General features: G+C 42.1%; 1 protein-coding gene across 1 annotated transcript; it reads right to left on the bottom strand.

The window, feature by feature from the left end:
• Positions 1–46,671: 46,671 nt before the first annotated feature.
• SLCO4C1 (solute carrier organic anion transporter family member 4C1) lies at positions 46,672–127,999 on the bottom strand. The gene is made up of 13 exons (XM_089679114.1): positions 127,506–127,999; positions 111,433–111,696; positions 106,859–107,053; positions 106,422–106,518; positions 99,361–99,482; positions 91,800–91,915; positions 85,571–85,715; positions 74,867–75,062; positions 71,913–72,069; positions 67,150–67,346; positions 60,412–60,476; positions 56,360–56,497; positions 46,672–50,981 (listed from the first exon to the last, which is right to left on the bottom strand). The coding sequence occupies exons 1-13, from the start codon at positions 127,918–127,920 to the stop codon at positions 50,863–50,865; spliced, it is 2,226 nt and encodes a 741-aa protein (XP_089535240.1). The 5' UTR covers positions 127,921–127,999; the 3' UTR covers positions 46,672–50,862.
• Positions 128,000–144,179: the final 16,180 nt, after the last annotated feature.

The raw sequence follows: 144,179 nt of genomic DNA, 5'->3' as shown, positions 1-144,179 counted from the left end.
AATAGGACTATATCAAAATAAGTATAATGTTAAATAACCTTATATATTTTGAAAGTAAAACTTTCTTTTACCAGTGGGAAGCCACCAGAGTGACCTTGGCCCTAAGATCAATAATATTTTATGTTGGCCATGACTGTAATGGATTTTTTCATCCATTTTACTTTGCAGACTTTGTGGTTTTAATATTTGATTCTTATAAAGACAGCAGTCACAGAGCTTCCACAATGCATACCAAAAGAAGACAGTAACATGTAGTTCAGGTCTTGTGCTACATGAACTTGTCAGCTTCATGCCATTCTCTAGTCTACAATAAACCAGGGCCGTTCTTTTTTTTTAATAGAATATAACCATGCTGCAAAGCTATGTGCTATGCAGCAGATTTGTATAATTAGAAATGTCAAATGGCTCTTTACTGCAAATTCCATGGGAATGCTAAATCTAATTTTCATCTCATTTTATTTCAAAAACCTCCCTTGTGTGGCATAATTCTCCTCTTCACAATGTCTTCGCATCACATATTCTATCATTATCACCCCTTAATTGCTCATGCCATTATTGGATGTCCAGTGTCCAAGGCTGATTAAACATACAAAAAGTTATCTTTCTCTATCCAAAATTGTTATTAAAAAAACTTTAAAAAAGGAGCAAAAGAAAAAAGTTTGCAGCAACTAAATGTGTTGTAGAATTGAAACTCTACATTAGGAAAACTGGAGCCTCATTGTATGCTGATAAAAACAGCTCCATCATCCACCTTTTTTCTCTTTTTCTGTAAATCTGACTGTTACAAGAAGCCTTGGCCCACATGCTGTCACGTACCTGATTGGAGACTGAAATGACGAGGTCGGCCTCACTTGTGTCACTAGCCCTGACCCCACTGGAAGTGGAACAGAGGGTGTCTAGGGACCAGGGGGACAAGAGCGCCAGCAGATGTTGTTTCCAGCTCTTGCAGTTGGAGACTTTGGAAGACTGATGAACCTCCGATTCAGGCACCGTAGTAATATGCAGAGCTGGTATGGTAGATCGCCAGGTGTGCACCAGAGCAAGGTAGGAAGCAGGGAAGGGAGACAGGAGCAGTATCAAAGGAATAGCCGGGGTCATCAACGGGTGGACAGCGAGGTACCAAATCATAAGCAAGCCAAAGTCAGGAGCAGAGCCGAAGTCAGGAATCAGTATCAAGCAGGAGAGTAATCAGAGTCAGGTCAGGAACAAGCCGGGTCAGCAACAAGGAAATCACACAGGAACGAGCAGGAAACGGGGATCAGCTGAAGACCAGTCAGCACTCAGCACAGGCAGAGGCACCTTTTAAATAGTCCATCTGGAGCCAATCTTCGCCGTGCGTGTGCATGTGCGTGATTGTGCATTTCTGTGTGCATGCACACGTCTATTCGCCAGCCGTCTCACGGGAATTCCCTTACACATGCAAGCGTTCCCCCAAAAGCACAAGAGATATAGTGATGGGTCTGAGAGCATTTATCAGTTTCATAAGTAAGCACACTAGTGTTGGTGGCAGGAAACATAGTACTGGATGACCAAGGGAACATGGTTAGAAGGTAACTGGATTCAATAGCAGGAGTAGGTCAGTAGCAGCAAACACCTATCAGGGTACCAAATCCATGGATGGGACAAAGTAAGTGGCCGAGTTCCAAATGGTGGAACCAACAAACTGAAACAGTGAGGTTAATTTACTAAAGGCAAGTAGACTGTGCACTTGGCATGTACATTTGGACTCTGCAAGTACAGTTTCACTTGTTTTCCTTAGTAAATGTAGTATGGTGAAGCTTCACTTTGTGAAGAATACCCAATCAGGTGCAAGGAAAATTAAAAGAAAAAAAAATTTTTTTTGCTTGTATTTGATTGGATGATGGAAATCAGCAGAGCTTTACAACATTTACTAAGCTCTGTGGAAAATTAGTGGAACTGCACTTGCAAAGTCCACAATCTATTTGCCTTTAGTAAATCCACCCAAATTAACAGGGAGCACAGAATCAGACACGTAGGATCAATAACAGCAGCCATAGACCGGGTACAGAGAAGAATGATCAGGAAACCTTAGTCTAATATTCCAACAGTACTATAAACAGATTTTTTGAGGCATTAAACACATAAGTTCCAAGACATGACATAGTGATTATGAGAAATGTTAGCAAGCAATGAAAATCTCATACATGTCAGCCTGTTTCAGAAATTCTCAGTATGCAGCCCATGCATTTAGTAAGAGGTAAGTTTAAAAAAGTAAAAGACTAGGAGTGAGGGTGGAAGATAGAAAGAGAAGGTGGATTAGAAAGACATGGGTTCAATGTGGCAGGCCCATACAGTGCAATATACAGAGTTCTAAAGTATCTGCTATTCTAAATAACCATTTATGCCCAGGATCTCAGCCAGTCCATAATGCCACTCCCTTGAACAGGGTGTGAGGTCCATATAAATAAACATTTAATGTATTATGGTTATATAGTTACATAGGTTGACAAAAAGACACAAGTCCATCTAGATTAACTAATAGAAAAGCAAATACATAAATAAGAACCCTCCATATATAGAATCATATACCTACAGTTGATCCAGAGAAAGGCAAAAAAAAATACTATAATGCTTGCTGCAATTTGCTCCAGCAGGGGAAAAAATAAATTCCTTCCAGATCCCTAGAAGGCAATTGAGTATTCCTAAGTCAACAATCTCTGGTGTTATTACCTACAATTATTAATATCCAGTTATGTTTTGTGTATTTAGGAATGCATTCAGCTTTCTTTAAAAACAATCTACTGAACTGTCAAGAACTAGTTCTTGAGGGAACCTATTCCACAGTTTCACAGCTCTTACTCAGTTTGATATAGCTGAGCTTCTCCGTGCCTCTTATCAGTTTGGTTGCACTTTCTCAATTTTCTCCAGTTCTCAGATAACCTGATGTCTTAAAACTGTACAGGGGCAAAAAAAGTCTCTTTCTCTCTCTCCCTGTCTCTCTCTGGAGTCTATAGCTCTTTTTACTCAAGGACGTATTTTTTTTGCTTTAGAAACTGCAGCTTGGCATTACATGCTATTTTAAAGTCTATGATCCTTCTCACTTGTATTCTTCCCAATCATTGACTCCCCCAGTTGTACTCCTACTAGAATGCACGATGCATGCATAATTGTAAGCTCCTAGCTATCCTCATTTGCAACATAGTTGACCAATTAAACAGAGCATTGAGGTCGACTTGTAAATTAGAGACCTCCTTTAAGGATGTTTTTTCACCACACAGCTTAGTGTCATCTGCAAACTAAAAAAAGGTCATTTTAATCTCAGGCTCTATATCATTCATAAATAGGTTAAAAAGTAAGGGTTCCAATGCTGAACCTTGGGGTACACCACTAAAAAGCTTAGCCCAGTCACAGTGTGAATTATTATCTACTACTTGCTGAGTATGGTCTTTTAATGCATTTTCTATCTAGTTACAATTGGAATTTTTAAGCCTGTAGACTTCAACTTACACATTAGCTGTGTGTGGGGAACTGTGCCAACTGCTTTTGTAAAGCCAAAGTATACCATATCCACAGTCTCACTCCTTTTGGCTAAGATTTTGATTTGATTCCTCATCAAAAGTAAACAGATTTGTTTGACAGCTTTGATCTTCCATGAATCCATGCCATCTCTTGCACTTCCAGTTCAGGTCAATTCTGGCATTCTACACTCCTACATGTAAAATACATATTTTTTTTTTTGCTAGAAAACAACTCAGAACCCCCAAACATTTTATATATATATATATATATATATATATATATATATATATATATATAATTTTTTAGCAGAGGCCCTAGAGAATAAAATAGTGGGAATTGCTTATTTTTATGTCACAGGATAGTTGCGCAGCAGTTTGTCAAACACAAATTCTTTGGAAAAAATACATTTCAATGGATTTTAATGCACAAAAACAAAATATAATATCCAATTGTTTGTAAGAATATAAAATATGATAGCGTTTAGAGATACAGAGGAGGTCTGGTGCTAAAATGATTGCTTTTGCTCTGACGTTTACATATGTATGCTAGTCCTATTATATTTTCGCATTTGCAAGTGAGCACAGGGGAATGGGGACGCTTTAATTTTTTTTAATGTTGTTATTTTTTTATTTAAACAAAAAATGTTTTGCACCGTAACTTTAACTTTTTTTTTTTTGTGATCAACTTTATTGCTATTACAAGGGATGAATAATATACCTTGTAATAGCATGGGCCGTGACTGGTCCTCTTTATAGAAAGATTATTAGACTATTAGATCCCCCTCCATCTCTTCTTTTGCCTCCAATGCAGTCAATGAGCCGAAGATCGGTTTGATCAGCTGCTTTCCTGGACGATAACGGCCATTTAAACACAGGAACGCAATAGGAAGTTATGATATCCTCATTGCTTCCTGCTTCTGAAACCACACAGTGGGAGGAACAACATTCATTTCTCTCACTGTGTGCCTAGAGCTGGATGCCACTGGACGTGTCCTTGCCAGGCTCTCCGATTGCATGGGAGGCGGTGGCAGGAGGGGGGTGGTACCCATTTCTGACACCTGTAAAAGTAATCCAACAGCGCGTTAGCAAATAACAAGAGGCTACAAGAGAATATTTTGATCATTGCTGCAGCTGCAGCTGCAGCGATGACCGAGATATCACCATTCCCATCGAAGGACATTTATAAATGTACGGTGGACAGGAAGTGGTTAAAGTATTGCTTTTTAGCAAAAACTCTTCTATGTGGTCTTTTATCAAACTCTCAAGTATCTTCCCAACTATAGAAGTTAAACTAACTGGTCTCTAGTTATCAGGTAAAGACTATGATCCCTTTTTAAATACTGTATAGGCACCCCATTGGCCTTGCTCCAATCATTATAGAGTCTCCAAAAAATAAAAATACAGACTTCAACTCTTTGAGGACACATGGGTGTAATCCATTTGGTTTAGTTGCTTTATTCACCTTTTTTTCTAAATATTTTGGACCATATCAATATTGTGCCATTGGGGTTCTTCTGGGACTACGTCAATAGTATATCTATTATGGACTTGAGCTCCCCCCTTTTCCTTTGTATACACAGTGTTTGAAGAAGGTGTTTAATAAATTTGTTTTCTTTGTTCTCAGTTTCCAGTCACCAACTGTAAATTATTTAGTAAAGTGCCCACATGCTCAGACCTGACCTTTTTTACGATTAATATATTTCAAGAATTTTGGGGGATTTGACCAACTCTCTTCTTTAAGAATTTTTGTGGCCTTGATTTCTTATTTTACATATTCTGTTTCTGTATTCTGTAGGTAATCTGTATTCTTTGTAACTTCCAAATGATGATACTGTTACTGTTCCTGAATTTTTAAACTTTTAAATGCCCCATAATTATTTTTTATGGCTTTTTTTTAACTTTGGATTTGAACCACATAGGTTTTATGTTTAGCCTCTTAAAAACTGCTGCTCACTGGAATATATTTTGCAATGCGTTTGCATCCAGTGGATTCAAAACATTCCTGTTTCTGTACTGTGTTCTTTGATGACAATATTCCCTCCTGGGCTAAATCTCAGAGAGCAGCCCACAGCCTTGGAAAATGTGTTCTTTTAAAATAATGAATCCAGTATATGCTTGTTGTGAACAGCTAACATTAAATTCATTCATGTTATGGTCATTGCTACCCAGATGTTCTTTTATATGAATACTAGTAATACGCTCCATATGGTTTGACATTACCAGGTCCAGCAGAGCATCATTTCTATTTAGGGGTTCTGACAGCTGACCAATCAGAGGCTGTCTAGGCTGAACTGTCATCACTGCAAGTAGAGGGAAGAAAGTGGCGAGGATTACAAATCCCCGCCGCTTTTTCTCATCTGCTACCACTGACACTAAGCATGGGATGCCTGCAGGGAGGGTTCTCACATCACTCCTGTGTGAACTTTGGCTATGACAAGCCTGGGTTCAAACAGGAGCAGTGGGGAAACCGTACTCAATTTGAACACTCACTCCGGGTCACTCACCCTCTCCTACCACATACACACTGCTCTCTGCTTTAACTTTCAGGTCTGCTCCACCAATTTAACCTATTCGGCCTCTATCCCCAGCCATTAGCCTAGTGTAGTGTGCTGTGACAAGCAGCTTTGCTCCAAAACTGGGCACTAGAGTATACAGATTACTCCAGGTAGCATTGCAGAATATGTCAGAACTGTGCCGCTGATTGCTGCACACAGTTTTGTGAAATCAAACAGTGCAGTGTTATTATTGTTGTGACTCAAGTCAAAGTCTCCAAGATTGAATGCAGGCAGCACTCTGGAAACAAGCAACCTGTGTAAAGTATAAAATAGTATGGTGCTGCTGCTACAGTATGTTTTTATGATGAAAGTTTTCTGCCATTTAAAGGAAATTTATGGATGTATGGAGGATGCCATTGCTGTCATTGGCTCCCCCCCAAAAAAAACTAGGTCCCTGGCTGTCATCCTGATCCAATGCAGATTATGAGCTCTGGCTTTACATTTGTTCCAGAAAGTATTGATGGAACTTTTTATTTACATATTTCATCCCAATCAGTGATTCTGGAAGTACGTACGTCTTTGAATCAGCATGGCAACTAGCATTTTTAGGTCAGCAATAGTAGCCTCCATATTCCTTTAACCAAATTGTCACACGTTCACAAACAGAGCTTGGGCCATGGTATCCAGAAGTGCAGAGAGGTGAACATTTTCTTTTAGAACATTTTCAACTTATAGGACATTGCCAGCAAAAGCCTTGAATAATAGTGATATCATAGTAGGGCATAAAAATAACTCCTTACCTGGTTTATATACACTCCTGTCTCCTTGGCTCATTTCCCAGAAGGATACTGTTATTTTACATTCTATGGTCTCTATAACATGATTTATTGAGCCGAGAGAATTAATATGCATTAAATAGACTCACAACTGAGGCTGAGTATATGTACACTTATAGGAAAACTGGAACACACAAAAAATAGAGCATAAATATACAGTCCAGTTATAATTAAAGAATGATCAAAACTTTGCAAGGTGTTGGATATGTGCAGAATAATGCAAAATCATAGAAGTAAGCTCTTCCTATCTATGGTTTATGTTTTAACATATACCACCTTTGATATAGAGTATTTGTGGGGCAATCCTAAAATGCCTGTCAGTCTACGTCATTGATTGAGCAAGTACAGAAAACAGTTGCATTTACAGGAAAGAGGTCAATAATACAGTGTATGTATATATATATATATATATATATATATATATATATATGTATATATATATATATATATATATACACATTTATAAAATATAGAAGAAATAGACATTTAAAGCAGGGTGGACCCACTGGGGCTATGTTAAAGAAAGAGCAGAAGCAGAAGTTGTATGCCATCAGACACATTAAAACTCCGGATAGCCCGTCTGTCTACAGAAAGCAGAGAGGAGGAGGAAGGGGAGAATGAGGTTCTGATTTTATTTGAATTGACCACGTAATTTTACAGTGGACAAAAACTGCCACAGAAACATTTTTGCTGCAGTGCTAGAACGTATGTGCACTAGAAGGGGGTGTCATTCTAAATGAATGGCACTGAATCACACCAATGAGACACCACATGTGACACACTGGTGGCACACTGATGTGTTCTTAAGGCTAGAGATGTGGTGTTTAACCCTTTTACTGCTGCCACCATAGGTATCATAGCTCAGCAGTATCAGGATTTAAATAAACCAGGGGCGGACTGACCATCTGGAAACTCGGGCACTGCCCGAGGGCCCCAGGTCAGTAGGGGGCCCCATGAGATGCCCCTGGTACCTTTTTCATAGGCTTTTTTGAGTTTGGGCAAGAACACAGGGGCCCCATGAGTTGTCAGTCCGCCCTTGAAATAAACCCAGTTAGTTTACACTTTGCTAAGCCAACTTTGGACATTCATACAGAGGTGATCAAACTATGTCCATTTCTTGAACTCTACTATTAAAAAAACTAAGCACTCAGCCCTAAACACTCACAGGTTCAGAGCTGTCAGATCCCAGCCGATGTGTGCTTGATCTAGGTGGGGAAATTGCAGATGAGGCATTAGGAGGTTCCCACACTGAGTGTGCAATCTGCTGTGGGTGTCAATATATTCCTAATTTATTTATTTATTTATTACAGATACTTATATAGCGCAGTCAATTTACGCAGCGCTTTACATATATGTTGTACATTCACATCAGTCCCTAACCCTTAAGAAGCATACAATCTAAGGTCCCTAACTTACATTCATACATACACATACTAGGGCCAATTTAAACAGGACACAATTAACCTACCAGCATGTCTTTGGAGTGTTGGAGGAAACCCACACAGGCACAGGGAGAACATGCAAACTCCAGGCAGGTGGTGCAATGTTTGGGATTTGAACCAACGCCCCTATCACTGCCAGGCGGAAGTGCTAACCATTTAGCCACTGTGCAAATGCAGATCGCAAATGCCGTGCGTTTTCTTGCTCTGGATCACATGGTGATCATGTGTATTCACATTGCAGGGTTGTGGAAATGTTTTAAAAAACTACTTGTCCAGGAACTAAATCAGTGCCCCAATCTACTTGTCCCTCATGACAATCTACTTGTCCTGTTAAAAAAATTAAATGATTTAACCAAAACCGTATTTAAATCGGAGGTGCTTCATGGAATGTCTGGGCTTTTAAAAACGAAAGGCAACTTAAACGTTTAATATTTTTTAACATTGCGCTGTTTATCTCCTCCTCCCCTCCCTGCCTGTGTCCAGCATTGCACCCGGGGACTAGCAGGGAGGGGAGAGACCTTGCAGTGTAATGAGCACCGATTGGCTGCTCGTCAGGATAGGGGAGTGCCTGGCTTATCCTTTATCACTTTCACTGCCAGAGCCTTTTTTGCGTTTTAAAAAAGAATTTAAGGCCTAAAGATTACACAAAACTCCAAAACATGATATAGTTTCTGAAATCAGAGATCCTACAGAATAAAATAGTGGTAGTTCCAATTTTTGTCACACGAAAAAATACACTTAAGTTAATTTTAGGGCACAAAAAGCAATAAATTATCCAATTTTTTTGTAAAATATAAAAGAGGAAGTTGCATCAAGTAAATATATATCCAACATGTCAAATCTTAAATTTGTGCACACTCGTGAAACGGCAACAAACTTTAGTACCCTATATTTTCTATAAGTGACGTTTTTAAAGGCTCTTATAGGTCATCAGTTATTGCTATGGAGGAGGTGTGGTGCTAGAATTATTGCTTTCATTCTGGCATGAGTGGCCATATGTAATATGTGAATCGCAATTGTCATTTTTATGTGTGGGCATCTCAGCACGTGCTTTTATGTTTGTGCGTGTGTACATACAGTCATGGCCGAAATTGTTGGCACCCTTGATATTTTTCCTGAAAATCAAGTATTTCACACAAAAAAGGTATTGCATTAACACATGTTTTGCTATACACATGTTTATTCCCTTTGTATGTATTGGAACAAATATAAAACAGAGGCAGAAAAGCAAATATGACATAATGTCACACAAAACCCCAAAAATGGGCTGGACAAAAGTATTGGCACCCTTAACTTAATATTTGGTTGCACACCCTTTGGAAAACATAACTGAAATCAGTCGCTTCCTATAACCATCAATAAGCTTCTGACACCTCTCACCCGGAATTTTGGACCACTCTTCCTTTGCAAACAGCTCCAGGTCTCTCTTATTGGAAGGACACCTTTTCCCAACAGCAATTTTAAGATCTCTCCACAGGTGTTCAATGGGATTTAGATCTGGGCTCATTGCTGGCCACTTCAGAACTCTCCAGCGCTTCTTTGCCATCCATTTCTGAGTGCTTTTTGACGTATGTTTGGGGTCATTGTCCTGCTGGAAGACCCAGGATCTTGGACGCAAACCCAGCTTTCTGACACTGGGCCCTACAGTGCGACCCAAAATCCTTTGGTAATCCTCAGATTTCATGATGCCTTGCACACAGTCAAGGCACCCAGTGCCAGAGGCAGCAAAACAACCCCAAAACATCATTGAACCTCCACCATATTTTACCGTAGGTACTGTGTTTTGTTCTTTGTAGGCCTCATTCCGTTTTCGGTAAACAGTAGAATGATGTGCTTTACCGAAAAGCTCTATCTTGGTCTCATCTGTCCACAAGACGTTTTCCCAGAAGGCTTTTGGCTTACTCAAGTACATTTTGGCAAACTGTAGTCTTGCTTTTTTATGTCTCTGTGTCAGCAGTGGGGTCCTCCTGGGTCTCCTGCCATAGCGTTTCATTTCATTTAAATGTCGACGGATAGTTCGCGCTGACACTGATGCTCCCTGAGCCTGCAGGACAGCTTGAATGTCTTTGGAACATGTTTGGGGCTGCTTATCCACCATCCGGACTATTCTGCGTTGCAATCTTTCATCAATTTTCCTCATCCGTCCACGACCAGGGAGATTAGCTACAGTGCCATGGGTTGCAAACTTCTTGATAATGTTGCGCACTGTGGACAAAGGCAAATCTAGTTCTCTGGAGATGGACTTGTAACCTTGAGATTGTTGATATTTTGCCACAATTTTGGTTCTCAGGTCCTCAGACAGTTCTCGTCTCCTCTTTCTGTTGTCCATGCTTAGTGTGGCACAGACAGACACACAATGCAAAGGTTAAGTGAACGTCTCTCCTTTTTATCTGCTTTCAGGTGTGATTTCTATATTGCCCACACCTGTTACTTGCCCCAGGTGAGTTTACAGGAGCATCACATGCTTGTAACATTCTTATTTATCCGCAGTTGTGAAAGGGTGCCAATACTTTTGTCCAGCCCATTTTTGGAGGTTTGTGTGACATTATGTCGAATTTGCTTTCTTTCCTCCCTTTTTTTGTTTTGTCCCAATACACACAAAGGGAATAAACATGTGTATAGCAAAACATGTGTTAATGCAATACGTTTCGTGAGAAATACATGATTTCCTGGAGAAATATCAAGGGTGCCAACAATTTCGGCCATGACTGTATGTGGGGGTGGGGGACCTTAAAAAATCTAGAGGGGGTTATATGCTTGGGTGCAACTTACATTTTTTTAAAAATAAAATAAAATATGTTTTACTCAACTTTTTTTTTATCACATGGGGAGATGGGGTCCCCTATGGGATGATTTTATGGTGACAGGTTCTCTTTTTTGAGACATCCAGGGTCTCCCCTGCATGTCTCCCCTGTGCTCCTCTTAATGTAATGCAGTGCACATCGCACTGCGTTACATTCTTTCCCAGCCTTAATGGTCGGGAATCTGCCAACGGGGACGCGGAAGTAATGTGACAGGACAAGAAGTGGAGGGAAGCTCTCCTCCCTCCTCTATACCCACATCCCGACATACCGCCAGCACCAACTGACTGGTCCCGGACCCGCAGATGGGCAAGCGGAGCCCAGGAAATATAGCTGGCAGTGGGGCGGCGGCTGGCACTGTGGGTTGTATGGAAGAGCGGCCGCCCAAATGCTTCCACCTGATAAGTGAGCCTGCTGCTTGCCCGCAGCAGGGCTAAAGGCAAAAAAAACCTACCTACACAGCACACAGAACTACATATCCCGGGCGTCGGGCAATATTATTTGCACATCCCTGCATTGTATTATGTGATTTGCTACAGTGTGTTCTGGAAAGTAGTGCATGAACTTCTTTTTGTTTAAAAGAATGGGCTTGAAATTGTACTGCACTGACTGCGATTTATATGTGAACTGGCCCTGAGAAATTATGTAATGGGGTTTTTTGTTTGGGGGGGGGGTGTTTGTAAAAAAAAAAAAAAGTTGAATTTTAGCATGTGTGTAGATTTTTTTTTGTTTTAAATGGCTTTGGCACTGAACAGTGTTTACTTACATTTATTGTGTTTACTATATATTACATGAATTTTTGTTCCATTTATTCTTGTATAAGTCAATGAGAACAAAACGGTAAATGTATCTCATACATGCTAAATGATCTTGCAACTTTTTTTCATGCTTTTGAGTCTGACATCCTTGTAAACCTGCCTTTAATATGCTGCCATGATACAATATTTTGCAACAATTATACATGGTTGTAAAATTCTAATTTCAGAGACAGATTAGTCCTAATTAAACATTTCTGTGTAATGTTAAAAGGTAATTTTGCCGTCATGCCCAATAATCATGCCCTAATCATATTTTAACCATTTTTTCCCAAAGTCATTGCTGGACCTGAGTAAGCCAACCATTGGGTATATTACAAAATTGTGTTTTGAATTAAGAGAATAGTAATGAAAAATAGGCTTATAATAAATTGTATCTATTAAATTTAGAATCTTTCAAGCTTGTAGCACAATTATAACAAATTGCTTTCCTGGACTTGAGTTTTTATTTACAATCCTTGCCACTAATGAGGGAATTCTTTACTTTTATTGTCTAACACCTTCATAAATGTAAGTAAGTGATTTCTGGGTCACGTATGGACCTATTTTTGTAAATCTTAACTGGTTTATCACCAGAGGAAGCAATGATAAAGTCCAGCTCTGTGCTCCCATAAGGAATACCCTCCTCCCACATTGGAGGATCCTTCCTGCTGTATGTCATGTTTTGTTTTGCAATATACTTACCTTTTTCTGTCTTTTTGTCTATTACGTGACACAGGATCTGTGAATTCTGGGTCCAGATTGAAAAGCCTAAGACTCCCCAATCAAACACATATTCAAATATAAAGTCCTTAGGATGTCTGCAAAGTCTGTAATGCTTATCAAGAATCGAACTGTCATGGAGTGATCATGGGGACTGTTATTTATACATGGAAAGTGAAACTTCAAAAGACCAAAAAAGTACACAGTAACCCATTTTTACCATTTTCACTAGAGAAACAGCATTGCGATGAATTCCAGGTTTCTTAAAAGACAACACTTCCATCTAGTGGCTATTTGTTTAAGCAAACTAAAAAGCTGTATCATATGTTATATAGGAATGCAGCTTTATGAGTGATAATTTTGTATATACTAGTGGGAACCGTGCTACACTGCTTTCAGAATAAGCTATTGCCATGGAGGACACTGCCAATGACTCATTAGGAACTGATTGACACATGTGCGGTGCGGATTGAAGCTCAGGTTTCACAGCTAATTGATACAGTAGTTGTTCAGGGGTTCAGGTCAGGTTACATTAGGTTCTGAACAGGATTAGCTCTCAGGATTATCCTGTTCACACATATGTGGTTTATAACCAGTTCCTATAGAAGTCAATAGCCTGTATTTCGTGCCTGAACTGGACCGCACTGCTCAGAAATCGTACAGGACTCTTTTTTATTCCGCACTGAATCCGCACTGCCAGTGTACCGGACATATGTGAACAGGCACCATAGGAAGCAATGTTCTTTCATATGTCATGCAGATTGGGTGCGGTTCAAACAGCATCCAATCTGCATATACTGTATGTGAACCAGTACTTATTATTGATATGCGATTATGTGCAGGCACTGTGCAATTTTGGCATGGTGTTCCTGTTACTGGATGAAACAAACGCATGCAGATATAGACAGAAGTCAGTAGCCTGTATTTCGTGCCTGAACTGGACCGCACTGCTCAGAAATCTTACAGGACTCTTTTTCATTCCACACTGAATCCGCACTGCCAGTGCACCAGAGATATGTGAAGAGGCACCATAGGAAGCAATGTTCTTTCATATGTCCTGCAGATTGGATGCGGTTCAAACCGCATCCAATCTGCATATATGTGAACCAGTACTTAATATTGACATACGATTCTGTGCAGGCGCTGTGCAATTTTGGATGGGGTTCCTGTTACTGGATGAAACAAACGCATGCAGATACAGACGTAAATATATAGGTCTATGTTAGGTGTGTCGACATAGGAAAGAGTGTGAGAGCATTAATTCTAGAGCAATCATTAAAAATTACCTCTAAAATGCTGACCTGTAAAGACTTTTAATCCATCACTAATTGACAGTTTTGAGTACCATAATTTGCTGCCATTTCAGAGGCATGCACAATTTTTTTGACACGTTACGTCTTTCATATTTTACCCCCAAAAAATGGTAATATACAGTATTTTGTCTGCATCCAATAAAATTAACTTTAGTGTATTTTTTACTAAAAATATGGGTTTAATAAACAGGTGTGCTTATTGACAGCTTTGAGTACCATAATTTGTTGCAATTTGACAGGCATGCAGTTTTAAGGCTTGACATGTTTCAGTCAACGGAACCTCATCTTTTAGATTTTACCCCTCAAAAAATGGTAATATACTATATGTTGTCTGCGGGCAATACAATTAATTTTAGTGTATTTTTTGCTAAACATATGGGTTTAATAAACAGGTGTGCTAATATTGAGAGGCTTAAAAATTGCAACTACCAACATTTTATTCTGCAGATTTTCTTATTTCAGAAAATATATATTTTAGGGGGTTTTAAATAATTTTACAGTGGAAAGATTCAAAACACCAATCCTTTAAATTACATAGATGAAAGAAACCTTTAAGATGTATTTGGTATTACAGAACAGTACAACTTTCATGGACAGCATCAGTGACATCATATTATCATGCAGCATATATTTTGAATGTGCGATTGATTTTTTTTACTTTTACATTTGGGTTAGCATAAATACAGTAGCAGCACCCCAAAGTGATTCATTTCAACTTGAAAAAGTAGCAGCCACAACAGATCTAAAAACTTTAAGAAAGCTTGCTCTTTGATTTAAAAAAAAAAAAAATCTAAAGTCCTCAGCTTTATATAAATTGGCCAGGGTCGCACCAGTTTATTAGTAGAGTTTTGAGCTTCTTTCTACACAATACCACACCGTATTGTCTTCAAAATTTAAAATGACCAAATTAGAGGGCATAAAAATGCTTCAAAATCACAGCTCCACATTACCCAGACCCTTCCCATTCACAAACCCCCAATTATTTCCATAATTCAAAAAGATTTCAGTAAATGTTTAGCACAAATTGGATAGTATCAGAACAATACATGAGCACCTGAATAGGCAACCAATAGATAAAGAGTAAGGCTGGTTTTACTCTTAAATAAATAACAGAGTGTAATATTTGAGAGACAATGGCCACAAATATTTTACAGTGACTGAACAATGTCAGTAGCCTTGTAAAGAAGCAATGTAATAAGGGAAGAAAGGGCAAGTTTTTGCTTGACATAGACATTACAGTGTATTTAAGAGACAAAAGCCACAGATATTGTTAAGTTGCTGGACAGTATAATATCAGATTGGTAAGTTTGCAATGTAAGAGGGAGAGACGAGGCAGGTGGTTTTGTCTGATTTTCAAGTGCAATCACAGTGCCATCGTGATTCTGATTTGGATGTGATTTGGATACAGCTGTGATTTCTGTGCTGGGGAAAAAAACCTGCTTGAATCCATGACAATAGGACAGATACGTGATTTGAACGTGTTTCCATTGAAGTCTGTGGACCACAGAATCCCATTGCATCACATCAAAGATGCATTGGACCCTTTACCAGAGTCGGAAGACAGCTGCACTGCATTGATGTAAACAGGCTCCATAGGAACCAATGTTATTTTCCTTGTCATGTGATTCAATGTGATCCGATTCACATCTGAAATCACAACACTGTGAACCACAGGTTACCGGACAGTGTATAAGTAACTTGGTAAGGCCCAATTTAAAAGGGAGAGAAAAGGCAGGTTTTTTCTTGAAATAACTATTAGATTGTTTCGAGAGATATCCGCCACAAATATTATTCAGAGGCTGAACAGTATGTGAGTAGCTTGGATAGGCTGCAATATAAGTGAGAAAGACATTAGGTGGTACGACAATGCCTGTGCCATTACATTGATTGAGATGAGCCAGGTTATTCTTTTTGCTCCGGACTAATGGGCCGGTACGTGCTGCCTGGCATGTCAGTGGCATTGTGTTAGATGTTGCCGTACAGTCGGTCACTTCTGTTTAGAATGTCTGGTCTTACATTAATATTGTACTATATTAACTTATATTTATGTCCGGCATGTCGTTGTTAGTACCTATACTGTACATGCAAATGAAATGCATGTAAATAAAAATGTTCTTTAAAAAAGGGAAAGACAAGGCAGATTTTATTTTGAGATACATATTAGAGTGTATTATCTGAGAGACAATAGCGACAGATATATTTGAGTGTTGGAGCACCAAAATAGGTTGCAAAAAATTGAGGTGTAACACAGGATTTACCCTGCAGAAAACACCTGAAATGTGAAAGCTAAGGTCCATTTGTGGAAACACTGTGTGACACCTTTACAGTGGGGTCGCAAACTTTAAGGTTTACCCTTCAGCAAACATTAGAAACTTGTGAACTGAGGTCCAGCTACAGGTAACATTTTGCAGCACCCCTAGAGTGCCAGAGCACTATAATAGGCCACTAACTATAAGATACAAACAGCATTTACCCTGCAGTGAATGTTAGAATTATAGCAGTTGGGGTCCAGTTGCAGAAACATTTCTGGGTTCCTTTACAGTACAAGAGTACTGGAACATGGCACAACCTATAGGCCTCAACACAAGGTTTTGACTGCAGCAAACAATGAAATTAGGCAGCTGAAGTGCAGCTGAGGTAATGTTGTGCGGCACCTTCACAGTGCTGGACCACTGGAACAGACCACAAGCTTTGAGACAAAATAAGAATTTTTTCCAACAGCAAACATTATGAATTTGAAAGCTGGATTCTGACTGCAGAACATTGCATAGCACCTTTGCAGTGCTATAGCACCGTAATAGGACATAAACTATGAGACACAAAACAGAATTTTTCCTGCAGCAAACATTAAGAAAATAGTATCTAAAGGTTCAGCTGCAGAAACTTTTAGTGGCATCTTTATAGTGCTGGGACACCAGAACCAGGTCAGGAGTGGTGATAGGAGCTGTTAATGGTGGTATATATGATTTTTCTTTTCCTTTTTTTTGGGGGTTGGCGGTTGATGCTTAAAAAATAGTCATTGGTATTCCTTTCAGTGATTGGTATTCCAGGACTGGTTCATTTTAATAAAAGTGAGATGGTCTGCAATGTCAGGGAACAGGCAGATTCAATTCCATGCGCTGAAGGCCCTCCCAGACAGCACACAGGCTACAGGGAAACCAGAAGCTCCAGCACATACTGTGCAAGCTCAGGCCACCTGAAAGTGCATGGGGTCCTCACTTCTGAGAGTGTCTTCATCAGACCTAAGCGCAATGTAGTCAACAATCATGTAATTGCCTGTGAGTGCTCCCTATAAGCCTGTCCACCGTGGTTTCAAAAAACTCCTAAAATCAGTGCTGAGACAGCTGCTGCCACCACTGCTCCTCCTTTCAATGGTCACAGAATGAGAGGCAAAAGTTTCTATGCAGTACCTCTTCAAAGTGCCACATTTTGGGCTCCCTTTGGGAGGTGACAGTAAATTGGAAATGTTGCCCTTCTGTAGCACTACCCCCATAGGAGCCACTAGATCATGCTCGTCCCTTGGTGCTGTCTTGACCCTGTAAACGCCTCAACCCTTTTGATACTCTAGGTTCAGACATACTGTAGTTAGACCAATAATGTTCACCAATAATTCTCAGCAACGAATAAATGGATGGATACAATCATTCAATAGCCACAGTTTTACTGAACACCTCAATAATGACTCAGGTAAACACTTAAGGTATTAAAAACTATTTACAGAGATGCACACAAATTGAAAGACTAAACAGTGCTAGCACAAACTGAATATCAATACTTAACGTCAGCAGACTGTGCATAACCACTGTGCATCAATGGTACCTGTTTTGAGTGCCACAATGGTTGTGGGGGAGAAGTGTAAGACAACTGTCAGCCCCCTTGTGACCACTGGCGCAACGCAATGGGACCACATGAATGCCTTTTTATAAAAGTTTGTAGAAGGACAGGGCATCCCTTTTAAATAAGCAATAAGCAGTGGAGGATATAGAATAGAGTCAAGTCAAAGGTTGGGGTTAGTATCTTCTGCTAGTATGTTGGGGCCCTTAAATGTGAAAGCTAATGAAGAATGAGTCAGATCTGCAGACAGAACTCATTGAAAGGCAAAGCAAGGATTCCTTGATAGATATGGATAAACCAATGTCTGCTAGCAGTGTTTCTGTCAGGAATGGACTTGCCAGTAATGGTGGGACTCACCTGCCTTGTGGGCTGCAGTACCAGGGCTGGCCAGCGGGTGCTCTCAGCAATCAGAGACTCAACCCTGCAGTCAGCCAAACACCTGAAGCTGATTACGGAGGTGTATTTAAGGGATGGACAGACCTGCAGTCTGGGCCTTGGTGTGTGTTTTTCCATGGGCCCCTGTATCTGGTTACCTGCATTCCTGTTCCTGGTCCTGTTCCTGTTCCTGCCTGACTGACTTGTTGCTGACCCAGCCTGATCCTGACCTCTGCTGACTTCTCCTGTTTGATCCCTGGCTTGTGACCCCGACCATTCTCTGCCTGACCCCCTGTACCTACCTGCCTGTTAGTTGCTGTACCCGGCTCGTGACCTGACTACTCTCTGCCTGCTCCTCCTGTTCCTACCTGCCCAATTGTTGTTGACCCGGCCTGTCTGACTACGCTTGCATTGTATGTATTGTTATCTGTGGGTGGTTTGGTTTGGTTCGTTTGCACTTTGTTTATGTTTTAGTATTGCACTGCGTTTTGTATTGTTAGTATTAATAAATTATATTGTTTATAACATATCTGAAGCCTGCGTTTCCCTGCGTCAGTTCACATACCTCTGGTCATACCCGGAGCCCTGACATTACACCAAGGCCAATCCTGACCAGAAGTGGCTGCACAGGGAAGCCATCTTGGCTTGTTGCTGGGAAGGATGGATGTTGATGAGGTTGTGTATTTGTCGCTGCTGGTTTTTGATGACAGAGAATATGCTTATCAGACTCTGAGGGAGTATACCCGGGATCAACTGCTAGAATGTATACGGATCGCTCATGTTCTAGTAGATCAGGGCACAGAGTTCTCTGAGGTGCAACCTTTGATTCAGGTTTGTGTAGAGTTGGCTTCATCTGGTACCCCTGAAAGCAGGAATGACTTTTTGCCACCATTTAGTGCAGACCAGGTAGAGTCCCTGGTATGGTTATTAGAGGATGATGTGGATTGCTTCTTGGAGCATTATGCTGCATGTTCACCACAGGTATTAAGGGATTGTATAAATGCAGTGCAGTCTTTGACCAGACAGGCTTTGTGTAAGCTCAGCTTTGTTCAACCCATACTGCAGACATGGTCAGACTTGTTGCACCCAGCCTCAGTCAGCTTGCAACGTCATTCCTCTGCTCAAGGCACTCTTCCTGCATCCCCGACAGCACCCCCAGTGACGGCCCAGTATACTCTGCTAACTACCACATACCAGTCCCCTGCTCCCACTCGCTGCACCTATCCTTTCTTTGGCCCTGTGGAGAGGTCCTCTGTGGCGGCTGCTCCCTCCTTTGTTCCATCTTCCAGCTCTTCTCTGTCCTCAGCTGCTCCATTCGTTTGCAGACCTGCATTTACTTGCAGTGCTCCAGTAGTTAAAACCAGAAAAAAGTGAAAATTCTTTCCAACCAGTACCATCCTGCCAGTATCCAAACCGGTGAGCCTGCCGTCTGAGAACCTGCCTTCCGTGGTTCAGCCTGGTGCCTCGGCACCCGCACTTCAGCCTGATGTCTCTACCCAGCCTAATGTCTGTACCCATGCATAAAAGTGGCCACCCGCCCAAGTCTATAACTGGCTTATGAAGCAAGGACACATAAACAGGCATCACATAGTGAAAAAAAGGGGGAGAGAACAATGTTCTTGGACAACTTGCCAGCCAGCTTGCTAACAACCGAATTAACCTGTCTAACAGTATGCGTTTATAACAGGGGTTTAGTTAGCACACATTTGCAAATACATACGTAAGCCACAGAGCCACGACACGGCACCCTGATCATCTGTGGTCCTAACTCTAAAATTTATGAGTCCCCATAGTAGAGGCACATGCATTTAATGGATAAATCAAGGGCAGGTGGACCTGAGGGAGCCACCCCTCTTAAAGGCAAAGGAGTGCACTGGACCCCAGCATGTAGCACAATGGCAACCAGGGCCCTAGTGCACCCACGTACCAAAAACTCAAACATGCATAAAAGTGGCCACCCGCCCAAGTCTATAACTGGCTTATGAAGCAAGGACACATAAACAGGCATCACATAGTGAAAAAAAGGGGGAGAGAACAATGTTCTTGGACAACTTGCCAGCCAGCTTGCTAACAACCGAATTAACCTGTCTAACAGTATGCGTTTATAACAGGGGTTTAGTTAGCACACACTTGCAAATACATACGTAAGCCACAGAGCCACGACACGGCACCCTGATCATCTGTGGTCCTAACTCTAAAATTTATGAGTCCCCATAGTAGAGGCACATGCATTTAATGGATAAATCAAGGGCAGGTGGACCTGAGGGAGCCACCCCTCTTAAAGGCAAAGGAGTGCACTGGACCCCAGCATGTAGCACAATGGCAACCAGGGCCCTAGTGCACCCACGTACCAAAAACTCAAACCGAATTAACCTGTCTAACAGTATGCGTTTATAAGCCAGTTATAGACTTGGGCGGGTGGCCACTTTTATGCATGTTTGAGTTTTTGGTACGTGGGTGCACTAGGGCCCTGGTTGCCATTGTGCTACATGCTGGGGTCCAGTGCACTCCTTTGCCTTTAAGAGGGGTGGCTCCCTCAGGTCCACCTGCCCTTGATCTATCCATTAAATGCATGTGCCTCTACTATGGGGACTCATAAATTTTAGAGTTAGGACCACAGATGATCAGGGTGCCGTGTCGTGGCTCTGTGGCTTACGTATGTATTTGCAAATGTGTGCTAACTAAACCCCTGTTATAAACGCATACTGTTAGACAGGTTAATTCGGTTGTTAGCAAGCTGGCTGGCAAGTTGTCCAAGAACATTGTTCTCTCCCCCTTTTTTTCACTATGTGATGCCTGTTTATGTGTCCTTGCTTCATAAGCCAGTTATAGACTTGGGCGGGTGGCCACTTTTATGCATGTTTGAGTTTTTGGTACGTGGGTGCACTAGGGCCCTGGTTGCCATTGTGCTACATGCTGGGGTCCAGTGCACTCCTTTGCCTTTAAGAGGGGTGGCTCCCTCAGGTCCACCTGCCCTTGATCTATCCATTAAATGCATGTGCCTCTACTATGGGGACTCATAAATTTTAGAGTTAGGACCACAGATGATCAGGGTGCCGTGTCGTGGCTCTGTGGCTTACGTATGTATTTGCAAATGTGTGCTAACTAAACCCCTGTTATAAACGCATACTGTTAGACAGGTTAATTCGGTTGTTAGCAAGCTGGCTGGCAAGTTGTCCAAGAACATTGTTCTCTCCCCCTTTTTTTCACTAATGTCTGTACCCAGCCTGATGAACTGATCCAGCCTGATGATCCTATCACGACTGATGACCCAGTACCCGCTGTCATACCTGGTGACCCGATGCCCGCTGTCGAGCCAGACGATGCAATGCCTGATGACCCAGTGCCCGCTGTCATGCCTGGTGACCCGATGCCCGCTGTCGAGCCAGACGATCCGGTACCTGATGACCCGGTGCCCGCTGTCACACCTGGTGACCCGATGCCCGCTGTCGAGCCAGACGATGCAATGCCTGATGACCCAGTGCCCGCCGTCATGCCTGGTGACCCGATGCCCGCTGTCGAGCCAGACGATCCAATGCCTGATGACCCGGTGCCCGCTGTCGATCCAGACGATCCGGTACCTGATGACCCAGTGCCCGCTGTCATGCCTGGTGACCCGATGCCCGCTCTCGAGCCAGACGATCCAATGCCAGATGACGCGGTGCCCACTGTCGAGCCAAATGACCTGATGCCTGGTGACCCGATGCCCGCTGTCGAGCCAGACGATCCAATGTCTGACCCAGTGCCCAGTTGACTCGGAGCCCACTGTCGTGCCTGGTGACTCGGTGCCCACTGCCTTGCCAGATGACGCGGTGCCCGCTGGCGAGCCAAATGACCTGATGCCTGGTGACCCAGTGCCCGCTGTCATACCTGGTGACCCGATGCCCGCTGTCGAGCCAGACAATCCAATGCCTGATGACCCAGTGCCCACTGTCATGCCTGGTGACCCGATGCCCGCTGTCGGGCCAGACGATCCAGCGCCATATGACCCGGTGCCTGCTGTCAAGCCAGACGATCCGGTACCTGATGACCCGGTGCCCGCTGTCGTGCCAATTGACTCAGAGCCCACTGTCGTGCCTGGTGACTCGGGGCCCACTGCCTTGCCTGATGACGTGGTGCCCGCTGTCGAGCCAAATTACCTGATGCCTGGTGACCCGATGCCCGCTGTCGAGCCAGACGATCCAATGTCTGACCCAGTGCCCGCGGTCATGCCAGTTGACTCGGAACCCACTGTCGTGCCTGGTGACTCGGTGCCCACTGCCTTGCCAGATGACGCGGTGCCCGCTGGCGAGCCAAATGACCTAATACCTGGTGACCCGATGCCCGCTGTTGTGCCTGATGACCCGGTGCCCGCCGCTCTGCCTGGGGGCCCGGAGCCTGCCGCCCCTCCTGGGGGTCCGGCGCCAGCCGCTCCGCCTGGGGTCCGGCGCCAGCCGCTCCGCCTGGGGGCCCGGTGTCTTCCGCCCCTCCTGAGGGCCCGGTTCCCGCCGCTCCGCCTGAGGGCCCGGCGCCCACTGCTCCGCCTGGGGGCCCGATGCCCGCCGCTCCGCCTGGGGGCCCGGTGCCCGTCGCTTCGCCTGGGGGCCTGGTGCCCATCTCTCCGCCTGGGGGCCCTGTTCCCGTCGCTCCACCTGGGGGCCCTGTTCCGTCGCTCCACCTGGGGGCCCGGTGCCTGCTGCTCCACCTGGGGGCCCGGTGCCTGCTGCTCCGCCTGGTGATCCGGTGCCTGCTGCTCCGCCTGGTGATCCGGTGTCCAGCCCAATGTACCTCTGCCCGGTGTCCAGCCCGATGTGCCTCTGCCCGGTGTCAAGCCCGATGTGCCTCTGCCCGGTGTCCAGCCCGATGTGCCTCTGCCCGGTGTCCAGCCCGATGTGCCGCTGCCCGGAGTCCAGCCCGATGTGCCGCTGCCCGGAGTCCAGCCCGATGTGCCAGTCTTTGATATCCCGCCAGTTACCAGACCCGGGCGGTGGAACATTTTGCCCAGCTAGGACTGTTTGGAGCGTCCTGAGGCCGCTCCTTGAGGGGGGGTACTGTCAGGAATGGACTTGCCAGTGATGGTGGGACTCACCTGCCTTGTGGGCTGCAGTACCAGGGCTGGCCAGCGGGTGCTCTCAGCAATCAGAGACTCAACCCTGCAGTCAGCCAAACACCTGAAGCTGATTACGGAGGTGTATTTAAGGGATGGCCAGACCTGCAGTCTGGGCCTTGGTGTGTGTTTTTCCATGGGCCCCTGTATCTGGTTACCTGCATTCCTGTTCCTGGTCCTGTTCCTGCCTGACTGACTTGTTGCCGACCCAGCCTGATCCGGACCTCTGCTGACTTCTCCTGTTTGATCCCTGGCTTGTGACCCCGACCATTCTCTGCCTGACCCCCTGTACCTACCTGCCCGTTAGTTGCTGTACCCAGCTCGTGACCTGACTACTCTCTGCCTGCTCCTCCTGTTCCTACCTGCCCGATTGTTGTTGACCCGGCCTGCCTGACTACGCTTGCATTGTATGTATTGTTATCTGTGGGTGGTTTGGTTCATTTGCACTTTGTTTATGTTTTAGTATTGCACTGCGTTTTGTATTGTTAGTATTAATAAATTATTTGTTTATAACATATCTGAAGCCTGCGTTTCCCTGCGTCAGTTCACATACCTCTGGTCATACCCGGAGCCCTGACAGTTTCTATACAACTAGGTAAACAGAATGGTGGCCAGCTGCCCTCTCACCAATCCTGGTACAGATGACATCACTGGCACTCCAGGAGGAGCTAAGCAGTCCTTTAGCGCTTCCCAGGGGAAGCAGCAGTGATACAGCAGGCCACTAAGCGCCGACAGCCGTAGAAGGGCTGTGAGGACCACTGGATAGTGGAGAGCGGCTGTGAACCCTCAATGTGATGGTCTGCAGTAGAATAAGAATAAGTTGGGTGTCACTACTATTGGCTGGGCTGAGTCCCGATGCAGCAGGATGCAGAATGACAGTGTCCAATCATCCTCTTAAACGTCCTCAGGCCGAGAGAACAAGCCCATCAGAAGCAGTCAAATATATAAGCTCTCCCGTCATCCTTTACTGGATCAGCTTTGTGGAATTTGTAGTTCCGAAGGGGCTATACAATACAGTGAGAGTTGACTGTACGACTGCAGGTCCCAAGATCCTCTGCCCTGTCCAGGCAGAACAGCTCTCTTGCTCTTTAGGCAGTAAGTGGTTTAACAGTCTGGGTCCCGAAAAGTAGGAGGGAAATAATTAGTCTATGGTTCTGTTTGCTTATGTCCTTTTGCAGTAGCAGGCACCTGGCTACACTTTGTATCAGGGATTCAATAGGGTGGCTACAGAATAGTGCCCCCTCTCTTTGGTGCACCTTATCAACATAAAAGAAGACTTTTTCTACAAATTGCTTATAAAAGAGGACCCCCAAGCCCTCTGTGTCCTTGAGATCACTGTCTTCAATAAATCTCACCCCACCCATTGGTTACATGATTAAAATGCTACATATTAAAACCCAGCATTGTAACTGAATGTGGTCTTGTTGTCCTAATTTTTGCGGTGGTATGTTAATTGGTAGCCCCAACATGCCCCCCCCCCCTCCTTTTTACAATGCTACTTTTTATTATGTAACATTTTAACATTTAATCATGTAACCAAATAAACAATTGTTACATTTTAATAGTATATGACATTGTATTTGTAAGCACCTTTAACCCCTTCACTTTCAGGTCCATACGGCGTATGGACCTACAGCAATGCTCCCAGCTGGCCATACACCGTACGGACCTGACATTTCTCACATTCCTGCTTCTGCTACAAGCTCATGGTCACCCCTGCACCCCCATCCCCTGTGGCATCCACAATCTCCTCCCCAGCGCTGTTAGTGGGCACTCCTTCCTCACCCTCCCGCCAGCCAGGATGGGGGAGGCTGGTCCATTCCTTATTGAATACAGACAATGATCAGTACGGATCGCCTTATTTACTATGTGTCAGCTCAGGCTGCAGAGCAAGGGACTGTCTTCACCCCCCCCCCCCCAAAAAAAATGTTTTTAAACATAATTTAAAAATGTATTTGGTAATAAAAGAAAGTTGTTAAAAAACAAAAATAAAAAAAAATATTAAGGCTCGGTACACTAGGTAATTGTTTACCTAGGCTAGGTAATCTTTTAGTACGTTCGATTTTCACCATTTTACAAAAATGGGCAATTTAAAATTTTCAAATATTTGTTATTTATTAACTTAATACAGAGTACACTTTTATATTTAGTAGGAATTTAGCAGGAATTTTGTACAATTTGCTGTGTTTGTATCTGCTAATAATTTTAGTGTATTTTTAGCAAAAATATTGTTTGATTAATATTTGCGGAAGTTTTGCGGGGTCTTAAAATTCAGTAGCAACTTCTTTTTATTTTACTATTCATGTACTTTCAGAAAATTGATGGTTTGGGGGTATTTTACAAACTGTGAAAGCTGTAAATGAAAAATGATAACCTCCAGATTTTTAGAGAAATTTTATTTAAATTGTTTGCGTACGCTTGATTTTCACCATTTTGCAAAAAGGTGCAATTTAAATTTACAAATATCTGTTATTTATTTATTTTTCTTCCATAACGTTTATTAGAATCAAGAAAACAATACAAGTCAAGAATACAGCATAAAGGAGATATCATAAGAACACAATGGTCAAGGCATGTAGAAAGGCACAAGCTTTTAGGCTATACAATTAGTCCGAAACAATCAATCAATATATAAGGTGGAGAGAGGATGTAGACTGCAAGAAATTACATCCAGACTAGAGGAAGAGCAAAACCAAACCAAGATTTGGGTATAGGGTTCTGCATAAGGGCATAGATGTCTATCTGATCTGAAAAGCCTATTAAAATATCCTGGAATAATATGAGGATCAATGGAGGATGAAGCTTGGCACGAAACCAGGTAAGTCTATATGGGAGGGGAATACAGATTGGAATTTCTAGTAACTGTATGTCAAGCAAAGAGGTAGATATTGTGTTTTCAGAAATTAAAAGTGTGCCTGGCATAATGAAACTGAAAAAACTTTAAAAAAGTGTATACGGGAAGAAGCTAACGATGGTGTGACTTAAAAATAAAAGGAGATTAGTGAGCGCTTAAGATAGCCGCTGATGTACACAAAGGTAACCAGATAAAACCTCCACAGATAAATAATAAAAGGTGCAGCGCTAAACTCATATTAAACCAAGTACTACTCCAAATAATAGTTCATAATATGTAGGTCATAAACGATTAAAATATAATATTCATAAAGTGACAGCTCGTGGTAAAGTGCTGAGCAAGGACTGATAATTACTCCAAACTTACGCATGTAAACAATATAGCCAGAGGTCCCCTTTAAGGATGAAATGGATGAGATAAGCCGAGTACGGATTCTCCTCCCTCTGGGTGGTATACAGCCCTGTGGATGTCTCCTGGGTGAGCACAAGTTGGATCCAGCCACAGGTACTTCTGGGTTCCCTGGAATGCCTATTTCTGTACAAACCGCCGCCGTTCCGGGCTGTCCCATCACCGCACGTCCACATTGACCAGGCCACCTGCACAACTCCTCCTCCGCCTATTGGTTTAATATAATTTTAGCGCTGCAACTTTTATTATTTATCTGATGGTGTGACTTGTAGGGCAGTATAAAGAGAAAAGAAAAGGGAAATAGCAAAGAGAGGGAGATGGGGAAAAGGATCACCAACAGGAGGCAAGTAAGGTAGGGGTAGGGGGAGAAAGAGGGAGCAAAAGTAGGGGAGGGGTGAGAGAGCAGGGGAGGGGGCTAAGGAGAGGGGAAGGGCGGGTGTACAGAGAGAAAAAAGGGGACAAACAAAAAGAGGTAAAAAAAAGGGAAAGGGGGAAAAGAAAAGAACCCTAGGGGGGGGGTGTACAGGGCCTGGGGTACAACTCAAGTGGGTCAGGACTGGGAACCAGTCATCAGAGGCCTGGTGAGAAGGCAAGTCACAATTCCTCTGAGAATGAAGAGAAGGGCATTCAAATCCAAGGGGGAAGGTCGGGTAGAACATGCACTCAAGAAAGTGACAACGGGCTGCAGAAGCAGTGCCAGTCAGGGAAGGGGACCCATGATGGAGCAATACTATCTGTTATTTATTATCTCAATACAGATTACTCTTTTATATTTAGTACGATTTTAACAGGAATTTTGTCAAATTTGCTGTATTTGTATCTCCTAATAATGATTTTAGCTTATTTTTATTGAAAATATTGTTTTAATAACCATTTGCACAAATATTGCGGGGTCTTAAAATTCAGTAGCAACTTCTTTTTATTCTACTACTCATGTGCCTTCAGAAAAGATATGGTTTGGGGGGTCTTTTACAAAAATTCCAAAAATGGTCTGGCTACCTGCGTTTAAAAGTGGAGCGCAGTCCCTGGCAGCAAAAGGGTTAAAGTCCCATATTTACTTTTCTGGAAAATCCTTTTAATTTGGGATGTGGTGCAGATATCAATTACCCAGACTACTACTGTATAAATAAAAGTGTTTGCTGCTCTTACTCTTGACATTTATGTAATTAGTTTAATGAGGAAAATGAACATTAGTATACATGTGACGATATTGAGGTCTGATGAACCAAAAACTTTTTGGAGAGAATGGGGTAATACCTTACACAGTAGGGCCATTTTTTTCAAAGTTAGTAACAACAATGATAAAAAAAAGGATCAGTTCTGTCAGTTCTGCTATAGGAACATACAGTATACTGTAAACAGTACATATTATTATTGGCTCTGCTAATCAGTTTGTCAAGTAAGTTGCACTGAAGTTTCCATCTGATTCTTTCAATAGTATGAATTGCCTAAGTTGTAAATGGCAATTTTACAAAATTGTCTCATGGTGGTGCTGCAGCTCCCTTTTAGTTTATGTAAAAAGTCTGTGTGTACAAGCTTGAGATTTATAGTGTCAGTCTAAAATTAGAACATGCATTTAACAAAGGTTAATTTACCATTTGAATTGGGGTTTTGGATTTTGTTAGGAATTTGTTGTAAACTTTATTGCCTGATACAGTATATAATCTTATCTTTAATATTTAGTCAAACTACTTATTTAGTATTTTCATATCTTTTTTTTATTATGAGCATGTGTAGCATGTAAGTGAAAAACATCCATTTAAAACAATACAAAAAGCATTGGAGTATTCAGGGATAACAGAGATAATTGTTTTATGATCATAAAGCTTTTCACAAAGTATTATGATTATTAAAAGCAGAGTCTATATGTTGGTTTCATTACATACTGTGTATGTTTGTGTGTGTGTGTATGTGTATATATATATATATATATATATATATATATGTGTGTGTGTGTGTGTGTGTGTGTGTATATGTACTGTATGCACTGTATGTGTGTGTGTATATATATATATATATATTTGTATATACACTATATTGCCAAAAGTATTGGGACACTCCTCCATATCATTGGATTCAGGTGTTCCAATCAACTCCATGGTCACAGGTGTATAAAATCAAGCACCTAGGCATGCAGACTGCTTCTACAAACATTTGTGAAAGAATGGGTCGCTCTCAGGAGCTCAGTGAATTCAAGCGTGGTACCGTGATAGGTTGCCACCTGTGCAATAAGTCCATCTGTGAAGTCTCCTTGCTATTAAATATTCCATCCATTAAATTTCCTTACTTACCTACTAAATATTCCACAGTCAACTGTTGGTGGTATTATAACAAAGTGGAAGCAACTGGGGACAACAGCAACTCAGCCATGAAGTGGTAGGCCACGTAAAATGACAGAGCGGGGTCAGTGCATGCTGAAGCGCACAATGCGCAGACGTCGCCGTCTGCAGAGTCAATAGCTAAAGACCTCCAAACTTCATGTGGCCTTCAGATTAGCACAACAGTGCATAAAGAGCTTCATGGAATGGGTTTCTATAGCCAAGCAGCTGCATCCAAGCCTTACATCACCAAGTGCAATGCAAAGCGTCAGATGCAGTGGTGTAAAGCATGCCGACACTGGTCTCTAAAGCAATGGAGACGTGTTCTCTGGAGTGACGAATCATGCTTCTCTGTCTTGCAATCCGATGGATGTGTCTGGTTTCAACAACCTGGTGTTCTGATCTGAAGAACATAGCCCAAAACAATTTGTTGAACACTGAACTTATTATTTTGTAATTTTTGTATATGTGTTTTCTTCATATTAAAATTTTAAGTGCAGCAAGCATCTCCCCTTTTTTCCTATATATGGCCTTTGGAAGGCCTTATTGCTTTGCACTGGCACCTATTACCGATGTGCACCTCACCCTTCTATGGTGTGTATATATATATATATATATATATATATATATATATATATATTTGCACTGCTGTGTGTGTATACAGTGTATATATATATAGATAGATAGATACATAATATACATTATATATATATATATATATATATACATAGTGTTGTATATATATTTTTAGAGATGTAGCACTGCTATAAGGGGTATGTACCACTGCAAAAAAATGACATTTAGAAATAAAGAAAACGGCAGTTCCTGGCAGGCTTTAATTTGAAAACGACAGTGTGGGCCCCCAAAAACCCATACTAGACCCTTAATAGGTCTAGTAGCTGGTCAAGTGGGAGGCTGTAAGCATGAGCCCCCAACCCCCCCCCCCCCCCCCCTACACATACCATACCAGGCCACATGCCCTCAACATTAAGCAAGTGGTTTGCCGGGGGGGGGGGTCTCTCTCAGTTCATAGAGTAGACCTAAGACAAATTTTGTGTTTCAGACTAGTATATACAAGACAATACAAGTGAGCATAACTTCAGGTCACAGTGGATATGCATTGAGGTTGATTTATGAAAACTGGAGAGTGCATTACCTGGTGCGAATAAATCAGCTTCCAGTTTCTTTTGTCAAAGCTAATTTGAACAAGCTGTAAGTAGAAGCTGGTTGGCTTCCATGCACAGCTGCATCAGATTTTGCACTCTCTAGTTTTAGTAACTCATCCCCATTGTCTTTTTTATATCTTGTGACTGTATGGAGTATTTGATATATATAAGCTGCTGTTTAGATCACCCTGGCAGTGAATTCTAGCTACCTAGGAAAGGCAACTTCTTTGTATATTAAACTATTTGCTTTGGGTGGACATCCTACACTCTACAGTACATATACTATTTGCAGCATTCACCTAAGGAACTATTAAGAGATGTTTTATAATTCGAATTTGGATATTTTTCATAGTATAATCATGCTGACAAATGTTACACATGCTATTCCTTGTCATCTGAAGTGTATACCTGCATGAGAAACAAACACTTTTTGCTATTTGAAACTCAGTCACAAGTATTTTGATACTTACTATTGGAGACAATCGACAATCCAGAAGTTTACAATATATCGTTTCTGAACATTAAGTAGCCAATCTCAGGAAAAGTATTTTTTAATTAATAACTTATACCTACAAAATGACATTTGAGGATATAAGCATTCATAAGAACACTGTGCTGTAAAGTTGTGCTTTATACTTGGACTTGCAGGTTCAGTTTAAATTCTTACCAGTATATTTTCTATTTTAAATAATCTTAACAATATATATATAGTATATTGATCCAGAGGTCTGAGGCCTTTAAAATGTTGCACTTAATATTTTATGACTGCAATATCTGATCTGGAGCTACAGACATATTCATATATTTTAATTTTAATGTTACTGTTTTATGAAATACTGTTACCTATATTTACCTTTACTCTAATATTTTGAAATGTATGTTGTTTGCAGAGCTTAATAGCTCAAACTGAAATTAACACACAACTAAGTGTATCAAAACTGTGATTCATTCCCCCTTCGCCTTCGTTTCCGCCTTCTCTGTTAGATTCTATAGGTCATTTTTATTAAGAAAGACTCTGAAAGTGAATGGCTCTGTTATGCTACCTGTTGAAAAAAAATCATAATGCTCTGTGAATACAGTGTCAAGAATGCATATATATTGTTAAAAGCAATTTAAATAATCAATGAATTATCCTTGAAAGTAAAATTATTTAAAATAAAATTGACTCAAAACTATTATAGATTTCCTGTAATACAAAGCAACACAGACAGTTATTCAATGGCATTTGTAACAACTGCAGTTAATGAATTTCAAAATGTCGTAGTGAAACATCACCATCAAGCAAAATAAACACTTGGCAATTGGGATTTACTGTCCTGCTTCTTTAGTTTTAATACTCGTGGTGTAATTAAAGTCCACTCTTCAAAGTACAGCAAAAAAAAAAACATTCCACCGTACTTTACAAAAAAGCACAACTGTTAAAGGGAGGAATGAGGCACGCTCTTCAAACTGTGGTGAAACATGGGTGTGGCAAGATAAAATTGGACATGGCCATATGGATTTGGTTCAAATTGATACCTGCAACAGCTTTGATAAGAATCCCACCTAAAACTACACTGATTAAAAAGTGTTCCTTTAATTTTTTTGAGCAGAGTATAGCATCAAGTCAATTAAACTCCTGGGATATTGATCTGGCCAGTTAAGTAGCAGAGGGGGTTGTCAATCAGTTTTAGCTGCTTTGGTGTTCATGAAATTAACAACAGGTGCACTAGATGGGCAACAATGAGACGACCCCCAAAACAGGAATGGTTTTACAGGTGGGGGTCACTGACATTTTTTCCCTACTCATCTTTTCTGTTTTTCACTAGTTTTGCATTTGGCTAGGGTCAGTGTCACTACTGATAGCATGAGGTGATACCTGGACCCTACAGAAGTTGCACAGGCAGTCCAACTCCTCCAGGATAGCACATCAATACATGCCATTGCTAGAAGGTTTGCTGTGTCTCCCAGCACAGTCTCAAGAGCATGGAGGAGATTCCAGGAGACAGGTAGTTACTGTAGGAGAGTTGTACAGGGCTATAGAAGGTCCTTAACCCATCAGCAGGACCGGTATCTACCCCTTTGTGCAAGGAGGAACAGGATGATCACGGCCAGAGCCCTACAAAATGAACTCCAGCAGGCCACTGGTGTGAATGTCTCTGACCAAACAATCAGCATGACCGGAGTCATGCTCCGCAGACCTCTACAGGCTAGACCGGGTGTCGGCAACCCGCGGCTCCAGAGCCGCATGCGGCTCTTTTTCACCTTTGCTGCGGCTCCGGAGCACAATGCCCACCAGGTGACAGGCAATAGGGTTGCCGTAGCTCAGTGGTCATTGGCTGTCAGGATGTAGGCGGGGCAGCGTGACAAACTCCTCTCCTCTCACAGTCCGCCCTGAAGACCGGAACGGCGCGGGAACACGGCGAGAGGAACGCGCGGAGCAAAGGTAAGTGAATTGACACAATATGGGGAATGAATTACTATAGGGGGGATGAATTACTATAGGGGGGATGAATTACTATATGGGGGATGAATTACTATATGGGGGATTAATTACTATGGGGGATGAATTACTATGGGGGATGAATTACTATATGGGGGATGAATTACTATGGGGGATGAATTACTATATGGGGGATGAATTACTATGGGGGATGAATTACTATGGGGGATGAATTACTATATGGGGGATGTATTTTCAGTTTTAAAAATGTGGCTCTCAAAATAAATTTCAATCGTGGTTTTGGCGAGATTTGGCTCAGTTGAAAAAAAAGGTTGCCCACCACTGACCTAAGGCTATGATTGTGATTATGACGATACACTGTGGCCCTGATTAACCCTTTGCTTACTGGGCCCTTAAACCCCCTTCATGACCAGAGCGCTTTTTGCAATATATGCAGTGTCGGATTTGTTTTAAATGTTGCAATGGTTTTGCGGCTCCCAGTCTTTTTTTCCCTCTCGGAAACGGGTCCAAGTGGCTCTTTATGTCTTAAAGGTTGCAGACCCCTGGGCTAGACAATGGCATCCTGACTGCCATTAGGTATCAGGATGAAATCCTTGGACCCATTGTCAGACCCTATGCTGGTGCAGTGGGTCCTGGGTATATATATATATATATATATATATATATATATATATATATACTGTATTACTTATAATGCAGATTACATTTTCCTGGGCTCTGTCCCTCTTTTTGTGATTACAGTTGGAATATACATATATGGTCTTTGTTTTATGTAATACTGTATGATGGAATGCGTTTGTTTATTTTACCTTCAGACTATCTTTACCTGTGCACTTCATTCTGTGTCACTGTGATTCCGAAGCTATGGGTATGCCTAATTTATTTCTGTTTCATGTCCTCTTTTTGGACTTAGACATAATTACCAATGCAGAATAATTGGAATCAGTAAGTACTTACTGTATATATAAGCCAGGTCATACTCAGCACATGCATGTTAGTCTGGTATTCAATAATAAGCTTCAAAATCACTATCAAATGCTGATCCTCACAAAGCTGAGTACACTAAATCAGGTACCCATTTTTGTAAAATCCTAAAATGTTCTGTCCTTGATAGATCAAACAGCAATGAGGAATTACCTCTTGTAAGCTTACTCTAAAATATGCACTTCAGAGGACTTTACACAAGAAATGTTTGTAAAATACCTTTTATGAAATCATACAAACATCTACCCACATAGAAGAAAAAAGTAAGACAGAGATAAAAAAAATGATACATCACAACATCCACTGTGAGAAATCTGACTGGTTTCACTAGTCATACAAGTTTGGGGTAGAAACTGGGGCGGAAGTTAATTAAGCAATGTGTGTAATATACAAACAAGATTAATACACTGCATTGTATGTAGGCTTGTTTATTAACAGTGTACAGAGATGTTATATGCAATTACTATCTGTTAGGTTTCAGATGTTTCATACATTGATAATTTTGTAAAATAATATATCATAAATATATATATATATATATATATATATACTGTATATGTAATTTAGCTTTATTATATAATGGCTGTAGTTTCAAGTGCAGTGACGGGCATCATAATGGTATGGTTCCCCCACCCACAGGATACTGGATTAGTACCATAGTGGGTATACAACATCGTGGACTAATGTGGAAGACTACTTATTTACAGCAGATCTTACATCATTACTGAGGACAACTTTTGGCTATAGACCCCTCAGTGATTCTTTGCCACTATTAATGTCAGCTACACTCCATATCTGGGACTCTTATGTGCATAAATGTCTCCTTTCTTCTAAGCCTAGCCCTATAAGTTGTTGTTTGGCAGTCTTGTGTTTCCTCCGGCATTACATAAATCTCATTTTTTGTCATGGACGTGAATTGATGGACGTCAGATCCAGCAAAATGGAAATCTTCCCTCTTTCTTGGTGCACAACAAAAAATATCATCCACTGTGAGACCTCCAACTGGCTGTTTGGGGTGGAACTGGGGCAAAAGTTAATTATTCAATTTGTGTAACATACAAACAAGATTAATACACAGCATTGTATTAGGCTTTTTTATTAACAGTGTACAGAGACATTATATGCAATTACTACCTATCAGTTTGCATATGTTTCATATATTGATAATTTTGAAAAATAATATATATTTTTGCTTTAATATGTAAAGGCTGTAGATTCAAGTGCAGTGACAAGCAGAAAAATGGCATAGGTACAATATAGGCACTGCATGGTGTTACTCAATGTTACATGCAAAGTGCAAGTGAAAGGGGTTAATATTTCTCCCAGATTGGGCCTCATGCACACTGGGCATTTAGCAGGTGGAAGGCATGGGTGCAATGTCCAGCCTGGCTGTCGGCAGCCTGTAATATCCTGAGAGGCCAAAAGCAGCTGTGGCTGGACGTGGTAGTATGTATCCATGGATGAATTCCCGGATTGCATGTAGTCTGCATTTCAGGCATTTGTTCCTGGGCACATGTGGCACTAAATGTTAATACTACTCAGTGTACCATCCAGCACCATTCGGCTTCTCATAGAGTTTTATATGCTGACAGCACTGGGGTGGTACATGGTGCCTGTGTTTTCTACCCACACCAAAATGCCAGGATCTCATGAACTAGGGCTAAACGCCCAGTGTGTGCAAGGCCTTGATCTCTTATGTGTGTGTCGATACTTCAGGGAAACCAATTCAGTTGTGAAAGGGTGTTACCAGGGCTGGTGCCAAACTCTGTTGCGCCCTAGGCAAGACAATCTATTTGCACCCCCCTCCCAAAAAAAATAAATAAATAAGTAAATAAATAAATAAAACTTCAAATCAAAACTCCACACAGAGCTAATCTTTGCCAATGTTAGCTCCGTATGGAGACTGAGTGGGGAACTGGAAGGAAGCACAGCTTGTGCAGCACCTCATTGGCTAGATACCGCTTCTTCACAGATTGGATGGCATTTGCAGGAGACAGCTTTATCTCCAGCTAATATTATCCAATCCTGTCTAGGGACGGTGACACCAGGACCCAGAAGTGATATTTTACACTTTACTTCTGGGTCATTAACAGTGTGATGGATTGCAATACCACTGACAGTTGAGCGTGGACTATTTAGTAGCAAGGAGATTTTACGGATGGTCTTATTGCACAGGTGACAACCTATCATGGTACCACGCTTGAATTCGCTGAGCTTCTGAGAGTGACCCATTCTTTCACAGATGTTTGTAGAAGCAGTCTGCATGCCTAGGTACTTGATTGTATACACATGTGGCCGTAGAGGTGATTGGAACACCTGAATCCAATGATTTGGAGGGGTGTCCCAATACTTTTTGCAACATAGTGTGTTTGTGTATATATATATATATATACCCTGTTTCCCCCAAAATAAGACCTACCCCAAAAATAAGACCTAGTACTATTTTTGGGAATTGCTGAAGTATAAGACCTACCCCGAAAGTAAGACCTAGTTGTGATCAGCTGTTCCACCACCTCTGGCACTGGCCCTTTGTACACCAATATCTACTGTCTCCTATAAGCACAGAGGCACGGCTTTTGTGTTTCCAAGTGACAATCCCTCTTTTAAGTAACAGCACCATCCGCTCCCACAGAACCCCCCTACCTCTGTACTCACTGTGGGACAGGGAAGGAACAGATATCTGAGGGTGCAGTGTGTTTAGGGGTGGGGCAGGGCATCTCATTCTGCAGCCTAATGCATGTGGTGAGTGCGCTTGGTGCACTGTGTGGGAAGATAGGACCCGAAGCTCACTTCTGCATCCCCTGTCTGCAACTCATCTCTGCATCCTGTCTGAAACTCACCTGTCAATTTACCTCTGCAACACCTGACTGCAGTTCACAACTGCCATCTGTCATCAGCTGACCTTCTCTATAGTAACCCTCATCCACAACTGCCTGCAGCTCACCTCTGCACCCCCTGTCCACACCTGTACATTAAAAAAAATAAGACCTACCCCGAAAATAAGACCTAGTGTGTTTTTTTGAGCCAAAAAAAATATAAGACAGTGTCTTGTTTTCGGGGAAACACAGTATATACTATGCTCAAAAAAATTAAAGGAACATTTTTTAATCATAGCATCAAGTCAATTAGACTAGACTTCTGGAATATTGATCTAGTCAGTTAAGTATCAGAGGGGGCTGTTAATCAGTTTCAGCTGCTTTGGTGTTAATGAATGTAACAACAGGTGCATTAGATTGGGCAACAATGAGACAACCCCCAAAACAGGAAAGGTTTTATAGGTGGAGGCCACTGACATTTTTTTCCCTACTCATCTTTTCTGACTGTTTTTCATTAGTTTTGCATTTGTCAGTGTCACTACTGGTAGCATGAGGCGATACCTGGACCCTACAGAGGTTGCACAGGCAGTCCAACTCCTCCAGGATGGCATATCAATACGTGCCATTGCCAGAAGGTTTGCTGTGTCTCCCAGCACAAGCTCAAGAGCATGGAAGAGATTCCAGGAGACAGGAAGTTACTCTAGGAGAGCTGGACAGGGCCATAGAGGGTCCTTAACCTATCAGCAGGACCGCTATCTGCTCCTTCGTGCAAGGAGGAACAGGATGAGCACTGCCAGAGCCCTACAAAATTACTTCCAGCAGGCACTGGTGTGAATGTGGTAAAGAAAAGGATCAGAGGCTCATTACTATAATATAATATATCGCTAGACGTGTATTTTCTGCCCAGTAACCAAAAACAGGCATACAAAAAAAGGGGGGGAGTGAAAAGAGATTCACAAAAAAGTGGTTACATCATGGACAGAATGCGATACAAAAAGTAGTTCCAAAAATGATGCTTTATTACACAATACACATGTGGACAATTAAGGTAAATACCCTGATTCACCTCAGTATGAGATAATACAAAAACAGACCTAAAATCACATAAAAACAGTATCAAGACCGGTCTTTGTAATAATGTGCTGCAGACGTAGTGACAAAGTACTGTCTAATACATTTGCAGCACCAGCACATTGGTTACACCACCATGTAGGGAGTGGATCAAAAAATTATAACATATAGGCATGACGTGCTTAGCAATAATGGCTGATATCAAGCACCAAGTAACAATGATGTTATTACCCATAAACCTAACCAGGCAATGTAGGTGAAAAGTAGTAAATACATACAAGTGAAACTCGAAAAATTAGAATATCGTGCAAAAGTTAATTTATTTCAGTAATGCAACTTAAAAAGTGAAACTAATATATGAGATAGACTCATTACATGCAAAGCAAGATAGTTAAATCTGTGATTTGTCATAATTTGTCATAATTGTGATGATTATGGCTTACAGCTCATGAAAACCCCAAATCCACAATCTCAGAAAATTAGAATATTGTGAGAAAGTGCAATATTCTAGGCTCAAAGTGTCCCACTCTAATCAGCTAATTAAGACATAACACCTGCAAAGGGTTCCCTGAGCCTTTAAATGGTCTACCAGTCTGGTTCAATAGGAATCACAATCATGGGAAAGACTGCTGACCTGACAATTGTGCAGAAAACCATCAGTGACACCCTCCATAAGGAGGGGAAGCCTCAAAAGGTAATTGCAAAAGAAGTTGGATGTTCCCAAAGTGCTGTATCAAAGCACATTAATAGAAAGTTATGTGGAAGGGAAAAGTGTGCACAAGCAGCAGGGATGACCGCAGCCTGGAGAGGATAGTTGTGAAAGTCCCCAACACTTTTGAATGGCCTTTTCCTAAGGAGTGGACTGAGGCTGGAGTCAGTGCATCAAGAGCCACCACACACAGACAGATCCTGGACATGGGCTTCAAATGTTGTATTCCTCTTGTCCCGAACAACAAACAACGTCAGAAGTGTCTTACCTGGGCTAAAGAAAAACAGACCTGGTCTGTTGCTCAGTGGTCTAAAGTCCTCTTTTCTGATGAGAGTAACTTTTGCATCCCATTTGGAAACCAAGGACCCAGAGTATGGAGGAAGAATGGAGAGGCACACACTGCAAGATGCTTGAAGTCCAGTGTGAAATTTCCACAGTCTGTGCTGATTTGGGGAGCCATGTCATCTGCTGGTGTTGGTCCACTGTGCTTCATTTAGAATAGGGTCAACGCAGCCGTCTACCAGGAGATTTTGGAGCACTTCATGCTTCCTTCCGCAGGCGAGCTTTATGGGAATGCTGACTTCATTTTCCAGCAGGACTTGGCACCTGCCCACACTGCCAAAAGCACCAAAACCTGGTTCAATGACCATGGGCTTACTGTGCTTGATTGGCCAGCAAACTCACCTGACCTGACCTTTGCATGTAACGAGTCTATCTCATATATTAGTTTCACCTTTTAAGTTGCATTACTGAAATAAATGAACTTTTGCACAATATTCTAATTTTTCGAGTTTCACCTGCATATAAGGATGCGGATGCGTCTATATTAACCAGATGAGGTATTGCAATAATTATGATTTAAGGCAAGAGTAGGTGGTGAAATATAAAATTGCAGTAGATATGTCCATTTTGTATGGATACAGAGTCAGTAATGAAAGAATCACCGTGGATTTCCTCAGTATAATGGAGGTGGCAGGGCCCTGCTTCTAGGGGTTTCTTCACCGCGGCATGTGGGCTGTTAACCACTTTAGTATTGATGTGATTGTATAAATTGCTGGGTCCTCCGTATCTTGTAATAAATGTAGGGTACCATACACCTATATAGTGAAACATAATGTCCCCATCCTGTAACAAATAGGTAACATATGGACAGTCAATCAATGTATATTCCTTGTAGTAAATGTATTAAATGGCGGACATGCGCCTTATTCCTTATTGCTGTGCAACAATTCACTCACCACCCAAGCCATAGGTGATACTCCTTCAGAGTTTCCTTCGTCTGGGTTACCAAGCGTAGTCCTGGAGGCAGCCACCACCATCAGGACTATTATCTGGTGGGTTCCGCTCCTCCCTTGGTGCTTGTGCAGCCTTGCACTGCTCGTGGCCAGTGTGTATGGCTGGCTTCCCTGCTGGTCAGCGTGTATGGCGCCAATGCGTGCGGCCGGAAATTATGTGTCTGACTTATGACGTCAATGCGTTTCGCCAATGGGCGTATCTCACTCGGCTTCGTCAGGACCAATGAGACACCTGCCTTTCACATTCTATTTATAATGGGCTTGTTCCTGCCCAAATATGCAAATCTATTATTGGCAATTGTACTCAATGGAAAAAAAGGCTACTTACTAATGACCTTAGACTTGAGGGAGACAGGCTGCTCACCAAAACGTTTAGAAAACGTTAACCTACAATTTTACCAAGGTTAGGGCACTGTGTAAGAATCTTCCACTGTTTTTCCAATATATGTTTTACTTCCCCCCGTTGTGCTCCAAACTGGGTTATCATCCTGACCGGTTGTATAACTTGTTTCCCTTTCTCTTCCTTTTTTTGGGACAGTAACATTTTTCGATCAGTTTGATATGCCCGTTTTCTAGCCCTTCTAATTTGGGAATGGGAATATCCCCGTTCCCTAAATCTTTTATAGAGGTCTTGTGCCTCTAATCTGAAGTCATTAATATTGGAACAGTTTCTTCGACATCTTAGAAACTGTCCAACTGGAATCCCAGTAATCAATGAACGTGGATGATAACTTCTGGCTTCAAGTAAAGTGTTAGCCGCAGTAGGTTTTCTAAACGTTTTGGTGAGCAGCCTGTCTCCCTCAAGTCTAAGGTCATTAGTAAGTAGCCTTTTTTTCCCATTGAGTACAATTGCCAATAATAGATTTGCATATTTGGGCAGGAACAAGCCCATTATAAATAGAATGTGAAAGGCAGGTGTCTCATTGGTCCTGACGAAGCCGAGTGAGATACGCCCATTGGCGAAACGCATTGACGTCATTATTATTATTATTATTATACAGTATTTATAAAGCGCCAATAGTTCGCTCAGCGCTGTACATTACAAAAGGGAGACAGAACATGTGACAGAACAATACCAATACAATGCAAAACATGAGGGGATCAAGGGCCCTGCTCTTTCGAGCTTACAATCTAGGAGGGAGGGGGTGGTGGCACAGGAGGAGATAGCTGTGGGGGATGGAGTGGTAGGAAGAGTGGAGGAGGTCGGCAAGTTAGCAGGGGGTGGGGTAGGCTTCCCTGAAGAGATGGGTTTTCAGGGTGCGCCTAAAGGAGAGGAGAGTAGGTGATAATCTGATGGGTTGGGGCAGGGAGTTCCAGAGGATGGGTGACACCCTGGAGAAGTCCTGGAGGCGGGCATGGGAGGAGGAGACCAGGGAACTAGAGAGAAGGAGGTCTTGTGAGGAGCGGAGTGTGCGTGCTGGGCGGTAGTTGGATATTAGGTCAGTGATGTAGTTCGGGGCAGTATGGTGGACAGCTTTGTACGTCAGCGTTAGGATTTTGAATTTGATCCGTTGCGCAATCGGAAGCCAGTGGAGGGATTGGCAGAGGGGGGTGGCGGAGACAGTGCGGTTGGAAAGGTGAATGAGTCTGGCAGCCGTGTTCAGGATGGACTGAAGAGGGGATAGCCAGCGGCGAGGCAGGCCAGTGAGGAGGGAGTTGCAGTAGTCGAGTCGTGATATGATGAGGGAGTGGATGAGCTGTTTAGTGGTTTCTGGGGTTAGGAACGTGCGGATTTTGGCGATGTTGCGGAGGTGGAGTATGCACGAGTTTGTTAAAGATTGGACTTGGGGCTGGAAGGATAGGTTGGAGTCCAGAATGACACCCAGTACTCTGGCCTGCAGGGCGGGTTTGATGGTAGCGTTGTTGGATGTGATGGAGAAATCAATGGGGGGTGGTGTCCGGGCTGGGGGGAAGACAAGAAACTCGGTTTTGGAGAGGTTCAATTTAAGGAAGTGGAGCGACATCCAGTCTGATATGTCGCTCAGTAGGTGTGTGATTCGGGCTGAGACCAAGGGGGTGAGGTGGGGGGTCGAGAGATAGATTTGTGTGTCGTCGGCATAGAGGTGGTAGTTGAAGCCGTGAGAGTGTATGAGTTGGCCAAGGGAGGAGGTATAGATGGAGAAGAGAAGGGGCCCGAGGGCAGAGCCTTGAGGGACCCCAACAGAGAGGGGGAGTGAGGGGGAGGTGGTAGCATTATAGGTAACGCTGAAGGAGCGTTGTGACAGGTAGGATGAGAGCCAGGAGAGAGCAGAATCTCTTATGTGTCATAAGTCAGACACATAATTTCCGGCCGCACGCATTGGCGCCATACACGCTGACCAGCAGGGAAGCCAGCCATACACACTGGCCACGAGCAGTGCAAGGCTGCACAAGCACCAAGGGAGGAGCGGAACCCACCAGATAATAGTCCTGATGGTGGTGGCTGCCTCCAGGACTACGCTTGGTAACCCAGACGAAGGAAACTCTGAAGGAGTATCACCTATGGCTTGGGTGGTGAGTGAATTGTTGCACAGCAATAAGGAATAAGGCGCATGTCCGCCATTTAATACATTTACTACAAGGAATATACATTGATTGACTGTCTATATGTTACCTATTTGTTACAGGATGGGGACATTATGTTTCACTATATAGGTGCATGGCACCCTACATTTATTACAAGATACAGAGGACCCAGCAATTTATACAATCACATCAATACTAAGGTGGTTAACAGCCCACATGCCGTGGTGAAGAAACCCCTTGGAGCAGGGCCCTGCCACCTCCATTATACTGAGGAAATCCACGGTGATTCTTTCATTACTGACTGTATCCATACAAAATGGACATATCTACTGCAATTTTATATTTCACCACCTACTCTTGCCTTAAATCATTATTGCAATATCTCATCTGGTTAATATAGATGTATCTGCATCCTTATATATGTTTACTACTTTTCACCCACATTGCCTGGTTAGGTTTATGGGTAATAATATCATTGTTACTGGGTGCTTGATATCAGCCATTATTGCTAAGCATTTTTGTGAATCTCTTTTCACTGGTGTGAATGTCTCTGACCAAACAATCATAAACAGACTTCATGAGGGTGGCCTGAGGGCCCATGTCCTCTAGTGGGCCCTGTGCTCACTGCCCGACACCATAGAGCTTGATTGGCATTTGCCAATGAACACCAGAATTGGCAGGTCCGCCACTGGTGCCCTGAGCTTTTCATAGATGAGAGCAGATTCACCCTGAACACATATGACAGACGTGAAAGGGTCTGGAGAGGCCATGGAGAACATTATGCTGCCTGTTACATCATTCAGCATGACCGTTTTGGTGGTGGGTCAGTGATGGTTTGGGGAGGCATATCCATGGAGGGGTGCACAGACCTCTACAGGCTAGACAATGGCACCCTGACTGTCATTAGGTATCGGGGTGAAATCCTTGGACCCATTGTCAGACCCTACACTGGTGTAGTGGGTCCTGGGTTCCTCCTGGTGCACGACAATGTCCGACCTCATGTGGCGAGAGTATGCAGGTAGTTCCTGGAGAATCAAGGAATTGATACCATTGAATGGCCCCCACACTCGCTTGACCTAAATCCACTTTGATTTTCGGGGTATCTTTAAATTCAGTCCTCTGTATGTTGCTAATGTTAATTTCCACCAAACGATGGGGCAACCTTACATTTCTAACACATTACCCAGTACATATCAGTATGGATATCCAGCATGATATTTTTCCCATTGAGATCTGATGTGTTTTCTAAGTGTTCCTGTAATTTTTTTGAGCAGTGTATACACACTCACCAGCCACTTTATTAGGTACACCTGTTCAATTGCTTGGTAACACAAATTGGAAACCAGCCAATCACATGGTAGCAACTCAATGCATTTAGGCATCTAGATGTGGGAAAGATGACTTGCTAAAGTTCAAATCAAACATCAGAATGGGGAAGAAAGAGGTTTTAAGTGACTTTGAACGTGGCGTGGTTGTTGGTGCCAGACAGCCTGGTCTGAGTATTTAAAAAACTGCTGATCTACTGGGATTTTCATGCACAACCATCTCTAGGATTTACAGAGAATGGTCCGAAAAATAGAAAGTATCCAGTGAATGGCACTTGTGTGCACATAAATGACTTGTTGATATCAGAGGAGAATGGGCAGACTGGTTCAGCTGCAACATACAGATGGTAGGATCAGAATTTGGTGTAAACATGAAAGCATGGAACCATCCTGCCTTGTATCAATGGTTTGGGTTGGTTCAGCTGAAGTTTAGATCATCCAAGGAGGCCAATTCTTTTCAGGGCTCTTTTGCCCACACAAGGGTTTTCAGCATACCTCAAAACACAAACTCAGCATCTTGGCTTGCTCTTGCAGTGTCACTACTCTTGGCCACAGGCCTTGCTTCAACCTCCAGACAATACTCTCTCCAGACAATACTCTCTCTCTTAGGTACATGTTTTGCTCACAAAACATGTACCTAAGATTAGAGACCTCATCCCTCTCAAGTCTCCATAAGCCTCCAAGCTCCAGGACCCAAACCAGGACTTAGCAAACCCTGAGAAAATCAACAAGCATGTTTTCTCTTTACACGGCACGTCCTGAAGCTCCTTACCCTGTATGGGCGAGAACCCTAGATGACGCATACATTTTATGATCCTGCAATCCAGTCTTATCTGCCAAACTACACTCCTGTCCTTTTCCAATATGGCATGTTGCTGTACTGTCACACAAGTCTGACAGCAAAGAAAAGTCTGCTATTGGTAGCTTTTTATATACATTTTTTATATGCATATTTTATATATGTACACTTGCTGTAGGCATATATTTGCAAATGCAAGAATCCCACCGTTTTTTCTAAACTGCATAGTTTGGTATATACTGGCCACCAGCTCAGTATAATACCACCCAGACTGATCTGAAGACATCAGTAATGTCACGGCCGTTCGGATCGCGCATGCACAGTGGAATGAGGCTAAGCATACTTTCTAACCGATAAAATGGCGGCCGGAACACTTGCGCATGCTCGGAATATCACCCATAGCATGGCGCCCGCGCATGCGCAATAGGCCGAACAGTCGGCAAAATGGCGCCCACGCATGCGCAATAGGCCGGAAAACGGCAAAACGGCGCCAGGGCATTTTTTGGCGCAATTTACATCTATAAATAGGAGCAAGGAGACGTCAGGCATGCATGGCATCACCCCTACAGGAGACGTGTTATTACATGAAGCGCGTATAGGAGGAGCCTCTGAACGCCTTGACGTCACGCCACCGGATCAGGAGGTCCGGTGGCCATCATATTTATCCACTGGTCAGTGTATTCAAGAGCTCATGATATTTGTATAGGTTACTATCACCCTGTACGCTTATTTTTACCATAATATTTATACCATAATAAATTTTATATTACTACACCATGAGCGTTTTCTTCTCTATAACCTGGCACTGAGCCTTCACATCTCAGCCAAGCATTCCAGGAGTCCACCCAGGCTGGAGAATTTGGGAAATAGGTCCAGACCGTCATCCCTGGCAGCTGTCACCTCAATAACCACCAGAGGATACCTTTATCATCAGGCTGTACCTTCACGGGACCTCCGGCTACATGGAATTTCTAAGTGCACATTAAAATTGCACTTCCGGTGAGTGAGCAATTTTTCTACACCTTCATGTCAGGATGCTGGAATATACCCATTTGGACTGAAGTCATATATACTCCATCACTGGAATATACCCATTTGGATTGAAATCATATATATTACCTCGGACTGTTTACCATTCAGTTTACAGGACTTTTTCTTCTTTTTTGCCATATCTATGATAGTGTGTTTATTTGTATAGCACTGCACACCCCATTTTTATGTTGTATTCCTAGAAAGGCTTTGTGGTTCCTTTTTGTGCATTAGCAGCTTTATATGGTGCGCTTGCTAACGCACACATTTATATTGGTAACATTTGCTAAAAGGTTGCTGCAGGAAAATGCTAAATCTCAGTACCCAAATTTTGACTAAGGAGTTGGCATTGAGGAAGTCCAATATATTCCATAGTGACAAGCAGGGCCTAAACAAGGTACTGACAGTGAATATGTCTTGCACTAAAAGGACTTTAGGCCTCAGGGGCCCCCAGGGGCAAACTGCAGCAACATATTAACGCAGGTTTGCACTACATTGTGCTGAAGTATAAATATGGCATTATTTTTACTTTGATGTAAATGAAAAGCTCACTTAGGCCTGGTTCACACTGAGATTTCAGATGCAACTGGTGTCCCACAGAATCGCATAACAAGGGAAATAACATTGATTTAAATGGTGCTTGTTCACATCAATGCAATGCAGCTGTGATGCAACTTTGGGGAAGGGTCCTGTGCTACTTTGGTGTGATGCAGTGCAATGCTTTGCCCCATAGATTTCAATGGAAGCTCATCAAAATGGCATGTACATGCATTTTCAATGTTTTTGATGTGTTCCTGTTGCATTTGTTCCTCCAAGTATTCTTCTTCTCCTCTCTACCCCCTGCACCATGTGCTCTTGTCACCCTGCAAACATGGAGGGATGAGGCAATAAGGCTGCCATTGACAATGAAGAGCTGGGTTCATGAGCATCCTTTTCTTTATGACACTTTGGACCCCCTGCATAAGGACCATAGCAAGAGAGCCTGGCTGGACATTGACCACATTCTGCATGAAGAGGCACCTTTCCAGCTTCTGTGCAGAAAAAGAATTGTAAGCTTTTTGTAATTATTTTTCTTTGATATGCCTATGTACTCTACATGTTGTAGCTGTATGTGCAGTATGTTAGCAGACCAGAAAGTTTCCTCTTACTCAGACATGTTAGCTCAGGTAGAAGAATGTGCCTGAAGTTTGCATTGCCATGGCAAACTATTCAGCAGCCATCATGTTGTCCCTTTTACAGCAAATTTCTTGCTAGCGTTAAGAACAGCCCACAGTTTATCATCTGTGTATGGTGTGATATTTCATCCCTGTATAGTTCTTGCTAACAAAAATATAAGATTTCATTTGTGTGGTGTGATATTCCAACCCACGAACAGTGTTTAATGGTCAAATTTGTAGCGTCATATTTCAACCTTGGAAAAGTGTTTTTGTACAACAATATGGAATTTGAAATATGTGTAGCCAAACAATAGCTCTATTCAATAACGCAAAACATTGTATAACAATAGATCAACTTAAGCAGACTGAAAAAACATTGGCAACAGACAATAGCATGTGCTTTATAGTTTTAAGAGGGTAATCCCCTGCCCGAGTAAGCCTATGTAAAACTTTACCCTCCCTCCAAGCAAAAGAGCCCAGGCTTCCCCTTGGTTTTTGCGATGCCAGAGCCAAAGAGGAGCTAGGAAAACCTTAACAATGCCCCAGTAAATATAAACCATATATAAAACTTTTTAAAATGGTTCTTATGGAAAAAAAAAATAGATTTACACAACTTTTTATTCACATCATCTTTATTAAAATATTACGGCCAAACATTAGAATGGTATCCATTAGCCAGTTATATTCCAGCATCCACAGTGGTATACACACAAAAAAACTATTTTCATATATTTAGATCATTGGTTTTAAAAGTTCTATGACTTGTAATAAAATTCTTTGATTTGGAAACCTCTTTAATCCACATCACAGATGTGATAGACAAACTTTGACTGTGTCTTACACCGTAAAAAAAAAAAAAGGAAAGCATGTAACGGTAAATTCTGCAAAATGTTTAACCATGCCTTTGTTTGTTTCTTAAGGCAATATCAAGTTTGGCACTTATAGAAAAATAAAACGGAAAAGGCAGTTAAAATATTCACACACATAGAAGAAAAAACAATTTTTTCTGAGTTAAAATGATGCCTCTTTAGAACCTCGAGATTTGTACTAATGGGTCCTGCCCCTGTTGTGAACACTACCACAAGCTGCCTTTCTGGAAAGCATAGTAAATACAACTGCATTACTGCTAACGATAAGTTTATGGTGTAACATGTAAAATGTTACTCAACAGCACCTGCCCGCAACTCTGGATAGCTCATTATGACCTCACCCGCTGTCACAATTCAAATCATTGCACCCATGCAGGCGAACGGCTTGTAGTTCTCAAGGGACTACGAGGGTGCTTGTGAACGCTCTTGTAGTTCATTGATTCTTTCTGCAGTTCAGTAACTGTCTGCCTCTAGGAGGTATGGGCAGACAGCTGATGAGTCTGCAGGGTCCTGGCATTGCACACACGATCTGCTGATTGTGGATGCAATGCTTTTAAGGCTGCAGTGGAAAAAATAATAAATGCACATTTCTTTACCTTCAAAAAGATGTGCATTTATTTATTTTAATTTTTTACAAAAGGTGAACTTGTCCTTTAAAGCAGACAATCTTTATTTCCAGTTTCAATGAAGAGAAACAAGGTTCAATGCTTCATAGGTTCTTCACATTCTATGTCTATGGTGGGATATAATTTTTTTCTTCAGCATGACCATAGAAGCAGTTGCTGATCCTTTAGCTGAATTTTCTCTTTCACCAGCCAAAGTGAAATCCTCAAATAATCAGAAAAAAAAATACACACACACACACTATATTGCCAAAAGTATTGGGGTGCATCCCTTTACACTCACATAAACGTTAATGGCATCCCAGTCTTAGTCCATAGGGTTCAATATTGAGTTGGCCCACCCTTTGCAGCTATAACAACTTCAAATCTTCTGGGAAGGCTGTCCACAGGGTTTAGGAGTTTGTCTATGGGCATGTTTGATCATTCTTTTCAGAAGCGCATTTGTGAGGTCAGGCACTGACATTGGATAAGAAGACCTGGCTCGCAGTCTTCACACTAATTTATCCCAAATGTGTTCTGTTAGGGCGAGGTCAGGACTCTGTGCAGGCCAGTCAAGTTCCTCCACCCCAAACTCGCTCATCCATGTCTTTATGGACCTTGCTTTGTACACTGGTGCAAAGTCATGTTGAAACAGGAAGGGCCATCCCCAAACTGTTCCCACAAAGTTGGGAGCATGAAATTGTCCAAAATGTCTTGGTTTGCTGACACCTTAAGAGTTCCCTTCACTGGAACTAAGGAGCCAAGCCCAACCCCTGAAAACAACCCCACACCATAATCCCCCCTCCACCAAACTTTACACTTGGCACAATGCAGTCAGGCAAGTACCGTTCTGGCAACCGCCAAACTCAAACACATCCATCCAATTGCCAGACAGAGAAGCATGATTCATCTCTCCAGAGAACATGTCTTCACTGTTCTACAGTCCAGTGACGGCATGCTCTACGCCACTGCATCAGATTCTTTGCATCACACTTGGTGATATGAGGCTTGGATGCAGCTGCTCAGCCATGGAAACGCATTCCATGAAGCTCTCTATACACTGTTGTTGTGAATCATGAAGTTTGGAGGTCTTTAGCTATTGACTCTGCAGACAGTTGGTGACTGCTGCGCACTGTGCGCTTCAGCATGCGCTAACCCCGCTCTGTCATTTTACTTGGCCTGTTACAAATTGCTGTTGTTCCCAGTTGCTTCCACTTTGTTATAATACCACTAACATTTTCAGTGGAATATCTAGTAGCAAGGAAATTTCACAGATGGACTTATTGCACAGGTGGCAACCTATCTCGGTACCACGCTTGAATTCACTGAGCGCCTGAGAGTGACCAATTCTTTCACAAATGTATGTAGAAGCAGTCTGCATGCCTAGGTACTTGATTTCATACAACTGTGGTCATGGAGGTGATCGGAAAACCTGAATACAATGATTTGGAGGAGTGTCCCAATACTTTTGGCAATTTAGTGTATGTTTATATGTATGTGTATGTATGTATGTATGTATATATATATGAAAATCGACCTCCAACCAGTAGAGGAATCAAACCCTATGTGACTTTATATAAAACAGTAAAATCTACAGTATGTAGGACCCATTCACATGCTATGCACTTTTATGTGGCATTTTGATGTATGTGTACAAGTTTGCCATTGTTTATATTTGCGCTAGTTCCTATCGGTGCAGCATGTTGATGGGCCTTGGCTAAAAAAATAGCCTATGTTTTAATTTGTCAATGTGCACTATTGGAGCCTTTTATGTGAATCACTGAATGCCAATACATGACAACATGCCTGCCCAGAGCAATAAAAACAAAAACACAGGAAAACAAATGTGCATAAGTGTGAAGCCAGACTTAGGATCTCTGTCTACAGGCTTTGAGCTTGTGTTGACGGCATCAGTTTAAGAAACATCTAAGCTCATTCAGTGTTCCTTGACAGGTGCATTTGACCTACTGCCTCATTCTCATTTGTAGTTGACCTACTTGAAGTGGGTTTTACATTTTTATAGACTTGTGAATACAAAACCCATCTGAGGTGAACAAAAGCCTACTGACACAGCCCACTGAAAAATGGAAATGGGACTAGTCATTGGATAGAGCCATTTTAGATATAAGTCAACAATTAATTAAGTACAAACCCATCACTATCTGCATCCAATAAATGTAGTTGCAGAAATGTGAAAGCTACCTCTTCCATTTCCAAATGTATGATTCATACAATGTACATCCTTTTTTTATTTTTAGATATGGGTCCAAGTTAAAATTTGCTGCTTCTTGGCTTAGAATAGTAATAACGATAGGTGTACATGTGTTATGGTGCAGCAGGGGCAGTAACAGACCATAATGAGAGTAAATGTTTGTCACACAAAAAATCTATGGTATGAAAGGGTCTTCTGATGTGCTATTCATCTCTAATATCTCATAAATAGATTGTAATATATGTAGTAAAACAGTACTTTCCAATCCTGAATAGCCTATTTATCATGTATGAATTATATGTATGCCAAGAGGTCTGTTCTTACCATGAGACAGTGTGACTATTGTCTGTCCTTGTTTTCACCTTGTTTCATGGCTATCTAGCTGACTCCTGCTGCCATACATATATTCAGGAAGCAGTATATGGAAACAGAACCGTCTTCAAATTGTTTATTCCTTGGTATCCATAATGGCAGGACAACTAGGATCATAGGAAGATTGGACATAGTGCTAGAGGTTAACGCTTAATCCCAGAAGCAGTGGAAGGGACAGGTATTCAGTGCTGCCTGAACTACCACAATAGGTACAAACAACTCCTGAGAAGTTGCACATTTTATATGATGTACCTGAGTTTAACGTTCAAACAAACAGGGCCAAACACATCTGCATTAATGCACACATATAAGGACAGGTTATGATCATAAGTTCACATCTACCATTTCTTCCATTCAATATACAGACACTGCACATCAATCAATTTTGAAAGTTGTTTTCCTTCCGTTTATGAAAAGATTTTCATAATTTAGGTTTACAACCACAGAATCTACATTGGTAAACTGTCCATAAAAGCCAATAGGCAAAGGTTAATATAACCTTTCAAAAAATCTTCTAAAGAAGATATAAAAGAAATTCTAAACATTTCTCCTTTCCATTCAGATACATCAATATTTCACAGGGAAAGTTATTTTCCCTAAAATGTGTCAATCTTAATTACTTACTTGGCTATGCTTTTGGTTGTGGAAGAACTGTGTTACATTTTTGTTTTTTATATTAGGAACATACTGAATGATCTACACCAGTATGAAATGTTCATATCTTCCTATAAGAGATTGTGTGGCATCCCCTCATAAGGAGTCTGAAGAGATGACCTTGTCATTGTTTGAGTCTTTTGTGCTTGATGGAGGTCTATATATATAATGAGCAAGGAAAAGGAATATAATTGTGATGATTTTGCTTGCTGCACCTGCATTGAAAGAAAAACATTATTTGATTATTATGCAGATATGGTGATGGTGTTCTAATCAATGATATTGTGATTTTTTTTTTTTGCTTTAAACTGTACATTGTAATTGTTTCTGGGTGAAGTGGTGCATTATTTGACAGAATTGCAGAGGTGCCAAAATTTTTAGCCATGAGTGTATTGCGTTTGGCGCCTTTCAAAGTAGAGGTGAAAGCCTATCCCTGTGTCCCAGGGCATGGGGCGCAGGCTTATCCTGATACCAATCCAGAGGTCTTGTAAATGTAAAGAGGAGAGGATCTTTGCTACTCCTGAGCAGCCCAAGTGAATAAGCAATAAGGAGTAGACTATATGTCTCCACCCAACCACACACACTGATTCATGTCACCCCACCCACTGGGGCTAAATCATAGGTTATATGACTAAGCTCCGGTGGATGGGGAGAAATGTATCAGGGTGTATGGTTCGGTGGAGACTTTGATGGAGACATGTAGGCTGAGGATGCTCCATATCGTTTATTCAAATGGGCTGGTTGGGAGTAGTGGAAATACTTTCCTCTTTACATTTGGAAAATTGGTCTCCCACCTGCATAGTTCCAACACCAATATCCTTTGACAAAGCCAGTGGTGTGGTATCAATTAAGCCTCTTCTCCTATTTCTCAGATAAGCAACCATTGACCAATGTAAAAAGGCATTCTTTTCTGTGGTTATAGCTGTAATGGGCCTTTCTCCCACTGAACACCAATGCATGACCACCGCTTTCTTACTGACCAGCAATGTAAGGGGAATCTTTTCCACTGACTACTAGTATAAGAAGCATTTCATCATTGACCATCAGTGTAAGGGGGCACTTATCCACTGACCATCAATTTATGGCCACTATTATTATTTTTCATTTCATGATTATTAATGAAAGAATTGTCATACAGAGTAAGTGATATTACAAAATGACCCACTTTAGGTGTCCGGTATTCTGAGTATACCGCTTTTATGTATCCTTGTGAGCTTCTATATGTGATGATCTAAATTGAGAGCTGCTGATACAAAACACAATCCCATAAATGTATGTTCACCTTCATAAACCATGATCACTGTGCCGTGATAATATAAACCAAAAGATTGACATTTAAGTATATAATTAGGTCCAATCCAACAGGTTTGGATTAACCGATGAAACAAAGAAAGAGAGAAGAGGAGTAATTGGAGAGAAATTGGAGTATCACATCTGATACCTAAGGGACACAGGCGCTTACTGATCATACTATAAAAGTAAGGTCAGATTATTCCAGGTGAGAGCACATCTGGTGGAGGGTGATCACACTGGCTTGAGGTATTAGAGCACTTATTGGTGTTGATAGCACAAGATACCAAGAGAAGACTCAAGCTTTAAAGACTGGATATTGGGACTTGAATCATTTGTATATTTGTTTATCCTTATATTTTGCAACAAAACACAGGTTTATGCTTTATAGGATTATATTATTTTGTATGGTGCAATTTGATGATTGATGGGCACACATATTTAAGTATATTATTAGGTAAAACAATCTTTCGTATTATACTGTATTAGAGCAGCGCAGTAATATTGGTTTATACCAAGTTTTTTATCTGCAACTTGCTGATAACTCACTCACGTACAATTAAGTTTTAAATATAATACAATTTATCATGGGATTCCTGAGACATGAAAATTATTTTACGGTTTCCTAGGGCACAGAAGGTTGAAAACAAATGCATTATACTGAAAATGAAAGTTTGCAGAAAAACATAACTTTTTTAGTTTTGTAGCTAATCCTGACCTTTTTTCAGGCAGATTGCAATGATCAGCACAAACATTTAAATTCACTAAGATGCATTAACTATTTTACATTATTATTATTTTCCTTTGAAAATATCCAAGTAATAAATATCACGCAGGTGTGGATTTTTTTTCCTATGTGATATAGATATTTAACTGTTGAAGGCTTCTCTTTCTCTTAAATCAGTATTTCATCTCATTAATTATTATTCCAACTGGCATAGGTGTTGCTAGACCCAGGCACCTGGGGCATGTAAGACCCTGGGGGCAATATTATTTCCTGCTGTGCCCTCACTGGAATAGCCTGTTCTAGCACAGTTCTATTTCACAACCTGAGCTGCAGACAGGAAGAGCAGGGAGTGATAATGTTGATCAGTTCATTAGCTGTAGTGTAAGATATATCTGAAATAGAATGATGTTGAGGTTTCTAACATCATAATAAACCACCTATAACTCTCTCTAGTTGTTGCAGAAAAACATTTAATATCAGTTACAGTTAAAGTGAAGCAAATGGAAGTTATGATGTGTTTTATAACAAAACAGCTGACTTGCCAAGTCTATGTACAAAGCAAATAATTGTTCTGTGGATCCCGGCTAATAATGAGCTGGCTGTTAAAGTGATTCTAAACCTTAAATAAATTAATAAACATGTCCTACTTATCTGTTGTGTGCAACAGTTTTAGGCAGATCAGCCCCAATCCTTATCTTCTGGGTCCCGTGCCGGCACTCCTGTCTCTTCTTCAACAAGTTCCACCCTAGGAAGCGGCTTCCTATGGGGACACTTGTGCAGGTTTGATCCCAAACTGCGCTGCCTGTGTTCATAGACACAAACAGTGTGACTCGGCCAGGCCCCCACTCCCTTGTTACATGATTTGATTGTCAGCAGACCCAATGGTTCCCACTGCTGCCTCTTTGTCCTACAAGGAGAGAAAGAGTAGAGAGAGCCGCAGCTCTCGGGCACAGTGCTGGATCGAGATAGGGCTCAGATAAGTATAAGAGGGAGCTGGGGGGCGGAGTCCTAATAACATATATTGTTTTTACCCTAATGCAGAGAATGCACTAAAGTACATGACCTTTAAAAAAAAAGCCTTTAGGGCTACTTAAAAAAAAACATGTTCACAATACTACTAGTGGGTATTTGAAAAATAATGCCTTAAAAAATTATATTTCCATAGATCACTCAGTCAAAAGTGACAGATCTTTTTTGTTCATTGATGTGTTGTCGATAATTGTTTGAAATTTCTCCTTACCAAATGTTTATACAGAGATTAGAAACGTGCTGCACTGACATTAGCCACATTATGACTTTGATGTGTGGCTTTCTAAATGTACTTTTTGTAGAAACATTTCTCTGTTAGCTTGTCTCTCTATTGTAAATGTATAGAAAATCGAAAAGGAGTTTGCTGTCAAAATATCACTAAGTACTTAAGAGGGATTTCTAGTCACCGCTATTCTTATCTTGGTAAAGAAAATCATTGTACTTTTCATGATCCACACTGAAAGCAAATGATTCTATACTTTTGTATCGTTATGCTTTAACTCCCTCTCCCAAAGTTTTTTACTTAGCTGTCCTTGGTTCAGCAAACTCCATGACCAGTCCCTTGCTTTTTCTGTGTACGTGTGCAGAAAATCCTATGGATTCCTAAGGGATGGCTGTCTATCATTGGAATGCAAAATTGACTGCTGTCCATAACAAATGGATGGAATTTTCTCCATGCATGCACAGATCAGAGTGAGACACTGGCCAGAGATTTTGCAGTGTGACTGTATGGCTCCCTGGGGATTGCACGGCATGGACCTTGCAGGTATGAGAACAGGTGAGTAAAAAACCTTGAGGGCAAGGAGGTGCTGGGGGTTAACTTAAAGGATAACTATACAAAAGTGCAGTTATCCTTCAAATGGACTTCCAAAAGCTAACTTTTCCTTGACCTCATCCATAAACCTCTGCTTTATTCAATTAGTTTGGTGGCGGATAAACACGGTGTGGTGGTGTTTGAGGATACATAAGAATCAAATATAGATATACATATTTATATATGAATTGAAGGACTTTTTTTTTTCTTTTATCATGTGACATTATGGACTATTAAGATATAGATATATTGGTTTGGTGCACATATAATTATTGTTGTATATATTTGTTGTCTTTTGCACATATAATCATTGTTTTATATATATTTCTTTTATTAATTAGCACATTTATGTTCATATTTCAAAATGGGATGTGCTCTATAATTGTTAGATATATTAGAATATGGTAATATTGGTTGGATATATAACACTTAATAGGGTTTTGTTTTTGCGCATAGCACCTTTTTTTGTTTTGCACTTTAGTAATTTTTGCATGGGAATACAGTGACAGTCTGTATATCTATGATATATGCATATTAATAGGGTGTTGGAGTGCTGCTTTAAAGAATTTTTTATCGCGTTCCTTTTGTTTCCAGAGAGTAGACAGCTGCTTCCCCCGTGTGTTTTTTTTTTTTTTGGGGTAGCACCCTATACATGTCCAGTGGTGCCGTCCATTAGTAGAAATTGATCATAAAGCTCTGCTGCCTTCTGCTGCATCTAACACACTTCCACTACACAACCAAAAGTGTTCCACATCTTTGAACCTCCTGAAATGCTGCCATCAATCTAATGCAAATCAGTCCCCAACACTCAGGCACATTCCCTCATGATAACCCCTGTTTTTGCTATAGGATGTTGGGGAAATACAACACAAATGCAGATTTTCTCTTTCTCTTAATATCTGCATCAGCAGAGGGCATCTGGAGGCCTAATAAACAAGGCAGGGTTATTGCTAGACTCTGGCACCCAGGGCATGTGTTTTATACTAAGTTCCTCAGGTCTCATTTGTAGAATTTGCTGCTGTTACCCTAGTATGGAATATCATGTAGTTTATCTGTGCTTAAACATATGTATTATTTTTTTTTAACTAGTGTTGCTGCATTTTATTTTATTTTAATGTCATAATTATGAAATCAACAATCTAACAAAGATCTTTTGATTAAATACAGTGAAAGGCGTTCCCAAAAATCAGCTTCTTTCTTTATGGCTTAGAGATATGCTATACAAAATGTGGTGGTGTTACAAGGCATTTTAGGGAAATTTGAAAGGGCTTTCTGAAAGCCCTGGTTCTCTGGCATGTGAGACCACTGTCAACAAAGGGCCAGAGCCCCAATAGTTCTAATGAACTGCTACAACATAGGGAAAATAGATGAAAGGTAACAAAATCAGTAAAGAGAAAACAAAGAGCAGAGATAATATAGAGAAAAATAAACAGCTTTAACCACTTTTCAAAACGGTATGCTACAAACCAGCGACATATCATTCAAGTGACCAGGGTGTACTCCAGGTCTTTTAGGAAGAAAGGTAAGATGTCTGTGCCATGCTGTACCTACGTAAGCCTTAATGGCAGACAGGGCCCTGATTGTAGCGTGCTAGGACTGCAGCATGGAGCTTCAGAAGCAAACATGAAACAGAAAATAACAGCTCATGCAATGTAATATCTACATGAGCTAATATTGTTACATTTGCATTTGAAATTAAATGTTGCTTATGTAAAAAAATAATAATTACTTACTGATGCCAACTAGTTTATATGATATATTTGAATTATTATAAACCCAGCAGGCTCCTTGTACTCCACAGTCATTCAAGTTCCAGAGAATGCAGCTACTGTCTATAACAACTCCAAATAATATAGGTCCAGGTATAGAACCTCAAAACAGAAACCAAACCATATTGTTAATATAAAACAAATTGAACATCCCATACACAGTTGTTAAGCATGCAAATAACATCAAAAAAGCTATTCTAAAATATAAATAAAATGTTAGAACTAAAAAAACTCCCAATGGAAGAATTTGGCATTAGGCAAAAAGAATAAACATAATACTTTTTTATTCAAAAGTCAATTTACCATGCAACAGCAAGTCCAGCCAAGGATAAAACATTAATTCTATACACAGTGGAGTCTAGACATTCATTTTTTCACACAAAATTCACACAACTTTAATCCGGGATTAACATATTTTTCTAATTGAATCACATCTTAAGTGAAAACATTTAGAAACAGACCCCCTTGTGTTTATGTCAGATCTGATGAAGTCACACTCTGAAGGCCTCTTTAAAGGCTTCTGGGCAAATAAATTTATCATGTGATTCAGTTTTGTGGTAGGTCAGTTCCTTAAACCCAAAATAGATTCAGGCCAAATAATACTCCTTGATGTGGTAGGATAAAGTGGTTCACTTTCACTTCAATTCAGTTCAGCTGGAGTGAGGGAAGGGGGTTTGATGGAAGATAACACTTCTCTATTAAGGGAAGTGTCCCATTGTTTGCCTCACATCAGCCTTGACCCTCTTGTCAGAGGCACATAATGCATGCCACAGTTAGTGAGTGTTTTTTATTCAGTTTTTGAAACCAACTTTTTTTGTGGGATTGAGTCTCTTTATACAGCCAAGTGTTGGGCTACAACAACAAGGTGGAAGAGTCATTGCTCTTTGTCTCCCTCTCTCTATTGTGATATTAATACTGGGCTGCACCTGTCTCCTCCAGCCAGCAGGAGGAGGGCTAAAGTCAAGTGAGTCCATAGACTTTATTTCAGACTGCCTGGAACCCTGGGAGCTGAAGTCTCCAGGACCTACAGGTCCAACAGAACCCGAGCAACAGGAGGAATCAGGAGAGGTTGTTTTATTGCCTGCCAACAATCTTGGCGCTGTGGGGGTCCATGCATACACAGCTGCCAGTGCATTTATGTGAAAGCAGGAGGTTAAGCCAGCTAGACGCAAGTCTAAGGTTGGGAGCGGAGTCATCGGAGGTTCAAGAGCACCATCAGCCATGCTGCCTTTGCTCAATTGCGGCAGGGAGACCACAGTGTTAATCTAACTGTCCACTTCAGCCAGCTGAATTGCAAAATCACCAAACTGAGCTTGAGGTTGGTCCCTTCCACCGCTAAATGGAAATCAGTGGGAGGGCCACTGGCCCAACCTTACACTGTTAGCTGAAACTGAGCCACTGAAAGCAGGAAAAGAGTTCCAAATCCACACCACTACTATACCGAACCTGTACTGCATTTCTACCAAACCTGTACCTCACTTCTACTAAATCTATAATGCACCATTAGCAATTCTGAGCAATAATTACACTGAACTGTCATAATCTCTGACCTACATTCACATTATTCTGTGCTAAACTGTATTGCACCTCTCTACATATCACTGCATGCAGGTTTAAAGGACAATCATTAACCTCTTCTCATCCGCCTATCGCACATGGACCGTGGACGGGAAGCTTTGCCGATGCAGGCTAACATACTTGTACGTCAGCCTTCATCAATGGCTCCTGTGCAGCTCACAGAACATGCACTAATCACAGCACTCACACAGTAAACAATGGAATGTGAAAGTAAAGATCACTCCTTTCTGCTTTCAGTGTGAGAGCAGAGAGAAGTGATCCTGCAGTCTATGAGTGTACAGCCTGTCAGGTTGCTTGTACATGTACAGATTGCTGTTCCAGCTACTCCAGTGTCCCTAATCAATGCCCCTGTGTCCCTGATCACTGCCCCAGTATATACATAATAAAACATGCAACCAACCCGTCACCTGTCCCAGTGTGCACAAAAATACCCCCATACACCATACCAATGTCCTGATCACCGCCATACCCCAAACCAACACCCTGATCACTGTCATTTGCCATACCAACACCCTGATCACTGCCATATGCCAAACCAGCGCCCTGATCATCTCCATACACCATACCAGCGCCCTGATCACTGCCATACACCATACCACCATCCTGATCACCACCATACCCCATACCAGCATCCTGATCACCGCCATGCCCCATTCCAACACCCTGATCACTGCCATATGCCAAACCAGCGCCCTGATCATCTCCATACACTTTACCAGCGCCTTGATAACCGCCATACACCATACCACCATCCTGATCACCACCATATCCTATACCAGCATCCTGATCACCGCCATGCCCCATATCAGCATCCTGATCTCCACCATGCCCTATACTAGAATACTGATCACCCCCAAATCCCCAAACCAGCATCCTGATTACTGCGCCCTGATCACCTCCATGCACCATAACAGCACCCTGATCACCTCCATACACCATACCAGCGCCCTGATCACCGCCATACACCATACCAGCGTTCTGATCACCGCCATATCCCATACCAGCATTCTGATCACCACCATGCCCTATACCAGCATCCTGATCACCGCCATACCCCATATCAGCCTCCTGATCACCCCCATACCAGCATCTTCACTACTGCCATACCAGCATCATGATCACTGCCATACCTCATGCTAACGTTCTGATCACCGCCATACCTCATACCAGTGTCTTGATCGCTTTCATATGCCATACCTGTGTCTGGCATTTTAGGGTCTCAACTGATCAATTTTCAAATATATATCCCATAGTTTGCAGACTCTCTATAGCTTTCACACAGACTAAATAATATACACTGTTGTAGGTTATTTTTATCCCAAACATGTAGCAGAATACATGCTGTCCTAAATTTGTGAAGAAAAATTATTTATTTGCAAAATTTTATAACAAAAAGTCAGCATAAAATAATTTTTTTCACAAAATTTTCAGTATTTTTTCATTTATACTGTATAGCAAAAATGAAAAAACCCAGTGATGATCAAATACCACCAAAAAAGGCTCTGGCTCAAAAAAAAGAATAAAAATTCATATGGGTACAGTGTTGCATGGCTGAGTGAGTGTCACTCAAAGTGTGACAGTGCTGAAAGCTGAAAAGTTGGAAGAGGGTTAAAGTGTCCATACTTGAAGTGGTTAAGTGCACCAAGTCTTGTTAAAGGGCCCCAATGATAGCAGGCAGAAGATCCACCTTAACGGCTGTCACTTTCATAATTCATTGTGCAATTACCCTTCATCCCATTTCTTGTCATTTACACACTGACAGTGCCTACCCTGTCGGTTTAGGCCTAGCATAGCCACCATTAGTATACACTGGCAGTATAGTTCCTGCATTTGGTAGGTCAAGTCTTACTCACTTTTGCATTTTGCATGACCTTGATAATGCTCATGCTGACCTGGATGCCAAATGTCACTTTATGCTAGCCCTTATTGTTAGTCATCTTGTATGCTGAACTGTGTTCCCACAATTGCCAATTTATGTGATTTCCAGTTTTTATGTGATTTCAAGTTTACTAATTGGTTTGGTGCCTGCTCTTTGATATAGCACTACTATTGGGTACTAGGAATTACTATCTTTTTCATTGTGTCTGCTTGCTGTTTCACACTCAGCCTAGTGTGTCAGAGGGGCCAAGGCCTCTGAGAAAGTCGAGGCAAAACACAGAGGACTCATCCTAACCAGCAGTTCCTGCGGGGATAGTGCTACACTCACAACACTCATTATTGAGGCACCTTGCTACTATGCACACTCAAAACCTAAGGTTATTGGGAATTATAGGTAGAGGATGGCAATGTCTCTATGACTGAGTTCTGGAGGGGTGTACCTGCCACTTTGATTACTAGAATTTAATGAATGGCAACTATTCCATTATGGGGTTTTCTTTAAAAATGAGAAAAATTAATTCAATGTTACTGTAAATGATTGTAAATAAGGTGACATATACCCAATAATCGAATTAATGACCATTGTACCCCAAGGGCGAATGATCTTTGCTTGTCTGGCACACACCTGAAAGAAAAAAGATGACAATTTATATTTAAGAAATATATTTCTTGCAGAAAGTCCAAGATGTTCCACTCCATAAACAGCAAAATATTTTTACAGTCATTCTAGTTATGTTGTAAAAACTTGATGAGTCTTTCTTTCTGAGGTCTTACCAGGAACCTTGTAGAACTTATGTCTTCAAGTTGATCCTTGGTTCCTGTGCAGCATCTTGGGTTGTAAGCCTAGGCTGTACAGAAGGCACTTCCTTATTTCCAATTTAAGATTTTTTACCTTTCAGAATATGGCATGTTGCAGCATCTATTATATATTTAGTAATTATGGTGATCATTTTAGCCAGGTTAGGTATGTCCAATCTATTATTTGCCAGTCAGTACTGTTATATGCCAGTCAGTACCGTTTAATCACTTATTTAAGTGAAAAATTCTTCTTTCTTGGTCTACCTGACTTTGACTTGGTATCAAGAGATCCCTGAATTTTCCACTTCTTAATTATAAGTATTAGAACAGTACTGACTGGTATATTGAAGGCTATGCATATATTTTTATATCCTTTTCCATCTTTTCAAAAAAGTAATTACCTTGCTATGCAGGTCTTTTGAGTTCTTTTCTGCTCCCCATGGCTCAGTATCTAGCCTGTATAGTGCACCCATGTAAGAGCTAACAAACTCATTGACTATACACAGACACTAATTGCAATTTAAAAATCCACGGATGTGGGAAATTAACCTTTAAGTGCCATTTTAACTTGTGAGTGTCACCTTGTGTGTCTGCATCAAGGCCAAACATTCCAGGGAATGTAAATGTTTGATCAGCGCCATTTGGGTGATTTCTGTTATTATGATTTAAAAAGAAGACAAACACCTATGGTAATAAATGGCTTCATATGATCACTATCCTTAAGACAGTTATTTTTGCATGATCAGTCATATTTTCAATATCAATGCCAAAATTTCATGATGAACTATATACACTGCTCAAAAAATTACAGGAACACTTTTTATTCAGAGTATTTTGTGCATTTGACTAGGGTCAGTGTCACTACTGGTAGCATGAGGCAATACCTGGACCCTACAGAGGTTGCACAGGCAGTCCAACTCCTCCAGGATGGCACATCAATATGTGCCATTACCAGAAGGTTTGCTGCGTCTCCCAGCTAGGTCTCAAGAGCATAGAGGAGATTCCAGGAGACAGGCAGTTACTCTAGGAGAGCTGGACAGGGCCTTTGAAGGTCTTTAACTCATCAACATAACTAGTATCTGCTCCCTTGTGCAAAGAGGAACAGGATGAGAGATTTGGTATAAAATTCTCAGACAAGTCTTGTTTTAACCCATGCCCATCCCCAAATCAACCTATACACAGAAAAAAGCCTCTGTCCCTAACAGAGAAGAGTGAATAATAGTCCCATTATTCTTTTTTAAGAAAGGGTGTTTAAGAAATACATTACTGAGTCATGGAGATGGATATATGCACCTTCTTTTTGGAAAGCTCAGCCGTGTTGTTTAGTGTTGCTTTTTTTTAATTTTTATTCATTATTTTTTAATGAATGAAATCATCTTCATGACTCAATAATGGTGCATTTCTAATCTAGCAACTACAATATATTCCCTATAAAATAAGTATTAGTGTTAAATGCTATAAATTCTCTTTTCTTAATGCTTTGGTTAATCCTCCAATACTGTTCTTTCACATCCTGTCAGGGCAGGCGTGGTGGAATGGGCAGGCAGGCCTTATGGTAAGGTCATGCACCGACTGACGACAGCCACCACCCACAGACCGGAGTCCCTCAGGGCGCGGAGTCTAAGCCCCAGGCTGCATTTCACCAGGGCCCCTGAGGGTGGGGATGGACTTGACGCAGCCTGAGACCAGGTCGCGGCCCCCCGAGTAACCCCAGCTGCGGTAACAGCTGCCGCCAATGTCGTATAGCTGGTGGGGCCAGATGGGAAGACGTATAGCGTGGTCGGACAGGCCAGATCGATAACAGCGGAACAGACAGTACAAGACGGTAGGCAAGAATACTCAGGTCACGGGCTGGGTTCAGCAACGGGAGGTCAGGTAATGGGATAAGGCAAAGAATAGTCTTGTCAAAGCCGAGTCGGTTTCCAGGAAAGTCACGAGAGCTGAACGAGAGCTTGCTGCAATGAAACATACAGGACACGAATGCAAAGAGCAACTGCAGACAGCAGGCTTAAATGCGATCAGCCACACCCTCCTGGAGGAGGAGCTGCAGAGTCCCGAAAGCATAAAGGCTCCCACCATGCTCTGCAGAAACCCAAGATGGATGCCAGCACATGGAGCAACACAAGCTCCGAGGAAAGGCAGGACCTTGACACATCCATTACCTTCCAACTTTCTTAAATGTGTTTCTTAAACACCCTTTCTGAAAATGCATTATATATATATAAATAAAAACATCCATTTAATTGTTAGATGTGTTTTACATGCAGCTGACAAAAACATTTTCTTTCTTGATATCAGTAATTCACTGCACTGGAGCACCTAGATTGGCTGAAGGCGGGCAGCAGTGAAGTCCAAACAAGGTATATTGCATTGCAAAATGTGTTGTCCATCTAACACTTTGTGAGAGAAGGCAAGAGCAATGTGATGTCATGACTGTGCTGTTGCTCCTTTCCTGTACAGACATGGAGTGGGGCAGATCCTAGACCAGGCTTTATTATTCAACTGTAGTCTAATATGCACAGAAGTCTAAGGAAATGTAGAACCTGACTGTGCTGCTGAGCAAAACTGGTCACACAGGTTTATGAATTTTTAGGCACATAGTACACCTTACATATATGCATTTCTATAGTGTATTTAGTGGTGTGCCTGCAATTCAGCTTTCAGCAAAAGGCAAACCCTTAAAAATATGGAAAATTGCTACCCTTAACATACACATTTCAGGATTTAACAGTCTACTGTAGTTAGACAAGCCAATATGTGATTAATTAGCATGGATTTCTGCATACTCCTAGTCTTAAAGCAAAAATCCAGATCAGCAGCTACAAAGTTAAATTTTTTTTAATTCACTGTTTTACCTGTCAAAGAATTTGTAATTCTGCTCAGACATCATGTAATCCAAAAACACCTACCACATCAGTGACTTCACTTCTCTTGCTACAGTAAAGCCAATCTGCCCCAAACCTGTGATTGGTCAATAAAGGAGCAATAACATATCAAATTAGATCACCTCTCTTCTCACTTAGCTCTCTTCTTTTGTAAGTAAGTTCACTGTCACATATGCAATGCTGACTGGCATATATATATATATATATATATATATATATATATATATATACACATATATAAAACACACACAGTATAAATACACATTGATCAGACATAACTTTATGACCACCCACCTAATATTGAGTAGGTTCCCCTTTAGCTGTCAAATGTACCCCTTTTACCTACCAAAACAGCCACGACCCATTGATGCATGGTCTCCACTAGACCACCAAAGGTATGCTGTGGTATCTGGCACCAAGCCATCAGTAGCAGATCCTTTAAAGTGGTACTAAAGGCTTTGCATTCTATGCATTAAGTTACATAATCCTCCATTAGCTCCTGCTACTGTCAATCACAGTCAGTGAGGAGAAAGTAGGGTCTGGGCCAAGCCGTGCTCTGTGTGTCAATGGACACACAGAATGTGGCACAGCCACATGTTCTGGGGCCACTCAGAGGTTGGAGAGAGCCAGGAGTGCCAGGGGGATCCGAGAAGAGGAGGATTGGGGCTGATTTGTGCAAAACCATTGCTCAGAGCAGGCAAGTATAACATGTCTGTTTTCTTTTTTTAATGATCCTTTACAATCCATTGAGTCATGTAATTTGCAAGGTGGGGCCTCCATGGATCAGACTTGTTTTTCCCACATATCGTACAGATGCTCAATTGGATTGAGAACTGGAGAATTTGGAGGCCAAGTCAACACCCCAAACTAATTTCTTTGTTCCTCAAATCATACTTGCAGTGTGGCAGAGTTCATATCCAGTGGAAAGAGGCCACTGCCATCATGGAATACCATTTCAATGAAGGGGTGTACTTGGTCACCAACAATGTCAAAATAGGTGGTACATGTCAAATAACATCCACATGGCAGGACCCAAGGATTCCCAGCACTGCTCACACTGCCTCTGCCGGCTTGCCTTGTTCCTCTAGTGCATCCTGGTGCCATATCTTCCCCAGGTAAGCAACACACACACACACCCGACCATCCACATGATATAAAATAAAACATGATACATCAGACCAGGCCATCTTCTTCCATTGCTTCATGGTCCAATTCTGATGCTCACGTGCCCCTTGTAGGCGCTTTTGGCTGTGGACACGGGTCAGAATAGGCACCCTGAGCGATGTGCAGCTACACAGCACCATGCACAACAAACTGCGATGTCAATTTTTAATGCTTTCAACACATCAGCTTTAGAGACAACATGTTTTCTTGCTGCCTAATATATCCCATGACTTTTAGATGCCATTGTAACAAGGTAATCGATGTTATTCACATAAAGCATTTTTTGCTGGCTGATACTAAAAAGAGTGTGAAATTTGAGTGGAAAGTGAAAAAGTTTTACTTTTGACTGCTGGTGATTGCTGGTGCTTGTAGTTGTTTTATTTTCTTCTTTTGGTCTTGCTAAAAGCTTTTACTTTTTTAAATCACTTTTTCTGTCACTTTTTAAATAGCAATTTTTTTTCTTCCTTTCCTTGTCTTCCTTCAGTCTGCTAATTAATGCATAATAAGCATGGTATTGACACAGCTACAGCTGATCCACATTGGCTCACAACTGATATGATCCAAACATATCTAGACAGAATAAAGGTGAATAAAGCACCTAGACCAGATGGCATACACCCACGGGTCCTTAAAGAATCGAGTTCTGTAATTTCAAAGCCATTGTTTCTAATTTTTTTTAGGGACTCTTTAATGACTGGCATAGTACCACTGGATTGGTGTAAGGCCAATGTGGTGCCAATATTTAAAAAGGGGTCAAAATCTTTACCAAGTAATTATAGACCTGTTAGTTTAACTTCTATAGTTGGGAAGATACTGGAGCATTTAATAAAAGACCACATAGATGAGTTCTTGCTGGAAAAACATATTTTAAGCAACAGACAGCATGGATTCATGAAAGACAGAAGTTGTAAAACAAATCTGGTATCTTTTTATGAGGGGTTGAGCAAAACCTTGGACAGAGGGATGGCGGTGGACCTGGTATACTTGGATTTTGCAAAAGCATTTGACACAGTTCCCCACACACAGCTAATGTGTGAGGTAAAGTCTACGGACTTGGAAAAATCTGTATGTAAATGGATAGAAAACTGGCTAAAAGATCATATTCAAAGAGTAGTGGTTAATGATTCATACTCTGAATGGTCTAGGGTTGTCAGTGGTGTACCCCAAGGTTCAGTGTTGGGACCCTTACTTTTTAATATATTTATAAACAATATAGGCTCTGGGATTAAAAATACCATTTCAGTCTTTGCAGATGACACCAAGCTGTGCAGTGGAATAACGTTCTTACCCACCATCATCCTTGGAGACTTCAACATCCCTGTCAACATCAATAACCTGGCTACATCCCAACTCCTCCATTTAACCTCCTCCTTTGCACTCGCACAGTGCATACAATCCACCACCCACTCCGACGGGAACATCCTGGACCTTGTCTTCTCCCATCTCTGCACTCCCCACAACCTCACAAATTCCCCCTTCCCTCTCTTTGACCACAACCTTATTACCTTCTCTGTCTCCTCATCCTCAAACACCTACCCCTCCAACTGTCAAACTATTACCTCTCTTGTATTAAAAGAGGTATAGACTCCAGAGAGAGAGATATCATTTTACCCCTGTACAAATCATTAGTAAGACATCATCTGGAATATGCAGTTCAGTTTTGGGCACCAATTCACAAAAAGAACATTGGGGAACTGGAGAAAGTACAGAGAAGGGCAACCAAACTGATAAGAGGCATGGAAGAGATCAGCTATGAGGAAAGATTAGAGGAACTGCATTTATTCTCTCTTGAGAAGAGGAGAGTAAGGGGGGATATGATCAACATGTATAAATACATCAGTGGTTCATATAGTGAACTCGTTGTAGAGCTATTCACCCTGAGGTCATCACAGAGGATAAGGGGACACTCTTTACGTCTGGAGAAAAAGAAATTTAATCTCCAAATACGGAAAGGTTTCTTTACAGTGAGTGCTGTGAAAATGTGCAATAGACTCCCTCAAGAGCTTCTGGCCAGCTCAGTGGATTGCTTTAAAAAAGGCCTGGATTCTTTCTTAGATACACAGAATATAACTGGATACTAACATTTATAGGTGAAGTTGATCCAGTTAATATGCGATTGCCTCTCAGGGAATCAGGAAGGAATTTCCCCCCTGCAGGAGCAAATTGGATCATGCTTTGCTGGTTTTTTTTTTACTTCCTCTGGATCAACTGTGGGTATAGGATTATAACTTTTTTTTTTTAATGGTTGAAATGGATGGACATTTGTCTTTTTTCAGCCAGACTAACTATGCAACTATGTAACCTCTCAGTGGTCATAAAGTTATAGCGGATCCATGTGTACTGCATTAGTAATTCCTGGAAGCATGTCTCATTATGAAAAGCTTCAGTAAAGTGCTGTACTATGCACATGTGCATTTGCGTGGTTGACAAGAATGCATATCCCATGCTTACCTAAGAATGGCCATTGTCACTGGTGTTGCAGTCATGAAAGTAGTAACAACCACAAAGAAAAAGAACACCATAAATATTATCAGGTTTTTACAGGTAGAGTCACATTTTCCAGGCATGGCCTCAAATACATTCAGATTTAATACTTGCTGAAATGTTTTCTCTAATTGACCTCCCACACAGGAACAATTGGTCATAATCTGCAAGAGGAAAAAAATGTACTCAAACAAAAATGCAAAGTAACAAAAATCCTGTATCCCCACACCAAAATGAAATAAAAGAAGACGCATTTGGGAGAATTCATAAAGTCACAGACAGATACATGAATTTTTTGTGTCTGTATTCACTAGTGCCCTCCCTAGATACTGCACCTGTTAAATTGACAGATGCATGACTGAGGAGTTTTGTACTGGGGTAGGTGGAGGTTAATGGGGAACTGAGAGACTAGTTCCCCTACAGACCCACTTTAATTTTGTTTGAAAGTACATGGTTGTAGACAGATCCAGAGCCTCTAATCAGACCAATTGGGGCTATCAAATCCACCCCCCAACTGTCATATGCTTTTAATCAGAATTAAAGGAGGAGGAGGAGTTTTGCACTCCTGTTTTCAGTCAAAGGTAAATATGCTAAAAAAAAAAACAAAACAAAGCAAAAAAAAGCAATACTTCTCTTTTAACCATTTGGCCTCCAGAGGATTTACCCCCCTTCCTGACCAGGCCATTTTTTTGCGATACAGCGCTGCGTTACTTTACACGGTCATGCAACAATGTACATAAATGACAATTATGCCCTTTTTTCCCACAAATAGAGTTTTCTTATGGTGGTATTTGACCACCTGTGCATTTTTATTTTTTGCGCTATAAACAAAAAAAACCCAACAATTTTGAAAAAAACATGTCCAGTAAAAAAAATTTAAAAATCTAATTTCTTTATACATTTAGGCCAAAATTTATTCTGCTACATGTCTTTGCTAAAAGAAAAATCCCAATATCTGTAAATTAATTGGTTTGCATGAAAGTGAAATAGCATCTACAAATGGCATAATATATACTGGATTATTATTTTTTTTTTATACCAGTAATGGTAGCGATCAGCGACTTATAGCAAGACTGCAGTCGGCATTCTGACACTGGGTAGGACCTGACTAACTGCCACTGACATCCCCAGTGACACTAATACAGTGATCAGTGCTAATTAAAAGCACTGACACTGTACTAATGACACTGGACAGGAAGGGGTTAACATCTGGAGCAATCAAAGGGTTAACAGTGTGCTGTGTTCTGTTTTACATGATGGGTGTGTGTTTTACCAGGGAGGCATGCTGCTGTGTATTTCTCTGCTGTGCAGAGAAATACACAGCAGCATGTCCTTGCTGGCAAGAGAGAGACCTGTGTTGTTTACACACAGGTGTCCTCCTGCCAGTTCCACACAGCGATCGCCAGAAACCCAGTAATTGCCATCCGTAGCCGCCAAGGGCGGCCTGCACGCCCCCTACCCAGAAATGCAAATCACGTGTGTGTATATATACTGTATATATATATATATATATATATATATATATACTGTGTATATATATATATATATATATATATATATATATATATATATATACATGATTTTGCGCAACCCCGCTTCCCTGTAGCAGTAGTTCTACTATAGTGCGGCGGTAGAGCGGTTGAGGCAGTCCTTATGGGGAACTAGTCTCTCGGTTCTTCATCAGTTTCTGCCCACTCAGTGACAAATTATTTCCCAAATATGGGCATTGCCATTATTGGGTAATGACATCACCTGTATTCCCTTTTACATTTTGCTTTTGGCTGGGAAATCTTTCAGCCAACAGCTAAATGTCACATACAGCTTCCCAGCACAGGCATGGCCCACTCTGAGAAGTGGTGCACCTCTGTATGCCAGTTTAGAGTTGGTTACTTAATTACTCCCAATCTGAAAACTGGCAGTAATGGCAGTAATACTTGGCAGTGGTAAGTTACAGTAGTACGAACAACCCAAATTTGGTGCATGTGTCAGTAACTGCATAAATTAGGTGCAGGTAGCTCTTAAGGGAACTACTGCTAGAAAGGTGCCCCTAGGGCTGTTTTGAATTCCCAGATTGAGTTTATAGCATATAACTAAATAGGAGACCACAGATGGCATGTTTTTATCCAGTCCATAGAATATGGCAGTGGGGTTAAGTTATTACTAAAGGCTTGTAACAATGACATGTTTGTTCGATGTACTGAAGTAAATTTGCTCCTTTAACTTTGGTTGTTAGGTATAGTACTGTTTTTTTCTGGAAAACTTTTAGTAAATGAACCATTTAATGTTAAATTGTAAGGGAAACAGCTCAAATTTTTGTCTATCTCTTGAAATTTCTGGGGTGGAATCCTGGTAGTGTTCGGCTCCACTCCCATTCCTGGAATGGAATCCTATTACAAGCAACCTTGTAGGGGCTAACAGAGTGCAGCACATCAGTGAGTTATAGGGATAATGTCACTGCAAGTAGTTGGTATTTCAATTTGCACACATCCTCATATTACTGAAATATCATATTTTGGCCTAACCATTTAACTCTTTCACTGGGGCTCTCCTGTCCCACTGGGAAAAACGAGCAATCAGCTGGTGTGTCCGCTGACTAGTTGGACTCCCGAACAAAGCTGGGATCAGCTTTGACCGGGTCTCCATAGTGGTAACCTGGAAGTGATAACCTGACATCACGTTCGGTTTATCCGGATGTAATTTTCAAATAATCAAAAGCATTTACACCACCGATCTTAGCATTGTGAATGCCTTTGTGGGCAGAGAAGGGATATGGGGACTTATAGAGCCATGTCATGTGCCTATTGCTGTCATAAGGGATGTTTATATTAAACATAAAAGTAATCATAAAAGGGATTAAAGAAAAAAAAAAAATGAAAGCAACAGTTTAAAAATAAAAACAATAAAATATGTCTATAATTAAAAAAAAAAAGTTAAAGTGCCCTGTCCCCCAGTGCTAGTGGCAAAGGCGAATGCACACTTTGGTCCCAGACACATGAAAACTTTAAGAAAATATTGGGTTTAGAGGGTCTTTTACATACTTTGAAAGCTGTAAGTGAAAAATTAAAACTATCAGATTTGAGAAATTTGGATATTTACATTTTTGCGTACGTTCGATTTTCACCATTTCTCAAAAAGGAACAATTTCAAATGTGCTTTCTATTCTAAAATGTAGTTTATAATCGATTTCATTAACTCAACACAGGTTAAGCTTTTGAATTTAGTAGGAATTTAGCTGGAATTTTGTAAAATTTGCTGTGTCTTTATCCAATAATGACTTTAGTGTATTTTCAGCAAAAATATTGCTTTGATAAACATTTGTACATATATTGTGGGGCTTTAAAAATCAGTAGGACCTTCTTTTAATTTTACTGGTCATGTGCTTTCAGAAAATATATGGTTTGGGGGGTCTTTTACAAACTCTGAAAGCTGTAAGGGAAAAATAAAAAAGCAATGGAAAAATTGCAAAAATGGTCTGGCCAGTTGAGTTTAAAAGTGGAGCACAGCGCCTGGCAGCAAAAGGGTTAAACAATTCATCTGCATGAGTAAAATTTCAGGACTGCCATCAAATGTCACCAGATATACACTGGATGTTGTAACAAAGCCCATATTCTGGGCTTTTTTTTTTTAATGTCCCTCAGTCGTTAGATGCCACAAAGACATGCTGTAAGTAAAAGTTCAATTGATGAGGTTGTTGATTAGTTTATAGCCCTGTTCATTTGTGAACCACAAAGTCACGTCACCCCTGCTTTAAAGATAATACGCTATGAACATAAATGTGATTACTCCTGTTCAAATAATAACAATTAAAATATAAGGCCACAGACACTCATGCTTTACAATTGTAGCATGCATTTAATCTCCATGTTCAAAGATTGTTGGAGCCATAAGTCCATTTACTTCTCGAAAATGTATTGTATCCATAACATTCACTTCATAATATTCTTAAGGATATCACTCATTCAGGACTGCACACATTGTTCCTCTGTCTATGTAGTCACGTCCTATAACTTCCATACTGGTGTCGGCTGGCTCAGACTGACCCAGTGAAACATAGTGGGAGTGTTATTCAAGCTTTAATTGCTTTGTTAGGTGTTAGCTGTACTGTCTGTCATCATGATATAAAGAAAGAGACAAGCCCAGATAAAATGTTCCCAGGTATCAAGCATCAAGATGCAAATTACTTTAGCTGCTTTCTGTTGAAGGATAAGTAAACGCTTGCTTTAAAACTGTATACTGTGGTAATATTTAGTTTATTTTGAGGTATTCATTAAAGAATATATTCATTATGATTTTTTTTTCTTTTTTTAATACCTCCTTGACAAATCAAGAACATTTGAAAATATAACAATTTGGCTTTTGCTTGTCTGCTTTTCTCTGAGAGCTGTAGAGGATCACCACCGATCCTGTGAATTGAAATGTTCTTGGGTACCCCAATAAAGTCATCTTCAGCTACAGAGCTCAAAGAAGGTACCTCTGGCATTGCTTCAGATATATTGTACATGCTGACTAGGCTTGCTCACTCTTTGCTAGCTGGGATAAGCAGTGAACATGAACATCTAAAGTAATACAGGGATTCTCTTTCTTATCTTTTCCCAACCCAGCTAAAAATATTGCAGCCTACCTCTTATGCTTGCTGGAGCAAATTTCACCTTATACTCTTCCAGACTCTTTATAAAGAAAAGTTTTTTCATTTAAAGGGTACACTGTTTTCAAGAACAAATATGAATTACCTTTGTTCCATCATTAGAGTCTCTTGTGGATAAACATCCAGCGTAACAAGATGAAAAATACTGGACTCCATCAGCACCACAAACTGGGTCATAAAAGGAACGGGCGCAGGAGCAATTATTGTTACATGGGGACAACAAATCATCAGTTTTGTCAGTCCTATGATTACAAATGGTAAAATGGAAAAAAATAGAAAAATATTAATATACAAAGAACAACATTCGCTTTTACATGCTGGCATTTAAATGCAACAAAATTAAAGTAAACTGCATTCACATCTGTGCAACGTGGTGTTTGTTTATTCTGTATATGTGTGTTTGAGTGCCATTAAGAATAAAAAGCAACTAACCTCAAGGGAGGACTGGGCTGGGGGGGCAAGCAGTTGTGCTGGTGGCCCTGAGTGGACATACTTCATCATTCAGATATCAGAGTGGGGCTCAGTTAGTGGGCATTATATAGCTGCCTGCTCCCTGTTTGAACTTGCAAACAATATCTCTGGTAGAGGGATGTAATCTAGTGCTGACCTCTTTTGCACTTCTGTGATGTCATGCAACCAGATGCCAAAAGATACTAAGGAAGGTGCATCACATTAACAATGCCCTTTAAGAACACCTATATTTCACCATGCACATCAATGAATGCTGCACAATGGTACACCTTGAGTGGTCCACTTTGGTTAGTGCACATAAATTTGTCCCTACTATGAAAGCTCTGATTGGTTGTATTGGCCTCCAGGTTGAAAGTTCTTAATCCTTCCCTGTAAAAAACATTGCAGTGCTAAACTGGCCACAGATGGGTTGAAAGTCTCACAAAACGCTTGATCTTTCTAGATCTTAGTGGGATTATTTTTATTCTCAAAATGCAAAGATTTATGAAACAATAAACAAACCAGCATGTTTAAATGTTGTATTGCCAATGAACCATTTTGAAGTGTGAGTAGTAGACTTTATTGGGAATAACACAAAAATTGATACTGCACATGAGCATGTGAAATCAGTGGATAAAAAAATTTAACTTTTATGTTGTAAATGAAAGACAATATATCATCAAGTAGGGAAAAAAAATTGTATCAAAGATGACGTAATTGCATGCCAATTCAACAGATGTTTATCAAATGAGAACTCATTTTCAAGCAATTCTCTACCCTTCTATAGCCAGCTTTAAGGTACACACAAACACATTCACATAGCTGTGAATCCAGCCTAAAGCTAGATTATTTCCTTTCAAACTAATTTTGTCTCTGCAGCACTACAGCAAAATCGGTTATTTCCTGGCAAAATCAATTTGCCAAAGTCTCTCAAGCTTCTGTGGATGAGTGGTATGATATAATGTCACATAAGACAGAGTGCCATTAAAAATTTATTAGGATGACAACTGAAATAGGAACACGCATGAGAAGAAAAATTGGTGATTTTGAGTACAGACATATGTGTAAGGCCTGTTGCACACAAAATGTTGAGTTTTTTACTGATCTGAAATGTGATGCATTGTTGTCAATGGCAATGTTTCTCAACCTTTTTCCAGTCAGGGTGCCCTTGAAAATTATTTTCATTATTGAGGCACCCTAGTTAGGGCTTGGTTCACACTACTGCATGTCGGGGAATGTGCGTAAAATTGCATGCATTACCAAAGCACACACAAATGCATTGATCTTTAGCAGACGCACAGAGGTGTGATGAATTCTTAATGGTACCCACACCCCCCTCTCTGCTCACCTTCACACCCCCCTCTCTACTCACGTCCACACCCCCCTCTCTGCTTACCTCCGCACACACCCTCTCTGATCACCTTCACACCCCCCTCTCTGCTCACCTCCATACCCCGCTCTCTGCTCACCTCCACACACCAAACCCCTGTCTGCTCACCTCCACACCCCCCTCTCTGTGCTCACCTCCACACACACCCTCTCTGCTCACCTTCACACCCCCTGTCTGTTCACCTCCACCCCCCCCCCCCTCTGTGCTCACCTCCACACGCCCCTCTGTGCTCACCTCAACACACCCTCTCTCTGCTCACCTTCACACCTCCCTCTCTGCTCACCTCCACACCCCCCTCTGTGCTCACCTCCACACACCTAACCCCTATCTGCTCAACTCCACACCCCCCTCTGTGCTCACCTCCCCACCCCAAACCCCTCTCAGCTTTACACTCCAAAAGCCCCTATTAGCACACCTATTTACTTCACTGTTAAGCACTGCAAGCTATCCTCCACCCTCCTTTTTGATCCCCTCTGTGCCCTGCTTTCCACTCACCAGTCTTGGGGCAGGACCGTTCTTCTATTACAATTTACACAGCTGTGGGCAGTGCTGGCTGGGTACTGTCCTGTAGATGGAGTTGGAGAGCTCAGGATTCGTAAAGCTGCCTTCCCCTGCCACTGCAGTGCATTGCACCAACCGAGTTCTTGCTGTTGTGATATTTGCCAGAGTGGGAGTTTGGTTAGATCTGACAGCATTTTCAAGCACTCCTGAGCACCTCAGGCAGCACCCTGGGGTGCCGCAGCACCCCGGTTGAGAAACATTGGTCTGTGGCACATTGCACACAGCTGAGTAGAGATCAGTAATACAGTGTTGAGTACAGAGCAGTATAAAAAATAGAACAATTTTCCTTTGAGCACAGTAATTTATGTGTTTACTCATTTAGGCCCCATGCAAACGAGCATCATAATTTACTGATGTTTACTCAGGAACTTGTGGCACGCATTTACAAGGGGCCACAATACTGGCAATGAAGACAAATTTTACTCATCTAAACTCATCTATACGCTTACACACTTCACTTGCATATTCTCAACATTACACAGTTTTTGGCCCCTTGCATTTGGGTGTCACAAGTTCCTAAGTAAACATCAGTAAATTATGATGTCTGTGTGCAAGGGGCCTAAAGCAGCTATACTGACATGAATTAATTAATGTACAGTAGATACAGAAAAGTAGCAAGGCATCCACCATGTACTTACCCATTATAACTCACTGTAACACCAGCAAATGGCTCATTGCCACACTTTGCAAAAATGAAGACTGTTGCCAAAGCCAAAGATGCAAAGGTCAGTATTATTGAGAATCGAATGATATTTTTACAATCAAACTTGAATTTTGAAACTATGATACCACCAATAATTTGTCCAATTGCTGCTGCTGGAATTAGTACACCACCTGGGAGTTGAAATAGGAAGAGCAGGGATGAACATTAATATGCTTTTTCAATGAAACAGTGAAAGCAAAATGTTAATGCTGAACACCACGCAGTTATAAAATACAAAAATTTACACAGCTGTACATTCATTAATACATTCTTAAATTCATTTTTAAATGCAACTGGCTTGAGCATCTGAATTTGAGTTGGTGTCTGACTCTTATAATTCCCTATACAGCGGCATTTGGAGGGAGACAGGGAAGGACAAAACTGGGAGCCAGTCAGTGAGGGAAAACTCACCTGCTCCTACAGCATAACTCCCTCACCACCCAAATATCTGTATGATCTTGCTCGTCAATGAGGGAGCAGTTATAGTGCAACACCTTACTGGTTTGGAGGTTGAGGGGCTGACACCATAGGAGTAGGTGAGTGATCTCCATTGATTTTGTTATTGATCAGTTAACCCCAAGGGACAAGATAACTGGTATAATATAATCCTGAGGCCAAATTCAGACCTTTGGGTTGTGGTAACACACAGTAATACATGCAGGTTACCACAACAAATGATAACACTTGTAGTGTGGTTGACTGCAATATTATTCATTTTGAATGGCACCTCAACGCATGGATACTCAACCAGCCACTGGATCCAATATTGTCCCTCTGACATCCTTCTGTCAACAGACACCGCTCAGGTCCTGTGCCACCATCTTGTGATGTAATCGCGAGGCTCTTCTGGGTTCAGCCGGCAGGGCCACAAGATGATATGCCGCTAAGCCTTCCCTCCTCCTACTTACTGAATGAAAGATTAAAGGCTTCCTGAGATATGTGACATGCATATCTCAGGAGGCTCAGGGAGCACTGTGCATGCCATTCTCCTAGCCTAGATGAATGATGTGCATGAAGGTAGGTAAATAAAAGAAAAAAAGGGAGAAACACTGCCCTATTCGTGAAGGGGGGAAGGGTTGAGAAGGGGGAACTTCACAAAGACAGTGACGATCTGCTTTAGCATGCAACATAAAGGTAACTCAGGGGACGGTCAAGAACATAGGGACATGACCTCAAACTAGCAGGAGGTAAGTTCAAAACTAATCTTAGAAAGTATTATTTTACTGAAAGAGTAGATGATGCTTGGAATAGACTTCCAGCCAAAGTAGCGAGTCAGTCGAATAGTAAGTGGATTTAAACATGATTGGGAAAGCAAAGAATTAAACTCGGACAATAAAGACAAAAAAAAATAAACATATTAAATAAAAATGGGACAGACTTCTTGGGCCACCTGGTCTTTTTGCTGCTGTCACTTTACATCTCTATATGACTATACAGTATTATGGATTTGTGTTGAAAGCACAAGCAATCAACAAGCCTTTCCAAAGGGACACTTGAGCTGGTGACAACTCACTTTAAAAAATGACTTTCCGCTCACTTCCTGTTAAAACTACAGAACAAGAAATAAAGAGAAATCAGCCAAAACAGAATATTATACAACTGACAGGACTTCATTACCTACTCCTACTAAAAAAAGAATTATTGTTTATATATAATTTTAACTGTGCTTGTTGTGTTTTTGTTGTGTTTTTAGTGAATCTCTGTCTCAGATTTTTGCATAACTGTGACAGTTGTCTGGACACAGGTGGTCACAAATACAAAATACAAATAATAAATGTAGCCACATCTTCTAAATGGGAGGCAGACTGATTTGCTAAAAACTGATATAAATCTTAAGGCATATATAATATTTTCCCTGCATCATACAGCTCAGTAGTGTATTAGATGGGCAGCTGAATTAGGTAATACTTTGGTTTCCTGTATTGGGTATTAGTCAACGTTTCATTATATTGCTGCAATGTTGCTTAAACTTTCATGTTCAATTCATTTCATTTACAATTTATAGTTCTTCCTCTTTTTGGTTCTGCTGAAAGCATCATGCAGGCACACCTTTTAGGCCTTATTCACATAGCATTGCAGTATCTTGCCAGCAGAAGCCTCCAGCAATATCCTGTGTATAAGTGTTCTGTACGCTGTATGCTCATAATCTTTGAGCAATGTTTACATGTGTACAGCCTTACAGCTAGATGTTAGGACACAGGCAGCTTCTGCCACCTGCATCCATGCAATGAAGTACACCAATCCTGTCATAGAACAGGCAATCAGTTCTCCATCAAGTCTGCTTTGACGGCCGGAGGGAAAAGGTGTTTCTGCCTGTTTAATTAGACTGGCTTGGTCAAGAAACTTGAAACTTGGCAGAAACTGCTCTTCCCGCTGGCCATCAGAGGGGACCTGATGGGGAACCACAACACTGTAAAACTCTTCTAGCTCTGCCAACTGACATACACCATCAAGTCCACACTGACGGATAGTGGAAGGAGCCATTTCTGCCTGTGTATATCCTCCCACCAGCAGACAGAGCGGGCCTGATGGGGAAACACAACAATGTAAAAATATTAAGACCCTGTCTCGGACATACCCTTCAAATTGGCTCTGATGGCCCATGGGAGAAGCCATTTCTACCTGTGTATAATTTCAAGTGGTTATAAACTCTTACATATACTCAGCGAAGGGACTGGTCTCAGGTGATACAGAGATTAAACGAATCCTCCTATATAACTTGGACCTGTTTATTTGCAGTCTTCTCTCCTCTACAGCCCTTCAAAGTGCTGAATTTTAAAGTTTGTCTGAGAGTTCCAAAAAAAGGGGTGGAGAGCTGAAGTTACAATCTGCAGAGCTCAGTGAGGACAGTTCTGAGAGCTGATTGGACGGAAGAGACACACCCCATCCACACAGTTCACGGGAACAGAGCTAAGGCTGTCAATCTGCTGGAGGTCCCTCCCCTGTCACCATTTTTCTCTTGGTGTCAGGAAAACTTGTCAGTGATTCATGCAGTACACACTACTTTATAGTGGGATATGTTTTGTTTATATTTCATGTCTGAGGTTTACAACCACTTTAATTAGCTGAGCAGTCAGGGCGGACCTGGTAGAAAACTGAGGCCCATATCTCACAGTTACAAGCAGCACTAGCTCCTGCCACACAATGTCAAATGAATGATTCATTAATTCAGCCAACATGTGAAAACAATGGTGTGTAATCAGAGCCACTGACAGTGTTAGATTTACTTTTTGGTCCTAGGCAACTGGAGTGGCTAACAGGGCCACTGTCTGCTGTATACCAGTATGCATGTAAACAACTGAATTTTAAGGCTGAATATATAGCCCTGGATACAACTACATTCTACTTTTTTCTACACTGCCAAATGCAGTGCAAAAGTATGCTGCAAAATGCATCTGTGTGTATGGGCCCATGGGCTTCCATAATGCTGCGATCACATGCATACAAAACTATACACTGTACTGAAGGAAGCATTTTTTATGCCCATGTGCATGAGCCCTTAACCCCTTGGCGCTGGCGCCTCCTGGTCCTTTAAGGGTTTCAGAAGCCGGGAGGCGGGGCGGGCTTTTAGGGTCATGTGACCGCTGTGATTTGCTGTCACGTGATCACATGTTCGGGAAAGGTCCCGATCGAAAGATCGGGACCTTTCTGTGAGTACCCGACATGTGTGCTGGGAGCGCACAGGGCACGCTCTGCGTCAAGGCCCAGATGCCAGGAGGCCGCACATTTGCTTGCGGCTGACGCAAAGAGGTTAAAGTGGCTGTAAACCCATTCAGTTTGAAACAGAATGAAAGGCAAAACGTGTGTACAGATATGAAAGATATTATAAATACCTTTTTATACATAGCTTCAGTTCAGTGCCCAGCAGTGCCATCTTGCAGTGCTGCCCAGCAGTGCCACCCAGCAGTTGCGCCCATCAGTCAGTGCTGTCAGTCAGTGTCTCCCATCAGTGCCCATCATTGCTGCATATCAGTGCAACAGCATCAGTGCCGCCTCATCAGTGCAGCCTATCAGTGCTGCCTATCGTGCCACCTCATCAGTACCCATCAGTGCTGCCTATCAGTGCCCATCAGTTCTGCCTATCAGTGCAGCCTCATCAATGCACATCAGTGAAGGAGAAAAATTACCTGTTTGCAAAATTTTATAATACTGTAGAAACAAAGAAAATCTCTTTTTTTTCAAATTTATTGTTCTTTTTTTGTTTATAGTACAAAAAATAAAACACCCAGTCACAATGAACTACCACCAAAAGAAAGCTCTATGTAAGTGAAAAAAATGATAAAAATGTCATATGGGTACAATGTTGCATGACCACGCAATTGTCATTCAAAGTGCGACAGCACTGAAAGCTGAAAATTGACCGGGCAGGAAGGGGGTAAAAGTGCCTGGTAGGCAAGTGGTTAAGGAAAAAAATATAGGTGTCACACACTGCATATGTCCCCAACCCTTTACTATTGATCCTTTGCTAGTTGCCATTTATGTAATCTACCCCACGGTATATCACTTGCCAGTATTATCCTGTAAAGCCATTCTAATACAAATGTAAGTACCCTTTATTCATTATTGTTTCAGACAGAATACTGCAGGTTTGGTGCATTAAAACAGTACACAATTCATTTAAATAGGTTTGTGATACATTATGCATATCGCTTGGGTTATTTTATACTACTGCACATTAACATTACATTCATAGAAAGTAAAAGGTCTATACTATGGATATGGGCACTGATCACTTTTTGACATTTACAATGGCTTATCAGAAGCTGGAGCACTTTAGACACACTAGGGCAGCGGTTCTCAACCTGGGGGTCGCGACCCCTTTGGGGGTCGAACGACCATTTCCCAGGGGTCGCCTAAGACCATCGGAAAACACATATTTCCGATGGTCTTAGGAACCGAGACACCGCTCCTGTCTCCGGCGATGTGTGGGCGGGATGATATGCTGCCCCTGTCACCGCCTCCTCGCCGCTGATTGGCCACCGGAACTGTAGCTCAGGAGAGGCACACAGACGGCCAATCACCGGCGAGGAGGTGGAGCTTGGAGAGGAGGAGCCGAGCGGCAGTGCGCGGAGATCGAAGAAGATCGAGGGAGCTGCAGGAGCGAGTGAAGAGAGAGGCCAGAGAAGGAAGACAGCTGACAGGTAAGTGCAAATTTTGCTGCTGCAGCCAGGTATGCAGGTTGTAGATGGGAGAGGGAGAGAGCGAGCCCAGGCTGGAGCAGGAGTCAGCAAGGTAAGTATCATTGGTGTCAGTGGGAGGGATAGTGCCCCATCATTTGTGTCACTAATACCAACGATGGGGCACTATTCCTCCCCCCACTGACACCAACGATGAGACACTATTCCTCCCCCCACTGACACCAATGATGGGGCACTATTCCTCCCCCACTGACACCAACGATGAGACACTATTCCTCCCCCCACTGACACCAATGATGGGGCACTATTCCTCCCCTCACTGACACCAATGATGGGGCACTATTCCTCCCCTCACTGACACCAACGATGGGGCACTATTCCTCCCCCCACTGACACCAATGATGGGGCACTATTCCTCCCCCCACTGATACCAACGATGGGGCACTATTCCTCCCCCCACTGACACCAATGATGGGGCACTATTCCTCCCACTGACACCAATGATGGAGCACTATTCCTCCCACTGATACCAATGATGGGACACTATTCCTCCCACTGACACCAATGATGGGACACTATTCCTCCCACTGACACCAATGATGGGACACTATTCCTCCCACTGACACCAATGATGGGGTACTATTCCTCCCACTGATACCAATGATGGGGCACTATTCCTCCCACTGACACCAATGATGGGGCATTATTCCTCCCACTGACACCAATGATGGGGCACTATTCCTCCCACTGATACCAATGATGGGGCACTATTCCTCCCACTGATACCAATGATGGGGCACTATTCCTTCCACTGATACCAATGATGGGGCACTATTCCTCCCACTGATACCAATGATGGGGCACTATTCCCCCCACTGATACCAATGATGGGGCACTATTCCCCCCACTGATACCAATGATGGGACACTATTCCTCCCACTGACACCAATGATGGGACACTATTCCTCCCACTGACACCAATGATGGGACACTATTCCTCCCACTGACACCAACGATGGGGCACTATTCCTCCCACTGATGCCAACAATGGGACACTATTCCTCCCACTGACGCCAATGATGGGGCACTATTCCTCCCACTGACGCCAATGATGGGGCACTATTCCTCCCACTGACACCAATGATTGTACACTATTCCTCCCACTGACACCAATGATGGAGCACTATTCCTCCCACTGACACCAATGATGGAGCACTATTCCTCCCACTGATGCCAATGATGGGGCACTATTCCTCCCACTGACGCCAATGATTGTACACTATTCCTCCCACTGACACCAATGATGGAGCAGTATTCCTCCCACTGACACCAATGATGGGGCACTATTCCTCCCACTGATACTAATGATGGGGCATTATTCCTCCCACTGACACCAATGATGGGGCACTATTCCTCCCACTGATACCAATGATGGGGCACTATTCCTCCCACTGACACCAATGATGGGGCACTATTCCTCCCACTGACACCAATGATGGGCACTATTCCTCCCACTGACACCAATGATGGGGCACTATTCCTCCCACTGACACCAATGATGGGGCACTATTCCTCCCACTGACATCAATGACGGGGCACTATTCCTCCCACTGATACCAATGATGGGGTACTATTCCTCCCACTGACACCAATGATGGGGCACTATTCCTCCCACTGATACCAATGATGGGGCACTATTCCTCCCACTCATACCAATGATGGGGCACTATTCCCCCCACTGATACCAATGATGGGGCACTATTCCTCCCACTGATACCAATGATGGGACACTATTCCTCCCACTGACACCAATGATGGGACACTATTCCTCCCACTGACACCAATGATGGGACACTATTCCTCCCACTGACACCAACGATGGGACACTATTCATCCCACTGACATCAGTGATGGGGCGCTAGTCTTCCCACTGCAAAATTACAGTTATGAAGTAGCAACAAAAATAATTTTATGGTTGGGGGTCACCACAACATGAGGAACTGTATTAAGGGGTCGCGGCATTAGAAAGGTTGAGAACCACTGCACTAGGGGTTATTTACTAAAACTGCATGGTGCAAAATCTGGTGCTGCTCTGCATGGGAACCAATCAGCTTCCAGGTTTTATTGTCAAAGCCTAATTGAACAAGCTGAAGTCAGAAGCTAATTGGCTACCATGCACAGTTGCACCAGATTCTGACTGCTCCAGTTTAAGTAAATCTACCCCACTCTCATTTTGCTAAGCAGTAAAGTTGATTGCTTACTTATTTTCTACCAGTGAATCTGAATTGAACCTGGGGCATTGAGAAAGCCACATAATCATCTCTAGAGCTAAGAAATAGCAGGCTAGAGTCTGGGGCTAAGCAATAAGATTAAGGTGTACCTGTGGGCTGAAATGATGTCCAGAGCTGGCATCTATCTTTAAGTGAAGACATACTTTGTCAGAAGTTCTATATCAAGCTAAAAATATCTACCCTAGGCAAAAAGGGTTTGCTTTATGGATAGAGGGTTAACGTTTAGGGAGAAGATTAATGCAGGCCATAGACGGGTCGTTTATTGGCCGATATTCACGCCGTTAGTGGGGAAATACCATCGGCCATTTTTCGTGGATCTTCTCATTTATTTTTATCGGTCATGCTGGAAAGTCCATGAAAAACGTATGTTTTTCGTGGACATTGGTGGCAGCATCGGCAACGGCAACAACCGATTTTTTGTTTATCGGCCGAATTAGGATTTAATGGAAAGGGTAAGTTTCAGATTGGGTGTTATAGGTGGGGTTAGTGATAAAGTTCAGGTTAAAATGGATCTTCACCCTCTGAATAAACTTCCGTCCTATCCAACCCTCCTCCACATGAATAGAGCTGTCTTTTTTTGTTTGATTGGTTTTTACCTTTTTTCATGACAATGTCTGGCTGGGCCCCCCCATCACTCGTCTAGTGCTCGATCGCTGTGCTTCCTGGTATATGCATTACACATATCCCAGGAAGCATAAGCCTTAATTCACAAAGGAGGAGCTGGCATGTTTAGTGCAGTGTCATCAGGAAGCCTAATGGCTGCGGGCCTCTTGATGACAACACAATCAACATGGTGGCATGGGACCGAGGGACAACGCAGTATCTGCTGGGTTGGTGAGTATCTGAACTTTGCAGAAAACATCTCCCAGAAAGCAAGAGTAAAAAAAAGTGTGTGGGGGGGGGGAGGTGTTGGATGTTAAATTTTAGGCTTTTAGGTTAGGCTTTTAGGTTAAAGCATTAAGTGTTGAAGTGGATAAGAGTAAAGGGTTCATTTTAAAACACTCATGAGGGGGTAAGGTTAAAGTATATGTCAAGCCAAAACCTTTTTTCCAGTTTTGGATAGAGTAGGAGAGGATAACGACTTGTGTTTTTTACTGCATTCTGGGGTCCTGCTATAGAGATTTACTAACTTCCTGTCCTGATGACTACAGATTTAGACCAGACAAGAAGTGAGAAAAATTCAACAGTCTATGGGTTCCATCTACCTCTTTCTCCAGCCATCTATAGGGCTCTACTCTGGCCAGGAGACAGAGGACTTGCGGCGAGAGATGTAGACAATCAACGAAGGCTGTGGCCATCAGATCAAGGTAAGAATGCATTTCCGGAGGATGGGAGGGGTGGCATTCAGTAAATGCAATTATCCTTTAACTACAGCAGAGAAAAATTAGGTCTACTACCCTGGCAGACAGAACTGTATTTTGTATAAATCTTAGGACTGGATGGGCATAAATTCAAATCATTTGGCAGGTATCTCTTCTCAGTATTTAGCTGCTTTCCTGTAGTGCATCTTTAAAGCACCCTAAAGTGTATTGAAAGCGGTAGTAAACTGTGTTAAAAGGGAAAACAAATGTCCTGGCAGGCTCCTGTCATAAAGTACATTATGACAGACGTACCTAAAAAGCGGATCTCTCCAGCGGTGCACTGCTGATAGGGAATCCATCTTCTCCCAGTCTTCCTTCTGGATTCGCGGGCTCTGGTGGAGCTGGGATTACGCCACTCCCGTGCATATGCGTGGGAGTCACGGCCATGGTGCAGCTCTCTCAGTGGGATGGCACACCATCCATCAAGAGCTCAATGCACATGCAGTGGTGATGCCACCGGCTGCCATGCATGTAAATACCTCCTTAACAGTGCACATTTAGGAAATATTTACTGTACCTTCAGGTAAGCTTTATTCTAGGTTTACTTGTAGGTACAGGTTAAACATGGGAGTTTACTGCAACCTTAATACATGCTAATGCATGTGATTACAATATTCCTTAACCTCTTGCCGTCCGCCTGCTGTTTATAAACGGCAGGGCGGTGGCAGTCCAGGGTCGGGTTGCCGTTCATAAACGGCACCCGCCTTTTCTAGCTGTGTGCGCTCCCTGGGAGCACGAACCACCGCGATCCGGTGCCCGCTGTGTCCTCCGGACACAGTGAAACACCGATCGTCAGACGGGACCTCTGTACGAGGTCCCGATCATGTGATCACTGATTGGCGAATCAGTGATCACATGCAAAGTAGTAAGCAAGATGTCACTTGTGACATCATTGCTTACTCTGTGTGAAATCTGTGAATGATCACAGAGGTCACATGGTACAAGGCTATTCACAACAGCCTTGTACCATGTGACAAGCTGTGACCACTCACAGCTCACTCAGTAATTCTCAATGACTGCAAGAATGCAGACAGAGAGAAAGAGAAATGATTGCTTTTACATCCTATATGGGTATAAAAGCAATCAGTGTAAAAAAAAAAAAAAAAATCTTCATCACCCCCCACAAGTAGTACAGTGTCACCATGGTGACACTGTACTGCTAGGGTGACAGTATGTAAAAAAAATAAATAAAAATAAAAAATAATAATATAAAAAAATAAAATAAAATGTAAAAAAAAATGTTTAAAAATTATAATTTTTGGTTATAAACTAATTTGGATTTTTATTTTTTACTAAAAAAATAACGGAATAAATTTTGGCCAAGATTTATGATGAAATATTATTTATTTGCAAAATTTTATTTAAAAAAACCCTTTTTTTCAAACTTTTTGGACTTTTTCATTTACATAGTAAAAAAAATAAAAATCCCAGCGGTGAATAAATACCACCAAAATAAAGCTTTATCTGTCTCAAAAAAATGGTAAAAAATTCATATGGGTACAGTGTTGCATGACCGCGCAATTGTCATTCAAAGTGTGATAGCGCTGAAAGCTAAAAATTGCCCTGGACAGGAAGGGGTAAAAGTGTCCGGACAGGAAGTGGTTAAATGCCACTGCAATTCAGTAAATCGGGACCTTTATCTCAACACCAATATACAGTACAGTATCAGAAGCAAGAATTACCGGGAAATATTTTTAATGACATAATAAATTTAAATCATTCTGTAGTACAATATAAAACAAAAAATTAATTTCTTACAATCCTCATCAAAGTGTACTCACAGAAATGTTTTGCACCCATTGTAATTACAATGGTAGAGAAATAAAAGGAATAAATAAAATGCACTCACCGCCTAGAATTGCTGCAAAGCTTGATGTCAATGAAAACTGGTTTTCAATAAATTTTGGTAGGAATGTTGCAAAGCCGGTGGTGATAAATGCATCAGCGCAGCTGGCAAACGTTAGAGTCATGAGAACTGGGTTCTTTACCATCAGCTGAAACAGGTACAGTAAAATTGTTACATAAGGTGGAGAACAACCCGTTACTAGAAGAGAAAACCTGAATTCTATTCAACACCAGTTCATGTTAAAGAGAACCAGTCACCAACTAGCATTTTTATTATTCAGAATCTCCAAACTAAAAGGCTTTGTTAATACTAAAGAAAACTAAAGTGGCCATTTAAAGTTTATGTCAAATATTTTTTTTTAATAGAGTGGGGAACGATTACAATCAATGTTTGGTTATTACTGATATCCAGGGCTCTCTTTATCCTAATTTTTTTCCAACTTAAAACAGTTTTGCCAGACAGGGAGTGAAAGAAAATTTTCAACCTGGATACAAACAGCAATACAAATGTACAAGGGTTTCCAGGCTTTCGGTACTTTACTATAACATTTTATTTCTGTCTGTGTTGTTGTTGGAAGGTTCCCCCTACTTTCTGTCTGCTTAAACTTTGTCAGCAGGGTGGTAAATGAGGGTTTATCTCTAGATAGCAGTACAATCCTTTCCAATCTATCCAAAACTAATAAAAATGTTTTGGTTTGACATACACTTAAAATCTTCAGCAGCCTAGAGACAGATTTTATGTCCTAAATTCAAGCAGTAGACAGGTCAGCCTCTATGCCTGCCTTACAGACTGACAATAGATTGACATTTCTGCTCTGACAGGGAGAGAATACATATATCAGCACACACAACTGTCCCTGAGAGGGTATACCGTACTTGTTATTTCAGTTTTTGATAGAATGTGGAAAGGTTAGAACCCCTACCACATATTACTGCTAGCCAGGGCTCCCTTACAGAATTTTTTTCTTGTTGCCTATTCTACTGTTAGGATACATTCATAGTTGAACTGAACTTCTTTCATCATTTTACAGGCTTTTTTTTAGATCATTTGTACATGTGTTTGAGTCTTTTAAACAGAAGTATGGACTTTAGAAAAAAAACATACTCACCATGGTGGATGCAGCATCTGTCCCTAATTGCCTCTGCACTGAGAACTGAGCGATCAAACACCCCTGATCCCCGAGCAGACAGCCATGACTGTCAGTCTCCAGCTTTCTACTCTGCCCCTCACTGGAGCACTGGGCTGTAGCTGGCTCAGGTTCTCAGCGGATCACTGAGAGGCTGAGCCAAGTGCCGGTGCAAGCTCCTGGGTGGATCCCAACCATATGGAATGATGTCAACTGACAGCCTGCTATCGGCTGAAAATGGATCACATGAGTGCAGAATGAATTGCATTCCTGTGATCCACACGATAAGTATAGCCAAAACAGCTTTGGCTATACTTCACCCTTAACTTGTTTCTTTATTTCTATCCAATGGAATGCTAGTTAATATGAGGAAAAAAACGTGAAATATGTGTTTCCCCCATTGAAGTCTATTGGAGCCAAAAAAACTTGAAGCTTGAAGCATATAGCTCAAAAGAAACAAAAAGCTTCAAGTTGCAAGCGACACTATGCTCAATTGTGAGCAGGCACAATCGAAAACTGGGATTTTTGGATGTTGAGTGTTTTGGAGCTTCGTACTTCAAGCTACAAAATTCTCGGGAGTGGATGAGGCTTTTCCTTTCCTTGGGCAACCTCCGATGGCAATGAAACCAGATAGGAGTTCTAATTCTTCCCCACTCCATCCAAACATAAAAAGATTTTGGTACAGATTTTAAGAGTGGAGATTCAGAGTATATTCACACCTAAGCATCATGTTTTTAAGCGTTTTTGGAGCAGAATTGCACACATTTGCAGATTTTGTTGGGGAGGGGAGCTGCTGTTTAAGCAGAAAACACGCTACAAAACGCTTGAAAAAAAGCTCATGTCACATATTTGTAGGTGTTTCCATTGAAGTTTGTGAGGACACATTCTGCTTAAAAAGTAGCTCATGTACTTTCTTTGAGCGACAGGTGTTTTCCTATAAGCCATAGTACGCTCAGATGTGAACAAGTGCTATTGAAAACAATAGGTTTTTGCTTGTTGAGCATTTTTGAGCTTTGAGCTACAAAATGCTCAAGTATGAACACGGCCTCAGATTCATAAGCTGGCTATACACCAGTAGAATTCTGTTCAATATTTTAATTTTCATTTGACTTTCTAATAATAAATGGGGTTAAATTGGTGATCATTTTTGACCTTAGTGATGAAAAAAAACAAAGCAGCAGGATGGAAATTTTTTGCTGGACTAAATTTTAGGAGTGAAATGAAATTTTGAAGTACTTTAGATGAACATTTATCAAGTCCCTGATGGTATTATGGAATGTTCTGACAAGATTTTTCACACAAACGTTCATACAAAATTCTACCAGTCTGGAAAATACCTGTGTCAGTGTGCACTGTGCTAAAATGATGTTTGTTAATATATAGAACAGTATAAATAGTCAAAGCTAACAGCTAAACACAAAAGACATACATGAGAGCCCTTTTTTGTACATTTGTGTCCATCCATCCATCCAATCCCGGGATTTACACTCCTCTGCCCCACAGTACAGCCCTGTATAAAAGTGGAAGGACCTAATAATTTTCTGCTGCAGTTTCACTTTAACTTACAGATCCCATCCCACTCCTGCCCTGTGACTGGACAGTAAATGAGGAGCAGCAGACTGATTAGCTCATCTCTCTGTCAGTCTGCTCTCCCCACCTATCATTATACTACTTGCACTGCAGCACACCTGATTGGCGTCTTGTTCTGGTCTCCCTCTACCAGTCCAAGCTTAGCTGTATAGGACTGCTTGGACTGCAGGAGGCCGATGCCACGTAAGATTCAGAAACTTGCACTGTTTTCATTTACAGAAAATATATATTTAATGATGTCTTAACCGCTTGCCCACTGCCCTATAGCAGAAACACTGCTACAGGGCGGCAGGGCTGGGCAAAATCACATATACAGTCAGGTCCATAAATATTGGGACATCGACACAATTCTAACATTTTTGGCTCTATACACCACCACAATGGATTTGAAATGAAACGAACAAGATGTGCTTTAACTGCAGACTGTAAGCTTTAATTTGAGGGTATTTACATCCAAATCAGGTGATTTTGTGTAGGAATTACAACAGTTTGCATATGTGCCTCCCACTTGTGAAGGGATCAAAAGTAATGGGCAATTGGCTTCTCAGCTGTTCCATGGCCAGGTGTGTGTTATTCCCTCATTATCCCAATTACAATGAGCAGATATAAGGTCCAAAGTTCATTTCAAGTGTGCTATTTGCATTTGGAATCTGTTGCTGTCAACTCTCAAGATGAGATCCAAAGAGCTGTCACTATTAGTGAAGCAAGCCATCATTAGGCTGAAAAAACAAAACAAACCCATCAGAGAGATAGCAAAAACATTAGGCGTGGCCAAAACAACTGTTTGGAACATTCTTAAAAAGAAGGAACGCACCGGTGAGCTCAGCAACACCAAAAGACCCGGAAGACCATGGAAAACAACTGTGGTGGATGACCGAAGAATTCTTTCCCTGGTGAAGAAAACACCCTTCACAACAGTTGGCCAGATCAAGAACACTCTCCAGGAGGTAGGTGTATGTGTGTCAAAGTCAACAATCAAGAGAAGACTTCACCAGAGTGAATACAGAGGGTTCACCACAAGATGTAAACCATTGGAGAGCCTCAAAACCAGGAAGGCCAGATTAGAGTTTGCCAAACAACATCTAAAAAGTCTTCACAGTTCTGGAACAACATCCTATGGACAGATGAGACCAAGATCAACTTGTACCAGATTGATGGGAAGAGAAAAGTATGGAGAAGGAAAGGAACTGCTCATGATCCTAAGCATACCACCTCATCAGTGAAGCATGGTGGTGGTAATGTCATGGCGTGGGCATGTATGGCTGCCAATGGAACTGGTTCTCTTGTATTTATTGATGATGTGACTGCTGACAAAAGCAGCAGGATGAATTCTGAAGTGTTTTGGGCAATATTATCTGCTCATATTCAGCCAAATGCTTCACAACTCATTGGACGCCGCTTCACAGTGCAGATGGACAATGACCCAAAGCATACTGCAAAAGCAACCAAAGAGTTTTTTTAAGGGAAAGAAGTGGAATGTTATGCAATGGACAAGTCAATCACCTGACCTGAATCCGATTTAGCATGCATTTCACTTGCTGAAGACAAAACTGAAGGGAAAATGCCCCAAGAACAAGCAGGAACTCAAGACAGTTGCAGTAGAGGCCTGGCAGAGCATCTCCAGGCATGAAACCCAGCGTCTGGTGATGTCTATGCGTTCCAGACTTCAGGCTGTAATTGACTGCAAAGGATTTGCAACCAAGTATTAAAAAGTGAAAGTTTGATTTATGATTATTATTCTGTCCCATTACTTTTGGTCCCTTAACAAGTGGGAGGCACATATGCAAACTGTTGTAATTCCTACACCGTTCACCTGATTTGGATGTAAATACCCTCAAATTAAAGCTTACAGTCTGCAGTTAAAGCACATCTTGTTCGTTTCATTTCAAATCCATTGTGGTGGTGTATAGAGCCAAAAATGTTAGAATTGTGCCGATGTCCCAATATTTATGGACCTGACTGTATATATATACACATGATTTGCATTTCCAGGTAGGGAGCGCATGCATGCCACCCTACCCACACCGCCCTGGTGGCTAAGCATGTTAATCGCCGAGTCGCGACCAGAGATTCCCCGCTGGCACCCGGTGATTGCTGTGCAAAGCTGACAGGGGGGAGACCTGTTTGTAAACAACACAGATCTCTCTCCTGACAGCAAGGACATGCTGTTTTGTAGAGAAATACAAAAGAGCTTGTCTCCGTGGTAAAACAGCACACAGCACACACAGCAAAACACACACAGCACACAGTTAACCCTTTGATCACCCCAGATAACCCCTTCCTGCATAGTGTCATTAGAACAGTGTCAGTGCGTTTTATTAGCACTGATCACTGTATTAGTGTCACTGGGAATGTCAGTAGCAGTTCCCACCCAGCGCCAGAATGTCCGCTGCAGTCCCGCTGTAAGTCGCTGATCGCTGCCATTACTAGTATAAAAAAAAAATATACCAGTATATATACCGCCATTTGTAGATGCTATATCTTTCACGTAAACCAATCAATTTACATAATTGTTTTTTTTTTTTTACAAAGGCATGTAGCAGAATACATTTTGGCCTACATTTATAACGAAATTAGATTATTTTTATTTTTTTTTTATTATTGGACATGTTTAATAGCCGAAAGTTAAATAAAAGTTTTTTTTTCAAAATTGTCAGTTTTTTGTTTATAGTGCAAAAAGAAAAAAATGCAGAGGTGATCAAATACCACAGAAAGAAAGTTCTATTCGTGGGAAAAAAAGGACATAAATTTTATTTCAGTGCAGTATTCTATGACTGTGCAATTGTCAAAGTAATGTAGCGCTATATCGCAAAAAATGGCCTGGTCAGGAAGGGGGGTAAATCCTCTGGAGGGCAGGTGGTTAAAGCTGACGTTTCGTTAAAAATGTGGATACAGCACCAGGGACATAACTTAACAGTAATGGAATGTGTTGCATGTCTGCTGGCAGCTGCTTAGTGTAGAAATCCCCCCACTGATGCCATATGCTCCCCACAGCAGTCATCTTCCAGTGCTGCAGGAGTTAAGATCAGCAGCTGCGACTATAAAGTATTAATGCCACTCAACGTCCCATTCTTTCTCTCTCACCCATTCAAAACACTCTGCAATTGGAGAGGGTGGATCCTGTCATTCATCCACCCCTCTTCTATTCATAGATAGCTTTAATGCACTGAATTGTGGAAACGAATGTTATGAGTTCTGTGAATGGGCCAGGAGTAGGAAAGGGAAGGATGAGTGGTGCCAATGTGCCAGTTGCAGCTGCTACTCTTAACTTTCGCAGTGCCAGAAGATGACCACTTTGAGCAATATCCAGTGTCAGTGAATGACAGATTTCTACAGGCAGCCAACAGCTTGAATTTGGATGATATATGGCAACCTTTCAGGAGCACAAGGAAAACACAAAGACAAGAGCTGCAAGATTAGCATCTGCACATCCAGCATGGTCCCAGCTGCACCTCTCTGCTGAGGCTGGTGGACTTCAGCTTAAACCATTAGGAGTACTGAGTCTTGTTTTCTCACCCAAAGAGACAAAGGGAAATCTTTGAAATTTTTGCCAAGGTTTTTAGAGTCAACGATGCCTTCACTTCCATTGTTATGTGCTTCTGATATTCTTTTGGACTGGATGGCTGCTGTACCTGTAAATCATAGCACATATTAGATATGTTAATGGTTGATGCAGATGCACGGAGAAAATAAATCTACACATAAAGGAGATGAGTTAAAGCTCCACATGTGACAACGTTGAGCTCTGGAACATATTGTAGTAAACATTAAGACACCACATCAGCTACAAAAGGAAACAATATTTGCACTAAAATTATTACTTAGATTGTTCTTTAAAAATATATTGACTTATATGTCTTGCAGATCTTGTTACTAGCCTCTTAGTATTTATGAACCTAAAGCTAAGCTCTAGCAAACAGATAAATGCACATATGAAATACATGCTGTATATGCTGCTTTACCTGACAAATTATTTGCATTTCTTTACATCCATTCCACCGATCCTCCTCTTCTCAGGTAACCCCCCCCCTTGTGGTCCCTCCCACATGCTATGGGGCACTCCTGCAGGAGCATTCCCAAACTGCCGCTCTGTGTGTTCATTCACACATGAAACCAGCTTGGCCCTGCCCCCCCCCTCTCCTCATTGGCTCACTGGTTGTGATTGACAACAGAGGGAGCCAATTACTAATGCTGCTGTCTCAGCCAATGAGGAGGGAGAGTCCCCAGAGAGCCGAGGCTCTCGTGCACATCACTGGATTGAGAGGAGGCTCAGGAAAGTATTGGGAGGGGGGCCTGCTGCACACAGAAGTTTTTTTTTTACCTGCTTGCATAGAATGCATGCAGGTAAAAAAAACCTTGAACCTTTGGAACCACTTTAAGTAACACTTATAGGTCTTGTCCCGTTCTAAGCCTGTGACTGGACAGTGAAGCAGAAGCAGCAAGCTGAGCAGCTTATCTCTCTGCTTTCACCCTCTAGCTGCATGTTCCTTGTTAGCACATAAGACTGCAGCATGGCCAATTGACTACTTTTGCTGCTTCTCCCAGTTTGAGCTTTGCTGTACATATGATTCTAAGAGGATGATACAAGTCATATTCAGGAACTTACTCTGCCTGTATTCAAAAAAATCTATTTAATGATGTATTAAAGTGGAATTCCAGTCTAATACTAACTATACTTACAAATGTTCCCTCCCTCCTCCTGCTACCTATGCTGCCTAACCTGTGTATAAAAGATCTCCTTACTTACCTATTTTAGCTGTGGTCTGGTCATGTGATCCTGCAGCTCCATCTTCACTATGACAGTGAGCTGCGACTGTAGGGGAGAGGAGGGAGCACCGACAATGGCTGGGATATGGAGCCTAAGAGTGACATCATGGCTCCCAGCATTCTCAGCTGTTGTCGTGTGCTCCATCCTCTCCCCTGCAGCTGCCACTCACTAACACAGGGGATCCCATCTCTGGACCAGAGCTGACTTAGGCTGGCCACATATTATACAATCTCCTTGGAAAAATTTGCCTTTAGGTATACCAAAACCATATAATATGAGGTCAGACCTAAACACTTTCAATCTGTATGCAATCACATAGACCCTTACACTACGTAGTTGAAACTAAATCTAAAGGAAATTGAATAAGAAAAATGTATAATGTATTGCCAGATTTAAAAAAGTAAGTATACAGATCTTTTTTACACACAGGATAGGTAGGAGAAGGGGAAGGGAAATTTTTTTAAGCATATTTTAGTCTGGAATTCTACTTTATTGAAAACAGAGCTGCATGTTTTCATATCTGTCACCTAAAGGAGAGGCACCACATTGCACAGTATTGAACAGTGTTTCACATCTCTCAGAAACTCTGATGGTGAGATTGTTTGAGTTCCCAGATCTGCAGTTACTATTACTTTCCCTGATATATTTTATTTTAACTTATAAGACATATATAGAGAATGAGAAATGTAAATTAGAAGCATCCATAAAGAGAAGATAACACCCAGAACCCCAAGGTGGAGAGAAAACAAGCCAGTACCTATTGTAGGGAAATCCTGCAACTGGAGTTCCCAAGAGATAGAATAAGACAGAGAGTGACCTAGTTCCACCACTACCTGAAATAATTCACAACTGAATGGTCTGTGTCTTAAATTAAAGGAACCCTTTCAGAAAAGACCTATTAGAGCTATAATTTCTGTTTTTGAAAGTGCTGGCTCCTGGCCTGCCATACTAGTTCTCGATTTATTACCTAGCGGGTTGCTGACCTGGAACAAGTATGTGGCTAGTGAAGTCCAAACACTTAGTCTGCATGATTATTTTATCTTTGTTACTCAGTAAGGAGTTCAGCAAGGATGAGGGTGACAACTGCAAATGTTGCCAAATGATGACAGATTCCCTAAGAGTCTCCCAATGAGTTTCCATTCTGATGACTCATTGTCCCGACAGTAAAGCTGGCTAAACAATAGTAGATTTTCCAACATTGTACAAAAATTACTTGTAGATTCAATGACTGGACAAATGTTGTTTGGAAGGACTTCAAACTTTTGTTTACTTTTAACATTCGATTTTAAAATGAATGTAAATTCCTGAATAACTACATACACTATAAGAAATTTGTTTGGGAAAATTATTCCATCCGACTCCTTTTTCTCATTACAAATATGAGTGCCGATTTGATCCTGCTAACAATTATAGAATTGAATGAACGTTACTAAATTGTGACATTTCGAACAGAATTTTACTAGTGTATATCCAGCTTTATGTGAAAGTCACTTTATTAGATAACCAAAGTTATTCCGATTATATGACACTTCTTGCTAATGTAGAACAATCTGATGGCCTCCTGCACTTTGTCATGCATTTTATTTATATAAAAAATAAAATTGTCATGTATTTTGTAGTCTTTTTTTCTATTTGTGCAAGCAAAAGTTCCAAATCAATTTTCAAAGGTAAGAATCAACTAGGGTTCTCAAACAATGACTGGCGTACAAACTCAAGATATTAAACACATGATAAAAAGGATTGGGTGTTACTCCATATAAAATGCCTAAAGGAGAAGTACAGCCAAAGCTCATTTGGCTGTACTTCTCCTGTGGATCACAGGAGTGTATGTCATTCTGCTGTCACAGACCCGCCCAGGCTTGGGAAAGATCCCGACCATATGGTCGGGATTCACCCCAGAACCTGGACTGGCACCTGGCTCTGCCTCTCAGTGATTCACTGAGAGCCTGAACCAGCCGCTTCTGCAACCTCCGCAGCCCAGCACTCCAGTGAGTGCTGCGGGAAGGGGGGCGGAGCAGACAGTGGTGACTGACAGTTCCGGCTCTCTGCTTTAGAGCAGCAGGGAAAACTTGACGATCAGCGGTGCTGCATCCATCTAGGTAAGTGTGATTTAAAAAAACGAACAAATAAAACAATACTTCTTTTAACGCTATTTTACCATATGTCTGCATGAGTTTTAATACTGCACACATTTATGCTATGCAGCACTTTGGGTTTTTTTATGTTTTGTTTTTTTTACATGGCACACTATATTCAAGTAAATAACAAAATAAGCAGTAGCTAATAGAAATGAGTAAATCTGGGAGCTTTATAGTTTTGCAAAATATGAGTGAAAGCTGAGAGATTTTGTCAAAATGTCACCATTTTAGTTTAACGCATAGGAGTCAATGGGAAAGACTAAATTAAGATGGTTTGGAGTGAAATTAGCTTTAAATAGCCCCTGTGAATTAAGGAAACTCATTTTAGCAAATCTGGAGCTATTTGGCTCATCATTAGCCTCATTATTTTACAGGGTTTTTTTCACAGAAAATATAAGTTTTGGTTCACATCGATTTCTGATGTGACTTGAGTTGCAGGGAAATCACATTATGTTCAATGGTGCCGGTTCATATCAAAGTGGTGTGATTTTTAAAAAGGCTCCTGTGCTACTATTTCTGTGCAATTTGGCTCCATATAATATGCTAGCCATATCTGAAGCTGCATCAAGGTCGCTCTAAATGATCATGGGAGAAGTGTGAACCAAGCCTAACAGGAAGAAATTTTTTTTAAAATGTAATGCAGCAGTACAAAATAACAATGAAATTTACAAAAAAGGAAAAAAAAAACCCCCACAAAAACCAAGAAATCTTAATGCAATTAATTAAACTACTAAAGTTCCAAAAAATATACCCACTAAACAAACTGCAAAGGTGCATTTGCGTAAATGTTTTTTTTTTGTTTATTGAGTGAAAGTGAGTTGACAAAAATCAGTAATTTTGCCAAAATCAGTTTTTCCAAAATCACTCTGCTCATCCTTGTTGGCCAGCAAGGAGAGATAACAAGAGTGATGGGTCACAGGGAAGAGGAACAGCTGAGAAGTGCTTAGCTGATGACAATTTAATATGGACTACGTTAACTCACACGAGGATCAATTCGCAAAAACACACTTGGAAAATGACAGTTATTTTTAAAATTAGTCCAATCAGATGTCAAAATTACAGTCATATGGCTAAAATAAAAATGTTTTTTCTTGCGTATACTTATTTTGTTGAAGCTTTGTGGATTGAGCCTATGGTCTCCATTACCTAACAAAGCCTCAATTTACAGCAGCCCTTTTTCTAGACAAACAAAAGGTACAAAGAAAAGCTTCTAGCATGAAATGTGAGCACTCTGGATCATATATACACAGAAATACTTTGCATACTTGGACCTTAACTTTCATTTTTTAGCACATAGTTGAAATCTCAGAATACTTTCAGTATTTCTTGTATAACAATACACAAGTTTTTTTCAAGAGTGTCACTTTACATTACGATAGAGATTACATCCATACAATTCTTCATAGTATTAGCACTAATGATAATAGTGTAATATGATTTAATGGTTCTGTTAAAAAAAAAAAGTCAGACCAGATTTTCTAGATTTGTTCTTTCTAGTCCCTTTCTTCCCATGTGTATTTGCATGAAATAAACCATACCTTCCAACTGTACCTCTTTTGTGACCAAATCCCTTTGTCCCTTGTGCAGTCTCAGGTGTCCCTCTTTTTGGTCTGATGAGTACATCTCTATGCAAAATGTACTATTTTACTACCAGAAGTGTTGTGCTGCACTAAACTTTGTATCCAACCTCTATATTACTGTGTTTGTTATTTTGAAAAGCCAATATAAAAGAAAAAAGTCAAAAAGCACTAGTGTGGTTTAGCCAATCATTTTCTGCATTAAATCTTTGCGGTCCATGTAATTGGGGGCCATAGAGGAGATGTGTTCTTTGCCTACATGTACCTCTTTATCATTTCAGAAAGGTGGGAGGTATATAAATGTATGAGGCATCACCTATTCAAATCTGTATTTATGTCACCAGTTTAAAACCTAAGGGCTCGTTCACACCAGTACATTGTAACAAAGAGGCTGCTGTGTGGTGGGATCTGTCTGAGATCAGTGTGGTGATGATACGCTGATTTGAGCACATTACAGAGTTTTTGTTTTTTTTTAACCACTTGCCCTCCATTTTTTGCGAAATGGCGCTGCGTTACTTTAACTGACAATTGCGCGGTCATGCAACGCTGTACATAATGAAGTCTATGTCCTTTTTTCCCCGCAAATAGAGCTTTCTTTTGGTGGTATTTGATCATCTGTGCGGGTTTTTTTTGCGCACTAAACAAAGAGGCCATCAATTTTGAAAAAAAAAAACAATATTTTTTACACTTTGCTATAAAACATATCCAGTAAAAAAATCTAATTTTGTCTTAAATTTTGGCCAACATGTATTCTGCTACACGTCTTTGCAATAAAAAAAAAATAAAATCCCAATACATGTAAATTAATTGGTTTACGTGAAAGTTATAGCGTCTACAAATGGCAATATATATACTGAATTTTTTTTTTATATACTAGTAATGGCGGCGATCAGAGACTTATAACAGGACTGTGCTGATACTGGGTGGGAAATGCCTAACTGCCACTGATATCCCAATGACACTAATACAGAGATCAGTGCTAATAAAAATCACTGACACTGTACTAATGACACTGGCAGGAAGGGGTTAACATCTGGGGCAATCAAAATGTTAATTGTGTGCTGTTTTACATAATGTTCTGTGTGTGTTTTACTAGGGAAACATGCTGCTGTGTATTTCTCTGCTGTGCAGAGAAATACACAGCAGCATGTTCTTCCTAGCAGGAGAGAGACCTGTGTTGTTTACATACAGGTCTCTCCCCTGTCAGTGTTACTCGGCGATCGCTAGATGCCGGTGGGGAATCTCCAGCTGGGACCCGGTGATTGACATCCAAAGCTGCCAATGGCAGCATGGGAAGGGCGGCGCACGTGCACGCCCCCTACCCGGAAATGCAAATCACGTATATATAGGTAATTCTGTGCAGCCCTGCCGCCCAGTAGCAGTAGTTCTACTACAGGGCGGCGGGCAAGAGCTTAATGAACTTTACTGAGATTTCAATAAAAATGGCGAGAGTCTGCACACAGACACCAACTCCCTGTTACAAGAATGTGAATAAACTGAAAATTCACATTCATGCAACAGGGAGTTGGTGTCTGTGTGCAGGCAACGTCTGTCAGGGTCCCGTCCACGGCAGGAGTTCTGGAAGATCTGGCATTTCTGCCAATACTCTACATGGCCGCAGAAGGACACATCAGCCTCAGTCTGGTGCCAGACAGCCTTTATAAGGAGGCTCATCACTTCCTCTGGTTGCTGGATGATCTCTAGCTCCCCGTGCCTTGTTCCTGTTTCCTGTAACTTCCTGATACCGACTCGGCTTGCACTTGGACCTGTCTACTCTACTGAACCCCTGATCTGACCTCGGCTTGGCTAAAGTATAATCTCTCTCTCTCGCTCCTCTGTGTATGATCCCATCTATCCCATCTGACTACGTCTGCTCTGATTACCACCTGGTACCTGACCTTGGCTTGAACCGGCTATCCAGTAAATCTCTAATCCCAGAAGGGCTTGCATACCACGCAAAGGCTCCACCTGTCTGCAGACCTATCTCCGTGCACCAGCTGTGCTTCTGAGTTTACCACCAACCAGCACTCCTACAGCTGACCTATGCCACTTTGGGCCTGACTCCCGTTGTCCCACTCTCAGGGGAGTCTGGAACTTAGCCGCAAGGGAAGCCCTCTCTCCATTGGCCTCCACCACCAGGTACGTGATAACGGAAATTTTGTTGATGTCTACTAGAGTCTGACAAACCAGTCCTGCCTGTCTTGCACCAGTCTATTCACATGCTGATTCAACTGATACAAGTTTGGGGGGGGGGGGTGGGTTGGTCATTTGAACGGTACTATTTTCATGGTTTTAACCTTTATTCAGATGTCACACAGACATCTCATGAACTTCAATTGCTGGCTGCACGGTGCAAGACCTCGCACTGCACTGCGCTGAACAGAAAGTACCACACTTAGTACTTTTTTTTTCAGTGCACACCACCCACACACCAATGCTACGCAGTGGTGTCAACCATGCAGAGAGGGAGACAACACATTTTGCCTTGCTATACCACAGCATCTGGTGTAAACCTTGCCTAAATCTGTATTTTATACCCATATTCTATTGTGATGTTAGTAACAAAGTTATGTGACTGGGCATATGATTCTCACCTGGTAAGTGTTTTGGAAAGCAGGAGAAAGGCACAATAAGTAGCCATGTTGCTAGGCCTACGATTACAAATGCAATCCACCACGCACCAAGCCAACGGGGGTCATTTGGAGAAAGTGGAGCACTATAGTAAACATCATAGAAATGAGAGGTCAATATTATGAGTTATGACTTTAAAAACAAAATAAAACTAATGTGGTACATTCGATTTTTTAACAAACTTAATCAAGGACAATAAATCTTAAAGTGGAACCCAGTGAAAAGTTTAGGATAGCATGTTGGTGCTAATTCTCTTCGCTTTGTATCCCAATGAGAGTAAATGAGTGGAAATCTCTCCAGTGCAGTGAACTTAAAATGCAACTCCATGCAAAAAATCCCTCTGCAACTATGTGAAAATGAGAGAGTCTTCTCACTGTAGCCTAGTTAGAGTACACAGCTGCCTTAGGGCCTTTCACATGGGCGATCAAGGCAGGTACGCCTGTCAGTTTTTCTGGCGGACCTGATCAGAAGGTCCATGCATTCCTATGGACCGGCGGGTATAAACTTGTGCCTGCTTACACCAGCCTGTCTCTGGGTCCAATCAGGCCCTCTACAAAAAAAATGGAGAACTGTGTTCTCTTCTGTTTGGGGCGGATCAGATCATAGATAGTTGGTGTAAACAGACAGCGGAGTCCAGTTACTCCTGGCTGCCTATAGAGCAGACTTGGTTCTGTTCGTGTCTACTCTGCAAAAACTGAGTGGACACGGAGCTGCCATCTGCCCTACACTGCTCCGATCAGGAGGGGATCAGCTTACAGATCCCCTGCCAACTGGAACTGAAGGCACCCATGTGAAAGGGCCCTTAATGGACTAATAAACCCAAAACCAACACTGTAATATATTGCAGCCTACCAGTCATTAGATGTGGGGGGCTGCATTAGGCTTTTTTCCAACGTTTTCTCTCCTGGTGACTTGGCCAGTAACACGCCTTCTGTATTAGAGTGCCTCCACTCTGGATGAAGGTGCAACAGAGATGCATTTTTACAGCAGAACTGTAAGTCTGGGGGAGGGGAGTGTTAGATATACTAGCAGACTTAGATACACAAACAGACTGAAGCCAAACTCCAGCTCACACTTTTTAAGCAGTTACAGCAACAGTTTTGTTCCTTTTGGTGAAAACACAAGGTGAATGCGTAAGCACTGCATGACTAACTCAATATAAAAGTGTAAAGTAACTTAATGAAAAGCTTGCAGCTGTGCATTGTTGTGTGTTCCCACACCTAAACAAAAATATGAGCAATAGTGGTGGGACCCCCTAATGTGTTAAAACACTGCCATGAGTTCTAAATGCAAAATCAACATAAATAAATAAAAATCAAATAAATAACATTGTCATTCTAAGATGAAAAAAACACCACTATTGCTATATTTTATTCAAAAAAAAGCAGCGCTGCATTTTAATGTTCATATTTGTTCCTTTTGGGATAAAGGTTTTACATAAATAAAAGCTTATCATTGTAAGCAGCCCTGTCAGTGTGAAATGGTTGGTCTCAACCCTATAACTGCTACATGTTTAAAAAAAAAAACAGACTTACTGGCAGGATCACCAGATGAAAATAAAGAAAAGAAGGCCAAGGCATATGTGTGCTGGGGATCATGGAGGCATTCATGTGCTGGGGGGCATTGGTGTGCTGAGGGGAAGGAGGGCTATGGAATCACTGGTATGCTGGGGGGGCATTGGAGGCAGTGGTGTGCAGGGAGCAGAGGGTTGGGCACTGGAGGCAGTTGTGTGCTGAGGGGAAGGGGGCATGAGAGACATTGCTGAGGGGGGGCATTGGAGGTATTGGTGTGCTGAGGGGAAGCACTGGTTTGCTGGGGGGGCATTGGAGGCATTGGTGAGATCGAGGGAATTGGAGGCAGAAGTGTTCCGGGAGGGGCATAGGAAGAAGAGGTGTGCTGAGACAATTACTTAAAGGCAGAGATGAGCCAAGGAGGAACTTGGGATGCGGCAGTATGCTGGGGGACTTTGGACACAGATGTGAGCTGAGAGCAGCATTAAAGGCAGAGATGTGCTGAGGGTCAGTGGTGGCTCAAGAGTACAATGGTCTGCTGTGCTGGGGGGTACAGAAGTTTTCTGGAGAGCACTGGAAGCAGAGGTATGTTGGGGTGGCATTGGAGGAATTGGTCTGCTATGGTATACACAGGTTTGCTGGGGGTACAGACATGTGCCCGAGGTGTGTATACCACTAGCCAAAGCTATACCTGCTGCATCATTTTTCACCATGTGGTACCCAGGGGAACCCCAGGTCTTGCACTATCCTAGCAAGTCCATGGTGAGTAACAAAAAACCCTGTTATCTCTTACTTTCATAGACGGACACAGCCTGTCTTAATTATCCATGACCAAACAGGGATGTCCCAAAGCAGTGCCAAGAGTGGTGGCCAAAACAAATAAAGGGGAAAAGCCACAGGTCAACATACCAGTGCTCCATACCTCTCCAAAGAAGCGCCAAAGAGACCTAAACAGTAACCCACGAGACCATGAAGCCGAAACTAGCATCGGAAGATGTAAGGACATCAACCACAGAAAACACTGCAAATGTGCACAGATGACCTGGTTGCCGCATTGCAAAACTTGAGAGACAGACGCCTAATGGTGGAATGCCCAGGAGGCACTAACTGCCCTAGTGGAATGTGCCGTCACAGGGAACGAAGGTTCCTGCCCCTTAATGGCATAGGCCTGAACAGCATCTGCTGATCCAACAGGGAAATGTGGCAAAAGAGGCTGGCATGCTTGTCCTCAGACAGTCAGAGAGTACAAAGAGGATTGACCTGCAATCAAGGAGTGCAAAGCCAACACCTTAGGGAGCGACAGCTGAGGACACAAGGAGGGAAATGGCCAAAAGGGGGAGAAAAGCAGAAAAGCATAGATGAGATTTTACTGATCCCACTGCACCACCACCGCATCCATCAAAGGTGCCACGAACCTCGGAACCTACCGGTTGAGACTGGATGCATGAAGATCCATGTCCAGCATCCCCCAGCAAAGACAAAGCTGATGGAACACCTCTGGGTGCAGGGACCACTCCCCCCGATCCAGCTGCTGACGGATGAGATAACTAGCCTGCCAGTTCCTGCCACCCTGAATTTGGACAGAGCAGAGAGCTGGAAGATACCTTTCTGCCCATTGTAGGATGTGAAGCACCACCAGCACCACTGCAGCACTTCTTGTGCCCCTCTGATGATTGACAGAAGCCACCACAGTGGCACTGTCCAAATGGATCTTGATCGGTAGACTCTTCAGGCGATCCATCCCATGCAACAATGTCAACCTAAATCACTCAGAGCTCCAAGACAATGATGGGCCATTGACTGTCCTCTGGAGTCCAGTGAACCTGAGCCGAGTCCAATCCCAGGACCCCATCCCAGCCCGACAGGCTGGTATCCGTCATGAGCCCAGTCCAGTGAAGAAGAAAACACTTTCTGGTCAGTAGAGACTGAGATCACAGCCACCAGAAAAGCGAAGCCCTCGCTGACCACTCCAGAAGAATTTGGTTGTCAAGGAAGCATGAGACCTGTTCCATTTAGATAAGATATCCTTCTGTAGTGCCCTCGATGGAACGAAAATTAAAGATCTGCTCCAAAGGTGGCCACCCTTAGACTGAAATCCTGCATGCAAAAGTGCAGGAAAGGCCGCTTTCAAGACTAGAGCTGTCAGACCGCCGACCATAGGTGCTGGAGTTTGTCCGAAGGGAGGAACACCTTGGCCTTCTCCAAATCAAGAATCCGCCCCAGATGCTCCAAGAGCTTGGACGGGGCAATTCAGGCTTCCTGAGGTTCAGGATCTAACCAAAGTCTTGTAGGGAATGTAAGGAGATACATTGGGAATGCATGGAGAAGTTGTCCAGGTAACTGATCACCGCAATCTTTCATCCCAGCAAGGCAAGGACCGGGGACAAGACCTTGGTAAACATAAGGGGAGTAGAGGCCAGAACGAAGGGCAGCGCTACAAATCGGTAAAGCACGTCCCCATACCAACGCACAGGAAATGCTACTGTCCTTCGCCAATAGGAAGTTGCAGGTAGGCATCCTTGTCTATGGAGGCCAGAAAATCCTCTTGGCAGAGGGAGGCTACCACTGGGTGAATGGCTTGCCATTCAAAATTGTGAACCCGTATGAAGGCAGTCAGGGCCTTGATGTCCAGGATTGGGAAAACCCCATCTTCCTGGGAATGAGGAAGGTCCATGGGCTTGGAAACTGGTGAAGGCAACCCCCAAACCTAAAAAAGGATGGGGACAACCATCATGCCAAGAAGGACTGCTCCACAGGCTTGGAGGTCTTCTGGGATCACGAGTGCGTGAGCACCGAGGAGATGGTCACCCTGGTAGGAAGATGTCACCTGGCATTGTCAGACTTCTGGTCAGTGGAAAAACAGAGGAGTGAACAGGAGCGGGACTGCCTCGTCACATACGAAAAGCGGGCCCTGGGGTAACAGGTCCACCAGATCCACATACACCGGGGGCACCTGGCCCGATGCCAAACCTGGTCTTAACATTGTGAGCCACTCAGAAAGCATCTGAGACACCTCAGTCAGGGCCAACAAATAGACTCCAACATGTCGATTTCTCATCTGTTGCTCAAGACATCGAAGTAGAGTGTGTATACTGCTCAGGTGAGTTGCTCAGCTTTAGTTGGTGTGGGTGCCCGCCCTAGCTTGGCACTGAAAAAACATCAAAGATGAAACCTCCACATGCAAGGTTTCTTTATTGTCTTCTCAGCAAGGAGAGCAAAAAGAGGACAGTTGACGCGTTTCACACTAAAATCACGTGCTTATTCGTAAAGTTAACTGTCCTGTTTTTTCTCTACTGACTGTGAGGACAATAAAGAAATCTTGCAACAGTTTTGTGGCGGTGTGCGGCCAAATCCTTTTCAAGCTCCCCATGGAAACAGAGTTCCCCCTTTTTATTGGGGCTGGTGTCTGCCCAAGCCGTGAGAACTGCATCTACTGGCAAAGTGGATCACCACCATCTGACAGATGGATGAGCCCTGCCGACCCAGGGAACGTAAATAACTATCTTGGTCTCTGGCTTTCTCCCCCAGCCTCCACAGGGTGCCATATGGTACCAAATCATGGTAGGGAATAATCCCCATTTACCACTCAGACAGGTATGGTCACGGTAGACAAGGCCACAAAGGAGATCTCAGGGTCCGGGGTAGCACAGGCATATCCGGAGGGAGCGCTAATTGTAGCATGCAGGGGGTAGGTGATTGTCGCCGGTCTTCACCACCAGGACCCAATGCTGCTGACACCCAACTAATAGCCGGCAGGCCCCAAGAAAATGGCTGCTGGCCGAGGCCACAGCAAGATGGCCACCAGCTAGCAATCATCCCCAAAGAGCTGCTTCTAGGGATTGGCCAGACACAGGGGAGAGATGCCCAACACAACAGAGTGGCACTACAGCCCTCCCAGTGTCCAGCCCCATTCTGTCTGGGGCGGGCCCAGGCTCCAGCAGCCAGTACTGTCTGGGAAGGGCAAATGACCTAAACTAAAATGGTGGTCGACACAGCCACCCAGTAGGCAGCAAAGCTGCAGCCTAAAGTGTCGCATAGCCAGACCACTTGTTGCGCCCACCTGCGGAGGGGGGCCAAGTGGAACACTCTACACATTCCCATGATCCAGGAGGAAAAGAGTAGCCCAAACCATTCCCAGCTTGTGGTCAGGACCCAGCAGGCACACTAGATTGGACCCTGCACCACATGCACCCCACCACCAGGTAACTACCCACCACCCCACATAGAAGATAAAAAGGGAGATCCCATGGAGACAGCCTCCGTCCAGTTTGAACGGGTGCAGGCAGGTGAGTCCCGTGTGTGTGTGTGTGGGGGGGGGGGGTTGCGGCACAAGGAATGGCTACCACCAAGGCCCGGAGGAGGGGATGGAGGGGACCCCACAGGGCCGACCACCCCAGGGAGTACAAGCACCCCTCGCTGCATTCTGAAGGGGGAGGGGGGCATGTTTACTTACCGATTTATTGAAGCATGCGGTTATGGCATCCATGACAGATCCTACTCTCCACCAAAGTGGGGGGCTGTCAGCCACTGACATGGACTATGGGTACTCAGTCATATTTGTCCCCATGAGATGTTTAACTTGCTGACCGCCTCAGTTCAGGATGTGGAAAAGTTGGGGCCGATCAAGCACAGAGCTAGTGGTTTGCAAGCACTTGTTGGTCAGACTGGGGTGACCACTGGATCTAGATTATCCAGCCCGTCATCCAGCCCAACTGTTGATAGAAGATCTCCACAGGAAAAAATCCCACGGAAAAATAAAAGGAAAAAAATAAAAAGGCTATAGGACCACAAGTCCCAGAAAAAAAAATCGCCATACTCCTAATACACTAGGCAGAATGACTGGAGGCCTATAGCACAGAGGGGGTTTTATATCCAGAGAGGACTGCCCATAAGAGGTGCCAAGTTTTTTTCTGCTGAGTGTCCTACTCCTGCAGGTAGGGCTATAAAACTCTGGTCATAGATAATGAAGAAAGGCTGTGTTCGTCAAAGGACGTAAGATAATTTTATTTTCTTCAAATGTTGACAAAAATGGTAGGGTAGGACTCAGATTTGGTCATATATTTGAGGTCTTGATTTTATAATTTTTGTCTGCAATTTAACTGCAATTTAAACTTAAGTTTTTAGGTTTAATTCAAGACAGCCTTAAATGACCAGTCACAACCCCTATACACGCATGGGTTTAGTAAATGCCTGAAGTAGCAGCGTTGTCAGCCTAGAAGAGGACTACAGAACACTCACTCTGCTTCACTATATCTCATCTTGTCTTTCTCTCATGTTCTGATAACAGTCAGCACAAGCACAAAGCACAGGAAGTTATCAGCTCACAAGATTTTGGCTGGGATTCATATATTTTTTTTTTTTGCACTTATTGAACATAAATTGCAAAATGCTTCAAATGTATATTTATAGACCAAAAGGGAGCAAATAAGTACTTAATCAGGGCTTACATATTTTTACATTATTTAAATAGAGCATGCTGAGAAATAGTTTACTAGGTAAAGTAATGCACTTGCCTATTCACTTTCTCAAAGTCAATATAAACATTTAATGTTTGTGAACCAATTAAATATCCAACTGCAGGGCCCACTACAGACATTCCATATGCAATTCCTGGAAAACAAGAGAAATGTTAAATGTAGGGTTGCTTGAAATTATTTTGTAAGTATGCCTATTCTTATCTTATTATATACAATGAAATATGGAAGGTATATTTCTGTAAGGAGAATTCCCCCCACGCCAACTTCCCCTGCAGCTGACATACACAAAGGAAAGGGGATACTCACATATCATTGACCTAATAGAGGCACCACATGGCCATATAAGGTCTTTATGTCACGAGGAGCCCAGCACCTTTGAAATTTCAGGTTTCCAACCGAATCCAAAGTCATCACTGATTAATGACAAACATTTTATTTTCAGTGTCAATAAATGATCGGAAAAGTTTAATTACCTATGTACAGTGAAGATTTGTGCGTTGGAAGGCTGTCATCAAAAAAAGCTGTTCCTAGAGTATATAACGGAGTTCCTCCAACTCCCATTAGCAGCTGACCCAGAACAAAGACATACAGGTAGTTTGAGAGGGAGGAACTTCTTTTTCCAGTACACTCTGGCCCAGTGCTATTATGTCCGGATGTTTCACAGAAATCTGGAAAATATACCGTATTAATTCCTTAATATATCACACCACATTTTTATATTACATGTCCAAATCACACTTGTATGATGCTTCTTATGATTGGTTTTGTACTGAAGCATTATGTGCATATTCAGGCTTAGAGAACCCCTGCTTGGCCCGATTCTCACCACAACAAAGGTGATGCCTGAATATACTACTTGGCTTGCAAAGACTGAGCTGTGTATAGTGACTGTAGGCAGAAGAATTTTTCCAAATTCTCTTTTTGCATTTTTGTGAATTTGCAGTGAGCTAGGCTTTGCTTGGAACACCGCTCAAAGGCAGGGATACTGTATCAATGATCCACAGGTGAAAGGGTGTAGGCTGTATGTGCCCATCCAAAGCAATAAACAGAAAAAGTCCCGCTCTCCCAGGATTGGTTTCAGCCTACATGTTTCTGCAGAGAAACCACACCCTCTGATGAATTTTGCCCCGCCCACTGGGAGCTCAGTCATATGGTCATGGCTTTTGCCCCGATGGGTGGGTCGAAATCCATAAGGGAGCGTGGTTTATCATTCTCTACTGTGAAATAGGTAGACAATCAGGTCTCATTACCAAGAATTCTACATGATCAAAAAAAGATGTATTTATCAGGGAGAAAGTCAGGAATTAGGGAAAAATTACACATCTTTACAGCAATGGTCTACAGATTCATCACAGGATGGCCCAACTTTCAGTTTAAATCAGATAATTGCATTCCAACTACATCAAAACAAGAGGTGTAAAAGAAAATGCAGTCTATTTTCTTTAGTAAGCGGCCATTGCTTGAGTGGAAAAGCCTGTCCTCTGTGCTACAGAGCTGTCTATGTGGACGCAGTGATATCTCTGCAGAGTTCCAACATACCCACAGATCAATCAGACCTATAGATGTGCAATCAGCAAAGTTCATGCTTCCTGCTGATTGGAGAACTCTAGGTTTGAATCAGCAGGGGGTGTTTTGGGCATCTCCAGGGACCACTGCTTTCACACAGAGAACAAGGTTCCTCCTTTACATTATTCTGAAAGGGGACAGGCTTTTCTACTCAGGCCATGGCTAGTTTATGAAAAAAATATATAAAAACTGTAATACATTGCATATTTTTTATGCACCTGGAATATATTTAGCTAAAACTTAAAGTATATTTTGACAGCATAAACTGAATATGAATGTTTTTTTTAAACATAAAACTGAAAACTTAAAGTTAACAACTCTACAGTTATTAGCCACACATGCATTCATGATCAAAGATGCAAATATATTTTGTCTAGCTATACTGTATGTTTAATTTCCAGTATTTATTATAAAGTATATTTGTGGCCTTGCATAATGTAAAATTAAAAAAAAACAAAACAAAAAACCCCCCAAAACTTCCTTGCATTTAATGCTTCTCTCCAGAACTTTGTGTGTCCCATGGTAGACTTTGTAGAGCAAGGTTCTCCAAACACAAAAAGTTGTTTCGTGTGATGCTAGATTGTCCATCATAAATAGGAGGATTCAAAGAATCATAATTTTTTACCAAATGTAATTGAACAAAATGGTATTAGAACTGAGAAGACAAAGCCTGTACAGTGCATAAATTATATATATTTTAATGTACAAAAGCATCCAGCATCCAGACCTTGCCTGTCATATTGAAGATAAATATTAACAGCTGTGTTTTCTTGAAAGACAGTAAATACCCAATGGATGTTTAAGCACTTCAGGCATTTAGAGCGTTAAGGTGATTCCAAATATTTCCCCTACAGTCTTATGTGAACCTATTTGTATCTATGCCAGTAGCTCCAGTAGTACCATAATATTGCTATAATGTAGAAATAAAACCTTTAAAAAAAAAATTTAGAAAAAATAGATGTCCATATTTCTCTGTGTATTCAGTCATTAGACAATGAATTCAGCAGTACTTTGGGCAATCCAAAAGATACATAGAATAGCTAAATCTTGATTAGGGCTTCTAGGGTCTTTTGTTGAGAAACATTTTTGTTTTTCTTCCACAACAGCAAGAGAAATTACATCATAAATGTCAAGTATTACAGGGTGGAAGTAAACAGTGCAGCATCCATAGGTCTTGGTAGTTGCAAGCTCATCAATGTGAAATACAGTTGGCACAACAAAATGAGAAATCGTAGACAAAGGTAACGGGAATAATGTTTAGAAAATCAAGATATGTATTTAACTGAGTAACACAGTCAGTGACTATCAGCGTGTTACAAAAGAGATCTACTGGATGGATTAAACTTGGAAAAGATACTTTGGCAAAACCAAGTTCAGTAATTAAGCAGTAAATTGGAGGAATATTAGTAGGAACACAAAAGTAAAAAAAAGAATAGAAAACATGAATAGAAGAAAAAGAAGGGTAATAGATAGAAGGGAAGGGGAACCAGTGTCTTCGGTTGCCGTCTGAGAGATCAAGCCTCATCCTATCCTTACCCAGGTACGGAGAAACGGGGGGGGGGGAGCGTTGCTAGTGTTATCCAGGAGGGTCTTCCACAATATGCCACAGTTTCCAAACCTTATTGTGTTTATCCACAGAGTCATGGATAATAGCTGTGGGGTATTCCATCTGTTTGATATCCCTGATCCTGGTATGAAGCTCATGAGACTGATGTCTTTTCCAATTGAGAGCAATCAGACAGTGAGATCATGTGGAAAAAATTGTTGAGATGCCTGGAAATAGCTGGTGGGGGAGGTAAATCTAAAAGGTGCATTTTAGGTGTAAATAGAATCCAGGCATCAGAAAGTTGATGGAGTAAGTTATGAACAGCCTGCCAATAAGGTAGGACAAGGGGATAATACTAATATACACTATATTGCCAAAAGTATTGGGACTCCTGTCTTTACACGCACATGAACGTTAATGGCATCCCAGTCTTAGTCTATAGGGTTCAATATTGAGTTGGCACACCCTTTGCAGCTATAACAGCTTCAATTCTTCTGGGAAGGCTGTCTACAAGGTTTAGGAGTGTGTCTATGGGAATGTTTGACCATTCTTCCAGAACCACATTTGTGAGCTCAGGAACTGATGTCGGACGAGAAGACCTGGCTCACAGTCTCCGCTCTAATTCATCCCAAAGATGTTCTATTGGGTTGAGGTCAAGACTTTGTGCAAGCCAATCAAGTTCCTTCACCCCAAACTCACTCACCCATGCATTTATGAACCTTGCTTTGTGCACTGGTGCGCAGTCATGTTGGAACAGAAAGGGGCCATCCTCAAACTGTTCCCACAAAGTTGGGAGCATGAAATTGTCCAAAATGTCTTGGTATGCTGTCGCCTTAAGAGTTCCCTTCAATGGAACTAAGGGGGCAAGCCCAACCCCTGAAAAACAACCCCACACCATAACCCTCCCTCTAAACTTTACAGTTGGCACAATGCAGCCAGGTAAGTACCATTCTCCTGGCAACCGCCAAACCTAGACACGTCCATCGGATTGCCAGAGAAGCTCGATTCGTCACACCAGAGAACACGTCTCCACTGCTCTAGAGTCCAGTGGAGGTGTGCTTTACACCACTGCATCTAACACTTTGCATTGCACTTGGTGATGTAAGGCTTGGATGCAGCTGCTCGGCCATGGAAACCCATTCCATGAAGCTTTCTGTGCACTGTTGTTGTGCCAACCTGAAGGACACATGAAGTTTGGAGGTCTGTAGCTATTGACTCTGCAGACAGTTGGAACTTCTGCGCACTGTGTGCTTCAGCATGCACTGACCCCGCTCTATCATTTTACATGGCCTACCACTTCCTGATTCAGTTGCTGTTGTTCCCACTTATTTCCATTGTATTATAATACCACTAACAGTTGACCGTGGAATATTTAGTAGCAAGGAAATTTCACGGATGGACATATTGCACAGGTGGCAACCTTTCACAGTACCATGCTTGAATTCACTGAGCTCCTGAGAGTGACCCATTCTTTCACAAATGTTTGTAGAAGCAGTCTGCATGCCCAGGTGCTTGATTTCATACACCTGTGACCATGGAAGTGACTGGAACACCTGAATCCAATGATTTGGAGGGGTGTCCCAATACTTTTGGCAATATAGTGTATATGTTAAATTGTGCCAAGAGATTTCTTGCAACTCCAATATATATTGTCAGCAGAAGGGTAAAGAGTGCATAGCCTATCTGGGGTGTAATACCAGTGGAAAAGTATTTTGTATTGATTCTCCTTGTACAGATTACATATCAAGCTTTTGGCATTTTGAGACAGGGTGAGATTTTATCAACTACTAAATATTATTTATTACAGCAGCGCAAGAAAAAGGTTTGTGAAACAATAGACTCATTTATTTTATAAAAATGAATATGAAACCAGATGGGAAATTACCCTATTCAGGCGTTATTGCACTCATCTTTTAAAACAGTTTATTAACTTACCATTATATCGGTTTCCATACAGGTATGTACTGTCAGTAAAATGAGGTAAGGAGAACACTATGGCCCCCAGTCCAATCATAAGTGCTGAAAAGGCAAGCCATCTAGGCTTGTGCCCTCTTTGTCCATAAAAAGACACAAAAAGTGACAAAACACAAAACGCAATGTCGTAGCTGGCAGAGATGAGCCCAGTGAGGGAACTGTTTAAGTCATAACGTTTCTCAATAGTAGAGATGACTACATTTACTAGGCCATTCACAGCAGTACCTGCAAAAGAAAAAGACAGGGGGCAGTGTAACCAGCAATTATTTATGCAGACATAAACTATGCATACTCTACAATACCAGAAAAATGTACAGTTACATGAAAAATTATTTGAAAGGTTGATGGCAAAAAAAACTTGCATCTTCAAGGAATGCATGGATGGTATAAGCTATATTTTTGACTGATCCTGCCTATTTCTTCAAGGGATAACTATTTAAGGTAATTTTTAGGTTACAGCAGACACCCCACACTCAATTATTCTTAGACGATAACAGTAGCAACAAGAGTGCCTCCTCATGCAACATGAACATAAAGGTCTTACGAGTAAAGATGAATATCATTCAATAGTAACCAATCATCAATCATTGCTAATTGGTAGCAGGAGCCCTATTTGACATAACATTAGCATTTGCAAAGGTTTCCAACAGCTTTCTTGCAGCCCTTTTAAAGACCATTTAGCTTCAGTATGGAATTGTTAAATGAAGATCCTAAAGAGACCCTGCCTGTATGTTTTACTTCTAAATGTTAAACATTTATTCAATGCCATAAAAATAGTAAATAGATATGCAAGTGTTGGATCTTACTAAACTCGCCACCTACCATGATGTCATTGTCTTTGACAGTTCAAGAGAGACTGTTTATAGAGCTGTCAGTGGCATGTCTTAACAAAATGTTCCATACAATTACCTGTCAGCCACTAGCCACATGCTGTATAGCTCAAAGTGGATCAAAGATGAGAGATCGAAGGTATGCTGGCTTTGTTGGGATTTGGCATGTCAGGCAAAGGCAGAGGGATGTTGACAGCAAGGGCTGCGAGAACAGAGAAGCAAGGCAGTACGGCAGGATCCCTGTAGGAGATCCACATGGCAGTGAACCTCTTCATCTAGCTCTTTAAGAGTACACTAAAGCGAGTCACACTGGGAAAAGCCAAGGCTAAAAAGCAAGGACAGCTTGATGGCCTTGGGGCCTCAGTCCTCTCACCCCACTGTGGATCTATTATTGGGTACAGTTCTAATTTCCATTGTATCAGGGCTTAACATTTAGAAAAGAAACCTGATGACAGGGTCTCTTTCAAGGAAGTTCTAGCTGTAGCTTCAACAGGATTTTAGCAGGATTTAGTAAATTTCAACACAGCTTGAATCTAGCGAAAAGATTGTCCAATGATACAACACTCTCATCAAAGTTGACCTTACATTAACTTTACAAGCCTGAATGAATAAATTCCCAACATGTCACAATGTACAACAGCAGTATTATATGTCAAAAAATGGTACTTTTATAATTAAAAAGCAATCCTTGAGCTTTGGTTAAAGAGGAACTTCACCCTCACCTTGCATATTTTCTTTTAAACCCCCTTAACTGTTATTATGGCTCGTCTTTTGTCAGGGTCCTGTCCACGGCAGAAGTTCTGGAAGATCTGGCATTTCTACCAGTACTCTGCATGGCCGCAGAAGTACACATCAGCCTCAGTTTGGTGCCAGACGGCATTTATAAGGAGGTTCATCACTTCCTCAAGTTGCTGGATGATCTCTAGCTCCCCGTGCCCTGTTCCTGTTTCCTGTGATTCTGACCTGTGATTTCCTGTTCCTCAGCTTGCTCCTGGACCTGTCTACTCTGCTTTACCCCTGATCTGACCTCGGCTTGGCTTACGGATATTCCCTCTCACGCTCCTCTGTATATGACCTCGGCTATCCCATCTGACTATGTCTGCTCTGATTCCCACCTGGTACCTGACCTTGGCTTGAACCGACTACCCAGTAAACATCTAAATCCCGAAAGGGCTTACATACCACGCACAGGCGCCTCCTGTCTGCAGACCTATCTCCGTGCACCAGCTGTGCTTCTGAGTGGACCACCAACCAGCACTCCTACAGGCGACCTGTGCAACTTTGGGCCAGACTCCCGCTGTCCCACTCTTAGGGGAGTCCGGAACTTAGCCGCAAGGGAAGCCCTCTCTCCATTGGCCTCCATCACCAGGTACGTGATATTTTTGCTTCACATACACATGTTCCCAAAGAATCCAGTGTTGTTCTTCTGAGATCCACTGTTGGGTATAGCAGCCCAGGTCGCACACTGCCATCCTGGTCTTCCTTAGTCAGTGTGAGTCAGTTTCCTTCACCATCACAATGACATGCCCCTACTACTGCAGCCTTCAGGGACATGTGATAGGAATATCCCAAGGTTATGCAGGTGAAGAGATAGGTAATTCTCACCTAGATGAGAATGGCAGCAGGGGAAGAGGGTGGGGCTAGTTAACCAGAAAATGAACAAATAAAAAAAAATGGCATGTTATGTTGTGGAGAGTGGGAGGAGTGCAGAGACAGAAAGCCACTCAGGGGGGGTAAATGTCCGCTTTAAAGTGGAACTAAACCTATTAATTGAATGGTTTAAAAAAATAATTCCAGTAATGCCGCTTTTGCTCTTAACCAAACTGTCAAACAATCACATGGCTGGTGTCATAACTGTTCACGTGCAGCATCATGGTAGTTGCAGATCAAACAGAGGCTAAGATGGCAGTTTCCTTGGCTGAAAAGGATAGAAGTGACTTTGTTTAGGCTGAGATGATGTCATCAGTCTGCTGCAGGCAGACTACAACATTGCAACTTTCAAGCATGTTGCAGGATGAGAGAATACAAGCAGGAAGCTGATCTATATCAACATTTGTGAAAAGAACCAAAAACAGTAGAGTGCTATTAAAGCTAATCTAAAGCTTCCTAGCCTTTACAGCCAAAGAAGCTGCCATCTTAGCTTCTGCTTGATGTGGCTTGGTCAAGCCATTTGATAGCTTGACAGTTCAGATGAGAACACAAGCGATGTGACAGTTATCATTCCCAACATGCCTTGAATGCAACTGTTTTCGGAAACACTAGCGAAACACTTAATGCGTTTAGTTCTGCTTTACCTCCTTCAAGCTAACTGTACATATATATATGGCCTCTTGGTGTGTGGGCCTTAATGCTGAGAGGCTGCATATATGCGTACCAAAATGTAAACAGAACTGTGCCGAGAGCTCGTGCCCTAGGTGCTTCCGGGACAGTTACTGGCAGCTAATGGGTAGCTCTCGATCTCTACTTGTGAATGGGAGCGTTTCAATCATATGAACGCTGTGACAGCCAATCACAGCGGTCACATGATCATAAACCCTGTCCTGCCTCCCGGCATCTGAGACCCCACCGGTAGGCTCAAGCTCCAAGAGGTTATGCAGCCTGTGTATTCGCTTCCTAGATATTCCAATGCTTCCTTCCATTGTAGAAAAATCAGAAAAAATATGTTTCTGCAAAATCTGTTCACTTCTAGGTTTTCCTAGGCTGTCAAAACACAGTTAAAGACCATTGTTTGCTGATAGCACTAATTTTTGGTTCATGCTCAGCTATACAAACCCGATTTTAGGACAGGGAAGATAAATACACATTATAACAATGTGAACAAGTGCTATGTACAAGGACTGGCTCCCCCGTGGTTATGACTTCATTCCCCTATGAGATGAACCATGGTGATTTTTTCCAGAGGAGACACCATGATATAATAATTCTGTATGCTCAGTTATTCTGTACACAGAGCATGTGAATATTAAAATAAACATTGGCCTATAGGTAGACCCAAAAAGCAAATGTATGCAAAACATTTTATTCTTTGAATGATTGCACTGGAAACATAGGGGTTGGTAAAAAAAAAATGGAAACACTACATGATTTGCAGGTGTGAAAATAACATGCTTTGCGTCAAAAGCAGAAGTGATGTAACTTTTTTTTGCTTCCGCTGTGTGATGAGACACCTAGCTAACAGGAGAGAAGCCTCACTTTCATCATTCACTTTGTGCGCTGCTAATAATACGGAGTCGTGTCAGAGCTTACTGAACGTCAAAGAGGGCAAATTGTTGGTGCCCGCTTAGCTGGTGCTTCTGTGACTGAAGTTGCCAATTTATTTGCTGTGTCATGAGATACAGTATCAAAGGTTAGGACAGCATATACAGTTTCTGGGTAAATGTCATCCGATAAGCATATGTGCCCTCTACATAGTCATTTGACCGATAGAGACAACTGGAGCATTGTGACCAGGAATAAGAAAACAACTGCTGCAAAAGTGGCTGCAGAGCTCAATCTCAATCCTGTGAAGTATTGAAATCTCAGTCTCAGTCCTGTGAAGTCTTGAAATCATCACCTAAACCTCTCCAATCAAGGTTACATTAGTGATTAAACAGGACTCTAATCACCAACAGACCTGAATACAACCGAACTTCACCAAATCGTGGATCAGTTCACTAAACTTAAAAAGTTCCCATTCCAACACAGCTGCTTACCAGCACATCCTTAAACTGTAGACAAAAGTTCTTTTTATAGTTAATAAAATAAATGAGTAAGGGTTTGAACATCTTTTATGTTTTTTTATGCTTTCTGGGATCTAAATGCAGAAATTTCATTGGTGGCAATGTTGTCAACAGTACAGAAAACAAGGACAATGCTACAACAGGGCCACAGATATCAATGCAAACCTAACAGGTTAACTAGCAGCCCTAATCTGCTTAAAAGAAAAAAAAAACTTTTTCTTTGTGAATTGCTGCTGCAGATTGTTCTTCACTTCCTATCCTGATGGCAATGTTGTTACCTAACAGGAAGTGAAAGGAAATCTTTCCAACAGAATCCCTCAAAACAGTTCAAACTGTCTGGGGTTCCAACACTTCCCTACACTATCCAATTTACTATCATAAAATCAGCATGACTGTCAGCCAGTTAACATTTTTAGGAGACGTTAGCAATGGCAATGGTAGTCTCCATGTTACATTCAGAACAGGTTTTCTTTAAATTGGAAGTGGTCTGTGCCATGGTGCTACACATATCACTATTCAAAGAAAAAGATCTATCAAACCAGCATTTCCGCCTTGTTCATCAGTTGTTTTCCTGCAGATATCTGAAGTTACCAAACAGACTTATTGAAGTTACAGGTACATTGTAAACTCTAACACCTGCAATAAGGAAATCACAGGTTACCTTGTCCATGCAAGGGCTGTGTTTACCCACATGGGGATGCACAGATGTTCCATGCATCCCTGCGCAGGCAGTCGCATTCATGTCACTTGGGATACAGCGGCTGCAAGGACACTGAAGCTGCATCCCACACAGGTAATTGCAGCACTTGCACAGGCGTATGCTGTAGTACACACATGTAAACGAGACCATACCTTTCCTTTTAAAAATTGTATTGCAGTGGCTGTCATGTTGATCTAGTCTATTTAGACTAGAAGTATGCATATAAAAGTGACAGTAAAAGTGACAGCCAGCCAACTAGAATTTTGAAAAGCAATGCAGCCTCCATACATTTCTCATTACTGGTTTCCATTACTGGTGGAACACACATCACAGCATACCTAAACCCAGGAGGAAACCCATGCTGTATGCTCTATTGCCCATGGCCAATGGAAGCCTTGAGGAGTCATTATAATATGGTGGTGGCCGCTTTGTTTTAATACAAACATGAACCATAAATACATTGCTATATACAAAATCAAAAATCAAAACAATAAAACAATTCCCATTATCTTCTATATATTCTAAACAACCCTACAGAAGATGTTCCTTGATCTGCCTCTGTCATAACTATAAAAGATATTAATAGCTACTATACTTATGAATCACCTAACCCACATTACTATAAGGAAAGGGCGTCATCCTAGGTAACCAAAGGAAAAACCTCTATAGGAAAAGAGCATTTTAACTGATACAAACTACAGAGTATGCAATTGAAGACCTATGTATCTCTTACATTTATGAAGGCATCCCCCAGATTATACAATACTAACATAAACTGGTTATGCAGAAAAAATATTAAAAAATACATTCCGTAGATTTCCAGTAGTTTGTATTCATGGCTGCATATTTATCTAGTTTTCACATCCATCAACCACAAGGTTCACTATGTGCCAGCTGTGCTGCCTGCAGTGTAAGGCAAAAGGAAAAGAGGGGTAGCCTAACTGAGTCATACAGATATGGGCCAACACGTTGGACTGGACTTTCTAGAAGATATAAATAAACACAACAAAGCATTGATCATGCATGAACATGTAAATTGCATGCTCATGGATTTTACAATGCACACACAGGCTCAACATATACATAGAATTTACTAATCAGAGTAGTTTGCAACAGAATAAACAATCCAGTATCCTAATGTACACTAGCTAAATTGCAGCATGCTGAAAAAATATGCTTTTTACTAATGTCTCTGGGTATATCTCTCTGCTTTTAATACTTCTAAATGTGCATAACATGTAGAAATAAAACTACATTCAATGCACACAGCTATTATTTAAGGAAACTATAAAAAAAGAAACCCTGTTTTGTAAAAATGATTAGTGGTCTATACACAGAGAGCTATTGCATTATCTTTGTGTGCAGGCACAGAGGTTCAAGCACCGGCTGGGGTACTAGACTCCATACAATGGTACATGAAAGTTCCAATGATTTATGTCTGTACACATGCTACCCAACATAGTGTATGGGTTGTTTTGACATGCCATTTGGTTTGGAACATTCAATTTCTTTGTCAGTTACATTATTTTGTTTTTTTAATTGAATTAGCAAGCATTTTAAAGTGCACCTTATAGAAACAGTATACACAACAGCAGCATTTTGTAGGTATTCACTACACGCAGCAAACAAGGACCAAGCTGAATGCATTGACCACCACTGTATGATCAGCTAGATGGAGCCTGAAATAGCTTGTGGACATCCATGCCCTCTTTTGGACTTGAGCACTAAGTACACTGTAATTTATCCCAGCTCTTGTCTATTTGCTATAGTACATCAGGGCTACTGTGACCAAGAAGAGTATGCTGTAGTATGAAGAAACATGCTCTTCCAGAGATCTCATGTCCTATGTAAAAGCTAGTCACAAAAAAAGTGCTTGCCAAGGCTTCTGCATACACCTTAGTGCCTTGTGGCTGGTAGTAACCCCTGAAGTAATTTGGTGTAGTATCAAGTTTGCTAGTTAAACCTGGCTTCCAAAAATATATTTCCAGAATTAAAATGAAGGAAGTCTCCTGCTTCAGTTTTAATGTAAAATATTTTCCGTTTCATTGTGGCAGTGCAAGTCAAAGCTAAAATGTTCTGTGTACATTCATGCATTGTACATCAGTAAATAATAACCCTATAATTGATATTTTGCTTATATAATAATATATCACACGAGACACGACATAAAAGAAGTACACCCATTTCTGTAATCCAGTTAAAGCTCGATAGGATCAGCGTAGGTGTTACAATTATAAAAGCACTTACTGAGATCATTTTAGCAATTTAAATGATCTGTTTTTCTTTATGAATTTTGTATGTAACAATATATAGGGCAACATCATGACAAAAGTACATTATTGTATGCTAGGATGTTACCTGCAAAGGTAAATGTACGCAAAAGATATTTAGGCTCCATTCACATTGAAAATGAATAGCACTTTAACAAGCATAGTGCGATGTGTCAGTTTTGCATAGTATTTTCGGATCACGGGCAGAATAGAGGCAATTTTGCCCTCGATACAAAATGCCTAAATGTGAACGCAGCCTAAGAGTTCAGTTCTCCTAAAAGTGATATTTCAGCTATACGTTACATTTTTCAGACATCCACTGGCTTCTTATAATGTGTGTGGACCGCAGCAGGGCATCTCATCACTAGATTTCCTAACTGTAATCCTGAACATCTTGGAGACTCAGTCATTACTGCATCAGGGGTACACCTATTTCCATGGTATAAACTAAAGACTCCATCAAATGTAGTTGACAGCTATTTGTAGTGGCAAATTCTCATATGCAGGCCTGGGAAATCAAAGAACATATTAATGTGCATTTATTATTTTTGTTGCAGGAGCCTATAAAGTAACATATACTGGTCAGAAATGTCTCTTATCCTCCCTAGTGAAACATGATGATTCCAGTCATAAGAGATGTTTTATAGGGTAACTTCACTTTCGTGGGTAAAAAATAAGCAAATTTAAAAAAATAATAATATGGCGTATACAGTTGCAACACACGAGTTATATTGTAATTGAATGTTATTAAAATTACCTTTCCTTTTCAATCTGCAGCACTGTAAAATGTAATACAATATAGCTACCTGGAGGCATTCTGTACACAGATAATGTACAGAGCAACCCCCAGAAATGTCATTTCCTGCTTGTGTGACTGGCTTACTGATTTCCCAGACATTTTAACTAAGATACAAGTAAGAATTTGGGCATCCCCTGCAGCAAAAACTGCATTTTTGGTGAGATACTCCCAAAGGGAAATCATGTCTAAAGGGTTGCAGACCCTACAATTTTCCTCATTATAGCCCTTCAGGTGCAGCAGCTGATTGATAATTATGAAACCATTCCCATACAGACTCACTCAGCACATGGAGTCCAACAAATGGCTATTTCTTCAGACAAAACAAAAAGTAGGAATCTGCAACAAAGGTTGTTTAAAATCTCTGCAATTTTCAGGTGGAATGTTTTTTTTTTGTCAACAAAAAGGGGAGTTACTCTTTAATATAACATATGGACAGAGAAGAAAACTATACTGCATTTTCAGATGCAAAAGTTGTAGAGGTGTTGCAGTACTGCATTAAAAAAATACCTTAGTAAGAGAAGATGCAGGCGATTTGGGGTGTGTGGTGATCTGCGCTAGGATCAGCAGTGTATTCATATACTGTAATTACATTAGGAATCTGACCAAGTCTTTTACTCCTGGTACCACTTGGAGTAAAGGACCACCTGGACCCCTTCTTAGAAGTAAGTGTTGTCCCATGCAAAAGTGAACATGCCACTTTTATCAAAGAGAGCACCCCAGCCTTAGATTTAGAGGTGGTCACCTCTGTTCTGACCTCTTTAGACTCTAATGTATCGAGAATTAGCTGGATGCAGCTACCAAGAAAATATATTTTGTAAAGAGTAGAGAGGTCACTTATATTCCAGTACTGCACGACTTTCCATATACAAATTCCCCCCAAAAAGCAGGAGTGGTAACAAGAAGAAGCATATAGCTCAACGCCCATTGCTTTCTCAGTGCCCATTAGTGAGAGTACTTTATCATTGTACAGTATGACCACCAGTATAAGGGGGCACTTCTCCAATGACCAACAAAGTAAAGGGGCAGTTCTCCACTAACCTTCAATGTAAGCAAACCCTGACTATAATGTAAGGTGGTACTTTTCACTGGCCTCCACTATAAGAGGACCCCACCCCACTCACCACAAATGTAAGAAGACCCTACTTTATTGACCATCAGTGGTAAGGAACTCTACAGTAACCACTAATGTAAAGGGGCCACTATACAAAGGAACACTACAATTTTCACTTTTTTTTTTTGTTGTTTTTTTTAATAATAATTCCTTTTATTCATCCATAATTTTTACTAAAAACATACTGTCATATAGATCAAGAGGTGTTAAAAATGATTCGCCTACTCATTTATTTTATTTCTACAACTTACTTATTACACTAATGTGCTCCAAGGTTGGGAAAGGCTGACTTACACCATTTTTAGGTCAGGAAGTATTACAAAATGTTGTTACGTGAGTGTATAGAGTATTACTGACTTTTAAATAACAGAAATACTGGTGTACTCATTGATCTATGCACTGTAATGTCTAAAAGAGACAAACTTATTCAAGGGAAATGTTCACTTATTTGGCTTTCTATAGACAGTCAATGCCTCTGCCTCAAACATATCCCACCTACGGCTAGAAATGTTATAAACAAAGTGAATGCTACATAAATCTGGATTGCACTTATACAGTAAATGTTAGCAAATTTGACCCGATGTGTACAACAATTACCTATCCAATGGGAAAATGTGTAAAAACCAATGCTTTGCTGATATTTAAATGACTCATTTTTATAATAATAAATAATTTCTGGCAGTGTTTCTGAACATTTTTTTTTATAATTATTATGCATATACACCTGCACAAGTATTAGGACCAGTTCACATCACATGCAGTCCGGTGTATTTTTTTTTCTGCATCAAAAACGCACTGATAATAGGTTACATGGTTTCCAATGGCATAGTTCACACCAGTGCAGTCAGTTCCAGTGTGTTCCAATTCCAGAAAAAAAAGTAGAACATGCTGCATTTTGTCTGCACTAAACTGTACTGTAACACAGTAAAATGCATCAGAAACATACCAAAAATGCACCGGAACGCAACTAAATACACTAAAAACACACCAGAACGCACATGTCCTCATTTAAGTTGACAAGTTCCGATGCATTTTTGATGCATTTTTGATGAAAAAGAGATGGGAAAAATGAACTTGAACGCATAAAAAATGCACCGGAACTTGTAAAAAATGTGCATAGAGAAACGTATCCGGACTGCATTTCTATTGTGTCAACTGGCCCTTAAAGTGTATTCCCTTAATTTCCTGCACCAGGGAGTGAGAGGAATTCTCTCTCTGTTCCTATGACAACAGTCTTTTAGACAATTGTTAGAGGAACATTTACCCCAACTAAGTGATTTCTCCCCATCTGTAGTCCTGGTGACAACTCTGAAATCTTGGATTGGTCATGATATTCTGTCTAAGTGACAATGGTCACCTGGGCAAATAGAGTGCTTGAGAGGGCTTCAAAGCCTTCCCACCTTATACAAAACTAGAAAAAAAGGCTATAGATACACTTTTATACACATGAAATATCATATTTTGTCCCATTTCTGAAATGTTTCGAATGTATGCAAAGACAAGCACTAAATGCTAAGTTCAGCACCATAACAACCAATCAGAATCCATCCTAAATGAAATGAATTCTGATAGGTCACTATAGGATACCTTACATTGCACTTAGTGTGCTGCATCTTGCACAGTTTATTAAAAAAGGCTAATGAACTGGCTTACAAAAATTACAGTGAAAGAGAAGGACAAGTCCTTGCTGTCAGAATACATTAGCACATAAGGGAGGATGCCTCCATCCATCTTGCTTATGTGGATGGGAGAATCCGTTGGGTTTTTTCCACTGAAAAACAAATCATCTATGGCCAGCCTCTGTGTTGCCAATTTTAGAATCTAAAGGGTTACTATGATTAAGGAACCTTTTATAGTGTAAATCGGCACCCAATTGTCAGGAATGGATTCACCACTGGTGGTGGGACTCACCTGCCGTGTGGGCTGCAGTACCAGGGCTGGCCAGCGGGTGCTCTCAGCAGCCAGAAGCTCACTCCTGCAATCAAGCCATCACCTGAGGCTGATTGCAGGAGGTGTATTTAAGGAATGGCCAGGCCTGCAGTCAGTTCCTTGGTGTATTGTTCCCATGAGCCCCTGTACCTGCATCCTGTCTGCTTCCTGCCTTATCCTGACTCTGCTTGATCCTGACTCTGCTTGAACTCTGCCTGCACCGACCTCAGCTACTCCTGACCAATCTTCTGCCTACTCCTTGTACCTTGTCTGCCCGTTAGCTACCGACCCGGCCCCCCTGACTACGTTGTGCTCCATATATATATACATATATACAGTGGGGCAAAAAAGTATTAAGTCAGCCAACAAATGTACAAGTTCTCCCACTTAAAAAGATGAGAGAGGCCTGTAATTGGCATCATAGGTAGACCTCAACTATGAGAGACAAAATTAGAAAAAAAAATCCAGACAATCACATTGGCTGATTTGGAAAGAATTAATTTGCAAATTATGGTGGAAAATAAGTATTTGGTCAATATCAAAAGTTCATCTCAATACTTTGTTATATATCCTTTGTTGGCAATGACAGAGGTCAAACGTTTCCTGTAAGTCTTCACAAGGTTGGCACACACTGTTGCTGGTATGTTGGCCCATTCCTCCATGCAGATCTCCTCTAGGGCAGTGATGTTTTGGGGCTGTTGCTGGGCAACCTTTCAACTCCCTCCAAAGGTTTTCTATGGGGTTGAGATCTGGAGACTGGCTAGGCCACTCCAGGACCTTGAAATGCTTCTTACGAAGCCACTCCTTCGTTGCCCGGGCGGTATGTTTGGGATCATTGTCATTTTGGAAGATCCAGCCACGTTTCATCTTCAATGCCCTTGCTGATGGAAGGAGGTTTGCACTCAAAATCTCATCTCATACATGGCCCCATTCATTCTGTCCTGTACATGGATCAGTCGTCCTGGTCCCTTTGTGGAGAAACAGCCCCAAAGCATGATGTTGCCACCCCCATGCTTCACAGTAGGTATGGTGTTCTTTGGATGCAACTCAGCATTCTCTCTCCTCCAAACACGACAAGTTGTGTTTCTACCAAACAGTTCTATTTTGGTTTCATCTGACCATATGATATTCTCCCAATCCTCTTCTGGATCATCCAAATGCTCTCTAGCAAACTTCAGACGGGCCCGGACATGTACTGGCTTAAGCAGGGGGACACGTCTGGCACTGCAGGATCTGAGTCCCTGGCGGCGTAGTGTGTTACTGATGGTAGCCTTTGTTATGTTGGTCCCAGCTCTCTGCAGGTCATTCACTAGGTCCCCCCATGTGGTCCTGGGATTTTTGCTCACCATTCTTGTGATCATTTTGACCCCACAGGGTGAGATCTTGCGTGGAGCCCCAGATCAAGGGAGATTATCAGTGGTCTTGTATGTCTTCCATTTTCTAATTATTGCTCCCACAGTTGATTTGTTCACACCAAACTGCTTGCCTGTTGCAGATTCCGTCTTCCCAGCCTGGTGCAGGTCTACAATTTTGTTTCTGGTGTCCTTCGACAACTCTTTGGTCTTCACCATAGTGAAGTTTGGAGTGTGACTGAGGTTGCGGCCAGGTGTCTTTTATGCTGATTACAAGTTCAAACAGATGCCATTGATACAGGTAATGAGTGCAGGACAGAGGAGTCTCTTAAAGAAGAAGGTACAGGTCTGTGAGAGCCAGAAATCTTGCTTGTTTGTAGGTGACCAAATACTTATTTTCCACCATAATGTGCAAATAAATTCTTTCCAAATCAGCCAATGTGATTGTCTGGATTTTTTTTCTCATTTTGTCTCTCACAGTTGAGGTCTGCCTATGATGCCAATTACAGGCCTCTCTCATCTTTTTAAGTGGGAGAACTTGCACAATTGGTGGCTGACTAAATACTTTTTGCCCCACTGTATATCAGTTTAGGTTTGGGTTTGTTTCACCTTGTTGTATGTATTTGTGTTAGCTTTGGGTTTGGTTTGTTGCACTGCATTTATGTTTGTGTTATCCTTAATAAATTATCTTGTTTACACGCTATATCTGAAGTCTGTGTTTCCCTGTGTCGGTCCACACACCTCTGGCCCTGACACCAATGCATTAATTGCACTTTAATGTTTTTTATTATGTTTGTTGCATGTCAGCTCAGGAAGACCAAACAATAAAGTATTTGTTTCTTTACTGCTTAAAATGTGATCTGAGACCCATCTGCATCAGGATGCGCTCTTTTCCAAGCATGAAGGATACCACTAGTCCTATAGTCAAGCACACATGAGCTCAGGGAACGGCTACTCATAGGCGGCAGTTAGCTGCTTCATATACACCTTCACTTAAATATATTACCTGGAGCTTATGGAATAAAAGTGTGCAGGCAAGAAAAATTCTTGTTTCCCATAGCAACCACCCAGCTCTTCCAAGTGTCTTAACTGCAGTGCAAAATTGAAAATTAAACTAGGATTTTGCTTCCAATAAATTTTTATTGAATTTGGCTCCATCCATCTTTCCATCTTCCCATCAACTCCCATCAACCAGCTCTCCTGTTCCTGCTGAAGAAAAGCATCCCCACAACATGATGCTGCCACCACCATGTTTCACGGTGGGGATGGTGTGTTCAGGTTGATGTGCAGTGTTAGTTTTCCGCCACACATAGCGTATTGCTCTTAGGCCATAAAGTTCAATTTTGGTCTCATCTGACCCTTCTTCCACATGTTTGCTGTGCCCCCCACATGGCTTCTTGCAAACTGCAAACAGGATTTCTTATGGCTTTCTTCCACCATTGACTTTCTTCTTGCCAATCATCCAAAAAGGCAAGAATTGTAGAGTGCACGACTAATAGTTGTCCTGTGGACAGATTCTCCCACCTGAGCTTTGGATCTCTGCAGCTCTTCCAGAGTTACTATGGGCCTCTTGGCTGCCTCTCTGATTAATGCTCTCCTTGCCCTGCCTGTCAGTTTAGATGGACGGCCATGCCTTGATAGGTTTGCAGTTGTGCCATACACTTTCTATTTTTGGATGATGGATTGAACAGTGCTCTGTGAGATGTTCAAAGCTTGGGATATTTTAAAACCTAACCCTGTTTTAACCCTTATCCACAACTTTATCCTTGACCTGTCTGGTGTGTTCCTTGGCCTTCATGATGCTGTTTGTTCATTAATGTTCTCTAACAAACCTCTGAGGTCTTCACAGAACAGCTGTATTTATACTGAGATTAAATTACACACAGGTGGACTCTCTAATTAGGTCGCTTCTGAAGGCAATTGGTTCCACTAGATTTTAGTTAGGGGTATCAGAGTAAAGGGGGCTGAATACAAATGCACACTTCAGATATTTATTTGAAGGCTTTTTATTTGTAAAAAGTTTTGAAAACTATTTATCATTTTCTTTCCACTTCACAATTATGTGTCACCTTGTGATGGTTTATCACATAAAATCCCAATCAAATACATTTACGTTTTTAATTGTAACATGACAAAATGTGGAAAATTTCAAGGGGTATGAATACTTTTTCAAAGCACTGTAGGCTCACTGGACACAATGTATAAACATTGTGATAATTACATAGTTACTCAGGTTGAAAAAAGACATAAGTCCATCTAGTTCAACCAATAGGAAAAAAAAATAGAAAACCTCCGTATACACAAATCTATACCCACAGTTGATCCAGAGAAAGGCAGGAAAAAATAAAACTAATAAAGCATGATCCAATTTGCACCAGTGGGGAAAAAGATTTTCCTGATCCTCCAGGAGGCAAGCAGATATTCCCTGGTTCAACAATCCTTGGTGTTATTACCAAAGGCCCAACTTCTCCTGGGGATCACAGAAGTGTACTTCATACTGCATTCCTGTGTCCCGTATTCAGCAAACAGCAGGCTAAAGTCTGCTGTCAGCTGACATCACTGAGCAGGTCCAGGCTCTGCAAGAATCCCGACCCAAATTCCCAACTGGCAGCTGGCTCAGCCTCTCAGTGAGCAGCTGACAGCCTGTGCCAGCTTCTCCCGACCCTTCCACAGCCTGGTACTCCAGTGAGTGCTGGAGGGGCAGAGAAGAAAGCCAGAGACTGACAGTGATCGGCTCTCTGCTCAGTGAAGACAGAAATTTGAGCCTTAAGTGGTTTTTGATAGCTTGGTTCTTGTTCATAGACTCAGCACATGTCTGGGGCAGATTCTGCATCAGATCCATGCTACATCAGCCTTGGTGAGTATAAATGTTTGTTTATTTTCATCCCAAAGAATGCATTCAGTTCCTTTTTTTATTTTTGTTTTTTTAATTTACTGAGCTGGCCAAAACTAGTTCTACAGGGACTTTATTTCATATTTTGCAGATAAAATGTTGTGCTGCACAAACCAACCAAACAGCATTCAACTGTAATTTTTAAAGTCCATATTTGAAAACAAATTGAATTGGACTGGTTGCTCAAGGCCAAATGCAAGGTAAACAATCATGTATACTGTATGGGTTTATTACAGTTTATAGTATGACTACTATAACAAGGTAAATATATGTATCCTTTGTGACTGAAGTGACAGCGCTTTTTGTTTCTGTGCAGTATATAAGAGATTGCAAGGATGTGCTTTCCCCACTCTACAGATACAAACTGAAACAGGTTAGATTTCATTGGAATTAATGTGTCAGGAAGAATTGAGGAAAGGAATGCTGCTCACCTTGCATGACTGCCAGGAGGCTGAACATCACTAAGTAACCTGTAGGATTGTTACAAAACTGCAGAAGGCTCGGAGTGAACCGTCCCCAGCCACATGGCCCCTCTTCATACTCTTCGCTGCCAATGGGATCCTGGATTTCCTTTTCTGTCACTCCAGGACTTGGAATCTCCTTTTTAATGTTGTTATCAATGGTCTGCAATGCCACTTCATCTAGAGTGAACATTGGGTTATCTAGCCCGTCTTCCATGGTGTAAATCTGAGATTTCAGCCTGGGATGTGGGTTTCTGGACAGTCCCTTAAAGGATCCGTGGAGAGGTAGTAATCCTTCAGACAGCTTATCTGTGCATGTTTCAGATGTTCTGATGCTTGGCAAGTGAAGCAAGACCAGATGATCTCTGTCATTAATATCAGACATGTGTCACAAGAAGGTGGGAACACCAACTTGGCTGAAATTCAGGGTAAACCCACCTGTCAGGGACCACACCTCTCCCTCCTCTGTATCTCGCCTCTTTGGCTTTGTACTAGGAAGAAGAGGTAATCAGGTGACTTGTGAAGAAAACGCCTACAACACAGTACCTGGCTGCTGTGTTCCTCTTGTCACAAGTGTACATCTAAGTTGTGACATTCTGCTTCTATCTGCAATCATTCGTTTTTAGCAGAAAAAAAGAGAAGTTACAGCATGTGTTTCTCTGTTGCAAGAAAATACAAATTGCTGTTTCCTTTAGACAATCAGGTCATTTCTACCTATTAATAATTGACTTTATTTTATACAGAGAAAGCAAAGATCACATTCACAGAGCCCAACTCCAGGGTACAACTTCCATGGAATCTGTGTCACTTAGTTCATCTGAAACTATTGTGAAGCTGCATGCTGTGATTTGTATTTCTGTTATTTTTATTTATTTTATTACAGATACTTATGTAGTGCCATCAATTTACATATTTATTGTACATTCACATCAGTCCCTAAACCTCAAAAAGCGTACAATCTAAGTTCCCTAACTCACATTCATACATACACATACTAGCCCAAATTTAAACAGAAGCCAATTAACCTACCAGCATGTCTTTGGAGTGTGGGAGGAAACCCACTCCAGGCAGAGGGTGCTGTGGTTGGGATTTGAACCAATGACCCTAGTGCTGTCAGGAGGAAGTGCTAACCATTTAGCCACTCTATAGCTGTAACCTTTCAAGCTTGCACTACGGTCATATCAGTAATGCTGATAATTCTTATGTTAATAAAATGGAAATGAAGAAGAGAGGGAATCATTTTCTATGTATAGAACACAAAACCGGAGTGTACACTTGTATCCAGTGAGAACGGGTGGTCCTGTTCTATGTCCAGTGAAAATGGAACATTATACTGTATGTGTCAACCTCCAGGAGGATGAATCTGTAATATCACTTGAAACAACAATAATAAAAACTATATATGCTTTTATTTGTTCATCATACTCACTAGAGCCTGCCAGCATGTCTATCCAAACTTCCCCCACCCTTACTGACACCAATGAACAAATGAAAGGGAACTACCCCTGGCTGTCCTTAAATGTGTATCTTCCTTGTCTGCTGTGCCGCTCACTGGCCCTTTTAACTGCCTAGCGTCCCACACTCAAAATCCTCTCCCTCATTGTCACTGAGGGAGAGGCAGCGTGGACGCTTCTGCATATCAACTATGTAGTCACAAAATACTACTGACATCACGTCTGGTGACCTAATTTCCGAAATATCCAAACCTCCATCTTGAAAATTCCAAATGAGGGAAACTACAGGGTAAGGAGTAGGGAGACAGCCAGAACCCCCCCCCCCCCCCCCCCCCCACCATCCACAGCCAAAATCTCTCAGCTGCCTCCATACACAACGCCTATCCCAGAGCACAGGGGTACCCTGTCCCAATCACCATCCAGATGCACAAAATCCATATACTCATCCTGTAAATCAAACCAACAAAACTACCCCAGTTGATATGCAAACATGGGTCACCCACCAAAGCCGGGTCGATTTAAGAAAAAAAAAAAAAAAGAAGACGAAAAAGGGGGAGGAGATTCATCTTTCCGGTGGCTAACACATATAAAGTTAAATTTTCACTGGAGATAGAACCGGACCACTCGATTTTACAGGATGCAACTGTACACTACAGTTTTCTGTTTTCTCTTCTAGGCATATGCTGGGATGGTGCCACCCCGGGGGTACATATATCAAATTCCAGACCCATCTTTCATCTTATAGATACATTTTTTATGTATGCCTAGAAAACACTATCCTTAAATCTTTCTAGCAAAATACAGACTGATTTTCCATGCAAATAGTGTAGTCCTAGCTTTACATGTACACCAAAACATTTTCACCAAAACCCTCAAACGACACAGTCGTGCCCTGGAGCGACTATGGCGCAAAACCAAATCCCAACAAGCCTTCACCCGCTACAAATTTGCCTTCCACACCTACACCTCCTCCCTCCACGCAGCCAAACAAGCCTACCTTCTGACCCTCATCAAGGCCCTCTCCTCCAATCCTCGCCGACTCTTCTCCACCTTCAACTCTCTACTCTCGCCACCCCCACCTCCACCCTGCAGCTCACTCACTGCCCTTGAGATTACCAATCACTTCAAAAACAAGATTGACACAATTTGCAAAGACATTGCCGCAACTCACACGCCCTCTAAACCCGTCCCCTCTCACACAGCTACCCCCTCATCCTCCCTCCCCCTCGACATAACCCGCAGGGACTTCGTCGCTGCTCAAACTCCCTCCAACCCCGTTCCCCCTCACTCAGCTACCCCTTCATCACCCCTCTCCCACGGCCCCACCACTGCTCTGACCTCCACTTCCACCCCACCCTACATTCCTCATACTGAAGCTCCCCCAACACTCCGCACCTTTGACCTTACTACCATCGAGAAAGTCTCCAAGATCCTCTCTGATGCCCGTCTCACCACCTGCCCCCTCGACCCTATCCCCTCACAACTCCTACGACCTCCCTCCCCCTCCATCCTACGCTCCATCACCCACATCTTCAATCTCCCCCTCTCCTCCGGCACTTTCCCCTCCCCTCTGAAACATGCACACATCACCCCCATACTTAAAAAGCCCTCCCTGGACCCCAATGACCCAAACAACCTCAGACCCATCTCCCTGCTCCCATTTACATCTAAACTCCTCGAGCGCCTAGTCTACACCTGCCTAAGCTCTCACCTCAACGACAACAACCTCCTCGATCCCCTACAGTCCGGCTTCCGTCCCCTACACTCCACCGAAACTGCCTTACTCAAACTCTCCAACCACCTGCTAACCGCCAAAGCTAATGGCCACTATTCAGTGCTCCTACCCCTTGACCTCTCTGCGGCCTTTGACACAGTCGACCACCCCCTCCTCCTCAAAAAACTACACTCCCTCGGCCTCAGAGATTCTGCTCTCTCCTGGCTCTCATCCTACCTGTCACAACGCTCTTTCAGAGTTACCTATAATGCTACCACCTCCCCCTCACTCCCCCTCTCTGTTGGGGTTCCTCAAGGCTCTGTCCTCGGGCCCCTTCTCTTCTCCATCTACACCTCCTCCCTTGGCCAACTCATACACTCTCACGGCTTCAACTACCACCTCTATGCCGACGACACACAAATCTATCTCTCAACCCCCCACGTCACCCCCTTGGTCTCCGCCCAAATCACACACCTACTGAGCGACATATCAGACTGGATGTCGTTTCACTTCCTTAAACTGAACCTCTCCAAAACCGAGTTTCTTGTCTTCCCCCAGCCCGGACACCACCCCCCATTAACTTCTCCATCACATCCAACAACGCCACCATCAAACCCACCCCGCAGGCCAGAGTACTTTGTGTCATTCTGGACACCAACCTATCCTTCCAGCCCCAAGTCCAATCTTTAACAAACTCGTGCAGACTCCACCTCCGCAACATCGCCAAAATACGCGCGTTCCTAACTCCAGAAACCACTAAACAGCTCATCCACTCCCTCATCATATCACGACTCAACTACTGCAACTCCCTCCTCACTGGCCTGCCTCGCCGCTGGCTATCCCCGCTTCAGTCAATCCTGAATACAGCTAGCAGACTCATTCACCTTTCCAACCGCTCCGTTTCCGCCACCCCCCTCTGCCAATCCCTCCACTGGCTTCCGATTGCGCAACGGATCATATTCAAAATCCTAACACTGACATACAAAGCTGTCCACCATACTGCCCCGAACTACATCACTGACCTAATATCCAAATACCGCCCAGCACGCACACTCCGCTCCTCACAAGACCTCCTTCTCTCTAGTTCCCTGGTCTCCTCCTCCCATGCCCACCTCCAGGACTTCTCCAGGGTGTCACCCATCCTCTGGAACTCCCTGCCCCAACCCATCAGATTATCACCTACTCTCCTCTCCTTTAGGCGCACCCTGAAAACCCATCTCTGCAGGGAAGCCTACCCCACCCCCTGCTAACTTGCCGACCTCCTCCACTCTTCCTATCACTCCATCCCCCACAGCTTTCTCCTCCTGTGCCACCATCCCCTCCCTCCTAGATTGTAAGCTCGAAAGAGCAGGGCCCTCAATCCCCTCATGTTTTGCATTGTATTGGTATTGTTCTGTCACATGTTCTGTCCCCTTTGTAATGTACAGCGCTGAGCGAACTATTGGCGCTTTATAAATACTGTAAAATAATAATAATAATGTACGTCACGCATCCAAATATGTAATACAATAATAAGTAATATGTCAACATTTTATCTGGAAATTTAAAAAAAATACACACACACACACATATATATATATATATATATATATATATATATATGTTATATGTACAAAGACCGAGATGAGCATGAACCCCCCCCAAAAAAAACTTTTTAATCAGAGTATAGCATCAAGTCAATTAAATTCCAGGGATATTGATCTGGCCAGTTAAATAGCAGACTGTTAATCAGTTTTAGCTGCTTTGGTGTTAATGAAATTAACAACAGGTGCACTAGATGGGCAACAATGAGACGACCCCCAAAACAGGAATGGTTTTACAGGTGGAGGCCACTGACATTTTTTTCCCTACTCATCTTTTCTGACTGTTTTTCACTTGTTTTGCATTTGGCTGGGGTCAGTGTCACTACTGGTAGCATGAGGCAATATCTGGACCCTACAGAGGTTGCACAGGCAGTCCAACTCCTCCAGGATGGCACATCAATACATGCCATTGCCAGAAGGTTTGCGGTTTCTCCCAGCACAGTCTCAAGAGCATGGAGGAGATTCTAGGAGACAGGTAGTTACTCTAGGAGAGCTGGACAGGGCCGTAGAAGGTCCTTAACCCATCAGCAGGACTGGCATCTGATCCTTTGTGCAAAGAGGAACAGGATAAGCACTGCCAGAGCCCTAAAAAATTACCTCCAGCAGGCCACTGGTGTGAATTTCTCTGAGCAAACAATCAGAAACAGACGTCATGAGGGTGGCCTGAGGGCCCAAAGTCCTCTAGTGGGCCTTGTGCTCACTGCCCAACACCATAGAGTTTGATTGGCATTTGCCATTGAATACCAGAATTGGCAGGTCTGCCACTGGTACCCTGTGCTTTTCACAGATGAGAGCAGGTTCACCCTGAGTACACGTGACAGACATGAAAGGGTCGGGAGAAGCCATGGAAAACGTTATACTGCCTGTAACACCATTCAGCATGAACGTTTTGGCGGTGGGTCAGTGATGGTCTGGAAAGGCATATCCATGGAGGGAAGCACCATCTACAGGCTAGTCAATGACACCCTGACTGCCATTAGGTATCGAGATGAAATCCTTGGACACATGGTCAGACCCTACGCTGGTGCAGTGGGTCCTGGGTTCCTCCTGGTGCATGACAATGCCCGGCCTCATGTGGCGAGAGTATGCAGTTCCTGCAGGATGAAGGAATTGATACCACTGAATGGCCCCCACGCTTGCCTGACCTAAATCCAATAGAATACCTCTGGTATATGATGCTTCGGTCCTTCCGACGCCGCCAGGTTTCACCTCAGACTGTCCAGGAGCTCAGTGATGCCCTGGTCCAGATCTGGGAGGAAATACCCCAGGACACCATCCATCATCTCATTAGGAGCATGCCTCGACATTGTCAGGCATGCATAAAAGTCTTTGGGGCCATACAAACTACTGAGTACCATTTTGAGTTGCTGCAATGAAATTTCAGCAAAATAACTAGCCTGCTGCATATTTTTTAACTTTGATTTTCAGGGTGTCTTTGAATTCAGTCCTCTGTAGGTTGATAATTTTAATTTCCAGGATCATGGGGCATCCTTTACGTTCCTAACACATTACCCAGTCCATATCAGTATAGCTATTCAGCATGAAATTTTTCCCCATTGAGAACTGATGTGTTTTCAAAGTGTTCCTTTAATTTTTTGGGCAGTGTACTATTCAATATATATATATACACACTGTAAATACACACACACACTGTAATTCCAAGCAGTAGCACCTGAATATATAAGTGCATGGTTGCATTGGCCAGTGGATATGCCCCATACCTTGTTTTTTTAACGTTTTCCTTTAGTGATATCAGTGCACATTTCATAAAGGTTTGCTTCTACATTAGATGTAAATGTAAAATAATTTCCAGTGGTCAGATAGACCCAAAAATCTAATTTTGTTTTTTAAGCATGCCACCTTGTAACTGGTATATGTTTGGACACTGGAGTGTACACTCTTAAGGAAAGCACATATCTTAACCACTTGCCCTCCAGAAAATGTACCCCCCCCCCCCTTCCTGACCAGGAGTTTTTTGCTTTTCGGTGCTGCGCTTTTTCAACTGGTAATTGCGTGGTCATGCAATGCTGTTCCCAAACGAAATGTTTGCCCTTTTTTCCCACACAAGTAGAGCTTTCTTTTGGTGGTATTTGATCTTCTCTGGGGTTTTTTATTTTTTGCTCTACAAACAAATTTTGAAAAATATTTTCTCATTTCTGTCATAAAAAATATCCAATAAACTAACATTTTGTTATAAATTTAAGCCAAAATATATTTTGCTATATGTCTTTGGTAAAAAAAATCCAAATAAGTGTATATTAATTGGTTTGTGTGAAACTTAAAACGTCTACAAACTATGGTATACTGTAGACATTGGAATTTCCGTAATTTTTTGAAATACAGCGCTGCGCTAGTTTAATGACAATTGTGTGGTCATGCAATGCTGTACATAAATGAAATTTATGTTATTTTATTCACACAAATAGAGTTTTGTTTTGGTGGTATTTGATCACCTCTGGGTTTGTTATTTTTTTTGCTATAAATAAAAAAAGAACGAAAATGTTAAGAAAAAACAATATTTTCTAATTTCTATCTTACAAAATATCCAATAAACTCAAATATTGTCATAAATTTAGACCAAATTGTATTTTGATACATATCCTCACTAAAAAAAATCCCACTAACCATATATTAATTGGTTTGTGTGAAAGTTATAGCGTCTACAAACTATGGTATAGATAATGGAATTTACACAGATTTTACTTTCTGGCTGCCTATCACATGTCTTGAGGTGCTAAAATGCCAGGCCAGTACAAACACCCCCAAATTACTCCTTTTCGTAAAGTAGACACCCTAAGCTATCTGAGAGGCATGTTGAGTCTATGGAAGAGTTATTTTTTTTATTTTTCCACACGTTTTTGGAAAATACATTTTTTTTTGCACAAAGTTGTCATTTAAATGGTATATTGCTCACACATGCCATGGGTATATTTAGAATTACACCCCAAAATATATTCTTCTACTTCTCCTAAGTATGGGATACCACATGTGTAAGACTTTTTTGGAGCCTAGCCACATGCAACAGCCCCAAATCCAATGACCACTATGAAAGCCTGAAGGTGCGCAACTTCATTTCCCTTCCTCACTACCTATCACAGTTTCGGAGGCCCTGAAATGCCAGGATAGTACCAAACCCCCCAAATTACCCCTGTTTGGAATGTAGACAACCCAAGGAATTTAATAAGAGGCACGTTGAGTATTTTGCAGATCTCATTTTTTCTCATAAGGTTTTGAAAAATAAAAAATATAATTTTGTTTTCTTTCTTCATTTTCCAAACACTTGTGGTAACAAATGAGATCTGCAAAATACTCACCATGCTTCTTATCAAATTCCTTCCAAATTCCTTCCTTTCCAAAAAAGTTGTCATTTGGGGAGGGTTGTACTATTCTGGCATTTCAGGGTTTTCCGAAACTGTGATAGGTAGTCAGGAAGTGTAATGAGGAAATAAAGCCCTTTAAAAGCCTAAAGGTGCTTATTGGATTTTGGGGTCCTGTACACAGCTAGACTGCCAAAAAGTCTCTCACATGTGGTATCCCCATACTCGGGAGAAGAAGCAGAATGTATTTTGGGGTGTAATTCCATATATACCCATGGCATGTGTAAACAATATATTATTCAAGTGACAACTTTGTGTAAATAAAGAAGATTTTTTATTTTGGTCATTTTCCAAAAACTTTAGACAATAGACAAATTTTTTTTTTACCACAAAATGCCTCTCAGCAAATAGTTTGGGGTGTCTACTTTCCAAAAAGGGGTAATTTGGGGGGGGGGGGGGATTAGAAACTTATGCCACACATCACTCTCTCTTCTAACCACTTGAAGACCAAGCCTTTTCTGACACTTTTTGTTCATATGAAAAAAATATGAATTTTTTGCTAGGAAGTTACTTTGAACCCCCAAACATTATAAATTTATTTAAAGCAGACACTGTAGTGAATAAATGGTGGGTGTTGCAATTTTTTTATGTCACATAGTATTCGCGCCATGATTTTTTCTTAAAAATACACTTTTTTACTTTTAATGCACAAAAACACAATATAATGGCTAATTGTTTGTTAAAATATAAAAGATGATAGTATGTCTAGTAAATAGACACCAAACATGACATGTTTTAAAACTGTGCATGCCCCGTGCAACAGCTACAAACTGTTGCAACAGCTACATTGTTAATATCCACAGTTGACGCTTTAAAAGCCTTTATAGGCTACTATTTTAGATTTACACAGGAGGTCTAGTGCTAGAATTACTGCCCTCAATCTGACATTTGCGGCAATACCTCACATACATGGTGCAACCACTGTTTACATACCTAAATGGAGCGAATGATTGCGCAAGCAGCTGCGATTGTGCGGGGTGAGGGGGGGGGCGAGGGTGCTTTACTTTTTGTTTTTTTGTAATTATTTTTAAACTATCCCTTTCTTTTCTTTTTCTTTTTTTTTAAGATCACTTTTATTGTTATCACAGGGAATGTAAATATCCCCTGTGACCGCAATAGGCAGTGACAGGTACAGTGCCTTGAAAGGACTTTAGCCTGCTGTCTGCTGAATACGGGACATAGGAATGCAGAATGAAGTGCACTTATGTGATCCCCAGGAGAAATTGGGCCTTTGGTAATAACACTAAGGATTGTTGATCCAGGGAATATCTGATTTTCTCCTGGAGGATCAGGAAAAATATTTTCCCCTCTGGTGCAATTTGGATCATGCTTTATTTGTTTTATTTTTCCTGCCTTTCTCTGGATCAACTGTGGGTATAGGTTTGTGTCTATGGAAGGTTTCTATTTTTTTTTTACTATTGGTTGAACTAGATGGACTTGTGCCTTTTTTCAACCTGACTAACTATGTAATCATAGTTAATGCCCTCTCTTCTCAAACTCTCTCTTGTTTACCCCTCCTCCCCACCACACAACCTGTACATATCACCCTCACTTCTGCCCTCTCAATATCACTGCACTTATCTCCTGCTCTCTCTTGGTCCACATAATGTCACCGCTACAAAATTACTGCGGCATTTGCCCTCATATAAATCTCGCTCCCACCTCACCTCTCTCACCCTCCTGCTACTACTACCGTTTGGAGACATTGCCCCAAACCCTGGCCCTCCACCATCAAACTCCAACCCACAGAAGCAGCTGCCTCCCCTCTCTGGCCGCAGCCACAACCCTCAATCTCTCATCTCAGTTCCCCTGCTTCCACGCACTAACCCCTCCCTCCTATGTGCCCTCTGGAATGCCCGCTGAGCCTCTAACAAACTCTCTACTATCAATGACCTCTTCCTCTCCCACTCCCTCAACCTTCTTACTATTACTAAAACCTGGCTCCAGGATTCCGACTCTGTCTCCTCAGCTGCACTGTCCCATGGCGGCCTCCTCTGGACTCACTCGCCCAGACCCAGCGGACGAAAAGGGGCGGAGTCGGACTCCTTCTTTCCCCACAAAGCACGTTCCAGGTTCTTCCTGCCCCTCAGCTCTTTTGAAGTGCACTGTATTCGTCTCTTTTCTCCTGTTTGTCTGAAGATCACTGTCATCTACCGGTCCCCGAGCCCAGTTTCACGCTTTCTAGATGACTTTTCAGCATGGCTACCATAATTTCTCCCCTCTGAGGTGCCTGCCATCATCCTCGGTGACTTTAACATCCCAGTCAATGTTCACACCCCTGCCACCTCTCAACTACTCAACCTAACTTCCTCTTTTAACCTAACACAATGGTCACAATCCACCACCCACTCCAATGGCAACACCCTTGACCTTGTATTCACCCATCTATGCACTCCCTGTAACCTCTCTAACACCCCTTTTCCTCTCTCTGATCACAACTTTATCAGCTTCACACTCTCCCTGCCTCCTACCTCCCATGCCTCCAACCAGCAAACCATTACCTGTAGAAACCTCCATCACCTCAGCCCTGACCTTCTCCACTCCGCTACTGAGCGCCTCTATGATGAAATTGTACCCCTGTCCTGCCCAGAGCTGGCCACATCTCCCTACAACAACTATCTATCATCCTCCCTGGACGCTCTTGCTCCTCATTCTACATGCAGAACCAGGCCTCACCTGTCACAACCCTGGCAAACAGATGACACCAGAAGTCTCAAGAGATGCAGCCGCACTCTTGAGCGAGCATGGCGTAAAATTAAATCCCTGAAAAACTTTACCCTCTACAAATCCGCTCTTCTCAAATACAACTCCAGCCTCCACGCTGCTAAGCAAACCTACTATAACGCTCTCATCAAGACCCTTTCATCCAATCCTCGTCAACTCTTCTCTACCCTTAATTCCTTACTCCACCCCCCACTGCCTCCACCCACCAACTTACTTACTGCACAGAAGATTGTCAGACACTTAAAGAAGAAGATCGACACAATTTGTGATGAGATCTCCAGTGTCAAGCTTCCTCCTCTAACCAACACACCAGGCCCAACACCAAACTCTACACTCTCCTCCTTCAACCATGTTACCACCAAGGAAGTTACCGAACGCCTTTCCAAGGCCCACTTCACCACCTGTCCCCTGGATCCTGTCCCCTCACGACTGTTGCAGCCTCCTTCCTGCTCTGTCCTAAACTCTCTAACCCACATCTTCAACCTCTCACTCTCCATGGGCACCTTTCCTTCCCCACTCAAACATGCACTGGTTACCCCCATCCTCAAAAAACCCTTGCTGGACCCCACCTGTTTGAATAACTTAAGACCCATCTCCCTGCTCCCATTTGCCTCCAAGCTTCTCGAGCGCCTTGTTCACAACCGTATGAACTGCTACCTCACCGACAACAACCTTCTTGATCCCCGACAGTCTGGCTTCCGCCCACAACATTCCACAGAAACTGCCGTGCTAAAACTCACTAATGACCTACTAACTGCTAAAACCAAAGGCCATTACTCCATACTCATACTCCTTGACCTTTCCGCTGCCTTTGACACAGTCGACCACCCGCTCCTCCTCAGTAAACTACACACCATTGGCCTCCGTGACTCTGCTCTCTCCTAGTTCTCCTCTTACCTTTCTCAGCGCACTTTCAGTGTCACATAAAACTCCTCCTCCTCCGCTCCGCTTCCTCTTTCTGTTGGGGTACCCCAAGGTTCTCTTTTTGGGCCCCTCCTTTTCTCTCTCTATACCTCCTCCCTGGGTCAACTGATAACCTCCCATGGCTTTCAATACCTCCTCTATGCTGATGATGCCCAGATCTATCTCTCCACTCCCCAGCTCACCCCTTCAATCTCCTCATGTATCCTCATGTATCACAAATCTATTAGCACAGATGTCACATCACCACCTTAAACTCAATCTTTCAAAAACTGAGCTTGTAATATTTCCTCCTCCCCGATCCCCCACTCATGACTTTACCATTAAGATCAACAGCACTACCATTGGTCCTTCCCCTCATGCCAGGGGGCTAGGCATAATCCTAGACTCTGACCTCTCCTTTGGGCCCCACATCCACTCACTGGCTATATCCTGCCACCTCAACCTCTGGAACATTTCCAAAATCCACCCCTTCCTGACCAATGACACCACAAAACAACTTATCCACGGTTTGGTTATATCCCGCCTCAATTACTGCAACTCCCTCCTTACTGGTCTACCATTACACAGGCTATCCCCCCTTCAGTCTATTATGAATGCTGCTGCTAGACTCATACACCTTACCAACCGATCAGCGACTGCTGCCCCTCTCTGCCAATCCCCCCACTGGCTTCACTAACCCAACATATAAAATTCAAAATACTTACCACATCTTACAAAGCCATCCACAACACTGCCCCTAGCTACATCACCAACCTCATCCACAGATACCGCCCAAATCGCCCACTCCGCTCCTCCCATGATATCCTCCTCTCTAGCTCCCTCATCACCTCCTCCCACGCTCGCCTCCAGGTCTTCTCCAAAGCCTCTCCCAGCCTCTGGAGCCCCCACCCTGTCTGCCTTTAGGCGATCTTTGAAAACTCACTTCTTCAGGGAAGCCTACCCCACCTCCACCTAAGAACTGTACTTGAATCACCTCCGCCAGATCATCCCCCGCAGCTATCACCTTTTGTATCACCTCCCCCTTCCTTTAGATTGTAAGCTCCATGAGCAGGGCCCTCCTATTCCTTCTGTACTGAAATGTATTGTAATTGTACTGTCTCCCTCATATTGTAAAGCGCTGCGCAAACTGTTGGCGCTATATAAATCCTGTATAATAATAATAATAACCATCACACTTTTTAAAGTATTCTTACCCCTTGAAATTTTACACATTTTGTCATGTTACAATCAAAAACGCAAATGTATTTTATTGGAATTTTATGTGATAGACCAACACAAAGTAGCACATAATTGTGAAGTGGAAGGAAAATGATAAATGGTGTTCAAAATTTTTTACAAATAATATCTGAAAAGTGTGACATGCATTTATATTCAGCCCCCTGGAGTCAATACTTTGTAGAGCCACCTTTCGCTGCAATTACACCTGCAAGTCTTTTTGGGGATGTCTCTACCAGCTTTGCACATCTAGAGAGTGACATTTTTGCCCATTCTTCTTTGCAGAATCGCTCAAGCTCTGTCAGATTGGATATAGAGCATCTGGGAACAGCAATTTTCAAGTCTTCCCACAGATTCTCAATTGGATTTAGATCTGGACTTTGACTGGGCCATTCTAACACATAAATATGCTTTGATCGAAACCATTCGATTGTAGCTCTGGCTGTATGTTTAGGTTCGTTGTCATGTCTCAAGTCTTTTGCAGACTTTAACAGGTTTTCTTCTAAGATTGCTTTGTATTTGGCTCCATCCATTTTCCCATCAACTCTGACCAGCTTCCCTGTTCCTGCTGAAAAAAGCATCCCTACAACATGGAGTGTGTCAGTGTGTCAGGGATGTGCAGTGTTAGTTTTCAACCACACATAGCTTTTTGCTTTTAGACCAAAAAGTAAAATTTCAGTCTCATCTGACTAGAGCACTTTCTTCCACATGTTTGCTGTGTCCCCCACATGCCTTCTCTCAAACTGCAAATGGGACTTATTATGGCTTTCTTTCAACAATGGCTTTCTTCTTACCACTCTTCCAAAAAGACCAGATTTGTGGAGTGCACGACTAATAGTTTCCATGCGAATAGATTCTCCCACCTGAGTTGTGGATCTCTGCAGCTCCTCCAGAGCCTCTTGGCTGCTTCTCTGATTAATGCTGTCCTTGCCCTGCCTGTCAGTTTAGGTGGATGGCCATGTCTTGGTGGGTTTGCAGTTGTGCCATACTCTTTCCAATTCGAATGAAGAATGGAACAGTGCTCCATGAGCTGTTCAAAGCCTGATATATTTTTTTTATAACCTAACCCTGCTGTACACTTCCCCACAACTTTATCCCTGACCTGTCCAGTGTGTTCCTTGGGCTTCATGATGCTGTTTGTTCACTAATGTTCTCTAACAAACCTCTCAGGGCTTCACAGAACAGCTGTATTTATATTGTTATTAAATTGCACACAGGTGAACTCTATTTACTAATTAGGTAACTTCTGAAGGCAATTGGTTCCACTAGATTTTAGTTAGGGGTATCAGAGTAAAGGGGGCTGAATACAAATGCACACCATACTTTTCAGATATTTATTTGTAAAACATTTTGAGAACCATTTATCATTCTCCTTTCATTTCACAATTATGTGCCGTTTTGTGTTGGTCTATCACATAAAATCCCAATAAAATACATTTATGTTTTTGGTTATAACATGACAAAATGTGTAAAATTTCAATTGGTATGAATACTTTTTCAAGGCACTGTATTCTTTTCGTAGAAATCTGAGGTCTATTATACTCTAGATATCTCCGCTGCCCTTACATCATCTGATCTCACCAAAATTGGTGTGATCAGATGCCTTCCCAATGTAAAAATGGCAATGTTTTTATTTGGCGAAACTGAAGTGATGAAATGCTCATAGCTTACGGTTTCTTAGACTATAGAGATGATTGGCACCATTCCGGTCTCCAATCAGCGCTATGGTCAGCTGGCAGAAACACCAGCTGCATTCTCAAGTTCCCCCAATGGCACAGGACTGCCCAAGAAGGCTGTGGAAGGCAAAGAGGGGGGGCATCTTCTCCCGCTTTTTATAAAAGCAATCCTTTCGCTAATTAGCCACTAGGATTGCTTTTATATGAAAGCCGACCGCCAGCTGAAAAAAACTATACCAGGATGATGCCTGCAGCTTATGGAACTTTTTAGGAATGATCCACTTCGTCCAGTTGCTTTGTAAAGCACAAAAGCGTTATATAGAGCCAATTGAAATAAATAAACAGACACTTTTTTTGTATCAGCATATGGCTTTTTGGATTTTTTTGGAAGGTCGTGTCTGTGTGAATGGAAGACAGGATGAAAATATCCCGCTTGTTCTTCCACTTCACTATGAGCAATTCATGATTTTTCAAGCAGGCTTTTTCCCCCTTTCTAATGTGGGTATTTACAAGCCGTGGGGGGAAAGCCCTGGTGATTAGGTCGCACGGTGTCACATACGCCAATTCCAAGATTGTATAAATGTCTAAATAGTGACACGCTTGTATAAAACTTTTCCACTTATAAGTGGTACCCCATATGGAGAAAGGGTGACACCGAATCCCACACTATCTTCCCACTGCTCCCCATGTAGTCTGGGCATCCGGGGGGCTCCATGTGACTATCTTTTCCCTCATAAATCCGAAACTTACATGTGTTGCCCTCTCACAGGTCTTATACATTTTGACCCCATATCTGGCACACTTCCTGGGCAAAAATTGTTTGAATGCAAGGCGGACAGAAAAACTAATCAGGGACTCATCAACACAAATGTTTTGCTGGGGAGTATACACATCTGCAAATTTTTGGTTAAGGTGATTTATGAGGGGCTGAATTTTGTGGAACCTATCATATTCAGGGTACCGCCGAGGACCACATAGTGTATTGTCACTAAAATGCATAAATCTCATTATATTCTCATATCTATGCCTGGGCATGGCAGCAGAGAACACGGGCATCTGATTAATCGGGTCTGTGGACCAATATAACCGCAATTCATTTCTTTTAGTAATGCCCATGTTGAGGGTTAGGCCCAAACAAATGTTACATTCGGAAACCATAATAGGTTTCCATAAATTGTTGTGCATATAAATTGAATTGATCTACAATCAATCCATACAGACCATCCGTGAAAAAACGCTCCAAATAATCAAGGGGAGTAGTTAAATTTGCTGTTTCCACCTGAATTCTGGGTTGGGCAGTGAATGAGGGAAATACGGGTGCTGCAGAATGTGTGGGCTGCCAATCGGGATTTGCAAGCACATCCAAAAGGACACTATGGGCTCTATGGGGCCTGTGTGCGAATTCTTGGTGGCTGTGGAACACTACTTGTGCTAGCCACCACACCAGCTTGTACTGCACTTATGGGACTCGCCACGTCACCAAGTGATACTGCAGTGCTGGTATGTAAAAGACCAGGATGTCCTAGGCTGCTGGTGCTCACCAGTTCACCAAAAGGTAGAGCGGCACTAGTACTGGCACTCTGCTGCATACGAGAATCATCATGCAATTGTACCACCTCAGCAACCTGGGAATGGGATCGGGTACGCCTGACCTTAGCAGGGACCTCTACTCTATTGTCTGAGCTATCTATCTGGGTGCCGCTGCTGTCTACAGGTTCGTATTCTGAGCCTGATTCTGTCAGTGAGGCTTTCCCTTCGCCCTCATCTGACATACTCAAAATCCTGTAGGCCTTTTCACTAGAGTACCTTTCTTTGGACATTGTGGCCAAATTTATAGGTAACTAGTGCGACTCATTGGGAAAAGAGCACCTGGCTGTCAGGGACTGGTTGAACCCCTACAAAAAAATGTACCTGCTAGTGAAAGCAGAGATCAGGCCAGATCTTGCTAACCCTGCAGTTTTGTGTGCAATGTATCGA

Source organism: Staurois parvus, unplaced genomic scaffold (genome assembly GCF_062004578.1).
Source record: "Staurois parvus isolate SC_StPar_1 unplaced genomic scaffold, SC_StPar_1.0 ptg000218l, whole genome shotgun sequence".
NCBI classification, from domain to species: Eukaryota; Metazoa; Chordata; class Amphibia; order Anura; family Ranidae; genus Staurois; species Staurois parvus.
The sequence above is the reverse complement of the archived record's forward strand: the minus strand, read 5'-3'. Positions and strand labels throughout refer to the sequence as shown.

Coding starts and splice junctions, on each gene's coding strand:
- SLCO4C1 (XM_089679114.1), bottom strand. CDS start 127,920: ATGTCTGATATTAATGACAGAGATCATCTGGTCTTGCTTCACTTGCCA. Junction 91,916..99,360: donor CTTTCCAAAACACTTACCAG/GTGAGAATCATA, acceptor TATGATTTACAG/GTACAGCAGCCATCCAGTCC. Junction 56,498..60,411: donor GTCATTAATTCGATTATTGG/GTATATGTCACC, acceptor TTCTGTTTTGAG/GTTCTATACCTGGACCTATA.